This window comes from Tripterygium wilfordii, chromosome 11, assembly GCF_013401445.1.
Source record: "Tripterygium wilfordii isolate XIE 37 chromosome 11, ASM1340144v1, whole genome shotgun sequence".
Lineage (NCBI taxonomy): Eukaryota > Viridiplantae > Streptophyta > Magnoliopsida > Celastrales > Celastraceae > Tripterygium > Tripterygium wilfordii.
Window position 1 is genome coordinate 9056011 of NC_052242.1, and position 129497 is coordinate 9185507.

At 36.4% G+C, this 129497-nt stretch overlaps 6 protein-coding genes and 2 long non-coding RNA genes across 11 annotated transcripts; 2 read left to right on the forward strand and 6 right to left on the reverse strand.

Moving 5' to 3' along the window:
* Positions 1-19293: 19293 nt before the first annotated feature.
* On the forward strand, positions 19294-21112 carry LOC120008464 (AT-hook motif nuclear-localized protein 19). Of its 3 annotated transcripts, none has more exons than XM_038858787.1 (2): positions 19294-20749; positions 20926-21112. In XM_038858787.1, the coding sequence occupies exon 1, from the start codon at positions 19856-19858 to the stop codon at positions 20702-20704; it is 849 nt and encodes a 282-aa protein (XP_038714715.1). In that variant the 5' UTR covers positions 19294-19855; the 3' UTR covers positions 20705-20749; positions 20926-21112. The 3 variants fall into 3 exon arrangements, with proteins under 3 accessions (XP_038714715.1, XP_038714716.1, XP_038714717.1); XM_038858788.1 differs by having other exon boundaries at positions 20954-21112; XM_038858789.1 differs by having other exon boundaries at positions 20964-21112.
* Positions 21113-36030: 14918 nt separating this feature from the next.
* LOC120009529 (protein EIN4-like) lies at positions 36031-40050 on the reverse strand. Of its 2 annotated transcripts, none has more exons than XM_038860150.1 (3): positions 39900-40050; positions 37501-39401; positions 36031-36798 (listed from the first exon to the last, which is right to left on the reverse strand). In XM_038860150.1, exons 2-3 carry the CDS (start codon positions 39223-39225, stop codon positions 36673-36675), a joined length of 1851 nt encoding a protein of 616 aa, XP_038716078.1. In that variant the 5' UTR covers positions 39226-39401; positions 39900-40050; the 3' UTR covers positions 36031-36672. The 2 variants fall into 2 exon arrangements, with proteins under 2 accessions (XP_038716078.1, XP_038716079.1); XM_038860151.1 differs by lacking the exon at positions 36031-36798 and adding an exon at positions 36825-37316 and having other exon boundaries at positions 37409-39401.
* A 12836-nt stretch (positions 40051-52886) lies between these two features.
* On the reverse strand, positions 52887-63302 carry LOC120008499 (AT-hook motif nuclear-localized protein 14). Its single transcript, XM_038858844.1, has 5 exons — positions 62839-63302; positions 60625-60677; positions 58133-58264; positions 53798-53950; positions 52887-53431 (listed from the first exon to the last, which is right to left on the reverse strand). Exons 1-5 carry the CDS (start codon positions 63245-63247, stop codon positions 53126-53128), a joined length of 1053 nt encoding a protein of 350 aa, XP_038714772.1. The 5' UTR covers positions 63248-63302; the 3' UTR covers positions 52887-53125.
* A 2893-nt stretch (positions 63303-66195) lies between these two features.
* LOC120009109 lies at positions 66196-73724 on the reverse strand. Its single transcript, XR_005470601.1, has 3 exons — positions 73542-73724; positions 67330-67469; positions 66196-67193 (listed from the first exon to the last, which is right to left on the reverse strand). It is a non-coding gene; the product is annotated as an uncharacterized LOC120009109 (long non-coding RNA).
* A 15296-nt stretch (positions 73725-89020) lies between these two features.
* LOC120009675 (c-Myc-binding protein homolog) lies at positions 89021-91283 on the reverse strand. Its single transcript, XM_038860347.1, has 5 exons — positions 91211-91283; positions 91058-91130; positions 90912-90960; positions 90469-90592; positions 89021-89335 (listed from the first exon to the last, which is right to left on the reverse strand). Exons 1-5 carry the CDS (start codon positions 91226-91228, stop codon positions 89249-89251), a joined length of 351 nt encoding a protein of 116 aa, XP_038716275.1. The 5' UTR covers positions 91229-91283; the 3' UTR covers positions 89021-89248.
* Positions 91284-91892: 609 nt separating this feature from the next.
* LOC120008754 (berberine bridge enzyme-like 7) lies at positions 91893-93470 on the reverse strand. The gene has a single exon (XM_038859127.1). The coding sequence runs from the start codon at positions 93468-93470 to the stop codon at positions 91893-91895; it is 1578 nt and encodes a 525-aa protein (XP_038715055.1).
* A 3149-nt stretch (positions 93471-96619) lies between these two features.
* On the forward strand, positions 96620-98787 carry LOC120009014. The gene is made up of 3 exons (XR_005470588.1): positions 96620-97180; positions 97536-97654; positions 98447-98787. It is a non-coding gene; the product is annotated as an uncharacterized LOC120009014 (long non-coding RNA).
* A 17685-nt stretch (positions 98788-116472) lies between these two features.
* Positions 116473-118266, reverse strand: LOC120008584 (berberine bridge enzyme-like 7). The gene has a single exon (XM_038858961.1). It carries the CDS (start codon positions 118211-118213, stop codon positions 116633-116635), a length of 1581 nt encoding a protein of 526 aa, XP_038714889.1. The 5' UTR covers positions 118214-118266; the 3' UTR covers positions 116473-116632.
* Positions 118267-129497: the final 11231 nt, after the last annotated feature.

Here is a 129497-nt window from a genome sequence, read left to right on the forward strand (position 1 = left end):
TAGAATCTGGAAATACAACCATAAACAAGTCTAAATCAACCTATTAAATCACTAATTTCATCTAATTTAAAGATTTTCCCCCGAATCTACAAAACCCATAAAACCCTAGAATCCCAAATCACCCAATCTCTAGATATTAGCTTTTAGGTTTAAGAGAACTTACCAAGGTTGTAGAGACAAGTAAAAGGAAGGGATTCAAGCTTCCTTGAGGCCTCAAATGATGTAGGAATTCATGGATTTGAGTTTGGGTTCAAACCTTGAAAGATTAGAATAAAGAGAGGAATTTAAGAATATGTAAGCTAGAGAGAGAAGTCATGAATCCAACTTTAAACAACTTGAAAGAGGACAATCTTACCTTGGTTGATGATCTTAGATTGATGGAAGGGAAGAAATTTGAGAGAAAATGGGGTTTAGGGTTGTTTTGGTCGGGTATTTGAAGAGAAATCACGAAATGAGTGTTTTTAAAACAATTCACGCGTGCTGATTTTAGGGAGGTGTCCGGACACCCTGGATGGCCGTCCGGACACCTCTGCCTATTTTGGCAGATCTGCACTTATTTTCCTTTGGCTGTCAGGACAGCTTTATAAATCTGTCCGGACAGTTACGCCTGCAAACCAAATTTCAGCTTTTAAACCACTTGTACACTCCCAACTCACTCGGTATAAATTTCTAATGATTTTTACCCTTAAATTTGACTTCAAACATGTCTACCCGACTCAATTGGATATATACTAGACACGTGTCATTCGTACTAGGACTTTAAAGGTACGGGGTATTACATCATTTCCCACTTAACAAAATTTCATCCTCGAAATTTACACCACTTCCTAATCTGAAACATTCGTAAGCAACAGTACATAACACTATATGTTCACTAGTCAAGAGTTCGCAATCATATAAGGATTGTAAGTACTCGGGGTGTAACATTCTCTCCACTAAACAAAATTTCATCCTCGAAATTTACTAAGAAAATGCTAGTTTATCCATATTATTGATTATTTATAATTTATCCCGATAACACTAGACATGATGTCCATGCTGTCAAACAAAAACTTAAAAATCTCCAGTAAAATGTTACAAGAGAAATTCTACCATGAATTTCTACTCCAAAAGATTCAATGCTAGTATAATTCATTCTCATATTCTATAAAGTACGGATAAATAAGTAATTAAGTAAATCTAATATGGGATTAGAAATCATGCACACTTAATAACTCATAAATTCATCCGCTAGACTAGAGATCAATTTCAAAAGAAACGGAGGAGCCTTGAGTCAAGCCCAACTAATTACTATTTAACATTACTATCAACCATGATCATTCTGTTATTAGTACTTTTGGAAAGATGTTATCATTTCATGTTGGTCACCTCAAAGAAAAATGTAAACAATACAGCAACTAAACCAATCAACGTGACCAATAGAACGAAACAAAATGTCTACTATTTGCATTATGCAATGAAAAATAGATCCTAGCCACGTCAAGTCACATTTGGACAATAAACACTTTCGACACATAAGGCATAACTAACTTTCGGTAACATGTACAAGAAACAAAAAAATTTGATAGTATTTCACTACCCAAAGGATGACACTCCCAAGGAATATAAACAAAATACGTGTTAGTTCTCAGAGAATGTTTATTTCATATTTACATTATATACATATATTTTATAATATCTAGACATTCTATAAGTTACCACCGGTAGTTCTTTTAAAAAGTCGATAAAGTTAGTTCAAAGTTACTTACAATACATGAAAGTTAACAACATTTCCTTTCCTACATAGTATTTAGCATAAGCCATAAAAACTAACAAACCATAAAACTCAGCAACACAAATATATATGTTTGAAATCGAGAACCAATTAAAGTAACACATGATCTCTCTAACTAGCTTGAAGGGAAAAACTCTCAGAATTCACAAATTTGTCAATGAAAACAAGAAAATAGACTTTGTCAAACTAAGTCAATAGATGCGCCAAGCAATGCCCAAATAATTTCCATAATTAACGAGAAAAGAGATGATCAATTTTTTTCTATCACCAAGAGTGAGTAAATTGTGTCAATCGATCAACAATCACCTAAATTCACACTACTACTTTAAAATATTCGTTAACTATTATTGCCCTCTAATAAAGATCATACCCAGAATGTAATTATCATTATTGTAATCTACCATAAGATATCATGTGTAATAGTCATTCTATATTCCTTCCTATAAAAGAAGAATCCATGAGTACGCTGAACGATGCAGATCCAAGCCTATTAGTATGATAGCTTATCCACTAAGGAATTACTACTTTACCCATATTATAAAAATCACACAAACTTAACTACAATAAGATCACCAATCAAACCCTTGTAACCAATTACCCTTCCAAAACTTTATTTGATCCACCATAATTATAATACTCCAATCATGCCATTACAAATACCACTAAAATAATTAATTTATGAATCCAGACAATTGAGTAACCATGTCTCCAATAAAAATCTAAGAACTTAAACTCTTCAATTATTTCTAACTAGCATAAACTACCAAAAGGTTTTAAGCAACTATAAACATCCACAACTCACATAATAATCAAAATCATCGTCAGAATTAAAATAAATTCACACATATACATTACATATTCTCCACCTCATATTTTTATCCCCAACTCTTAATGGTTTCGATATCATTTAAAATTTCTTAAACTTATGACCACAGTAGGCAACTTAAACATTTCCTTAATTTTTTTTTTGACATCTTCTATTCTACAAGATTATCAACTTATACAATAACTTATCAACAAGTTCAAGATATACTGATTCACCTATATCAAGAAACTCCAACATGTTTATAGCATTTTCATAATCGCACTTGTATAATTAAACACTTTAAATTACTATGCTCGTTATTTAGGCACATTTTCTCAAACCTTCAAACATTAACTTCTCACAAGGTGTCCTTAATCAAGAACATCATACCATTACTAAGGCATTTACTCCCTTACAATTAAGATCGTTCTCTCACCATAAAGTGAACAAATCTCCAAACAATTCCATTGATCACCATAACATCGAACACTCACAAATTTACTTCAACTATCGAAAAAAATTTATCTTAACCATTTATGACATATATTATTATCCACACAACTTCGAGATATTTGAAATTTCTTAGAATCTCACTAACATCCTTATTTGGGAATTGCTTCCCAACAAGAGTTACTAAACCACACTTAAATCTTTGTAAATTCAAGTCATCCACTAAAGATCTCACTACATACTTAAACCATTTAACAACTTTAAACTTATTAACTTAAAGTGTCAACTTTTCGTATAAGTTTTCTTTCCAACATTGCTAGGATTTTACTACATACCTCAACATGTATGTTACATACTATATACCCAATATTCTTGTGTTTTAGTTTCACAACTTTAAACTCAAATGTTAAAAATTTATCATACATCTTAGTTATTCCAAAGTATCCATAAAACTCTAGAACCTTAAGTCCAACCTGTCTTATGACTTATCATTATTAGGTTGACGGAGTCACCCGAAATTATTCATTTACATTTCCTTTGGTAAGTCAGTACTTATCAATCTAGACACATACAACCCTTTTCATCGAGAAAGGTTACCATGACTTTGGGTGTCATTAACATCGTAAAACTTTAACTATTTTGTTTCACTTTGGATGTCATTAATCAATACCAAGTTGTCACGCCCCATTTCGGGTGGGGCCATGAGATAGGAAAAACACATCTACAAATTCGACAGACGCGTAATATTATAAAATAATGACGCCAACCTGTACAATTCCCTCCTCCCGTGTCCTTGTGTCAAAATCAGGCACTAACTCCTGCGTACTAGAAGTATGCCTAGTAGTGCGTGTCTTCCCACTACCTCGGCCTCTAGCTTGGCCTCTCGGTCATCCTCGCCTACCCTCAACCCTAGGGGTCTCCGTAGTACGAGAAGATCGGGTCATCCTACGAGTGTCCATCTACATCACTACAGATAACACTATTCAATAATCAACTTTAACGAGGGTTTATAGGGAAAGAATACATATCAGATCAGTGGAGGTCGTGACATGGCCTGGAGACTCACTAACATATCATACACATCCCATGGACCCATACACAGATCCTATACTTCGTAACCTGGCTTCGATACCAAAATGTAATGCCCCGACCCGGAATGCGTTACTTTTGGTACTGTCTAAATCACACCATAATAAATTCAATCATCACACCACCAAAAATTTTGACAGCACCTCCCCATAACACGGAGGATGCCAACCTAGAGTAAACACGCAGCAAATTCACAAATATATTCACAACCTAGGCAGGGCCTCCGGCCATATAACAATTCATATCACAATTAAATTCTCAATTCTAAGCAGGGCCTTAGGCCACCTAACACATCATATCATCAATCAATTTCACATCTAAGCAGGGCCTTAGGCCACTTATCAATCATTCAAAATTTCTCCACACACAATAGCATGTATAATCAACAACCAACACAAGTAACAATCCTACAACATAAGAAATCGTCAGGACACAAAGTCCACAAATCCGATACTGGAGTCTCGATCACACGGAGCACCCTCCTAACCGTCCATCCCACCATCGAATAGGGATACCACATAATGCATCTCAACTAAGAAAATAAATACGATAAAATAGTAATAACATAATCAAAGTTTAGAACCATCTAGTCTTATCACTCTCAAGGGGTCCACACATGTCATGCACCCTCCTCCTGATCCGCGACCCTGGTATCGGAACTAGACTCACCTGCGAGGAGGGAATAGGAGAAAGAAAAGGGTGAGCGAAAGGCCCAGTAGGGAATAATAAAGAGTAAGTGAACAATATAAGGCTGAAGTATTAAATAAAGACACAAATGCAACAATATGATAACTAACATCATGTACACCAAACACAAGTAGATAACCACACTATACGAGATCCTAACTTGGCCCACCGGTATCCTTATATATATCGGGACCCTGAACAGCCCAACGACATCATCGCATGGTGTTTCGAGCACATATGGAATTCTGATCTGGCCCACTGGCATTCCCGTACTCATGGGAACCCTGTGCAGCCCAACGACATTCCACATTTCACATCAATCATAACTAGGAGATATACGGGTCCATACCCGACATCTTCCATGCAATTACAATGCATGTCCAACATGGTTATGCAATAGGGTATACATACAACTTATATATATATATACAACTACATGATGCATGTTCAAGAGTAATTCATTCTCAATGGAAGATTGAACAAGTAGGGTATGTCATACAATTCAAATCATACAATAAGGATATCACAAAATGGGGTTGTTCTCCCTTAGGTGTAATTAAGGCGAGAACGCATCATAAGGAACAATGGGGAAGGATAAATGTTCTCAATAGGAAGACATATTCAAAGAGATTAGCAAAGGATGAAATTTCCCTACCTCGCAGTTCAAAAACTAGTTATGTAAACCAATACTCAACCTTGAATTCTCCGGCCTCAATCAACCTATTATTCGGTAAGCTCATCTTCCAATCAATATACAACAACTTCAATTTCATAAATCTAACACAAATTAACCCAATAAATCAAGAAACCATTACCTTCTCTTACCCAAAACTTTCCAAGTTCTTGAACTTCACCTACTCAAGCTTGCTACTCCAATCAACAATAGAATCTAGAAATACAGCCTTAAACAAGTCTAAATCAACCTATTAAATCACTAATTTCATCGAATTTAAAGATTTTCCCCCAAATCTACAAAACCCATAAAACCCTAGAATCCCAAATCACCCAATCTCTAGATATTGGCTTTTAGGTTTAAGAGAACTTACCAAGGTTGTAGAGACAAGTAAAAGGAAGGGATTCAAGCTTTCTTTAGGCCTCAAATGATGTAGGAACTCATGGATTTGAGTTTGGGTTCAAACCTTGAAGATTTGAACAAAGAGAGGAATTTAAGAATATGTAAGCTAGAGAGAGAAGTCATGAATCCAACTTGAAACAACTTGAAAGAGGACAATCTTACCTTGGTTGATGATCTTAGATTGATGGAAGGGAAGAAATTTGAGAGAAAATGGGGTTTAGGGTTTGTTTTGGTCTGGTATTTGAAGAGAAATCATGAAATGAGTGTTTTTAAAACAATTAATGCGTGTTGATTTTAGGGAGGTGTCCGGACACCTCTGCCTATTTTGGCAGATCTACACTTATTTTCCTTTGGCTGTCTGGACAGCTTTATAAATCTGTCCGGACATTTATACCTGCAAACCAAATTTCAGCTTTTAAACTGCTTGTACACTCCCAACTCACTCGGTATAAATTTTTAATGATTTTTACCCTTAAATTTGATTTCAAACATGTCTACCCGACTCAAATGGATATATACTAGACACGTGTTATTCGCACTAGGACTTTAAAGGTACGGGGTATTACAGCAGTGGCATAATTCATGCTCAGGAATTGTTGTTGCTTTGTTTTTATTCATTTAATTTTAATTTACATCAAGTATTTATGGATTGTTCTGGACATTGGTACTTCTTGAAATTTGTGATTGGAATGTGTTGCTGAGGTTGAATTTATATATATAGTTTATGTTATCGATTGGTTCTGTTGCTGGTATAGATATTTTGCATGAATATTATTCTCCTCAATGACGATGAATGTATCATACCATTACCTAATTCGTTCTTCCTAGCTGTTGGTGATGCTGCTTGGTGTTGTACCATAAGGACAGTCATGTGGTTCATAAATGAAGAGGAAAAGAATTCATAAATTAATTGTTAATAAGATAAGAGGGTAAAAAAAATTAGAAAATAGTTTGCTTAGTTTGTAATGCACACTCTGTAAGATGTTTGCTTTGCTTATTTGTTTGTGTTTGACGTGACTTTGGTTTGCTTAGTTAAATCATGATACAAAATCTTTACTGGAATTGTAATATTTGTTTTACTGATGACAAAGTTAGAGTTCCTAACTTCTTTTTGTTTTATAGTGAGAAACTTATTATGTCAAGCATGTGTTTCACTTTATTTTGATATGCTTAACTTGATTTAGTTTCGCCTTTTTTTTTTCCTTTTACTTAACACATGCATTAAATAAATTCCATTTCATTGGTATAGGTAACTATTCAAATTATGGATAAGAGTTGGATTACTAAGAATAGGATGAGTATTGAATATTCGCAAGGGATTGTAAAATTTCTTGAATTTGCTTCAATGAATGGTAGCGATAGTGATGTAAATATTTTGTGTCATTGTGTTAAGTGCCACAATTCCTTTTGGTTTGATCCTCAAGAGGTTGAAGATTACTTGATTTGCCATGGATTTACGGAGTTATGCACTCATTGGGATTGTCACGGAGAAACTTTGCAAACTTTAATACCATTATTTGTTCAAGATCCTTGTAGACTTATAGAGCCTAATAGAGACGACGATTAACAACATATCTGATGGGGATAATTTCAACTAGGGAGCCTAATACAAGATCAAAAAAGCCTTATGAACCAATGGAAGATGTATATAAAGAATTGTATCTAGATTGTCAAACCTTTAGCAAGTTGTCATTAGTCCTACATTTCTATCATGTGAAAATTATGGGTGGGATGAGCAACAAGTGTTTGTCAATGATGCTTGATTTGTTAAAGATTGTTTTTCAGAAATCAAATTGTGAAAAAGTTAGGAGTTCGTCTTGAGAAAATTAATGCATGCCACAACCATTGTATGCTGTTTTGGAAGGAAAATGCAGATAAAGATATATGTTCTATGTGTGGGACTTCAAGATGGGTATCAAATGAAAGTGAAATTGCTGTCCAAGGTTCCTCAACACTATTAGATATTGGTAATTCAATGAAACGTAAAGGTAGAAGACTTATTAAAGGTACTACGTTGGTTTCCTTTGAAAGAAAAAAGACTTCAGAAACTCTTTATGTCTTCTAAAACTACACAGTCTATGAGATGACATAAGGATGAGTGTAAGAAAGATGATATATTGAGGCATCCAACTGACTCTTCAGCTTGAGAACACTTTGATAGTATATATCCTGATTTCGCTTTGGAAATATGAATATCAACTATAGCATGTGGCCTGTGATTTTGATGCGGTATAACTGACCACCTTGGATGTGCATGAAACAAACTTCATTTATGTTGTCCTTGCTAATCCTAGGCAAAGAACAACAAAGAAACAATATTGATATATACTTGCAACCATTGATTGAGAAATTGAAAGAGTTGTGGGAAGTTTGAGTGGATACTTTTGATAGTTCTTTTAGTGAGATATTTAAGTTACGTGTAGTGTTATTGTGGACCATCAATGATTTTCCAACGTATGCTAATTTGTCTGGATGGAGTACCAAGGGAGAGTTTGCATGCCCGACATGTAATTATTAGACAACATCTAGATGGTTGGAATATAATAAAAAAATGATGTTATATGGGCTCTCACCGATTTATTGGTGAAAATTTCCGCTATAGAAAGATGACTGATTGTGGTCATGGTAAAAAGCAGTGGAAGAAAAAAAGTATATTCCTTAAACTACCATATTGACAAAATTTATTAGGAAGGCATAATCTTGATGTAATGCATATAGAAAAAAAAATGTTTGTGATAATATTGAAGGTAAATTATTGAACATTGATGGAAAGTCAAAAGATCACCTAAGTGCTCGATTAGATTTTGTACAAATGAAGATTAGAAAATAGCTTTATTCACAAGAAAAAGGTTCTGATAGGATGTATTTAGCACCGACGTGTTACATAATGAGTTCTTAAGAGAAGGAGAAATTTTGCAATGTGCTTCAAAATTTGAAGGTTCCTGACCGACACCAAAGTGTGTGTGTGTACTTACCCCAAGTGTAGGGTATCGTCAAGTAATAAACCGGTGAGTCCGGTATCGATCCACGAGGAAGCAATGCAAATTTGAAGTGAATGATATGCAAATGACTAGCTAACACTAATAAACACAATGAATATCAAATAAAAGCAAGTAAAAGAAATGGGCCGAATGACTCGGTAGCATGAGCGATTTTGTAATCAAAGTAAGCACAAATTGAATTTAAAACAATTAATTAAAAACCTAGTCTCTAGTCCGTCCCGGTGGTTACTCGGTTCTCATACTCAAGGTATTATTGCAAACACACACAACCATACACAATGCATTGTGTGATACTATCAATCATGCATATGCAAAGAGAATTGGGATATAAGACTTCAATTCATACATGTAGGCCATCGGGTCTCTTAATCTACGATGAACGCAAAGGGATAAGCACCTAATATTATGGATTAATGTTCCCCCTTGGGGCTTGGCTTGGCTAACACCCTAGTTTCACACTCAAAGATCAATTAACCATAACTCTCTCATGCACATTCCTAAATTAACCCAAAACTCCATCATCAATACACATAATTAATAGCTATGCTATGGAAAACTCAATTAATTAAGAAAATCATGCAATGGGTTTAACAATTCTCAATCAAACACATTAGATGCAATCCCTAGACTAGACAATCCAAAGATACAATCAAATATGTCATCTCCATAGATCCAATCACACAACCACGAAATTAAAAGAGCAAAATCAAAACTACAATTCCATGAACATACCTTGAGTAATTGAAACCAAGCACCCACCGTTTGGGACTAGAAACTAGAAAGAGAACTTAGCCACTCATCATAATGGGTATAAACATCAATTTTATAGATGAAAATCAATGTTTACAAACAAAATCACGAAAAACCAAGAAAAACTTAGAGAGAGAAGTAGAGAGAAAACAATGGAGGCAAGAACTTGGAGGAGATGAATTGTGTGAAGGAAGAAGAAATCTTAGGGTTTTCTCCTCCTTTTACCATTGAAAATACCTAACTGCCCTTATACAAACGTTCCCCATTGGTTATATACATGATTTACCCCAAATGCCCTTGAAATGTTGTGCAGAAAAGTTGCAGTTCCGCGGTGGTGTCCGGACAGGTGTCCGGACGGGTGTCCGGACGGGTGTCCGGACACTTCATGCTTCCATCATGTCTCAATTTGTGAAGAAAGTGTCCGGACGGCACTTGAGGCGTCCGGACACACTGTCCGGACAGGTGTCCGGACACCTGCTGAGTCCCAGCTTCTTCTTTCAGCTCTAAAGGTGCCCAATTCAGTCATTTAAGCCCGATTTCCTGCAAAACCAACGGGAAACATGTATAAGGGTAAAATTACTTTATTTAAACACAAATGAATTACTATAAACACTAGAACCTCCTAATTAGATAGTATTAGGACCTCAAAATAGAGGTCCGGTCAGTTCCCGATGGTTATTCATCTAACATCTCACGGTATATATAATCAAATCAACGTAAAATTGTGGCCTTAAAAAGCTACGATGGACACATTTTAATCCAAGAACTCTTTGGCATAGCATTGCGAGGTGTTCTCCCTTGAAATATTTGCATGACTTTAAGCCAAGTTTGCAATTACTTTCGTATGGTTTGTGCAAAAGTTCTTAACACCAAGGAGTTGGTGAAGATTGAGAAACAGATTTACACTATGTGATCTAGAAATAATATTTCCACCATCATTCTTCACTATTATGATCCATTTAATCATCCATTTGGCTATTGAGGCAAGGATTTGCAGACCGGTGCACTATAGATGGATGTATCATATTGAAAGATAAATATCTTGTGTCAATATATAATTTTTCTTCATCCTATGAAACCTTCAAAAAATGTTAATATAACAATTTTTATAGATATCTACACACATTGAAGTCATACGTAGCAACAAAGTTTGCCCAGAAGGTTCAATTGTAGAGGCATATATTACAAACGAATGTATGACTTTGTGTTCACGATACTTGGATGATATAGAGACAAGGTTCAATCGACCGTTACGAAATAATGATTGTGAGAAAAATACTGCTGGAGATTCTGATTTGTCAATGTGATGACGTCATTTGGGAAAAGTTCACCATATAGAATTGGATGATAAAACATATTTGATGGTTCATTGATATGTCTTATTCAATTATGAAGAAGTTAACCCATATATCTTGTACATTTTTTATATTTATTTCTTTTGTTTTTTTAAAAGTGTTTGTTTCAGTTATAACATGCTAATGATTATCAAACTTTGCTCAGGAAATATAAAGAGATAATAAGAAGACAAATATGTGACCGTCGGCTTCTTGATTACGAGATACAGAAAATTCTAAGTAAAGATTTTGTTCCATGGTTTCAAAATTATATAAGTATTTGAAATTGTGTTGTTGACATTAAGGGTTGTAGGACTAAATGTAGTTTGTAACTATATTAATATGTTTTAGGTTGGAAGGATGGAAGATGCTAATGAAACAAGTGTACCAAAAAGAATAAAATCTCTTGCTCAAGGCCCCGATAACATTGCCAAAAGATATTTTTGGTACATAATTAATGGGATGCAATTCCACACCAAAGATCGTGAAAAGAATCATAAAACACAAAACAATGTAGTCTATGTTGATGTAGAAAGCGATGCATCGTACTATGGAGTGTTAACGGATATCATCAAATTGTCTTATTTTGATGATAGTAAGATCATATTTTTTTAGTGTGATTGGGTTGATGTACATGATAAGAGAGATTGTAAGGAAGATGAATTTGGATCTACTTGCGTTAACATTTCACGGCTTGTCCATACGGGTAAACGTGATAGTGATGCTTCATATGTCTTTGCATCCCAAGGGCGACAAGTGTTCTATGTTGAAGATGGAATGAATAAAGGGTGGCATGTGGTTGTCAGAACAAGACCCCGTGATTTATTTGACGTTGGAGAAGAATCATGTTTTACGAAGGCAGAGTCAATTATTAGCACTAATCTAGGAGATATTCAATATTTTAGGAGCAATGTTGAAGGCATATTAGTTGCTTTAGTTTTTTATTTTCTTTATTATGAATGGTAATGAGGTTGAAGTTTATTGGAAAAATACTTCAATATGCTGCCTTAGTTCTATTCATGGAATTTTTTTAAGAAGGGTTAGAAGTTTTGGATAGTAATAGCGATAAAACCACGTTTATACTTCCAGGTATAATGGTGGTACAACTTCTATGTAGATGCAATCAGGTACAATTTCATAATTCTCATATATTATTTTTTAGCACTTCCCTATGGAAGTGAATGGCAAGGTAAATTTGGATGTTTGATTAAGTGTGTTAGTTGGATATTATGTGACTCTATAAAAAAGTCTTAGAAAACAGAAGTTGTATTTGTGTTTGTATCTCTTAGAAAGTGCTTTAATTTTGATCTCTATCATTGTAGTTTTTAAAAATGATTGCGAGGAGAAGTGAAGGGGGATCACGTGGTTTATCTAGTACACAACCACATAGAGGATCGAGCTCACGGGGAACTAATGGTGATGTGGAGGATGAAGAAATGCTTATAGATGATAAATTTAAAATATTCACAATATTATGATTTGTATTAATGTTATGATTTGTATTAGTGTTACCCCAAATGTATTATGTCTTTGTTAGATGACTCATCTGAGGAAATAACATATGGGCGTGGCTACACGTTACTTAAAGAAATTGGGGACCTCCCTAAGCTCAGAAAGAAGATTGATCTCCAATTCAATAACCTAGGGCAACGAATTATTGATGAAGCTGGTAAGTATACTAGATTTATGGGGACAGTAGTGAGGAAATCAAATTTGGGACCATTGAATCATAAATTGTGGAAAAAATTTGTAGCTAGGAAAAAGGAGGAGTTGTGGAAAGAAGTGAAGGTATTGTATTCTGATTGCCTTCATTTTATTGAAAATTATGAATTTTTTCATTCTATAAATAAAATTTTGATATGTTCATAGAAATGATTTACAATTCCATTTGAAAGGGAGAAACTCATCAAGAATTGGTCTTTAGATCTTTGGACAGAAATAGAGAGCTTTTAAGGTTGTTTTTCGAAAACATCATTTCATTCCTGATGTAACGACTGAAGAAGAAATGGCTGCATTGGTCCCTCGAAGAGTGAACAAAGATCAGTGGGTATCTGTCATCGAACATTAGTATTCTACGAACAGTCTGGTACTAATGCTTCTTTCATTTGCTCAATAATTTATGTTTCAATTACCATGATAGCGCATGAGTGAAACAAATAAGGCTAATCGTGAGAAGCAGAGGATGCTTCTTTCGTGATTAATTTGAGACGTTATCTAATAAGAACATTTATCATTAAGTCATTAACTAACCATACAACTTTGGTTGATTGATAAGACTTCAAACCTTGCTGATTAATCTCTTCTTCCTCTTGCTTCCTTGCTATAACATTACTCTGCCCTTTTTATGATTTTGCAATTCACCAAAAACTTGTATTCTGATATGCTCATCTCAAGTATAGAAATTTAGCTCAATAATGTTAATTAAGTTGGATGATGTATATTTTGCTTATTTCACATTTATTGTTGGAGTTTTGGTTATTGATCTACCTTCACAACCTCAATATGATAAATCCATGATAATTTAAATAGATACATTCCTTAGCTGATACTGATCATCATGTCTCAAACACCCCGGATCCTCATCCACACTCCGCCTCTTCATGCCACCAGCATACTTTGTCTGGTGACCAACGTAAGAAATCAAATATGCATGTTTATTAGATAATGTTAATTAATTACATATTTTTATTTAAACTGATAAAGTATTTTCATTAATGCAGGTCGATCTTGTTGAATCTCATTTTATTGTTGACATTGTTCTCTTAATTTTTAGGATGTTGAACTTCTTATTATTAGTACGGATTTTTGGAGGATATGATAGGATTTAATATTAAGGAATGTAGGAATACTTACTTAATTTAGATGTTTTGGATATGGTGTTTATTTTGGAGGATTTTATATGATATTTGAATTTGGAGGATTTGATGTGGTATATGATTTTTCTGTGAAATTACAATCAACATGTATATATGATTTTATTACACAGGAAGATCACCAAATTGAATTGAAATGTAAAAATGAAATGGACTATTCTTGCAGTCAAAGTAAGCAATACCTACCGTTTTGTTAGTTATACCCGTGGTTTCAAATAACCAATGTCACTCATAAATACAGGTATACCTGCGGTTTACCTCTTATACCAGCACTTATAAACTGCAGATAAATGTACATGCGGTTACAAAACCGCGACAATAGATTTATGATCCTTTTGGTTTTATGTGTTATATGATGGATCGTACTTAACACAAGAGAGGGGGGGGGTGAATTGTGTCCCCAAATTCCGATAGGAATCTCTTTTTATAATTTAAAAGGAAATCAATGTCAATTAACAATTAGCACACAAATTTGGACTCTAATGATTATCTTAATCAATATTCATTTCAATGCAAGATGTGATACAATATGGTGAATGATCAATTATCAAATAATCAAGGAATTGCAAAAACAGATTTTTTTAAAACAACACACTGCGCACAGATTTTACAACTCAAATTTCACCTAGCAAATCAAGTCAGAATTCAATGAAATTTGGTATGCAGTATCACAACACCCTAATGAATACTATAGCAAAAATTCAGATTAAAATTCAAAGTTTAGCTGTGTGAACAGTGCACGGACAGACTAGTGGTTCAGAAAATTCTGCAATCAAAACACTTAATCAATCAACAAGCAAGCAATGCAATCAAGAAAGTCCACACAGCAATTTATAGTAGTTCGGAGACTCTTCTCCTACATCTACTACCTAGGTTCACCAACCTAGGATTTTCCAACCTCCACTAAGGATGTGGTTTTCTCAAGAGCTCCACAAAACTCACAAGGGTTTTTAGGTCACCCTTAAAACTGAAGATTTCAAGATAATCTTCAAACTTTACAACCAAGGGTTTCAAACACTCCCTTAAACTCAACCTCAACAAGGTTTTTGCCCAATGAAGGGACTTTTACAAGTGTTCGGTATAAATGGTTCACTCAAGGTTTGCACTAAGCAAATGGGGTTGAGGAACACTCAAGAATCACAATATCACCTCACGGGTTGGATAGAAAATGAAGAATAATGAGGATTTTCGAATCTGAAAATAAGAAGCCAAATGAGAAGCACTCCCTCTTTGCAAAAGCAAAATAGTGAGGAAGCCTTTAGAGTGGCTTGGGTAGAAGCTTGGATTCAATGGCACAAACTAGCTTGGAAGCTTTGAGAACAAGAATTTCTTCAATGTAATTTTGGTTTCTCCAAGTTGGAATAAGGAAGAACCCCTCTTTATAATTTACCAAGCTCTTGTGATTTCCACCATTGGATCTTTTTCCATCTTCAAATCTCGACCTTCAATTACATGTGCAAATCTTGGCCATTTAATGAATAGATCATTAAATCTTGACCTTACAATATGTAGCCGTTGCACTTGCATTATTTTCCAAGTCTAGCTTTCCAAGATTTGAGTTGTCATGTGCACTTGCAGCCATCTTTGACAATTTGATCAAACTTGCACCAAATCTTGACCTTGGTATCTCCAACAATTTTGTCATCTTTGACCATTTGATCAAACTTACACTAAATCTTGGCCTTGGTATCTCCAATGATTTCCTACAAAATGTGTAGCAACTTGCAACCATCTTTGACTCCAAAAATCAAGTAAGATCTTCTTTTAAGTCAAAAATTGCAAGCAAGAATATGGTCTTATGCACAACCATTGGATTCACCTTTTAAATGGTCATCTTAACCCTTCAAGTCTTGTTGTAATCTGATCCATTCATAATTCAAAACAATTCAATCACAGCCATAGATTAGTGTACCATTGGAGCTTGTAGTCTTCAAGAATATCTTCATAATCTAAGTCTTGTCTAGTTGCAAAAAATACTTACTCATCTCTTACAAATTTCAACCATTGCATTTGTCCTTTAGCTTCATCAATTGTCTTCTCACAAAAATCTTATCATTGACCTCAATAAAGGAAGCATGTGCAAGATCTTGTTTGATGAAGATAAGAGATCCTTCACGTGACCAAACATGTCCCTCCAATCTTGACTTCAAACTCTGAATTTGGCAGCACCAATATATCCATATTATACAGCCCTAAGGCTAGTTCCAATCATCAATCAAAATGCCTTAGTGGAAGGTTGATGAACATAGGTTTTTCTTGGTTTTCTAGAGATCCAAGCTCATACTTGAAAACCGGACTTCAATTCACTTGAGCAAACTGAATTCTGAGTGATATAACATCCTCATGATGATTAACCTACAAAGAAATAGGAGGTAGAACTCCCCAATTGCATGTAAGCTCAAAGAGCTTCATATAGAGCGCATAGGTTAATTATATTAGAAAAACAACCCAGAAAATTCATATTACTGCATGATAAATCATTTTATATATATTAGAATGTCCATATAAATTTTCATAACAATCGGAAATCGTTTGGTCACTCAACTAAGCAAATAAGTCACTAATAGTGAAACCGATGAATTCTACGTGTAAATTCAAGTCATTTTGTAAACTCAGTGTAAATAACCTTTTCTCTTGAACTTTACTAAATCAAATATGTTCATAGTGATGAAACTAAGATGCACACGAAATTTCATTTAAATCGGAGTTCATTTGGTTCACCACGTTCACAAAGAACACATATGCACAAAATTAGGTAAAACCTAGTTTTGGCGGAATTTAAGCATATGACCAAATATATATGTGATGCACTTAATTTATCATGATTATAGTCCTAGAACATATATTAGACCTCATGTGCATGTGGTTCAAGTTTCAAGTCATTTGGACCTAAGTAAGATAAATTATGATCATTAGAAGATTAATGCCCTAACTTAGTCCATGTATGTTTGTTTCCAAAACTTAATTTCCAGCACTATCCCGAAAATATATAGATACCAAATTCACATAGAGATATACATAAGCCTTTATTTGTATATGCACAATTAAGATATTAAACAATTAACCAAATAACCATTTAAGCATGTTTTCTAGCATTTTAGGATATGTTCAAGTCAAGCATGCTCACACACATTTTAGTATACAATCATACACAATCATCAAAAACACAATGTTGACCTAGACACTAAGTTTTGGTCCAACACTTCCTTCATATTCCATTCGTATAAATATTCAAAAGTAAGAATCAGCATAAACCAATATCTTCCTCAAGAAATCTTCAAGGATGGATACTCCTAACTCTCCACCTGCAAAAAGGTCTAGAACTGATGAAGGTTCTACTTCTAAAGAAGAAGAAGGTGGAGATGATCCCAGATTCAACCTCTCCCCTATAAGGGAAGACGTATACGAGGACGATCCCCAGAAAACCATCGAATTTCTACAAGAAGCTTTGATGGAAACCAAAAGGAGACTTAAAAAAGCAACCGACAAAGTTCAAGACTACAAAAGGCAACTTATGGTTTCAAGGTATGCCATACAAGGTGTTCGATATATGTCATGGGGCAGACAAGCAAGTACTCATGACCCAGATAAATTGCACGAAGCAATCACTGAGATCACAGTACAACTTGAATCTGTTGCAGATGGAATAGACAGTGTTCTTTATACCCTAGAATAAAATTCCTGTCCAACATTATAGTCACGCTTTACAAAAGCGCGGGTAAACTATAGTTGCAGTTAGAAAACCGTTGGTATAGATTTCAAGAAATTGTGCCCAATTTTAATTTTACCTACAGTTTTATAATCACAAGTAAAACCTTTCTACAATCACTTAACTCGGGGTTTAAGAACCGCGAGTATTTTTTATAGCTGCGGTTTTAGCTGTAAGTATATGTGCAATCTATTGTAGTTATTTGACCTATACCTACGGGTTTTTTTTGTCACAAAATCCGTGGCAAAGTTTAGTGCAAACAACCACCAAAATTAGCAACGGATTAGTGATGGACTATAGTGACAGATTAGTGATGAAATTCGACTTCTATCACAAAATTCATCACAAATCAATTTCGTCACTAATTTTTGCACTTGCGGTAAGATGAATCTATAGTTTTTGGGGTTAAACATCTCTATGCGCTCTACCGCTTTCCGCAAGTGTTTCTGGTATTTCGGCAGAGATGGAAAGTACAATAGCAGGAGATTCTTTCACAAGCGAGCACTGATGTAGCTAACAGCCACCTTCATAGTCGATTCATTAGGGCCGTCACCTTCTACCCAACTAGTTGAAGTATCCACCACTTTCTTTGTTTGTTAAGCCTCACAAAGGTTCTTGCTGATATCTTACCCAGAGAAACGCCTTTCTAGAAGTTACAAATGATTCAATCCGCTTCTCCATATGCCAATACTTTCTAGGTCTACTTTTTTTTATAATAAATTGAAAGAGTATTAGGCTTAGCACATCTGTTTTTCAATAATTGTGATATACTGGTTTAGCATAATAAGATTAATTCATCAATTCTATGTTAATCACATGTGACAAGATCATTGTAGTACTTTCACTTTTCATCTTGTTAGAATGACTTCACTCTTATTTGTCTATTAGTGGAAGGGATGAGTTGCTACCTAGTCAAGTTCCAATATGGCTAATTCCTATTAAAATGTGCCACCCAACCCTCTCCTTGGCTTAGCAGCAGCAGATATTGTATAACCTTAGCAGATATTCCGTCATAGATCGAATTTGTGACGGAATTTCCCTAAAAATAAGTGTTTTTTGTAGTGACGTATCAGCTAACTTGTAGGATTTATTTCAGGTACAAACAACAGTCAATTGGCATATGCGGGTTATATATGTACATATTGTTGATTTCAATAATTTTACATAATTAGAAGTGTGCAATTGGAATAGAATAATATAATATATTATGAATTTGAATATCATATTGCATATTTCTATACATCTAATTAGCCCATGTGGACGCCTATAGTATATAAAAATTATCTTTACAAAAAATAATTATGAAAAATAATTTGTTCATTTAAAAAATCATAACTATACGCTCTCTATTTATAATTTTACAACTACAATTGTAAAAGTATTTAATACACAAAAAATTATATAATATGATAATAATATAAATTATAAATTTATATAATTTCATGCAAGGCTCTAAATTTATAATTCACCAAAGAGAGAAAATAAAGCTGATACTTTCAAATGATTAATTGAAGTTTGTCATCCCTAAATATTAAGAATGTGTTTGGATTGAGAGATTTGGGGGGAAATGCAGAAGGAGAGAAAAGAGAAGATACAAGGATAAAATAGGTTTTTAACTTTTAAATAGCTTACTTAGTCATCCTTACACTCCAAATGACTTCATTCTTTGGAAGAAGAATTTTGACAAAATTTAATGAAATTTTCCCTCCAATTCCCTTCAAATCACTCCCCTTAATTTTTTATAAACTATCCACACAAGATAATTGAAAGAAAACTCTATTTTCCTCCTCTTTCCTTACTCAAATCTCTCAATCCAAACAAACTCCAAGATCCACACAAAATAATTGAGAAGTCAAGCCTAGCTGGCTATCTCATCTAAGCAAACTAATTAACTATTAATTATTGATATTATTTTATTATCCTCCTCGTTGGCATCAAATCGATTGAAACTTGAAACATATGCATATGTCAGGACGTGCACCCCACTTTCTCACGCGTACTCATCATCATCAAGAAAACCCTAATTTCCAATAAGCAGGCCACCTTCTTGATCTTCTCCAGGAAAACCCAGACATTTTTGTGTTAGAAAGAGAGAGAAAGAGAAACCCACCTCTCTTACACCATCACGGTTCACATAACCCAAAAATCATGCCCAATAGTTTTTATTTCTTCTGGCTAGGGTTTCCTTGATTTTACTCACTCTTTCAACTCACTATCTAGATACTTTCTGCTTTAAAACATATATCAAGGCTAGAGTCCGCGATCTTGGTGTTTGATTGTACGATCTTGCTTAATTAGTACGCGATCATGGCGAACCCGTGGTGGGCAGGGCAAGTAGGTCTACCTACAGGAGTGGAAACCGCAACAAGAAAGCCAGATCTGGGTATATCCATGGGGAACAATAGCGGAGAACTTAGCAGTGGCGGTGGAAGAGAAGACGACGACGAGAGAGAGCAGAGCGATGAGCCAAGAGAAGGAGCGATCGAGTTAGGCACTCGCCGCCCTCGAGGCCGGCCTCCGGGCTCCAAGAACAAGCCTAAACCACCAATATTTGTCACAAGAGATAGCCCTAATGCACTGAGGAGCCATGTAATGGAGATTGGGACTGGTTCAGATGTGGCTGAGAGTTTAGCCTTATTTGCTAGAAGGAGGCAGAAAGGTGTTTGTGTGCTCAGCGGGAGCGGCACGGTCACCAACGTCACGCTCCGGCAACCCTCATCACCTGGTGCGGTCATGGCGCTTCATGGCCAGTTCGAGATATTGTCCTTAAACGGTGCGTTTTTGCCTGGACCGGCTCCTCCGGGGGCGACTGGGTTGACAATCTATATGGCCGGGGGTCAAGGGCGGGTTGTGGGTGGGAGTGTTGTGGGGCCGCTGATGGCATCAGGGCCAGTGATGGTGATTGCAGCTACCTTTTCAAATGCTACATATGAGAGGTTACCGTTGGAGGAGGAAGAGGAAGCAGGAGGCGGTGGCAGTGGTGGAGGAGGTACGCAGGGACAGCTCGGCGGTGATGGTGGTGGTGGAATAGATCAAGGAGACCCCAACTCAATGTCAGTTTACAACTTGGCACCAAATATGGTGGCTAATGGAGCACAATTGAACCATGATGCTTACTCTAACTGGGCTCATGGAAGGCCACCACCTTATGCTTGAGTGACTCTACTACTTGTGGTTGTGATACTTAAGAAGTTGTTCAAGGTAGGAATTAATAATATGGATATGCAAGAATAGAGTAATTACTGACTAGATGGTTTAGGGTTTGTCTCTCTCTCTCTCTCCATATATATAGTTTGTGTAGTTTACTTCGGAAATAATTGAGAGATATATATGTTCCTTAATTATTATTCCTTCTATTTGCATTTCAATTGTGGCAGGTACAGAAGTTGATCAATATTTTTTTAGGGTTTTACAGGGACTCGAGCCCCCCCTAGTACATGGATATTGAGGAGTGTTATCCTTGAATCAAACACACACATGTCATGAGGTGTATGATCTTGTTCTTCTTGTTTCTCAACTTTTAATATATCTGACTTAATGTTAATTTTTATTTCACATACCCAATCAAGTTCCACACACGAAGTCAAATTAGCCTCATAGTGATCATAGCCAAAGTGCTTATCTCCAAAGTAGCCAAATTAGCCTCATATAAATTTGTTACTTTTTGAAGCTTATGGTCTGATATAATATATGTTTTTATTTATTTGTTACTTGTTCAACTTATTTATTTCTTGTGGTATATATATATGTTTATATATATACATACTCCTACATTCCCCATTTACAGGTTGCTAAGATTTATATTTTGTGTGTTCTACATAATATCCTAGCATATATATAATATATACAATTTCCCATTGTTTGATTATACTGTAATTTTAAAACAAAAGGTGCCAGTGCATGCATATTTAAAATCCATACCTAAATTCATTCTCAGTAGTCCATATATTTTATTTCCTGTAAGGAGCACATGAGCGTTTTACTTTTTTAGGTATAGTAAAAAAAAATTATATAATGTGCAAAGAAAAGGCTACTTGTAATAAAAACTGAATTGTCAGAAGGCCAGAGTACCAAGAAAAGGCTCCTTGTTGTAATATATATTATTGTTTGTGGGGGTCGTTAGAGTTGGTGGAGGGAGCAATTATATATTATCTATTCACCTTGAAATTTGACTCTGAAAGGGGGTTCAATTAATTTATTTATTAATCAGGATAAGGTTGTCTGAAGTGTTGTCCCGATTATTCTCTTAAACAAGTGTAGTGATCCCCTGTTTTATGCGTATGGGAAAATTAGCAGGCTCGCAAACCCTAAAAATATCTCCAAGAAAATAAGGGTGTGTATATATACACACACACATACATATATTAACTAATAGGTGTCATCAATTGCCTCAAATTCAATTATGGACCTCCATGTCTTTGAAATCAATGCAATTTATCCGCTGACACTAACAAATGTAATTGGCTTATAAGAACATATTAGAAAGTTATAATGTGGTCCTCAAGATTTTCAGGCTTTTTATTTCACGAGGATATTTGGTACTTTTTGATGAGTAGAAATGTGTTAATTTTGATAACTTGATGAGGATAATTTGTGTTGGAGGTTAGGTCTTATATTTTTTATTCTAATGATCTAATCATTGTGTGCTATTTGATGATACATTGAGTTGCGATGAATTTGTATGAAACTTGATCGAATTTGATATCGTTCAAATCTTTCCCGTTTGATGTGCTAAGTGTTGACCGTGTGCCTTAGGAGGGAAATTGACCTTAATTGGTGATGCATTTGCTATGTGCTGGAATTGTGCTACTTGTTCACTTGATTGTTTAAATTGGTCTAAATATTAAAAATCCACATCCCCATGCATGTCAATAATATTATCCGTTTTGAGTTGTCCAGTTCTCGAGAATATATCGGACTCACATGGCTTTGTTCCTCCTTAACCCAACTACTACGAGCTAAAGCTTATGGGTCAAAATCCAACTTCACTTGGGGTAGGAAAAACCCTTGTTGTATGTTAAGGGTGGGATTATACTGTATTGACCCAATGTCCGACCGATGTGAGACTTTAACTCATAACACTAACGGGGCATTTGATTGGTGTTTTGAGGGGAAATAAGGGTGAGATGAGAGTGAGATTAATATATTCTCTTGTTTTTTTTTTGAAACAAGGGTTTGGGGAGGGGGTAAGATTCGAACCCACGATCTAATAGGTGGGTGATCCCTTACATGCAATGTGAATATTGTTTGATTGAGTTTTGGAGGGTGAAATCTCAAACTCAATCCACCCTCTATTCTCCCTAGCTAGTGGAGAATAGTCAATCTTACCAAAATGGTGAGAATGATTATTCTCCACAAGGGAGAATGAGTTTTGATGTATAAAAAATTCTTTTACACTTGTTATATAATATTGTTTTATTTTCTAAAAAAGAAAAAAAAAGGTAACATGTAAATTGTACTATTAATATTCTCACACTCATGCTATCTATTTATTTTATATCAAATATGATCATGCTTACCCCATACTCATCTCACACTCACCTCGCACTCATCTCCTCCTCTTCTCACACAATTATGAACCAAATATCCCGTAATGAGTTTTTAATGGAATTTAGGGATACAATTTACTTCCCCGCTTGTATACGCCTAGCTCATTCAATATGAAATTAAATTTACATGGATCAAAGTCCATGATTCTTTCGTTTTATATTCGAAATTTACTTGTGTTAAAGGTTAATAATGATTCTCTCTGCGTGTAACTTTAGGACCTAACTATTGCTTGAACAAGAACACATGTATTGACAAAAGCTGTGATTACTGTGGAACCCAATGTTTCTTTTAATAAAATAAAATCACCTTAAGCAAGTGCAGTTTTACCAGCATTTCCAAGCGTCAGCAATCTTTGAAAGTCTTAACAAACACTGTTAACTTTAATTAATTAATATTATTTGAAAAGGTAATCCACAAAACAAGAATTAGGTCCTAAAGTTACCACCATGCATGGACCACTAAGTGAATCCTGTTCGTTAATTATAATAATAATAATAATAATAAAATAATACCATTAAAAGAGTAAGAAAATTTTGATAATGGGAATCATATATACGTGCATCAACAACCATGGGCGGAACCACCCATGCCCAAGGGGCGGCTGCCCCCTTTTAATAATATCTATGAATTATCCATATATAATTTACGCACTTAAAATACACATATATATTTTCACCAATGATTTGAAGCATATGAGACCCAAAGCAATGAGTCTCACTTGTCATTTCACTCATTCACACCCTTAAAAAATGGTGTATATTTTAAGTGCGTAAATTAGATGCGCATGAAAAAATTACTCACATATATATATATAATAGAAAAATTAAGTAAGTTATTCAATAAATATCCCCCTAACCAAATAAAGGGTTATATAATATGGTCATAGAATAATACATTAATAAAATACAGACCCAATTAAATAAGTAAGCTTAAAAGATGGATGACCCATCTAATAATGATGATACATGTCTCCATTAGTCCAATAAAAAAATAATCACAAAAGAGATAGTCATTTGATAAGGTAGAAAAAATGAAAAGCGATGCATTTATAGGGGTTCATGAGATTGTCCCTCTTTTTAAAGGAAAAAAGGATAGACTTTGTCTGAAAGACACCATATTACGATTTTTTTTTTTGCGAAAAGTAGTTAATTTCCTATATCTATGTTACTAAAGCTAAATATGAAAATAATTGTTTCTACAACTAAAATGAATATTTTGCCTTTTTGTGGTGGTTATTTTAGATCCAAGGTACAAGCTTGCCTTTGTGAGTGCTACAACTAAAGAGATATATATGAAGGGGAAGATGGTCCATCGATGGCACAACCAAAAGTAACACTACGAATCAAGCTTGTGATGAAATTCTCTCATTGATGAACCGTGAAAACAAGGAAGAGCATGAGAATGAAAAAACTCTATTTCCGACCAATTTTTCAGTAAAATCCCAAATTCTTGTTAACATTGGTGATTAAAATTTCTATAAAACAAGGAAGGGTTAAATTTGAAAAGAGAAACTTGCGGGTTAAAAATTAAATAAAGAAAATCTTAAATTAAACCAAATATAATACACTCTCTTAGGCCTAGGAATTTGTGGAAGTGAGAAAAAAACATCGTGAAGAGTGCACAGTGGGTAAACAACATCGTGATTCCTTCTCAAACACGCAAGCATGGAGAGCTAAACAAATCTTGCAACTAATCCACACAAATTTATATGGACCCATCAATCCAGTTTCAAACAGCGGCAAGATGTACCTCGTTATTTTTACTGATGATTATAGTTGCAAAACTTGGGTTTTTTTTTTTGCCTGAAAAATCTGAAGCCCTTGTTGCATTTCAAAGCTTTAAGGCCAGAGCAGAGGAAATGGCATGATACTTTGTCAAAAGTCTTTGTACAGATTGTGGTGGAGAATTCAATTCTAATGGTTTTGCAAAGTTTCGTGAGGAAAATGGAATTCAGAGACAACTTATTGCAACATACTCGCCACAACAAAATGGCATATTAGAGAGGTAGAATCACACTATCCTAGATATGGTATGAAGTATGATGGCATAGACAAGTCTCCCAAAGAACTTCTGGCCCGAAGCTATTAATTGGAGTGCACATTTATGGAATCGAAGTCCGATCTTTGCAGTCAAGAATATGACTCCAAAAGAAGCATGGTCTGATCATAAACAATCAATTGGTTATTTTAAATTCTTTGGATGCATAGGCTATGGACATGTATCAGATGAAACAAGAACAAAGCTAGATGACAAAAGCGTGAAGTGCATTTTTCTTGGAGTTAGCGAGGAGTCCAAAGCTTTCAAGCTTTACAATCCTATCACCAAGAAGATTCTTGTTAGCCACGACGTGCAATTTGATGAGAGCAAGACGTGGATTTGGTTCAGTACCAATCAACCATAGTCTTTGACTGATTTTGAAGAAGTGGCAGAAGCAAGTGAGCAACCCAGGGATGATCATCTCTCTGAAGAACAAACTTCTGGTCCATTTCAAAGGACAACCCATGCCCATCCAGTAAGCTCACTTCCACTCAGTTCAACCGCAGCACAACCACTAAATTCATTGTCCCAACATATTGATGTTCAGCCATCTCAACGCCTCAAAACCAGCAAGATTAATGGATTATGTGCGAGGCGATGAACTATCAGATGATGAAGCCCTTGCACACCTTGCTCTGTTTGTAGATAATGATCTTATTTTCTTATGTGATATTATCAAAATATACACATGGAAAAAGGCTATGGATGCTGAGATCAAATCCATTGAGAAGATTGGGACATGGGAATTAATAGATTTGCCTGAGGGTGAGAAAACAATTGGGGTCAAGTGGATATACAAAACAAAAAATGAAAAGGGTGAAATTGACAAATACAAGGCGCGTTTGATGGCTAGGGGGTATACGCAAGAATATTGAATTATTATGCTGAGGTTTCTACACTAGTTGCAAGACTGGATATCATTCGTTTAGTGGCGTCATTGGTTGCTCAAAATTCTTGGCAAATATTTCAATTAGATGTGAATGATTTGATTTTTATTGAAAAATGATGATATCTTTATTGAGTTTAAAAAATCCATGATGGATGAATTTAACACGAGTGATTTGGGAAGAATTGCTACTTCCTTGGTTTAGAGGTTAAACAAACATTCGATGGAGTCTTCATTGTACAAAAGAAATATGCACAAGTGATCCTTGAAAGATTTCAGATGCTTGATTGCCATCCTGTTCATAATCCAATTTTCCAAGGTTTCAAACTCACAAAAGATTGTGGAGGAAAAAGAATTGATAGCATATACTACAAACAGATTGTAGGTAGTCTGATGTATTTATCAGCTACTAGGCCTAATATGATGTATGTCATTAGTTCCTTAGTCAATTCAAGGAAGCACCATCTGTACTTCACTTTCAAGCTGCAAAAAGGGCTCTTCGTTATTTGAAAAGAACTACAAATTTTGGTGTTCTTTATAAAAAAAAAATGACAGTAAGGCCTTTGTTGGCTACAGTGACAATGATTTTGTTGGGGACCTGGATGATAGAAATAGCACTTCAGATCAAGCTTTTATGTTTAGCTCTGAAGCAATTTCGTGGTCTTCAAAGAAGCAGGAAGGGGTCACTTTATCCATAACTGAAGTCGAGTTTATTGGAACTGCTTCCTGTGCATGTCAAGCTGTGTGGTTAAGAAGATTACTCGAGGAATTGGGGTATGTTCAACATGGTCCTATTTTGATTCATTGCGATAATATTTCTGCTATCAAACTCTCAAGAAATCTGGTGTTACATGGAAGAAGTAAGCATATCAATATTAGGTTTCACTTTCTTTATGATCTCACAACAGAAGGCGTTGTTGAGTTGACTCATTGCTAGAGTCAGGATCAGATTGTAGATATATTAGCAAAGCCTATGAAACTTGAGACATTTGAAAAGTTTCGTCATCTCCTTGGTGTTTGGTCAATAAACTGAATGTTTGTATGGTATTCAATTTAAGGGAGAGTGTTGAACTTTCTAAGTACTTGTGTTTTATTTGAATTAGTCATGTTAGTTGTTAAAAATCCCTTTTTGTTTGGGATATGAGGTAGTGTTTGTTTGTTGACCTAGTCTCTAGGGCAGTCCCACTAGTCTAGGGATTTTAGATGTGGGTTTGTTTTGTTTGCTTAAGTTTCTGCACTCAGTTTCTTTGTAAGGCTACATATAGCCCAGCTTTCAAGCTTTTCAATAACAAGCTTATCATTTTAATTTCTCAATCTCAAGCTTTTGACATGCATGTCGCCGCCGGTATACAAAAGTTTCCTAGACCAAGGTGCATCATCCCCACCCCTTGGTCCACCGAGACAACCCTTGGAGGTGAAGGATCCAATTTTGACCCTTTTTAATCAGACTTGATCGTGAAAGTTGGTCCCACTAGATTGGGCTTGACCATTTAAATAGACTTTTTGTCTAACATTTGATAAATCAAAAAAGTTGGCCTGCTTTGCAAATTTATTTGTTTGACCAAATTTTAAGCTAGACTAGGGTGATCAGTTTGGCAGTCAAGTAATTTATTTTAGACTAACCCGCTATACGCCAGTATATTTCTAGGAGATCGATGAGACGTGATAGATATTTAATTTTTTGCACTGCAATCGAGGTAGGGGTTCATCGCTTATTGGCCTTTAGTGTCCAATACTTTGTTCTGAAAATTTTATGTAACGTGTTTCTGTATGTGTTAAATACTCACTTCATTGAATTTCTACTTGATTCCTATTCATTACTTCACAGTAATTCATGGTTTGTTAAATCGCTTCAGCATGTACTTTAGGCATGCAACGTTTTGAAAAATCAAGTCGGTGGAAAATTTTTAATATAAAAATTATTTTTAAAAATTTTCTTTCAAGTTTACAAAATTATAAAAATACTAATTTTGCCATGATTTTAATATACAAAATGAAAAATTTTAAAGGATTTTAAATCAATTTCTAAGTGCTGATGTGATTAGGACTCTTCGTCTAACGAGCCTTACATAATATTTTTAGAAAAATTATTTTTCTAAATGAGTTTTGAATTGTTTTTGAATGCATGAGAAACTTATTGAAAGTACATGCATTATTATATATGATATATGGTCGTTAAATTTTCAAACTATAAAATCCTCTACAATTCTCTTCCTCTTGTAAATCACATTATAGTCTTAAAAAACGTTTAAAAATTTGCAGTTACAAACTTTGTAACCGACTAGGCTATTTAGTTTGACAATAAAACTTGTTGCATTTTCAACTTTTTTTACTGACCGTCTGAAATATATCAATTTAAATTTTCATCAAACAAAGTCTGGTGGTCAATGGTAACCATTGACTAAAAAGTCAATTGACACATAAAAAGGCCCAAGCGCATGACACAACTTGGACTACAACGCTTGCAAGCGTGTGTTTTGGCTAGGTTTGTACACGAGTTGGATTGGGTCGGATTTGACTAAGTATATCATCCGACCCAAACTAGTACATGTTACTTTATGTAACCCGTAACTTATCCTGGACATGTTTTTCAACACCTTTCACATCTATTGGTACAACTCCCACATAGAACAAATGATTTTACATGAATAATCAATTTGAAATATATACTACAAAGTAACTACATAATCATTATATAATTAAGAAAAAATATACAGAGAGGAAACCATTAACAAATCTTGAATAAATACAAGGTTAGGGTTGTGAAATCATTGGTTACTAGTTAGGGTTTTGAAATCATAAACAAATCTTGAATAAATACATCAATGTATAACATAAACTCAGAAAGAGAGAGACCACCTTGAGAAGAAGCAGCAATAGTTGCGGTGGTTCTTCCATCATAAACTCACTCTACGTCTGCAGCATAGATTCGTTGATGTGAGGTGAAGATCAGATGAGGGTGGCGTGGGACGAGATGCGAGAGAAGACAGAGTATTACTTGGTTAAATGGATAATGACTCATTAGACATGAGAGGGAGACAGAGTGTAAGTGTAAGTGTTATATTTCAGTATGCATAAAACGGTGAAGTTTTATTTAAAGAGAGGTCGGGTAGGGTGTTATGTGGATCGGATATACATGAAACTATATCTAATCCATTTGTGGATCAGGTAATAATTTTAAAAATGTATTTGTTGTCTGGGTTGCGGGTAAGGGTCGATTTTGGGTGGGTTGGGTCGGGTTCACAGTTTGGATCGGGTTAAAATTGGGTTTTGTACAAGCCTAGTTTTTCAAAACCCTGATAATTACCTTTCCATAAACAAAATTAGTTGCCCTTGGGCCCAAGGCATCAAGGAGCGAGGTATAAACTCACTTTAAAATTTATATTCTTTCAATGTGGGATTTTGTCTATTTCACCAACATATCCTCATATTCTTGTGTATACTTTTGAGATCAATTTCTCATTCACCCGATATAAGATTTTGTAACGTAAATGTACTATGTTCATTTACTTTCAGAGAAGAAAGTTTGTCCAATACAGACCTGTTCCTAAAGACTTATGGTCCCATTTTAATTTGCGCCCAAAATGTGCCTATTGCAATTTCGAAATCCAACAATAATTCTATATGGATAATGTTCATCCGTTAAATTTTCCAATGGTTCAATTACTTGATGTAAAAAAATATTGTACTTTAACCCTAGGCACTTCTTGGGCATTAGGTATCTATGATAAGTATGATTGACTTCTTAATATATCTGATATTGCATTTGCAGTCATTTTATTATTAATTCTAATGCAACTCGACGACATGAGAATGAAATTAAGGATATCATAAAACTTTAGGTTTATAAAATTTAATTATGTACTACGATTTATAACACAATACAAATGTTGTTTTAGTTATTTGGTTCTTACAAAACTCACAAGTGTGTTATCAGACCGGCCCGCCAATCAGACCGGTTCAACCAATGCTTTCAAGAAATGTTGGGTTGGTTCATGTGTTGACCCGAACAAGCAAGAAGCCCGGATTAGACTGCAAGAAAACCCTGATAATCCGCGAATCGCAAACCTACACGGTTCATAGGTTAAATTTTGAACCGAGTAGCTGACCTTTCCTATTCAAATTTAATAATAAAATAATGATTCCCTTTGCTCATTTTCTTCTGATGTGGGATTGTCGTGCTTTTCAAATTCTGCACAATTGCACATCTATCTGTGAGTGACATAAGTGGTAGGCCCACTTTCCTTCACTTCTCAACAAACAAATTTCTTTAATATTGGGCACTTGTTGGACAAATTAATATTTTTAAGATTCAATTTAGATTAACAAGAATACGAAATATTCTTAAGAATATTAAATAATTTAATTACCTAAATTTATTCATTCCAATAACATCTATGGACATATAAGTTCAAAAGAAAATAAAAATAAATAGATAACCACTTCATGATTATAAGACTCAAGATTGAAATATTTGCAAATGGATCAACCCCTCTAAATATTGGGCCAAAAAAGTGAAAGGACAAATTGAGCTTAAAATAAATAGTTGGAGTAAATTAAGTGAAGATTATTATATAATTATTATTCTTTATAAATAAATAAAATTATTTTAAAAAAATGTGCGGTTCATCCTTTGACCCTTCGAACTAACCGGTTGAACCTTCAAAATTAATTATCGCGGGTTCTGTTTTGATAACACTAGTCACAACTACAAATGCCTCTTTTAAAATACAAAAAGGACAAAAGGGAAGATAGTATAGTCTCATTCTTTTTTTTCAATTAAAAAGTATTTAGATTGTCCCACTTAGTATTTTTTTTTCATAAATGTTAATGGAAATTTAGTTGTTTTCTGATAATACATTTTTTATTCAACCTTCATAAATGATATTGAGTTGATGGAAAAACCTATGTTTTTTTTCATAAAATTGTCAAATAAAATATTAATATTCTTAGAGAGGTCTAGAGAAAATTATAGGAAAACCCTAACAGCTGTTGACTTATTTGTAAAATAAAAACAAGTATTTTATAAATAATCAATTATTCAGTTGGATATCCGAGAACCAAACATGATTAATATGAAATTTTATTTTTGAATTATTTAATTATTATTATTAGATCTTGCATTTTGTCTAGCATTTTTATTTAATTAATCTTCGAAAATTTCTATACAAACATTTTTTAAAATTCAATAGTTGATCATAGAAGTAAACAAACAATTTGACCAAACATACACTAAAAAGATTTTCAGAATGTCAAAATGAGGTTTTGATCCAAACGATGGGACCTTAAGCTTTGAACGCTTCATGGTTGACGTGCCACTAAGTTGCCACGAATTTGAACAACAAAAACTACAACCTTTCATCATCATTCGAGTCTTTATCCCAAAAATTTGGGAGTCTTATGTGGATTCAGGCCTCTTTTTGAACAGTCTAGAACTCGGCAGCAGTCAAGAAAAATTGATGAAAAAAATCTTTGAGAGAACTTTTGTGCTTTGTACGAAAATTTTTTTTGAGAGAGAGCTTTTGTCATTCATAGAAGTTGTCCATCATATCGGTTTTATAAACCCATAGTTTGAGACGAATTAGAACTCCTTTCTAACTACAAGTTGGACACGAATTAGAACTGTGAGGAATATTCCGACGAGACACGTGGCATAATATTATTAATTATTATTCTCTATATTAAATCATGTTATTATTAACAGGTTTAAGATATCAGGAGTTGTTTCCCAATTAAATTAAACAACTTACTGATTGAAGGAAACTCCTACAATTACTCTGGCAGAGTTATACATGAAGTAAATCTCTTCTACTATAAAAGGAGGTAAATTGTTGCGTATTGTTTTTTAAGCTCTAATTGTGATTACACTAGCTGGATTATCTTGGAAGCTAACTTGAGCGTCGGAGTGCCTACGGTCAAACAACGACCGTCGGGCTCACTGACAATCTTTGTTTTCAGGATTCAGGTGACCATATCACGAAGGAGCATCAGTTGAACGTGGTGATCAGATTTTGTTCACTACAAGAACTATATCTCCTATTAAGAGATTAGAGTTTAATCTGAGAAGAAACTCAATATCCTTGGGCCCAAACATAAAGTCCAACACTCCCACTTATAAACTAGCAAATATGTTGCTAACTTTTCAATGTGGGATTTTTACAAACACACACTTGTCTCTCTGGGTGATTGAGCCATTCACCCTCAATGGTTCCAACAATCCCCTACATTAATGGATCAACAAAACATTTTATTTTAACTCGGAAATTTTGAGTGTGCCTGGGAATAAACATTGCATAAAGATAAGTTGCTTTCGCTTTGAACATTCTATAGTGAAAGTCTATCGGACCCACTTAACTAGTCGATCAACTAAAGTCTTGAATCGTCAATTGTTTGTGTAAGCCCAGACAATAAACATCACATAATGTCTCTTCAGATCAATATTAGTTATTGATTTTGTTCATTCTTTCAGCCCTAAACTTCTTGGGTTTCATGTGTGCTTTAGAAAGTCTAACCTTAAGGACTTTCATAGAGACGACCAACTCTTCACACATATAGGTGATCTCTTATCAAGACTATCCTACAATACTCTACCTGAATGTTCAAGATATAAGAATCATTAAATGCATAGCGTACCCTAAATAAATGTTGTAGGATGCACTCGTGCATCTAAGGAATAGGAAGAGATTAACTCAGAGTTCTTACTTCTGAATATCTCAAAATTTATGTTGTCATTTTGAACCTAATCTATAAGATCTCCAATCACTAGGTTAGGTTTCCATCAAGAGAACTCTTCTAATCAGTCAAAACTTTTAGCCCCATTTCCCTCGATGTGCAGTTGGTTTCATCTCTCGTCACCCCTTTTGTAAACGGATCCACTATGTTTTCCTTGGACTTCACAAAGTCTATGGAAATTATTCCATTAGAGAGTAACTACCTAACAATATTGTGTCTACGACGAATAAGTCTATATTTATCATTATAAATCACATTTTGTGCCCTTGCAAGTGCCACATGATTATCACAATGTATACAAATTGTAGGCAATGGTTTAGGCCTGAATATCATCTAAAAGGTGATGAAGCCACTCTACTTCTTCACCTGCATTGTCTAGGGCGATGAACTCTAATTCCATAATCGAGCGTGCTATCAATGTCTGCTTAGAGGATTTCTAGAACACTCCGACACCTACTAGGGTAAACATGTATTCTCTTGTAGACGTTGATTCGTTAGAATTAGAAATTCAATTAGCATCACTATACCCTTATAGTAATGCTGCATACTTACTAAAATGCAAAACATAATTTTTGATTTTTTAAAGTATCCCAACACTCTTAATAACGCTTGTCAATGTTCATGACCCGAATTACTTACTTTTCTGCTCAGTTTACTAACTGAATATGCAAGATCAAGTCTTGATCACTTGAGAGTATTCTAGCTATTTAACACTGCTTCGAATATTCATATATAGAGTTAAATGTGGTAGAAAGGGATTATTCGCATCTCTCATGCTGAAATCTTTAAACCTTTTTATTACATTCTCAATGTAATGAGATTGTGTGAAACCTAGGCCATTTGAACACCTCAAAATTTTGATGCCTAGAATAACGTCAACAACACCTAAATATTTTATGTCGAAATTCTTCTCAAGCATCTTCTTGGTCTGCTTTATAACTTCAATCTTATTTTCAAGAATTAACATATCATCGACAAATAGACATACGAGTACACAACCACTTGAAGTAATCTTCGAGTTCACACACTTTTCACACTCATTAATCTGAAAGTCATTTCGAATCATCCCTTCGTTGCATTTTTCATACTATTGTGTAGGAGCTTGTTTAAGTCCATACAATTACTTGATAAGTCTACAGACTTTATTATCTTGTTCTTTGACTTTAAATCCTTTAGGTTGTTCCATATAAATCTCCTTGTTGAGATCACCATTCAAGAATGCAGTTTTTACTTTCATTTGATGGATCTATAAGTTGAATTGCGAGGCTATAGCAATTAGCATTCTTATGGATATAATTCGTGTTACCGATGAATAAGTATCAAAGTAGTCTAGACATTCTCTTTGTCTAAACTCTTTTACAATCAATATTGCTTTCTACTTATCTATGGAACCATCAGTCTTTAGCTTCTTTCTAAAGATCTATTTACATCCAATTAGTTTATGTCTAGGTGAAAGATTAACCAATTTCCAAGTATGGTTACTTAAGATTGACTCAATTGTTTACTGCTTCTTTCCAAAATGAAGCTTCTGAACTAGACATGGGCTCTTTAAAGTTTGAGGTTCACCTATAGAAGTAGATGCCCTTGATCTCTTCTTGGGAAGTTCATTCTAACTTCTTTTACAAGGATATAAATTCAATAAAAATTTGACTTGTGAATTTCTAAGAGTACTTGCTCCAATACCATAAAAATCAATGAAGAGACAAGATAATTCTCGTTATATTTGATCATCGTTTTACAATAGGTATATATGGCTACAAGTATAGAAGTATATGAAATCACACCTCTCTCCCCACACCTCTCTCTCTCTCTCTAGAGGAAAAAAAAACTTTCTAAAAATTTTTTAGGAGAGGACTCTCCTCTCCTAGCCCCCCTTCCTTTCTCCCCTTCTTTCTCCGCCTCTCTCCTCCCCTGTCTTTTCTCTCTCCTCCCTTTCTCTCCTCCATTCCCATCTTCTCCCGGCTTCTCTCCTCCTTTTCCACTGCCTCCTTCTCCATTACTCCTCTTCTCCCCCGTTTCCTCTTGCCCATCTCTACTCCTCTTCCCTTGGGTTTGATATGCCCTTTCTCCAACTAGATCTGTTTAATTTTGTTATGTTTATGTTTTTGTGTTTGAATAAGAATTTTGGAAGGTTTCTCTTCTCCGAATTTCAATCTCCTCCATCTGTCATGGATCTTTGATCATCAGCGTTTCCGGTGTGCTCCAGTGACATATATTCAAATTTTTAGTGATGAGCTTTTCAGATCTGAAGGAGTTTGACCTCTCTTCTTGAAGGGGTAGCCAAGATCCTTGTTGTAGATCCAAGTTTCAATTTGTGTGTTTTTTTTGTTCAATTTTTGTTATCGCCGGTGGAGTCGGACTCGTTAGGTAGTTGTTAGGTAGGGTATGGTGTAATACGGTGTCATCCAGCAATGTCTAGCGATGTTCATTTTAGTGTTTGTGTTTTCTTAGTTTCTTCTTGTTTTTTTAGTCCACTAGGTTATATTCCATCTTTATGGTTGTCTCAAGTGCCTATGAATCTCAATTACCCAATTTATTGGGTAACTTAATATGATCAAGTCTACTACCTTTAAAAAAAAGTATACACATATATATAGTGATGTTTATCCATATTACAAGGTATAGAGATAGATATGCCTTTGAAATTTAAACTAGGATAATTAAAACGAGAATTTGATTGCAAACTATCACGAGATGTTTGTTGGAGTTAGTTTTGTATCTCCATCTTTATCTGATGTAGAGGATAAGATTGAGTTTGATTGTGAAATTCAGTAATCACCAACGCTGAAAGCATTTGACACAATTGTCAAAACCTCATTCATGCATCCTAACTCTCCACCCACCAAAGCATCTTGGCAAGTGGGGGGCAAGCAGAAACTCTACCATTTCCCTGCCAAGCTCAGTTAAAGACCAAATGTTATCATGAGCACCCAATACTCATGGTTCATAAATAGAACTAAGCATAATATCTTGCGGAGGAAGATCCATGATATCGAAATTTAGCAAACTCTCGGTTTTAATAGACTTGAGCAACAAAACCACATTGCCAGATTTGACCTCTGAATTTCTGGCACCGGACTTGGCAGCATTTCATTCTGGTAAGCCTCTCAGTGTAAAGCTGATAACATGTGCCAGTGCCGGTCCTAGCTACCAGCATGTCCAACAGCACAGCTAATAATATTAGTGGAAACATGAACACTATCCATAACTCTTTTAACTACTAGGACAAAACCTTTGTTTAAGATACCTTTCTTACAAAAAGCTTGAGCTAATGATAAATATGAAAATTTAGCTTCATCAAATAAAAGAACAGCATGACCATAGATATACCACTTCAAACAATCATTTTTTTTTTTCTTGAATGGAAATTGAAATATTATTAATGCACAAAACCTAGGAGATGCCAAGAAAAATTCGAGGTTACATAAGGTTTAAGAGAGAACATTGTGAAACCACAAATGGTCGGAAAAAGACTCCATTGGATTCTCCCTTTGTATTTTCCTTCCCATTTGTCCAGGAACCTTTGAATTTCTCAATGCAGATTCGAACAAATCCATTTCAAGCATATTGTGACAATCCAAAGCAACGCCGGAAGAACTTTCACCAGAGCTAATTGCATGATTAAGATGCTCAATCCCGGACAAAAACAGCTAGTTGGAATGCAAATGTGCTATTGAAAATACATACGGGGCCAATCGCGAATTGATTTAAACAAAGTGGTGCACCTGAATCCGGTTGTTCATATAAAGCAAGCTCTTTCTTTGAAAGCCACTTGTAACTCACATGACTCCTGGAGCCAAATTTAAAAGACTGCTGGCTCTCTCCATTTCGGTTTGCCTCTTACTCTTCTTGCCATCATTGTCCATCCCTGCAACTGTCCTACATCAGCCTTTGAACTGAGAGTTCAAGATTGGCTGTTTCAAGAAATTTCCAGAGGCAAATGTGAATCTTCAAAACGACGCTGGATTCGCAACCTCAGAACCATTGTCATGCTTTGTGCAAGACCTAGAGAATTTGTTGATATCCAGATATTACCTTGCATCAACTGCAGAAATTTTGCTTAAGGAACATTAGAAGTTGCCAAAATACTAGTATGACAAATTCTATTCTCCAATATGAAAGTTACTAAACTAGAACTTTTTAACTGTAGATAATAAAATAAAGTCCTAACAATCTAAAATGATTCAAACTGGCTAATTCCTAATAAAACAATTCAACCAAAAACAAATGCAGAAATTACAATAAGAAACTACAAAATAATTTTAATTTAGATTTTTCGAACCTAAATGCAGGCAAAGTCTATCAACGTTTGGTTCCAAATGCTGTCCTGCAGACTCATCCAGTGGGTTTATGTGTCTTAGCTAATCATAAATCATATTTTTAATTGGAGTCTCCCTTATATAGGTTTTTACTAAAATTCATGTTGCCAAACTAAATCAACTTATCAACAAACATTAAACAAAAAAAAACTTTGAATAATCGAGATTAAACATTTAGTAATTGTTCTTTTGTCGTTGTTATTGTTTATTTATGACTGGAGTCTTTGCTAGTTTACTAATTAGTTCAAAACACAAATGTCAACTAGCCGAAAGACAAAAGTCCTAATACTTAGAGAGTAAACAAGGGCACTTGCAAGTATATATAATGGTTTTCTTCATGTACATAGGTCACTGGAAATGATCCTGTAAAGTCTCTCTCTCTCTCTCTCGCTCTCTCTGCAATAACCTCTCCTTGTTTGAGGACTCACCTGGACAAGTTTTTTGCACATATTGAAGCTTCGGCCATGCTCAACTTGTTTGCCATATGAATGTGCTATTGAGGTTGATCCTTCTGACTGAGAACTTTCCTTGTTAATTGCAATTTCAAACTTCACAGACACATAATTATCTGGACAATTGAGTCTCCACATTAGCATTTCACTCTGCGAAACAACGTGGAATATAATCATGCCTTCTCCATCATAAGAATTCAATAAATATCCAACCATATGCAAAATCACTTGGAAAGTCCTCCTCTCATCTCCCATCACCCAATCGGGAACTGAGCTTTGAACATCAACTTTAAAACCAAAGCCTTTGCATAGAGACAGGCACTTGGCAAGGCAAGAAGCTTCCTTGATAACAGAATGTAGCTGAAAGGGACGCGTCTCAAAAGAAAACCTCTCATTATCTTCAGTTGACATCTCCATCACATCATTAATCAATGTGGAAAGAACATTGCTGGTTTTACTCAATGAGTCGATGATAAGTCTTTGGTCAATGCTCATATTCTCGCCTTGAAACATGGAAAGCAGGCCCAAGATAGAATGCATTGGCCTCCTCAACCCATAACTCATTACTTTCTGAAATGAATTCCTTGCCTGGTTTGCCATCATGGCTTTCTTCTTAGCTTCTTGCAGGGCACGATTTTGCTCAACTAGTTTTTCCCTCGTTAATTGAGATTCTTCCAGAACTGAAGCATGGGATAAGGCCACAGCTACTTGGTCTGAAACGGCTTCCACCATTTCCATTTCCTCAGAGGTCCAACCTCTTGAATTCGTATGTGGAAGAACTAAAACTAATATTGCATAACAAGTATCTACCAGCTCTGGTGTCCCTCCTTTGAAATTTGAAACATTAAGCATTGGCATCCTAACTGCCGCCATGGCACCTGCCTCATCAGACCCACCACCACTTGCAGCCCCAAGCAGTGAATATGACTTTAAAACTCTCACTCCCCTGTTCCCTCGAATCACTAACACATCTGGGTCAAACGTAGATATAGAGTGGCAATGATTTTTAGAAGCACTTGAATTCAACTCATATTTAATCTTCATCTCTTTTTTACTCTCGTTTGGCATCCAAATGGCACAATTGTGCAAATTAAGAGTATTTGAAAGCTCAACCAAAGTGGTGTGCACAATTGTTAGCTTATTGAGTGACTTCCTGATTTCCTGGGTTAGCATCCGGACATGCAAACTTGCTTCCTTCTGTTTCTTCATCAGCCCAACTTCCTGACCTAATTCCAACACATTCTGCTTCAGGAAAAGCTCTCTTACTTTCAATTTGAGAAGAAGGGGAATCAAAGTAAATAGGGTTATTGCAGTTGCACATGAAACCAAGGCTGTAAGGAATTTCGCAATGGTGAGGGACAACATCAACTGGAATGAGTGGGGGCCATAGTAAGTCCATCCATTTAGCAAATGAGTCAATCCACAAAGAACTATAAATGCCACAAACTGAAGGAGGACTAATTTGAATGGAACGTCAGAGCAGCTAACAAAGTATAACAGCTCGATGGGTATCGAAAAGTATGCCACAGCAATCAAGAAATCACTCACTTTCTGGCACTGCAGAATATTCTGGAGGCTCCAAAAGCCCTCATCATCACAAACACAATTCACAAAATCAGTATCAACTGCCATAACCGATAAGGTAAAGTATGAAATCAGCAATACAGGAGCTAATGCTCTTGACATTGCTCCATAACCCATTTGCTCCTCCCTACCAGTCTCACGAAACCCAAGATCTAATGTACCCACAAATTTTTTCCATCAGGTGGCATGTTCATCTGGAAGAATTCCAAAATCTAAAATGCCCAACTGTCCAAAGTTGTACCAACTATTTCTTTTTTCACCTTCTACCGTCAACCAAAACAAGTCACAGGAAACTGCAAGAAATCAGTAGAAAAGTAAAATTTCAGTACACAGCACTACCTTGGTGATTGGGAAAATGTGAAGAAAAAAAAAAGCAGTCACATCCAGAATGTTGCTGCCGATAAAAAGTCCAAATTCCAACAAAATATTGTTACAACATGACCAGAAACAACTTACCAGCTAATTTTCAGAGATAAGAAGATAAATCCACGAATGCAAAACTTTTAAAAACCCAATTGTTTGTTTAATTTGAAAAACACAAGAAGATTTCATAACGGGTCCAAGAGTTGCAGGAGCTTGGGAAATCATACCATACATCATGAAACATAAGATGAGTGATACAAGCAGCAGCAACAGTTCAGAAACCCAAAATGAATGAGCTATAATTTTACTTAATCAAAGTGAAATGCACAATCCAATGCCCTTGATCAAAGAACAAATGAAGTCAATTACCTAACCTAACCTAATATTGAAAGAAAAACAAAAGAAAAAAAGAAGTTAATGTAACATACACAATTGAAGAAGCACCTCTCCCTCTATATCTCTGCCCTTCGTTGAAGAAGTGAAAATTTTGAAGGTACCAACATCACCGCTCTCACTCTTAATCTTCACGAACCGACGAGGAAGAACACCGTCTGAAGAGGGTTTTGGAAAGTGGGACCCACAAACCACCTGTACATCTATCCCTTGTAATTAAAGCACTTAATTTAATTATGCCATTTGACTTTAAGTGATTAGATTTAGATCATCTCATTATTATATTTATGTTTAAAGCCTTCAAATAATATATAACTAATAATATGATAATTGATGGGCAGTTTTTTTTGCCCTTTCTCAAAAAACAAAAAGAGGTTTTTTTTCCTGTTATTTCTGCCACGCATATATAGAAACAATTTCTTGACAAACTCTTGGCTGTCAGTCCAAATATTTTTGATAAGGAATTTCATCAAATCTGACATCTTCACAAAATGAATTGTTCAGTTCATCTCCAGTTCCCTTGGAACGATCTAAACATGTGCAAACATGGTAGATCATGGGGAACCGTCCTCTTGCTTGTTGCTAAGACTATTGTGTTAGAACTCTTCATCACCACAACATGGCAGTGGGAATCATGGTGGACATCCTCGGTCGTGTTGGTAGCTAGAAGTGAAAGATCTTGAAAGTCTAAGTCATTAAACTTCTTTCTAAATTGGATGAGCACGCCCTTTACTGATAATGCTACCACTTCTCCTTTTGGTATCTTAGTATTTGAAGTCTGGCTTCTTTGAACCTGAAGAGGAAAGACTCAATTGATTCTCCTAGAAATTGAGTAATCCTGGACAAGTTTGCCATTGTGACTGATGTGGAGTTTAGTACCCGCTAAAAGTATAGCGATTATAAACCCAAATTATACTCGCAAGTGCACGAATCAATTGTAGTATAGAAGTGGCAAATACGAGTGTCGTACCCACAGGGACTGAATATTAAATATCTGCAATTCAAACTCTTATAATTATCAATGGAAACAAAATAAATAAGAATTAACACAAATAAACAAACACTAGGGATCCGATTTCACCAACTCTATTGTATTTAAATTATTTAGCCGACAATTATCATTTCATTCATGCATGTCAAAGATCAAGTCCCCTAATTTATGTAATAGTCATGGGCATCTGACTTACCACGTCTATTCTCAATTGCAACCATCCATGGGCATTTGGATTGGCTAGGACAATCAAGAATGCATTAGGATTTATGGTAACTTATGTAGCGATCACAAAGATCCTAGCATATGGCATTTATGTCTAGGTAACTCCGGTATTAATTGCAAGAAGCTTGTCTCAAATTGGACATGGGCATTTGTCTCAATTTGCATCATGGTAATCGAACCTAGATGGTAGCTAAGCATCAAGATTTAATTATCAATAAAGAATAGCTAATTAACACTTGACATAACATAAATAAACTAATAATCAAACCAAATTTATTTAGATACAATAGAGTGGATCCATCATCACCCTAGTAAGAGGATTAGTTCCTCATACTAGGTTTACAAAACCAACAATTAATCTCACAAAATTCTAGAAAGAATATGTGAGCAAATTGCTGTAAAAGAGAAAATAAAACTCAAGAACTCACTCCTTGATTTCTTTCTCCTCTTCCTCCTTGATTTCTTCTCTGGTTTTGTGATGTTTTGGTTTTTTTTTTGTATCCGTGATCCCTCTTCCTCCTTTATAGTAGTGAAAATATACTGGTGAGATTGAAAATACTGAGGATAGTCTTCACATGATTTCCTTTAGCGCTGTGTTTTGAAGACTTTCGGATAAAAGTTGTGCCGCCTATATGAAAATCAATACAGATGTTAGACAATTATACATATATATATATATATAAAACACTATTCACTTTTTGACTTAAACGTAATATGTATATATATTCTATATAAATACACACACACATATATATATATATATATTACTATTACGTTGGACTTGGGCATATATATATATACACACATATATATCTATATATATAACTATTAATATAAACATATATCTATATAACACTACTTATATATATATTTTTGTACGTTTATCAGTGACTTCTTGTTCTTCTTTGTAAAACATTTTGTGGAAAGCTTCCTCCATCTCTATCCAAGTGCCATTGGAATTAATAGGTAATTTAATATACCAAGAGAAAACTATACCAGTAAGAGAGTTCCCAAATAGTTTGAGCTTGTAGTCATCTTTCGAGCCTACTTTTCCACATTAGATGGTGAAATGGGCTATGTGTTTCACAATTGACTGAGCATCTTTCCTTGAGAAAAGTGAAAAGTTTGGAGGTTAGAACCCTCTAGGGAGTGGAATGTGGTCTACTCTCTCCATGAAAGGCCTACGGTACATGGTTCTCCCCAATCGTCTAGGACCTAACATGTCTTGAACAATGTTCATGACTTGATCCCTATTCACCATCTGCTGAGGTTGACATTGGATCACTTGTGGCGGATACTAATGTTGCTGATAGCCATATTGACCTGTCCACCAAGCTCAATCTGAGGATAAGGTTGGTAATATTGTTGTTGTGGTTGGGTGTAAGGTTCTCTCCATGGTTCTGCAAGAGGTGCAACCTGAAAAAGCCTCTAGTTGACATCGTTCACTTCCTTATACTCATTTAGTCTCATTCCAAGAAGAACAGTTGTGCTTCCAATGATAGGAATAGTAGTTAGTGAAGGTAAAGAGGTAAAACCAGAAGACGTCACCTGAAAACCTATTTCTTCTACTCCAGAATTCTGAATAGTTTGCACAAAAGTTAAAGGAATGATTGTAGGAACTGAAACTGAGTTGCTCACAACATAGTGGTCATTGCTATTACTGGGATGTAATGTTGATTGGCTAACCTTCAACACGGTAGCTATCTCTTTTAGAGATTCTTGCGAGGGTTGAGGTAGAGTTTGTTGTTTAATAGTCTAGACAAACTACTATGGAGCAAGAGTTGAGTTTACAGCTTGTTGTGAGCCTTGCATGAGTGAAGAACTCACCGCAATTCTTGGGAATTACGTTGAAGAGCTTTATGATTCTACAAAAGAGTCTGATGACATGCTTGTTGCATACTCTTTGCTATATGCTCCATAGTATGCATCAAAATGTTATTTGTCGAAGAAATTTTTCGGCTTAAAAGATTGACAAGAATGGGACTTACATTTTCTTCTCCTTTACTTTCGCCAGAATGAATGGCCTAAAGAACGTTATGTGATTCCTTTGGTGAAAGATGTCGACGGATCTCAAGCTGGTTCACCTACTATTGCTTTTCCTATTCTCTTTGTCATTACTGCAAGTGATTGACAAAAAATGTTCCACTAGGTGTGCCAAAAATATGTTGGCTCTCTTTTGTGTTGGACAAGAGATATGCCGCTTCTAGCTATTCGAGATAGAAGGGTTTACATTTTGGATGGTATGTGTGTTCAAGTTTGCCATGCCTTGTTGTCAGTCCAATGATTTTTGATAAGGGGTTGCACTAAATCTGACCTTTTCACCAAATGAGTTGTGTACAGACTAACAACACAAGATTATTGGTTCGAAGTTACCTTCTGGGAAAAGGACTCAGAATTTATTTCGCGCCGAACGGGAAAAATAGGTGATAAAAGACTAACACCGGAATGGAAAAACTTCTGTTGAAATGAAATGAAAACAACATGTTACTGTAATGCATCAAGAATTTCATTAGTTGGGAATACATCCTGGAATGTACTGAGGCATGCTTTACAAGTTAAATCAAAAACATAGCCGTGGAGGCTTAGAAAGTAAAAGGCTAAGCTAGAAACTAATTTTTTGGAGTCATGCTAATTGAAAAGATAAGTGACTGGAGTCATGCTTTTATAGCCTTCATCATAAGCATGGCAATCTTCATCTCTAGTTCCCTTGGCATGATCTGAACATGTGCAGATCATGGGGAACCATCCTCTTGTTTGTTGCTAGGATTCTTGTGTTAGAACTCTTCAAAATCGCAACATCCTCCTAGTAGTGGGTAATTATGGTGGACCTCCTGGATCGTGCTCCTTTCTCATGGTGGATATGGAAAAACTGGGGGCATGCCTATTGCTCCATCTTCCTCGATCATAGGCATTATGCTTACACTTAACGAAAAATGGATAACAATCTCCATATTGTTAGTGTTCCTATACAAATGAACGTGGAAGGGCGGCTTCTTTTTCAAAGTGCAGGACGAGCGTGCTTCGAGTATTGCAGCTACTGAAAGTGTGTATGATATATTTTAGGAATGTATAGGCAGCAAACTCTTATTTCTTCTGAGTTGCTTTGCATTTATCTAGCTGAAAGCTAGGTTTCTGTTTAACAAATTTTTTAAAATCAAAATTAAAATAACTACGATAAGAAATATTCATTTGTAGCCTTTCGAATTTTACTTTCAGACAACCCCAATTTCTAGCAATTGCCGCCTGGATTTTAAGTTAACTAGCACCAGATTTACCTATAAAATGAACAAGCATTAATCCAAATCCCCTTACCCTTACCACGTGTCCACTGAAGATTGGTTGACCATTGCCAATTGTGGGTCTCATGCTGTCAGGTGTCAGTAGATGACTGGAGATCATTCTCGGTATAAACACCAACCAATGAGTAATGCTACAGACTTCCAAAATATGACATCTATTTTACCTCCAAATCTATGTGGCATGTGAAATAACAATTGATTACAAACATATATATAGGGTCCACTTAACATTTATCACATGTCACATAGATTTCGGGGTAAAATATGAATTATATTTTGGGGATCTAAAACATTATCATCAACCAATCCAATAGTGTAAGCATATATTTTGTCATTAAACAAACAATAAAAGCATTTGAGGGTAAGTCCAGTGCATAACTGATTTATTTTTTAAAAAATTGATAGGCAGTATATATTTATTATGGTATATGCAATGATATAATTTATTTTTTTGAAAAACTAGTAAATTAATTTTTAGAAAATGATGACAAATATGAGCCGTATGATGAGAGTTAGGTAACTAATCTTTTTATTTTTGTAAAATTTAAAGACAAATTTAAGATCCAATGGTCAAAATTATAAATATTTTGAATGTAATATATTTATATAAAAAATTATTTTGGTACATCGGTTGATATTCCCATGCATGGTACACCGGACCATGCAATATTTAATATGTTTTTCGGTATTGTTGCAGACATGACTAGAACAGAATAGGGATTAGATAGAGAGAATATCAGCAAGAGAGGAAGAAAGAAGAAGTCGAGAAGAAGATGGAAACATAGACATTTACATTGTTTGAACTGATTTGATCAAGAATGGTCAAAAGATATGACCTATATTAATAAAATACCAAGACTCTCTTTTCATTTTAATTACATTTGGTATTCATGTAAATTTGGAAACTATTCCTTTAGTTAAACCACGTGCCTTCGCTAAACAAACATTAGTCTACTAAATTAGTTTACTATTCACAATCCTTCTTTCCCAAATGAAGACTTGACCTAGCAGACTTAACCAGAGATCGAAAGAGGACCAAAAGGAAGAATCAGAAGAAGATAAGGGGTGCCAAAGCATAATCATCTCTATCAGCCACCCCCTCTCGACGCAAGTTGTGCATTATGATCAATTAGGCTCAACTTGTTGATGAGATGTCAGATTCAATGGAAAACCAAGGGTTTTGTGAGCAGGTCACCTGGTTGGTCTTCAGTGTGCAAGTGAGCCAATTTAATGATTCCTTGTTGTACCTTTTTTCTTGTATAGTGTATAATGAAGATCGAGTTCATTATGCTTTGTGCATTCATGGTAGACATGATTTGTTGCTATGTGTATAGTAGCTTGGTTGTCACAATGAAGTGTCATAAAATATTTGGCTTTGGCTTTGAGTTCTTGGAATAGACTATGAATCCAAGACATCTCACTAGTATTATATATGGAAACAGTCTTCTGCTGCTTCTTGAATTTCCATGCTATAAGAGGTTCACTTAATTTGATGCAGTAACCTGTAATCGATCTTTTAGTATCTAGGCACGATATCCAATCTGAGTCGCAGAAGCCTTGAACCTGCATGTTGTTAGTTACAAGGTAGAATAAACTATAGGCTAGAGTCCCTTTAACATATTTCAATACTCTGTAGGACATCTGTAGAATGTTGCATGAATTGAGTTAGAGTAATTATTGAGTTAGTGTAGTCCCCCCAAATTTTTGGTAAAAAAAATTATTTTTTTGTACATAAATAATGTTAAGATAGGTGAGTTGTCTTCAAGCTTCTTCCTTCATCTAGCTTCTAGGATATTCAATCTTCAGTGTTTGATAAGCTTTGTATGCAAAATCCGTCTTCGAGATCAAGCTTCTCAGAACCATAACCATGACGCCAAGGTTGTGCAAACTTTCTCTCTCTAGTTTTTAGGTTTCGTGAAGAACCCTAAGTACCATTCTCAATATGGACTGGTCTTTCTCTTGGACATGGACTGCTGGATTGGTCTTCTACTTGGGTTGCTTAATAATGAAACAATGGGCTTGTATCTCAAGTCCACTTGAAGATGGAGATGGAGATGAGTAAGAAATATTCTAAACTTAGTGATTTTCAATACAGGGGTAAATGTCTCTTTAGAATCAAAGCCTTCACATTCATAACTTTGCACCAATGTTCATTTTCTAAGGCTTCCTTCTACTTAGTTTATTTTTTTATTTGTGGAATTGCAACCATAAAGTGTTCATGATGAGTTTGGACAGATTGTGTAGTGACTGCATCACAGAAGTAATCATTAAGGTAAATAGATATTTTTTTAATCCTACTTTTTTTGTTGTGTTTAGTGTTACTAGTCTGTTCTAGAGGGTGTGGTTGTCAACTATTGTTTTTGAGGAAGTTGGTTTATCTTCTGTTTCATGAATTTTTTTTGAATGGAATTTATATTCTCTTAAAATGCACATCTTAAAAAATGAATATCTCATGTGTGCTTAAGTCCAACAATTTGTAGCCTTTAATGCCTATTCGATATCCTAGGAAAATGCAGGGAGTAGCTCCAGGTGCAAACTTAAAACCAGGATTTTGTTATTTTTGAATATGCAAAAATAACCAAAAATTTTAAGTACAATGTAATCTATTTATGTGTTATAGAGTAACTGAAAAAGGATTGTTTGTCTAGGATTTTGGTTGGTAATCTATTGATCAAGTAGATTGTTGTTTGGACACAAAAGGAACAAAATATTTCATTACGGCCACTTTGTATTTTTAGGATCCTAGCAACATTTACAATATGCTGATGTTTTCTTTTATCTAAATCATTTTGTTGTGAGGTGTATGGGTAGGATTTTTGTTACAAAATACCTTCAGATATGAAATAATCTTCCACTTAAAATTCTTTACCATTATATGTCCTTAGAATTTTGATAGTTTTACCATATGTTCCTTATCCCCATTTCATGCACCAACTCATGTATATTCCCATCATGTGTCGTATCATTCCTCCAACAGTAAGGATTTACGCCATCGCTCGTGAGTCGACGTGCACCTTTCTCATAGGGTTGTACAGAATCCGAGTGGCACATTCTGTCCGATCGATCTATAACCCCTGTTTGCGTGACGCATCTCGTATATATGTGTGTGTGTGATCTCTCTGACAATTGATAGTGTAATATCCCAACCCGATTTTTACACTATACACAGTATTGTGACGCGTTGATCGAGGTGGGGTAAACCACGATAACCGTGAACTGAGATTTGGAGATAATAAGAATTAAATTAAGATAAAAATATGGAAATATTTTTAATAATAAATGAGGGATTTAAAAAGAAAATTTTTGCCGCAAAAATCACTCAAATCGGATTTACTATGAATTTTCAAAATTATAAGGATTTTTGGTGGAAAAACAAATTCTGTGAATGGTTTTTTTGTAAAGTTGCAGGGGCTACAGTAAAAAAAACTTTTATTAAATAATAAATACCCAAACTTTCTATTGTTTTCAAATATGCCCTCTCTCACATACGACTCTCTCATGTTTCTCTCTCTTACATGGGTTCATCAGTGGTTTTTCAATTTCGACAACGATGGTGGCCACGGGTGGTATCAAAAGGAGCACACGGGCGAGGTGAGTGAAACCCAAGTTGAATCACATCAAACGGAGCCGCCGTTGAGGAGAAATCAGCGTTAGAAGTTTCGATTGTCGTGAACTTCCTTTGGTCGATCCGATCGATTTCGGCAACGGTGTGACCCGATTCAGGTACCTACTAGTTTGTTTCTTCGAGCTATTCAATTTGGTGTATGGCTTGGTCGATTTTGGTGGTCGGATCGCCTGTGACACCATGGGGTTGGGTTCAGTCGAGTTTGGGCGAGTTGACTCGGTTGACTCAGGATTGAATCAGTTTGGCACTTTTTGACCCGATTGGCACTATTTGACTCTGTTTGACAGTTGACTTTGACTTTGATCGTTGATCATAGTTGTTCGAATGTATTTTAATTGTATTTTCGTATATCGTGTTTTCCGGTGTAGACGGTGATCCCAGTTGAGGTTCGGAGTGGGTTGACTTTCGGAGTTAGGGGTTTGTCAGGGACGCGTGCTTGGTATTTGCTTTCCAATTTTCAGGTAGGGGTTTCCTATCTCTTGCGTGTGATTCTAGAGTTCTGGTTCCACAGACTCTTGTTATATTTTGGTTCTGTTGATTTTCAGGGGTGGAGATACAACCTGTTGGCATACTTTATATGTTCTTTGTTCATTATCATTTATGGTATGCTTATTGTTATCAATATTGCATTCTGGCTTATTCGTTGGACTAGTCGCACCTTTAGGGGCTGGTTTTCTGTGGGGTCACCTTTCATGGTGGGTCCCATCCCAGGTGTACGTGTATGTTTTTGGGAGTGGGGTGATTGGAGGTGGTTGGTGTAGATTGTAGGGCCCATATAGGAGCCTAATCTATTGGATATGGATTTATGATGGATAATATTTATATATAGACTTGGTATGTACCTGTAGACCATCTAAGATGAGGTGCATCGCAGGGGACGCCCTCTGGTGAAGGCTATGCTATCGGGATATTCAATCCTCATCCAGTTTCAATGTGGACCTGGACTAGGAGACACCCTAAGGGGATTATGGTGGGTCCAGGGATGGATTATGGATTACGGATTACGGATTATGGATTATGGATTTGGGATCAGGGGTTTGAATTTATGGAGCAGGAGTGGATTTATTATACTCTATATTGAGTATTTAATTATGGATTATTGGAGACTGTGGTGTGTGGTTATGTAATTGCATAGCTATATTAGCTTTCATACGGTTCGGGTGGATTATTGTTTGTTGACATTCGTATTATACTTCTTATTCACGTATTGTTCCTTGATTTTACGTTTGATATCGGTGTTCCCCTTTTATATCCTACTGAGCTTTATAGCTCACCCCCTTCTCTTTATTCCCTTTCAGGTGAGTTAGACACAGGTGATGGTGGTCGGTGACGAGATGCGTGAGCTTATATGTAGCCTCTAGCTGACTCACTTAGCAGGGTGTGGGGTTTCGTTATTGGACCTTGTATGTCCTACTTTATTACTCAGTCTGGCATCGGGTAGATAGGTTTTATTATTCCGCTGTTGTGTTTGTACTTCGATGGTTTCAGTGGTTATGTATATGGTATTCTGGAGACAAGACTGTTTCCATGTTATGTTTCAGGAGTTATTGCTATATTTATTTCATTTGGTTTATTTATTGGGTTGGGAATCGTTTCGGGGGATGGGGTGTCCCCTGCCAGTCATGTCCTTGTGGGTGTAGGTACACTTCGATATACCTTAGGAGAGAGGGGCGTGACAGATAGCATGAGGAATCCTTTGATTCTTGGATGGTAACTTTCTTACTTGGACAGAAGTTGTGGGGTGCCTAACACCTTCTCTGCACATAACAAACCGCTAGATCTCTGGAAGAAGTCAAGACCATGTCTAAACTATCATATGTCCAATTGCATCTCTAAACATCACTTGGTGACGACTTCAAATGTACTCGAATGGGTTGTAATGAAATTACTCGGGTACGCCCATGCGTTATGACCTCGATTGAGATAATGATATCATGAGATAACCTAAAATTTTTATTACCTTCCCCTGCTGAAACAGAGGCTGCTTGATATGGAGGGTTCTGTTGATTCTCTGTGCCTCCATTGATTTTGAGAAATTCAATGAGTTAGTGGCTCTGTCTAGTGGTGAGATCAACTTATTGACCTCCTGATACATTCTTTATATCACTGCTAACTTGATTTGTTGTGTAATTCTTGTTACACATTGCCTCTTGGGATGATAACCATATAACCTATAAACTTTTCAGTGTTATGGTTGTCTTTCTTACAATGAGTACAATACATAATAAGCTTGTTTTATTGAGAATTGTTTGACTTGTATGAATGCTTGGGATTGAAGTTTGTCCTTGTGTTGTAGGGTTTGTTGACAATCATAGCTAAAGCATTTTCAGAACTTGTTCTATCATTCTGTTGGGAATTTGGACCGAGGGTAAACCCATATTACATGGGCCTAACATGGGTTTACTTGATATTGGATGGAAGCCCACTATCTCAAAAGCCAATGGCTCATGAGACTAGGCCCATCCAACACCTTATAAACCACACAACTTCATTCTATTCTTTAGATGTGGGACTTGTTGTGTTTGGGTTTCAACACTCCCCCTCAAACACAGGTCCCTACATCCTCAAACCCATCCCACTTGTCACATCTCTTTGTGTGCTCAGAGGTGGGAGGCCTCAATTTTTTTTTTTCCCGGGCCACTTTGTTGGGCCCCAAACACACACCCCCGCAACCGAGCTCCGATACCATGTTGGGAATTTGGACCGAGGGTAAACCCATATTACATGGGCCTAACATGGGTTTACTTGATATTGGATGGAAGCCCACTATCTCAAAAGCCAATGGCTCATGAGACTAGGCCCATCCAACACCTTATAAACCACACAACTTCATTCTATTCTTTAGATGTGGGACTTGTTGTGTTTGGGTTTCAACACATTCAATGTCACCTTTTGCTTTCTTTCCTCTTGGATGATGGCAATGAAGCCTTTGTGGACATCTAAAAATGATGTCATCATCATAATTTTACTGATGACATGATTGTAGCTATAACTTAGACCCATGAAAAACTACATAAGTCTCTCTTTGTTTCTTTTGGCTAATTGTGGCTATGTGATAGTGCAAGGCCAGTAGCCATACTTACAAGTTGGGATTTCTTTATATTCTTGGAGTTCATTCAGTAGCCTTTGATGGTAGAGTAGTATTTAGTGACAGACAAGCTCTCTTGCTTGATATTGGATAGGTGTCTGAAGATTTCAAAGATCCTTGTCTCATTTATAGTGAAGTATGTGTGTTTCATACTCAACCATAGCTCTCTAGCAGTTTTTCAGCTTGAGATGCTCAAAAGAATTTGAGGAGATACATAGTTTGATATCCATCCTTTAATCAGGTTGTTGGCTTATTTTCAAAACTGGTTAGGTTCTACAATGGTAATACTGTGAGTGTACCATCTATGAAAAATAATTTATTTATGACCTTCAAAGCATTTTGTATATTAGAACTCCATACATGATAGTAGGCCCCTGTGAGTTAGGTTTATAAGCTTAGTTATGGCAAAATCACTCGGTAAGAAGTGATAGGGATTTAGATAAAGAATTTGTGTTGTTTGAATATGTGTGTTGTAGGTAGTTTGTAGTGGGGAGAAAAGTGGAAGGGGTGGGCAGAATGGGTGGTGTGGATAATATGGATGGATAAGTGGGCAATGGTGTGAATTAGGAAGATAAAGAAATGGGTGGGGTAGAAAAAGCTTGACTCATGTGTGAAGTTGTGTTTTGCAGGGACACTCCATTGGCAGCCATTGATTGTGTACCTCTGATGAAGTTAGTGGCTTCAACAAGAGCTTGTGAAACAATGGACATCAAAAGGATGAGAGCCAATATAATCTATTACCACTTCGATATCATGCAATATTTAATCTGTTGTTGGGTATTGTTACGAAGAAGACTATAACAAAATAGAGATTAGCAGGAGAAGAAGAAAGAAGAAAGAAGAAAAAGTCAAGATGATGGTGGAAACCGATAGAATGTAATATTTCCATTTAAGTTTTAAAATGTACAAAGTAGACTACATATAATATGACCTATGTTAAAAAAATAATTTGAATCTATTTTCATTTGGAATACATTTGATCTGCATGTGAATTTGAAAACTATCCATTTTCAGTTAAACGGTGCGCTTCAGCTAAATAAACATTGGTGAACTAAATTAGTTGACGTTTCACGATCCTTCTTTTCCAAATCAAGACTTGACCTAGCAGACTTCAACCAGAGAAATCGAAAGAGGGGCGAAAGGAAGAATCAAAAGAAGATAAGGACACCAAAGCATATAAACATCTCTATTAGACATACTCTTGATTATTAAATTAAAAGTTGTATGTGGAGGTTTTTCTTTTAAAATTTTGATGTAAATTCTCTATCGAAATTTGTGTAATGGTATTAGTGAAGTGATTTTATGGGGAAAATGTGAAATAAAAATAGAAAAAAAAGAAAAGAAAAGGTAAATAGAAAGATAATTTATCTTTGGATAAAGTATATTTTTGTCCACCTAGCCATCCAACAACTTTTCGAATATAATAACAACAATTTGTTTAGGTTTCTTATTAAGTCACTAGAAAGCAAATGACATCCAAACCCCCACCCACCCAAAGAATAACCCATATCCCACCCACCCACCCACCCGCCCACCAGCCCCCAGGTATTCGAACTTGGGAGCTCATGAGTCCCACCGCTGGACTCTCACATGATTCCCCCAAAAATTGTTTGTCAAAGGTACTTACATGTTAACATGAATTCTTAATAAAATAATTTCATAAAATAACTTTTTAAAAATTTTAGAAAAAGTAATCTCAGTGTCATTCATTTCAAAAAATATTTCCTCCTTGTTAGTCATACTCTTTTTTTTTATTTTTGAGTGAATTTCCAAGCATAAATGTAAGAACAGTAAAAAAGAAGAAAGTAAATTATTCTGGGACTTTCTAGCTCCAGTAAACAAAAAACAAATCAGTATACAGTTTTTGACCAACAAAAAAAAAAGTACATCATTTATTATGCAGGCTTTCAACATTGGGTTAACAGAAAAAGAGGATCTGTACAGATATAACAAAGTGCAAGCATGGGGTGAGAAGTATATATCTATTTGCTCAATCTGGGATTTCAAGAGTTCTCACAAACCAAAATCAATATCTAATCTGGAATTTGGTCGTAGTCCCCGTTTGCTGGCGATTGAGGTGCTCCACGATCGGATCTTGGCGCAAACGGCAACATCCCATGCAAACCACCTGATTGAATCATAAAGGGACCTTGAATACTTTGATGATTGTCATTTCCCCTGGGGAAGTTTCTCCCAGAAGAGTCAACAACTGGAGAGAAACCGCCACCGGTAATTGATGGCCCAAGAACTTGTGATGGCAACTGGCTACTAGAAGCATCACCTTTAGCACTACCGCTAACATCCGTTTTGGAGTCGATCACAAATGTACCAACAATAACCTGTTGACGCAATAAACTACCAAGTCATAGTCACATAGATACAACACAACTGAGTTTTTTTGGCATAAGAGCAACAAATCTGTGAAAAATATCAAAAGCACCCTCATTCTCCCTGTCAATATAAATTACACACATACATATTATTACAATAATGAAAAGCGATATTTGTATATAATAATGGAGAGATTAATGAAGAGTAGAGGACTGGCTCAACCACAGAAGGTGAGTTCACACAGAACAGAAATCTCTTGAAAATAAGGTCATATTATAAACACTGGTCAAGACAGTTAGGTACTTCTTGCATCATAATAATGATTCAACCAAATTCACATTTAGAAAGAAAAAAGAATAGAGAAAAAGATGTACCTGTACTGGGCCTCCTGCCTTCAAGGGTCCACCAACTCCCCCTCCGACGATCTGACCATCGGCATTAGCTAGGCAAATGCTGAGCCCACCAGTCCTACCCCCAAGTTCCGTACGTACATAAGATCCACAAAGCGAGATGATCTCAAATCGACCCTAACACCAACACTTAATAAGTTAACATGCTTTACACAATATAAAAACCATTTCAATTAGTGGTATTGTCTTCCGCAAGGAGTTCCGTATTATATGTAATACATATAATCTTCTAACTTTCTAAGCAAATAACAAACTGGCATTTAGGCAAGAACAGCCAACTGCTCATGGATGCATTAGGCTAGTCAATGAGATACTCCACATAGGAACATTTATCAATGGATTGTTTCAAATCACTTCACTCTTATTTTCGTATCTTAATTTATCAAAATTCAAAATACTTTTTTAAAATGCATAACTCGACATTGATTCAATATGAGAACTTGAAACTTTAATTTTATTAGTTTAAGGATACCAATGCTAGTTTACTAGGTTAGTTCATCGTATACCAACCTTCTCTCTCGTACTCCACATTCGGACTAAACAGTGGACCTAGTACACCGTCTAATCTAGTTGTCTGCATATTCTCATTTTTGATAAAATAGCAGCATTCTTAATTAACTCTCATATGTCAAAACTTTTTTAAGTCGGAAAATCCTAAACCCTACTTTTTAAAGTGTGGCAAGCAAAACTTTCAAGATTTCAAATATTATTTAAATGAAACTGCTGACATTCAACATACAACAATTCAGTCATCGATGATATCGTAACTGGAAGTGAAGGGACATTCAATAGACTAATCCACATCGTACACGGGTTTCTTTGTCAAGCAATAATACAATTTTTTTTGGGATTGCTAGTGAGCCCGCATTAGTCACAAGTATACTAGCCTAAATTGGATTTGGAGAGCAAATCCTTATGTATTGATGCTAGGCATACATGGTGAGGCGTGAAAAATTCAGAGGTAATTATACAATTTGTGAGAGTGAGATTTGGGTATATTGGGGATTGGGTTAGAGTTACTTTTATTATTACTAATTGCTTGTTTTCTTCTATTGATAGTTAAAATACATATCCCGTCCGGGACATAGGCTAATAGGCCAAACCACACAAAATCTTGACATTCTTTGTGTTGATAATCTCATCTTGCACTTTTCTAACAGTTTGCGGACCCAAATTAAGAATTAGTACTTATCTTCAAGTCAAACGATTAAATTTATTTGTGCCATGCGAAGACCAAGCAGGTGACTCCCTACTTACAAGTATCCACAACCCAAGGGGCCTATTACCTCCAAAATTGAACTTTTATCTTTCTTCTTTCGAATGGAAATTTTTTTATTACAGCACCAAGGCAATGAATAAAGGAGAGTTACAATGGGCCTAAACTAAAAGCCTCACAAATATTGATATAAAGACCAGAAAAACAGAATTTCAAGTTGCCTATGGGTGATAAAATCCACAGATGAGTCTCTATCATTGAAAATCCAGTTGTTTCTCTCAACCCATATCTTCCACATGATGGCTAAAGGAAGAATCTGAATAGCCTTCCTCTTAGAGACATTGCTGCAAAGAGAACTCCAGCCCTTTACCTCCTCAGTAATATTGCCAGTAACAACCCAGGTGACACCTACAAGCTTCCAAGCTATCATCCCAATGTTCCTATACCAGGGGCAATGCAAAAGAATGTGGTTTATGGATTCTAGATGAGATTTGCAAAGGGAACATCTTTTTCCTGATAGAAATGTGGATTATATTAATCTTTTTTAAAAAAATTGCAAAGGGAACATCTTTGGCTAGATGATAACCTCTTCTACAAATTATCCTAAAGCCCAAACGTCTTTATCAACAACACTATTTAAAGGACCCCAAGTATGTGCTGGTATCCTTTAAAATTTTAACAAACTAATTTATCTTATTTCCAAATGCTCGTCAATGTCTCTATTTCCAAATCAACTTAAATATAGCCAAAAGTATATTCCCTACTAATTTCCTTCCTCCTACTGTATCAGTGTGTTTCAAGCTTTCTTCTTTCCAAGGCCATCTCAAACGAACTTGTGAAGGTTCAGAACAAATATTGTTGCATACATGGGCTTCAAAAAGATGCCATTACTATAAACACTTGTAATGACAATTTCTGGCCAAAGAAACGGTTGCAAGCTAATTATTCTTAAAGACAAACAAGCTGTAACAAGGCCAAGATTAGCAGATAATACTAATAATAATCACTACAAAATGTACATGTTATGCAGTCTTCTTTTTAACTCCTAGTGCATCCCTGCTTCAGGAGTTTCACCATCCTCGTGCACTTTTAACAAATCCTCTTTTTTCATTCAAAAAAGCTTTCATCAAAAGAAGTGGGAAATTTAAGCAAACTCAAATTTATCATGCCTTAAGCATCATAGACAATTTATCATGCCTTACGTGGGTTTGTTTTTTTAGTTTTTCTTTCAATAGTATTTTAAAGAGACTTCTAGACCTAGATCCATGCTTTCTGCCTCTCTAGATCGACTTTGCTGCCTCTCACTTTGCCGCTGCTCACTGCAGTGCTGCCGTGTAAGCTAGGAAGCACCGACTCGGATGCGGGGACACGGGATGCGGGTGCGCGGACGCGGGGATTCGTAAAACCTCAAAGAATCCTATATTTGAGTGCGGGAGGACTCGACAAATAAAAAATATTTATATATATTTTATATGCATTTTCAGTTACAACACCACTTATAAAGTGGTCATTTAGAGCCCAGTAGCTTAGCTTGCTCATTTAAAGCCCAGTTTTCTAATGGTTTAAGATGATGGCTAGGCCCAGTCCAAAACTATAAGCCCAAACAGAGCTACTATCTTCATTCTTGAGTCGTCTTATACTCTTATCTCTGAAGTTTCCTTTCTGTTCTCTCTCCTCTCTCTCTAATAGACTAAAATCCTGTTCGTCTCCAACTGAGGTGAGATGACCAGAGGTCGATCCAGAGAAGGAGAAGACGAAGACGAAGGAGAAGACGAAGACGAAGGCGAAGGCGAAGGCGAAGGCGAAGGCGAAGGCGAAGGCGAAGGCGAAGAGAAGAGGAGAGGTGGGAGAAGAGGAGAGCAGAGGTGGGAGAAGAGAACAGGAGATCGATCACATACCTGAGATTCAGCTGCTTTGAGGTCGCAGTTTCAGCTGAGGAGAGGTCGCCATTTCAGCTGCTTCGAGGTCGCGATTTCTAGCTACTTAGAGGAGGAGGTCGCGATTTAGGGCTGGAAGGAGAAGTTTGATGTGTATGTTTGTTCGCAGATTGGTTTTAAGTGAAAATCCGAGTCCGCTGCGCGTCGACAACGAGTCAGAGGTGAGTCGATGGCTTGTTGACTGTTCAGACGCGTGATGCCCGCGTCTGAGCCATATTTCTGCTCGTCCTCCGCGTGGGCGCACTGAGTGCGTATGCGACGCGGACTCGGCACCCATTTTCCCGAGTCTGTGCTTCCTAGCGTGTAAGTCTCTCCTCTCTCATCTACTTAGTTTCTCCTCTTCTTTTTCATAAGTCTCTCCTCTCTCCTCCACTCTCCTCTCTCCTCTCTTCTTGTAAGTCTCTCCCCTCTCCTCTCTCGCACGCCTCTCTGCATATCAGCTGATCTTTATCTACTGTGAGGTATTTGTTCATCAACTGGTATGCATATCGGTTGATCTTCATCCACATGTCCCTTTGCATATATATGTATATGTATACGTCCCGTATTTTCTCTGCTTGATAATCTGAATTGAGATACCTGATTTCCTATATCTATTTGTGGTTTTGGTATGTTGAAGTTATGCTTTTATATTCATATGCATGTCTGATTGGATAACAATGTCATATATATGTATTGATGTAAATATATATGTATGATTTGGTGAAATTGCACCTAGCCTCGTTCGGCCGTGCGCCTTGGGCGTTTGAAGGGTGCACCTAATGCCTTTATAGACTGATTTAAATTTTAGGCCATAATCTTAATAATCTATTCATATTGTACTTTATAAAGGGGGATAATATATTTTCTGCTATTTATATTTCAGGAAACTCTAGTCATCCAGCCTCTCTATGTCCTCTAGAGGAAGCTATATAAGGTCAAATGGAGCTTTTTGACTTGCCATGTGATGCCTTGACTAGACTATTTTATCCAATAATAGTAGTGATGATGAGGCAATCAACGGAACATAAGCAAAAATGTGACATGTCTATTTTAGACAAGAAAAATGCTTCACTTGTGAGGATCAACAAAAGAGCAAATAACATGACATAATCAAAAAGCATACAAATAATTTTCAAATAAAAATAAGTATCTTTGGGTAATTACCTCATATGTGACATTGCCTCCGGATGCTGCTGGCTGGCAGAGAGAAGCATTGGATACTGAGCCTGACGCAGACAATATACATACTTCACGCTGACTTTGCTGCATGAAGAGCATAATTTTCTGGGCCACATCCTATTGATACATAACATATAGCGTTAGCGGCCAACAAAAAGGAATCCAGCACTTTTACATTTAAAATCAACACCAGCATCTGAAGATGCATAATAATTAATTTAACATGATTGATGCCGGTAGTATGGAAAACATCGTCATAATTCGCGAACATGTTACAAGATATTGATCCTCAGGACCAATAACTAAGTTAAGTAGTTAAAATTGAAAATCTGGACCCAACAGCAAAGAAATAATTAAGAAATGTTACTGAAGATCAAATTCTATAGGCTTCATATCCCATAAAATGACGAGTTTAGACTAGCTTAGTAGAAATGTAAACTTTATGTCAACCAACATGAGTGAAGGATGTATAGAAACCAGATTAGTGAGGCAAAAAGACTTAAGAGATCTAAGCAATAGGGAGGGGACAAAAAGAAATAGAGATCTAGTGGGAAGTTCAAGGGAAACAAACAACAAAAAAAGCAGCACGAAACCTTACCCAAACAAGCAGCCTAGTGGTAGGGGAAGAAGACACCGAGAACAGACATAAACTTAGAGACCTAGATTAAATCCCATCAGGTGCAACTTGGATTTAACTGATACCAGTATTTCATTGAATCTTAGTCGCCTACGTTCTAATCTTGGCTTCCAAGACATTGTAACAATGTTATTAATTTTTTCAACCTAGAGTAGCCTTTTTTTCCTTTCAGTTTTTCTTGCTTCTCTGTTGTTTTTCCCTTTCTTCCCTGTACCGTTTCATTGAGCGTTATTCCCTTGGTGCCCGTGAAGTAAAATTTTTCCTTTTGCACTAAAAAAGATTACTAGGTATACCAGGGATTGGTCCACAGAGGCCCAAACTTGGAGGGTCTCCACATCTTTTAAAATAAATAAATAAATAATAGTTCCACTGCATATACTGATTCTGAGCTTTTATAATCAACTTCTTAAGCACCCTTACAAAAATGACTAAACCATATTTTGTTTCTCGATTCAAATTCCTCTCAAGATTGAACTGAAATAATCCATATTCGCAACTACCATACCAACAACGTGTGGTGACAGAAACACATAGTCACTTCTATGTCATGGGCCCACATACTTTTCTTTCCTCCGCAAAATTTTTTCCCTCGTTTTATAGTAAGTTGGAAAGTTGCTGCATATAAAGAGGCTTCCCAATAAGTTTATCACACAGGAGTGAAGCTGGATTGAGGACATTTTCATTTTCAGCCACTTTGTCTTTACAATCTTCTTGTATTTTATTTTTATTTCCTCACTCTGAGGATTTAATAAAAAAAAAAATTATTCTTCTTTTTGTTTAATATTCTCTACCTTTCAAAGTTCGAGTCCCCTCGCACGAATAACATTAATAAGAAATTACTAATCAAAAAGGTCAATTTCCTGAAATAGCCGCTATGAAACCTAGAGATGGAGTTTCACGGCTAGAACCGTCCCAGTCTCTGGCAAAACCAAGATGCCTGCCCACTGGCAGCAACAGGATGTGGTGGAAGTTTTTGATAGCAGATGGACATTATGAAAAGTAGAAGAAAAGTATATTCAGATGCAAAAGCTAAAAGTTCTATTTTGTTGTCTCTTTCAATTGAGGTATTGCAAGAAGTGGCTGATGAAGGAACTGCAATGGTTGTCTACCCTCAGCATACAGAAAAGTACATATTCCAATCATATCTTCTAAATTCATCTCTAAATGAATTTAATGAATTTATCAAACATAATAAAATTGAGGTTAAAGGTAATGATTGGGATCAAGATATGAATTTTTCGTTTCACAATCAAAGCCTTCTAATAATATCTTAATTCCATCTTCCAAGCAAATTTAAATCTCCCCTACTTTCTAAGGAGTGGAAAAAAGAATGAAACAGGAAGACAAGTGATAATAATGCTGATCTTAGGTTATTCATAAAGATCATTCAAGAAATTCCAAACCCAGAGACTGATTCCATGTTAGAGACTCATGTAAGGATAGAGGAAAATCTAGAGGCTGTTCAAAGTCAAATATCAAAGAAAATACATTCTGTTTTTATTGCCACAAATTTGGGTAACACAGGACTAAGGTCCTAATTCCCAAGTTGAAAGATAAATTGGAAGGTAATAAACGGAATTCCTCTTCCTATACTGGTATGGATGAGAACAAAAATCAGAGAATTCAGATCTTGTTCTTACTGTCAGATTTTCTAATAGTTGCTTCTAACGATAAGCGCAAATATAACACTTAAAAGAACAAGAAAATATATTTTAAGTCCATTTCAGATTGAAACAAGTTAAAAACCTCTAATTTTACCCATTCAATTCATCTTAAGAATATTTTGACATCCCTAAACTAATAGTCAAAAACTTCCGACAGTACTACAAAGAGTGTGTACCTCGCCTGCAGCTACAGTAATAACATGTGGAGTAAAATTCTGCCCTGAATTACCTGCATAAAGCAATACAAGTAGGTACACTGCATAAGTACTTCACTTGCACCTCAGCCATATGAAAAATAAATGAAATTATAGCAGTTCAATTTTAGAATTTTAAATAAAAATGAAAGTTTCCAATTCCAAAGATGTAGTTGCAGAAAGAAACTGAAACAATTATTCAAAATGGAATCATCAATTGCTCCACTACCAAATGTATAGCCCAAGTTAGTCATTGAAAGGCTTCCTGTAGCCATGTCTTGCATGAGGTATATGCTTGCCTAGCCATATTGTGGTCAAAGACTGTAAGACACTATTAAGAAGCCCCCTTAGTCTGCGATTCCAAGGATGCCATGCACAAACAACCAGAGTCATTGACCTCATGCAAGATTTGTGATTCCAAAGTCGTCGTTCAGCTAATTTAAGCAATTGCAATCATATAAATTCTTGTTTTCTGATTTTTTTCTCTCCAGCTTTCAAAATCAATTCAAGTCAACAATACTGTTTTTTTTTTTTTTTGAATGGTTAAAGTTTTATTAAAGCACCAAGTGGATGCAACCCAAAGAGCTACAAGGAGGCTCAGAACAAATCCTCAAGCTGAATGGTACAGTTGAGAGGAACACCAAACCTTAATACAACTAAATCATTTATCAATAAAGAAGTAAAAGGATATCTCCTTTGAATGAAAGATTCCATGCTTTCTCTCTTTCCAGACACACCACATTATAGGCATGGGGAGCAGATAAGGGTCTTCCTTTTGGTTGGCTACAAAATTCCATTCACCCCATTCACTTCTCTATGGACCAGTATACTTCACCATGAAACAATGAACAGGTATGATTCCTTCTGGAAGACCAAGGTCCAAGTTAGTTTTATTTGACTGAGTTTTGTATCAACACAATATTCAACCAAGTATCGAACCTTCTTTGGATCTTAATTTGTTAATTTAAATGAATTTTTTACCTGTGAATATGACTTTGTATTTAAGTCAATGGAGTGTTGGAAGGGAATCTTTTAAAACTTTCATTAGGACCAAATTTTAAAGGACTGGCGGAGAGAAAGGGAAGTGCTCATACGCGATAAAGGAAATAAACTTCCCAAAAGTCAAAATACAGAGAGGATTAGTACATATATATGTATACATACATTCAATTTTCAGGTGTAACGGTGGATGGGATTCTGCAAATCATCTATGCAGCTAATATAAGACTCCAAGCAAGAACAGTCTTAAGGAGAAAAATCAGAAATTCAATCATGAAATTGATCAAGGAATGCCACAAAGGAAACTTGTGGAAAAGGAGGGTAAACGGTCGTTGTCTTGTTATTAGTACTTCAGTAATAACATTACCATTCTGATTCGTTAGCAGCGAGAACTTGATAATTTATTCCATCCACAATGAGAGTGGATAAACTTGAAGTGAAGTACATTATGAGTATACTAACTAATGCAACACAAATAAATAAATTCACTTAATTTTCACAAATCACAATCTGAGAGACTGGGACAAGACCCCATGATATTCACCAATTTTACAAAGCACCAAGGAAAATGGAAGTGTTAACAGACAGCGCCTAGCAAAGCTAGTGAAATAATAAATAGTTCACAGAAAATGCAATGAAATCCTCATAAATGCAGTTAATACGTAGTGAAACTACCAAAAACTAGTGAGGATTTCATAAAACCCGTGTGAACCAGCATTGAAGACCATTGTCAGAAGAAAGAGAAATCAATGTTACCAATAAACTACGAGCCTTAGACATTTTCATATTTGGCAATCCACGCATCGTAATAGTTACAAGGCTATCTTCAGCCTCAATGATCACAAAGTGTTCTCTTACCTGTCTTTAAGCCAAGTTGACTCCGTCTCTAGGCACTATCTTACAGATCTTTCATAAATTCTTCTTTTGAGATCAAAAGAAAATCCTTTACAACTACCATTCACATTCACAACGAATTTACCACCCTACTACCAAACAATAAACTGGAACCTATCAAAATCAGAGAAATTTCAAACAGTTCACCACTATTAAACAAAAAAAAGAACACTAATTGTACAAATAATAGGAAAAAAAAGAGAGATTTCACTGACATACAGGAACAAACCAACACTCTTATAAGAAATTTGAAACATAAACAGCTAAACCCAAGAAAAGAAGACATTTTACAAGAACACCTACCAAGAGAAACATTCTGGGACTTCTTGAAAGATCCTGGATAAGAAGGAGAAGAAGCAGCGCCGCCACCAGCGTGCTCTCGCTGCTTCTCTCTGGAGGCAGCGGAATTGGAAGAAGACGCAGTTTTCTTGGCGGCCAGAGCCTGCTCGGGCGTGAAGTACTTCCTGGGCCTGCCTCTCTTCCTTCTGGCCGGTTCCAGCGGCGACGCCACCGCCGATGGCACGGAGTGAGGGAAGAGCATGTGAGATTGGCCGGCGCCGCTGATGTCTTGGTTAGGTTGAAGCATGCCATTGGTGGGTGAGTGAGCAACGGCGGTGGCGTTCGTGGTGGCGGTGGTGGTGGTGGTGGAGAAGTATGAGGTGGAGCTCAGAGGGTTGTGGTGGTATTGAAAGGTATTGTCACTCGGTTCCATTTTGTAACGAGAGGGAGAGAGTGTGCACAATTTTTTTTTAATTTTTCTTTTTTCAATGGAACTGATTTTTATTTCGGTTTTTTTAGGGTTTTTAATTCGTTAAAGAGGGCATTAATAGGAGCCGTCGGATTGAGTCTCCTGGTCCACGATGACCACTATGTTTTTTCTTGTGAGTGTCAATTACTATTATTGAAAATGGATTAATTCAAGAGATTCAAGTTCTAACCTTCTTTTTTAAAGGTCACACACCTCAGTATATTCATATACTCAAAATTTCATATGAGAGAATATGAGAGACCAAACAACACTCGACCCACTAAAAATGATGTAATACAATCCACAAATACATGAGAACTACAAAACAAAAATACAACAGGCTAAAATTTTTCGGTACAAACTAACACCAAAGGTACTACACCAGAATGAACAATCAATTTTAGAGATAAACAAAAACACAATACAAAGCAACACATAGAACTACAGATCCATATGTGTCAGTTTGAAATTGCATCCAAAACAAATCAGGCAATTTGAGGCAGTAAGAAAGTAGATTTGGAAGTGAACAAAAAATGTATGTAGCAGAAATACAAATGTTTCATTGGATGTGTAGTCACACTAGTAAAGATAGGATAAGAAATGATATTATTAGATCAAATGTAGGAGTAGCACCTATTGAAGATAAGATATGAGAAAATCGTTTAAGATGATATGAACATAGTCAACTTAGAGAGCGGTGCAACGGTAAGGAGAACAAGAGAATTTGTAGAGGAAAGAGTAGGAGACGACGAGGAAGACCTAAAAAGACATGTCTGGAAGTAATAAGAAATGATATAAAGTTAATAGAACTGGATGAATGTATGATCCATACAGAAATGAATGGAGAAAATGAATACATATAGTGGCTTCCCGTTGATGTTCTCATAAACTTATGTAACCCACCCCAACCTTTTGGGATAAAAGTTTTGATAATGATGATGAGTGATTGAGCGTGCTAAACAGACCCGTGCGTAACCACTGGAGCTAATGGGATAGCCACTGAAGCGAATGAGTGTGCTAAATGAACCCATGCACCACCGCTCAAGCGAAATGAAATTCTCTCAAACGAAAGTTCCACAAATCGTAAATCTTGAAATTTATTTTGATTTGTTAATCACTAAAGTGGTCAAATCGTTAAGACAAATTAATTTTAAGATGCACATTATTTTAAATTGTTTATAAATTTTAATACTTATGGATGACAAGATGAATGTTTATTTATGAGTAAATTGAGGTTCATTGCTACAAGACATTTTTGGATAACCCAAGGTTGATTATTTGTTATTGTGATCAATGAACATGATTGTTATATGTTAAATCCGCTGCCGGAAGCTACTTCTCCGCCCCTCATGGCTGATTCAAGAGTTCTATGTCATTTTTTAGTGATTTTTCATCCACTTTTTTGTTGTATTCAAACTAGATCTACTCATACTCATCACGGGACCTAGAGATCTTATTGTTTTCCTTTGATTTGTTATCACATCATTATTTTCGACATTTTCTATCGTGATTTTCTTGAATTTTTGGGATATGCTGACTGCAGGTGATATGTTATTTGTTTTGATTAATTTGATATCTGTCATAATGTTATTTGTCTTGCTAAATGTTATCTGTCTTGTTAAAATATTATTTGTCTTTAATGAAATGTTATTTGTTTGAAGTTTCAAAATAGATAACATATCGGAATAGATCCGAAACAAATATTATATATGTAGATTCAGATCTGATTTCAGAAAGGAAAAAAAAAAAGAGTTCGAAAAAGCAATGAAACCTCATAGGTCATCGATTGGGGGCGTTAATAGTCGCTGACGTTGGCCATATTGGCCGGATCTAGCTCTTTTTCAAATGGTGGTTGTGATTTCACGAAGCTTTTCTGAGGACTCAAGTGATAATCGACTGTGGGTGATGGCTGGGCTTTGATCGGGCTGATCTAGAGCTTCATTTCGGTAGTTGGCTTGTTGAAAATGATGGATGGACGATCAACTTCTGATATGGTGGAGTAGGGAGGAGGAAGAAGAAGAAGAAAGAAGAAAGAAGAATGAGGGAGGGTATTTTTGTAAGTTGATAGATTTTGTCCTTTTTTTCTAAAGTTTTTTTTAGGTTATCCTTGTATGAATACAACTTTTAATTTTTGTTCTTATTGGTAAAAATCCATATTTTTTATTATTAATATATATATATATTGGTGAGACACATGCATAAATTAAACTACATACTTTTTGTTGAGTAGTGAAAAGTAAGTGGGCCTACGATTTATTCACTTTGCAGAGGTGAAAACACTGTATAGACTATAGAGTTTGAAAAGAATGAAAATCCCACATCGGAAGAATAAACGTTCACGTGATAAATTATTCTATAAAATGCGTGCGCGTAAGGGATGGTGGACGGTATTTAAGTTTGAGACTTTTAATCCCTGAAATTACATCAAAATAAACACGTTGTGCTTGCAATTCAATTCATAAAAACAAGAAACCAAATCCAAGAGCAACATCAGGAAACCAAATCTAGAACAAACATCAAGAAACCAAATCTAGTTCAAACATTACACATCTAGTACAAATCCATCAAGTCAACAACTTCAAATGCAACAAATCCATTGCAATTTGATATGAATCTATTGTACTATGCTAGAAGTGCTTGATATCACAAAATTTATTATTGGAGAGAAAAACTTAAAACTATGACTACAAGTTTTAAATACAAAACGAAATCAAATGTTATATAAACAACATCAGATTACGAAAACTCAAACATCATCAATACCCAAAAATTGCATTATAAAATTTCCACTAGATTTTAAGCCAAAAATTACACACTTATGGCAATTGACAAATATGGCATTTAGCACTCATTTCAACACATCATCTAGGTGAGCAATAACCAGCAACACGTTTCTCTTGACACATTTTTCTTGACGAATATTGTAGGCATTTAACTCCTTGAAACTCTCCACACAATCCCCACCTTGCAAGAAAAAAGCATTACCCATGGAAGCCTCCACAGATGCTCTTCCAAGCTTCATCCTCTCTTACATGGACCCTTACACATCATTATTCCACATGTACAATTTCAGCCAACTTAGATGCCACATATGATTTTTTCATCGTCGAATTTATTCGAGGGACAAACTGGATACCTTGCCATAGATGGGACACGAAAATGGGACAAAAAAAGGAAAATGACGAAAATGAAACTACGTCCATAGTTAAGGGACGAAAAATACCTTTTTACACTTTAAATCTTGACCATAGGATGAGTTGTACTATGCAATCTTGGCTCTTCATTTTGGCTCCAACAATTTTGAAAAAATCTCCTTTAGACAGGCCATGTTTGGTTGTAGAGAATAGGTCTTCAATGTAGCTCACACTCTTTCACAAATGCACCCAACACAAGGAACTAACCAATTCTAGAAAGAAGTACAAAGTATTGTCCACAATTGTACCATATGTTGGTCCATTTAAGGTAAAAGTGATGTGACTCACTCTCCTATTTTGCCTCCAAGCTTTGTCTCTTGATTTCAAACTTTGTAGAGACATCTCTCTAAGCTTTGATAAGTCTTCTAGAAACAATCTTGATTAATTTCCGGCACATATACTATATCATACTTGGTCCAATCATTAAATTAATCAAGCTAGACCAATGTCGCACAACTAGTCTCAATTGGGTCAAATGTTGCAAAGGCATGCACAACCAGAATTCTTCACAATACAAATATGAATTTGCAGCTCATAATCTCCAGAATATATAGCCCTAAGGATTGTTCCAATCATCTCTCAATGTACCTTAATGGAAGGTTGATGAACTAGGATTTTCTTGGTTTCATAGAGCTCCAAGCTCATACTTCAAAATCGAACTTCATTCACTTTCAAAGTTGAATCTTGAGTGATATGAGATCATTATGATGATTAACCTACAAAAAAATATAAGGTAGAACTCGCCAATTGTATGTAAACTCATATAAGTCACTTAGGTTAATTATAATACAAGCCAACCCAGAAAATTCTAATTCATGCATGATAAATCATTTTAGGCATGTTAATACAAACCAGTTCAAAGAGCTTCATTTGTCATGCCCTGATCTCCACAGGGAAAGGGAATGTGAGGGAATGATAAAAATGCCCCGGGATTAAAAGATGGACGTGACGTAACATTGCATAGCAATGGCACCAACTTGTCGAACCAATCCCTAACATGAAAAATTGTCAAAAGTGGCTTAGAAATTTTCCTCAAAAGCAAAATTAAAGACGCAAACCATGCAACCTATCTAATCCTTGCACATCACGCATCCGGACATCCAAATATAGGAATGTTCCATCCGGTGTCCAAACACCTAAGTAACATAAAACTAATCCAAAAATATATCCAGGAATACTATGCCAACATGGCAACAATCATAATATGTTTAAGAGCGTAATTAATCAATATTGTAGTAAACAAGGTAGTTCTACTAGAAATTCAAAGTGCAAACAGAACAACATGAACAACGCCAACATCACGCGGTCGGCAGTTGTTCCTTAACCTACTCACCTTAAAATAAAGGTAAACAAAGAAAGAGAATAGGGTGAGCCAAAAGCCCAGTATAATATAAAAATCTAATGACATGTGTTGGAAAGGAATTAAAAATAGAATTCGAAGACAACAGGAATAAACTGGATGTGATGATCCATCAATCACGCCCATGCAATCAATGATATAATATTTTATCAACATATACTCAAATCCAATGTAATTATCTAATAAAATAGTACATTTCAGACATCACCAATCACCGAGGGTATAATAATAATAACCTCAACAGTTAACCGTTCTTTAGCCTTGCTATGATCCTTTATCGGTCTTTCATCGAAAATCGATCACCAGTTATTGCTTAACTAGGTTATACGTATACCTAGCAAGACATCCGAAGCCTTACCTTAGGTATTGGAGTATACAATTCCAATAGCCTATTTTTGACTAAAGAATCTTGCTCAATCCTACACCCCTACGGCTTTGGTTCCAGAACAAGAGCTTTGCTCAATCCGGTCTAGGAATACCAGTTGTGTCAAATATTTATCCAATTTCAATGTAAAATCCCATCAAAATTCATGATGCATGCAGTATTTTCAAAAGCTTAAATATTTCCATATCAATATCCCTTTATCCACCCATTTTTCAAAGACATGCAACTTTAACAAAATCAAGTTGTCTTCCCTGGCCCAACTTGGTCCCATATCTAATAGAGCCTGGAAAAATCAAGTGCAAATATTATAGGTAGTTAAACTTTAGCCCAATCACACTGGGACTCACAAATATGCACCACTTTATCTTCACGGGCCTAGCTAGGTCCCATATCCCATTGATCCCAAGAAAATTGAGTGTCAAATATTTAACTACATATAATATTTAGACTTATGTATTTAACATATATTATATAATGTAATTTCATTATATGCAAGGATTTTAAACCTGTGTATCATATCAAACCGTGCATGCATGTACCACTTTCTTCTATAGGAGAAATCAAGAAAGTTCATCAATCAGGAGATCAACAAACTCCAAGGAAGAGACCACAGACAAGAATTATAAGAATGAGTCTATTTATTTACAAGATTTCACAAACAATTCTAGCAACCTAATCAAAGGAAGACAAGGAGTTCATCAATCCCTAATACACCAAGGAATATGAATTTAATCAATAGAAGGAGTCCAAAAATATCAATGATCAAAATACCCCAATGATTAGGAATTAAATAAATTAGAAATCCTAGAACAATATACCATGGTCATTTAAAACACCAAGCCGAAATAACAATATACGAACCATTTATTCAAGGAATTCACTTATAGCCAAACAAAGAGTGGTTTATACAAGGATTACCACCTCAAGAATAAGCAACAACAACCCTATTGAAGCTTAGGATCCCAAAGATAAGAAATCTCCTACCTCTCCTCCTTATCATTTTACTAAAATTCACCAAATCGACTCACGTGCGCACCAACGCTTTTCGAGTACTATCCATTGAGCCAATCACCCATAAACAACACAAGTTATCATTAATAACCCAAAATTATTGATTTAAACTAAAAATCCGAAATACCCATGAACCCTAAAACCCAAATCACCCAAATCCCCAATTACAAGCTTTTAGGTTTAAAAGACTTACCAAGGGTGTAGAAACAAGTAAAAGAAAATGATTCAAGCTTTCTTTAGACATCTAAAGATGCACAAACCCCCAATTTTGAGTTAGGGTTTGAAACCTTGAGAATTTGAAGAGAGAGAGAATGAAAATCATTGTGAGCTAGAGAGGGAATTCATAATCCAACTTGAAAACAACTCAAGTTTGAGGAACCTATTAGGTGTAAAATACACCTATTTTTCTAGGCTTAAAGTTGCTATTTATCTATGTTGTTTAGTGCAAAATATTGTCCATATTTGTGTTTTTATGAACATGTAATACTGGAGAATAAAAGCTGCTTCTGAACAGAATTTGTAACCTGTATTGCAACCTATTACGATCGTAAAGCACAGGAATCAGATTTTCACTTAAATTGATGATGTGGCAATTACATTTGGGCTTGTCTTAGGGTTTTAATAAACATATAAATAGTCTTATGCCGTGGAAGAGAAGGAATAATTGAGCCGAGAAGGAATTTGCCGCTGGAGGAACAGAGACCTAATTTGACAAATAAAGAGACGGCAAGGAGGAAGAGGAGCACTAAAGCTTAGGAAATCCAATTCCATTGACGAATATCAAGTCCTCTACTGATTCGAACATTGTTAATGAGTATTTTTATGGTTTTTATTATGATTATGTGTAACTAAACTCTTTTCTAGCTAGGGTTTGGTAAGTCCTTCTACCAAAAACCTTGTGCATAGAATTGATTGACATTCATACTAAGTTTAATTCTTTATTCTCTGGATTGATTGTTTATTTCCTATTGTTATGCATGCCTGATCAACATCATAATTCTAGGAATTGTTAGTTAAACATATTTGGCTGACCATGATCCGGTGTTTGACAGAGTAATAAGAACTTGCATAAGATCCAAGTTTTGGGAACATAGGACATAATTGATTGGGTAATAGACCATTATCCTAGATTGCACGATTGTCGATTTCCTGGTGCCTATGCTTGTCTTAGGAAACTCTTAGGATAGACCAACCAAGACTCCTTTGATAAGAAAAGATCTTGTAACTGGACCAAAGTCAGGATCGTTGTTTAGGGAAATCTAATTGACTGCAGTTGGACCAAGGCCTTTCAATTGACATTGTTAAATTTTTAAATTGTTAGTTGATATTGGAAGCATCTGAGATTTATTTTACCCTATTGTTAGTAGCCAGTTGGTAATTAATATAGTCTTCGTGGATTCGACCCCATTCACCATTTTACTGTCTTTCAGCACGTACACTTGTGATTGGGTTAAACCCGTTGGTATTGAATTGCAAGTTTTTCTTGTGATAAAAAATATCGATCAGAACCTTACCTTAGTTGATGATTTGGATGATGGAGAGGAGGATTGTTGAGAGAAAATGAAGTTAGGACGGTGTTTAGGTCGAAGCTTGGGTGAAAAATGGAAATAAAATCGCAAAACGATGCTTTTAAAATGTGGTCCGAGTGCAGATTTTGGGAGGTATCCGGACATCTAGCATTTTTTCCAAAATTTTTACATCCAGTGATGAATTTTGATCGATTGGAACCAATTCCGATCGATCGGACTTTGACATTACAGTTCCTATTTATATCTTTTTCCACCAGCACCTCTCCTATTTGTTCCGAATTCATTTCTAAGTAATTTTAATACTCCGAAATGAATCCTGAACCCTTTATAATAATCCCGAATCACTCGATATTAAATTATAATAATTTTAAGCCACCAATTTGACTATTCAAACTTATCTACCTGATTGAAATGGATACATACTCAACACATGTCAATCCTACAAGGACTCTAAAAGTAAGGGGTATTACATCATTTGTTTGTGCATTATCGATTACAAGAGGCAAGGCTAACCACAACCTCATTTCCATTTAGTCATTATGTTTCGTTGATGATTGATTAAAACCTAAGCAGCACGAACATGCGAAAATAGGCTTCGCACCCGCATTGGGTGTGGCGGGGACGTGAGTGCGCCCGGGTCATGCTGGAATATGTATTGGGGGAGATAGATGTGGAATTTTGATCAAAAATAAGGTGTTTAATGATATGGAGGAGTGCCGGTTGCAATAAAACTTGTTTTCCAAGTTGGTCTCTAGTAAGGAAACATGGTTTATACCATATTTGTAATTGAAAACATCTTGGGAGGGACTCCTAGGTAGAATTGAACTAGGAGATTTTGTACTACTATAAATACTAGTGGTTTATTAGTGTTTTGGTAGAGAAAGAAATCAAAGGTTTGTGTTGAGAGAGAGCAAATGATGATAACTTTGTGGTGTATCTCTCGGGTTTAGCCTAGGATTCTGTTGGTTAGAAATTCAAGATGTAGAGTGTTAGAGATATAAGTTAGATTGGGGCTTATGTAATCTCTTGGGCTCTTGGATATTCTTGGGTTTCTTGGTGAGAGAAAATTGTCAATGTTTGGTGTAATGCCCGACCCAGAATGCGTTACTTTTGGTAACATCTAAATCAAACCATAATTAATTCAATCATCACACCACCAAAAATTTCGATAGCACCTCCCCATAATATGGAAGATGCCAACCTAGAATAAACGCATAGCAATATCACAAATATATTCACAACCTAGGCAGGGCCTCCGGTCATCTAACAATTCATATCATAGTTGAATTCTCAAGTCCAAGCAAGGCCTCAGGCCACCTAACAAATCATATCATCAATCAATTTTCAAATCTAAGTAGGGCCTCAAGCCACCTAACAATCACACATAATTTCTCCACACACAATAGCATATATAATCGACAACCAACGCAAGTAGCAATCCTGCAAACATGAGAAATCGTCATGACATAAAATCCACAAGCCCGATTCGGGATTCCCGATCACACGGAGCACCCTCCCGACCGTCCATTCCACCATCAAATAGGGATATCACACAATATGTCTCAACCAAGAAAATAGGTACGAGAAAATAGTAATAACATAATCAAATTTTAGAACCATCTAGTCCTATCACTCTCCAGAAATCCATCCATGTCATGCACCCTCCTCCTGATCAGCGACCCTTGTACCGAAACTAGACTCACCTATGAGGAGGGAATAGGAGAAAGAAAAGGGTAGGAGAAAGAAAAGGGTGAGTGAAAGGCCCAATAGGGAATAATAAAGAGTAAGTGAATAATATAAGGCCGAAATATTAAAGAAAGGCACAAATGCAACAATATGATAGCTAACATCATATACACCAAATACAAGTAGATAACCACACCACACGAGATCCTAACTTGGCCCACCAACATCCCTATACATATCGAGATCCTGAACAGCCCAACGACATCATCGCATGGTGCTTCGAGCACATATGGAATCCTGACTCGGCCCACCGGCATTCCCGTACTCATAGGAACCCTGAACGGCCCAACGACATTCCATATTTCACATCAATCACAACTAGGAGATATACGGGTACATACCCGACATCTACCATGCAACTACAATGCATGTCAAACATGGTTATGCAATAGGGTATACATACAACCTACATATATATACTACTACATGATGCATGGTCAAGAGTGATTCATGCTCAATGGAAGATTGAACAAGTAGGGTATGCAATATAACTCAAGTCATACAACGAATAAATCACAAAGTGGGGTTGCTCTCCCTTATGTGCAATTAAGGCGAGAACGAAATCATAATGAACATTGAGAAAAGATAGCGTTATTAATAGGAGGACATATTCAAGAAAATAGCAAAGGGGTGAAATTTCCCTACCTCGCACTCCCAAAAGTTAGCTATGTAAACCAATACTCAACCTTGAATTTTCCGGCCTCAATCAACCTATTATTCGGTAAGCCCATTATTGAATCAACATACCAATAACTTTAATTTCTTATAACTAACACAAAACAACCCAATAAATCAAGAAATCCTTACCTTTTCTTAACCTAAGACTTTCCAAGTTCTTGAACCTCACCTAACTAAGCTTGCAACTCCAATCAACAATGGAATCTAGAGATACAATCATAAATAAGTCTAAATCAACTTATTTAATCACTAATTTCATCATATTCAAAGATTATCCTCAAACCCATAAAACCCTAAGATTAATCTTCATCAAATTTAATGCTAAAATTCAAATACAAGGTTGTAGAGATCTTACCCAAGTATAAATTCCTTCAATTGCACCTAAATAACAAGATTTTGATGTGTCAAAACCTAATTTCCAGCAACTAAGGAGAGTAGGAAAAGTTTGACTTAAATACCTTGATTTGGAGCTAAATGGGTGAACTAAAGGCTTGAATGAATGTTGGCCGGAAATGGTGGCTGGCCGGCGACCAGAACTGGCCGGCACCAGAACTGGCCGGAAAAGTGGCTGGTGGCAGCTGCTAGTTGGTGGAGGGTAGGAAGAAGTGAGAGCAACCACCAAAAGAAAGAAGAAGAAAGAAAAGAAGGAAAGAAGAAAAATGGGAGAGGGGAGCCGATTCTCTCCTCTTTTTTTTTTTAAATGACTAATGTGTCCTTTAAATTTCCATAATTATAGTTTTGCCCTTATACTTGAACTAATCATTTCTTTTACAATTTTTATTTATTTATTTTATTATTTTTTTAAAATTTTGCCAATCTTGAATATTTTCGGGTTGGGGTATTACATCCCTTCCCCCTTAAAGAAATTTCGTCCCGAAATTTGAAAAACATACCTAGACTTACGAACAAATGTGGATACTTCTCCTTCATCTTCGACTCAAGCTCCCAAGTTACTTCTTCCATGTCGTGATACATCCACAAAACTTTAACCAACGGTATCACACTTGACTGTGTGACCTTGTCCTTTCGATCCAAAATCCTCATCGGTTGAAGGGTGTAGCTTCCATCTTCCTCCACTTTTAATGTGGTCCAATCTAAGACATGTGATGGATCCGGCTCATATTTTCGTAGCATAGAAACGTGAAACACATTGTGAACTTTAGCCAACTTTGGTGGAAGTGCCAAACGGTAGGCTACAGGTCCAACTAGCTCAAGAATCTCAAAAGGACCTACAAACTACGGTGCCAATTTCCCTTGCTTGAAGTACCTTTGAATGCCACGTCGTGGACTAACCTTCAAGAATACCTTGTCACCAATCGCAAATTCCAATGGCCTCCTCCTCTTGTCCGCGTAGGACTTTTGCCTACTTTGAGCCGTGAGCAACCTTTTTCAAATCTTCTCAATTCCGTCTCTCGCCTCCTTCACCATTTTGGGTCTCGATACCTCTTTCTCTCCAACCTCCACCCAACACAATGGTGACCTACAAGGCCTCCCATAAAGTGCTTCAAATGGTGCCATCCCAATGCTACTCTGGTATGAGTTGTTGTACACAAATTCTGCCAAACATAGATATTGCTCCCAATTACAACCAAAATATACCACACAAGCACGTAAAATATCCTCTAAAATCTGGATAGTCCTCTCGCTCTGCCCATCACTCTGTGGGTGATACGGCGTAGTGAAATTTAATCGTGTCCCTAAGGCCTCCTGCAAATTGCCCCAAAATCTACCCGTGAATCGTGGGTCTCGATCAGACACAATGGATAGTGGCACTCCGTGGAGTCGCACTATCTCCTGCACGTACAATGTGCTCAATGACTCTAAGGTGTCCGTCTTATTTACCGGTAGGAAGTGAGCTAATTTGGTCAATCTATCGACTACCACCCAAACAATATCATTTTGCTTAGGTGTCATCGGCAATGCCGCCACAAAGTCCATAGTGATCATCTGTCATTTCCATTGTGTCACCGATAGGGGTTGTAGCAAACCCGCTGGCCTTTGGTGTTCCGCCTTTACTTGTTGACATGTCAAGCATCTTGCCACAAATCTAGCTACATCGGCCTTCATGCCTCTCCACCAAAAGTTTCTTCTCAAGTCTTGGTACATTTTCGTACCATATGGATGCATAGCAAACCGAGAATGGTGTGCTTCTTTCAAGATCTCCTCTTGTAGCTCCTTGTCATCGGGTACTATCAATCTCCCACACCTCCATTATCACCCCGAACCCATCCGGAGTCCTCCTCAAATGTATCAAAACTCGGATCCCCATTTTGTGCATCCATCACCTCTTGAATCAACATCGGTCTAGAAGTCATACTACCCAAATACACCTTTTCCTCTACACTTTCCAACCCCAAACCAAATTGACTTATTGTCTCTACAATTCCCCACTCATGTATAAATAAACTAGCAACTCTATGCTTTCTACTCAATGCATCTGCAACCACATTTGTCTTACCCGGGTGATATTGTAAATTAAAGTCATAGTCCTCTAAATACTCTATCCACCTCCTTTGTCAATTCAACTCTCTTTGGGTGAATAAAAACTTAAGACTTTTGTGATCCGAAAAGACCTCAAATTTCTCTCCATAAAGATAATACCTCCATTGCTTCAAGGCAGATCCAATTGCCGCTAACTCCAAATCATGGACCGGATAGTTTTTCTCATGTATCTTCAACAATCTAGAACCATACTCCACTACCCTATCTCTTTGCATCAACACACAACCCAACCCCACTCCAGAAGCATCACAATACACTTGATATCCTACACTCCTCTCCGGAACCACTAATACCGGTGGAGATGTCAACCTACCCTTCAAATCCTTAAAAGCTTCCTCACACTCATCCGACAACACAAATGGTGTACCTTTCCGCGTGAGTTGCATTATAGGTGCGGCCATACGCGAAAAGTCTTGGATAAACCTCTTATAATACCCCGCTAATCCCAAGAAACTCCTATTCTCCGAAATATTCTTAGGTCTCTCCCAATTCAACACGGATTCAACCTTAGAGTTATCTACCGCAATGTCCTCTTGCTTAATCACATGACCTAGGAATTTCACCTCCATAGCTCAAAACACACATTTACTCAACTTGGCATGTAATTGATTCTTCCTCAATGTTTGCAATACTAACCTCAAGTGTTCCTCTGTTCCTCTACCGTCGAAGAATAAATCAAAATATCATCAATGAACACAACCACAAATCTATCCAAAAATTGACAAAGGACCCTTTGCATCAAATCCATAAACATTGTCGGAGCATTTGTCAACCCAAATGACATCACTAAAAACTCATAATGCCCATATCGTGTCCTAAATGCCGTCTTCGAAATATCCTCATTTCTAATCCTCAATTGGTGGTACCCCGAACGTAAGTCAATTTTAGAGAAATGTCTAGCATCTCTCAACTGATCAAACAAATCATTTATCCGTGGCAACGGATACTTGTTCTTTACCGTAACTTTGTTCAATTGTCGATAGTCTATACACATCCTCAACGAGCCATCTTTCTTCTTTACGAACAATACCGGTGCTCCCCACGGGGACACACTTGGTCTAATATACCCCAAGTCTTACAACTCTTCCAACTGAGTCATCAATTCCTTTAATTCTGTCAGAGTCATCCGATATGGTGGAATCGAAATTGGCTTAACATTCGGATGCAACTCAATGGTAAAGTCAATCTCCCTCTTCGGTGGTAATCCGGGTAACTCATTCGGAAATACATCCATGTACTCTTCTACCACACGTGCCGGAGTAGTTACATCACCCCTAGGTGCTGATGTAATCAAACTTGTGACCCTACAATTTTGATATGAAGGGTTGTCCATGAAGTGAGGACATAGGACCCCCTTGATCCGTGTAACTGTATCTCTCCTCCTTCCGGTACATTAAGAGTGACCTTCCTCTCCCAAAAGTCCATCAACGCATGATACTTTGTTAACGAATCCACTCCAAGGATTACATCAAAATCCTTGAAGTCTAGGACATACAAATCGGCCTTTAGGGCTATACTACCAAACTGGCATACACAATCAAGAACTACACCCTCCAATGAGGTGAAATGCCCAAAAGGGGTGTCCATCATAAATATTCGCCTTATTGGAGAGATTTTCAAACTCAATGCATGTGCAAGAGACGCAGAAATGATTGATGTCGTAGCTCCTGAATCAAATAACACTTTTGCCCAACAATTTGAAATGAGAAAGGTACCTCCAATGAAGTTAGGATGCTCAGGTGCCTCCTGGTGTCCTAATGCAAATGCTTTCCCATGAGTCAATGTTGTCTGCTGCTTAGCCCCACCTCGCCCCCTCTCTCCTGACGGAACGATAGAAGGAAGAGCTGGAGTAGGAGCTGGTGGTGGTAAACCCAGTGTCTGTGACTGCTCTGAAGCTCTGCCACTCTGTGGACATTCATGCTTCCTATGACCGATCATACCACACCCATAGCACCAGACTCCCATGATGGTGCACTGATTCTTCTTATGATCCTCCCGGTCGCACTTGAAACACACAATCTTGCCATCCCTTGGCCCCAAACCTTTGCCTTGATCAATCTTGTGGCCCCTCAAGCCCTAAAACTCAATCCTTGGTTTCTTTTGGCTACCTCCTCCACTACCACTAATTCTTAAAACTTTACGACCTTTCTACACATCCCAATACTGACGGGAGTTACGCTCTCCTTGCTCTAACTCTAGTGTCATATCCATCGTCTCATTATAAGTCCTCACCCTAGAAGCAATCACCATCCTGCAGATGCTCGAAAGTAGACCGTCTCGGTATTTCTCAGCTTTGCTTTATCATCTAGAGCATACTTATTCCCATACTTGTACAACTCCTCATACTTCTTGGTATACTGTGACACTGTCATCTCAGGTGTCTGTACCAAATCAAGATACTGTTTGGCCTTATCCGCCTGGAAAGACCGTGGCACGAACCGTTGCATGAATAGTAACTCAAAAGGCATCCAAGTCAAATCATTCTTCCTTTGATCCAAGGAATCCTATCACTCGAAAGCTGTCCCCCTCAAATAATATGAGATCAGCATCATCCTCCTATTGTCCGGTATGGCCAAGGTATCCAATCGCCTACTCATCTGGCGCAACCACTCCCGAGCCTCAAAACCCTCCCTCTCTCCAGAAAACTCCAGGGGATTTGTCTTACGCAGCTGCCCCATCTCATACAACTCTCGTCCCGACCTCGGCACAGCTCTATGCTCAATATCAGCTTCTGAAATTTGCCCTTTACTGCGCTCCACTAGTGCCCTAACCATCTGAGTCTGTACCACCTGAGCTAGTGACCTCACTATCTCCACATTGTCCCTCATTGATGCTGGTGGCTCCTCAATAGTAGGAAGGGTCTCCTGCACTCCTGGGGCCTCCGACACCTGCCCTGGTGGAACAACCGTGGTTCTCACTTGCTGACCACTCCACGTATGTGGCTCGTCCTGCACAATCCCCTCCTCCCGTGTCCCTATATCAGAACCAGATGCTGACTCCTGTGTACTGGAAGTACGCCTAGTTGTACATGTCGTTCTACCACCTCTCCCTCTCGGTCTCCCTCGCCTGCCCTCAACACTAGGGGCCTCCGCAGTACTAGAAGATCAGTCATCCTACGAGTATCCATCTGCATCACCACAGATAATGCAATCCAACAACCAACTCAAACAAGAGTCTATGGAGAAAGAATACATACCGAATCAATGGGGGTCGTGACATGGCCTGGAGACTCACTAACATATTATACACACTTCCCTGGACCCATACACAGATCCTATATTTTGAACATGGCTCCGATACCAAAATGTAACACCCCGACCCAGAATGAGTTACTTTTGGTACCGTCTAAATCAAACCATAATTAATTCAATCATCACACCACCAAAAATTTCGACAGCATATCCCCATAATATGGAAGATGCCAACCTGGAGTAAACGCGCAGCAATATCACAAGTATATTCACAACCAAGGCAGGGCCTCCGGCCATCTAACAATTCATATCACAGTTGAATTCTCAAGTTTAAGCTGGGCCTCAGGCCACCTAACAAATCATATCATCAATCAATTTTCAAATCTAAGCAAGGCCTCAGGCCATATAATAATCACACATAATTTCTCCACACACAATAACATATATAATTGACCACCAACGCAAGTAGCAATCGTGCAAACATGAGAAATCGTCAGGACACAATGTCCACAAACCCGGTTTGGGAGTCCCGATCACACAGAGCACCCTCCCAACCATGCATCCCACCATCACAATATGTCTCAACCAAGAAAATAGGTACGAGAAAATAGTAATAATATAATCAAATTTTAGAACCATCTAGTCCTATCATTCTCCACGGATCCATCCATGTCATGCACCCTCCTCCTGATTCACGACCCTAGTATCGGAACTAGACTCACATGTGATGAGGGAATAGGAGAAAGAAACGGGTGAGCGAAAGGCCCAGTAGGGAATAATAAAGAGTAAGTGAATAATATAAGACTGAAATATTAAAGAAAGGCACAAATGCAACAATATGATAGCTAACATTATGTACACCAAACACAAGTCGATAACCATACCATACGAAATCCTAACTTGACCCATCGGCATCCCTATACATATCGGGATCCTGAACAGCCCAATGACATCATCGCATGGTGCTTCGAGCACATATGGAATCCTGACTCGGCCCACCGGCATTCCCGTACTCATAGGAACCATGAACGGCCCAATGACATTCCATATTTCACATCAATCACAACTAGGAGATATACGGGTACATACTCGACATCTACCATGCAACTACAATGCATGTCCAACATGGTTATGCAATAGGGTATACATACAACCTACATATATATACTACTACATGATGCATGTTCAAGAGTAATTCATGCTCAATGAAAGATTGAACAAGTAGGGTATGCAATATAACTCAAGTCATACAACGAATAAATCACAAAGTGAGCTTGCTCTCCCTTAGGTGCAATTAAGGCGAGAACGAAATCATAATGAACATTGAGAAAAGATAGCATTCTTAATAGGAGGACATATTCAAGAAAATAGCAAAATGGTGAAATTTCCCTACCTCGCACTCCCAAAAATTAGCTATGTAAACGGTTACTCAACCTTGAATTTTTCGGCCTTAATCAACCTATTATTCGGTAAGTCCATTATCGAATCAACATACCAATAAATTTAATTTCATATAACTAACAAAAAACAACCCAATAAATCAAGAAATCCTTACATTTTCTTAACCCAAGACTTTCCAAGTTCTTGAACCTCACCTAACCAAGCTTGCAACTCCAATCAACAATGGAATCTAGAGATAAAATCATAAATAAGTCTAAATCAACCTATTTTAATCATTAATTTCATCATATTCAAATATTATCCTCAAACCCACAAAACCCATAAAACCCTAAGATTAATCTTCATCAAATTTAACCCCAAAATTCAAATACAAGGTTGTAGAGATCTTACCCAAGTATAAATTCCTCCAATTGCACCTAAATAACAAGATTTTGATGTGTCAAAACTTAATTTCCAGCAACTAAGGAGGGTAGGAAAAGTTCAGTTTAAATACCTTGATCTGGAGCTAAATGGGTGAACTAAAGGCTTGAATGAATGTTGGCCGAAAATGGTGGCTGGCCGGAAGAGTGGCTGGTGGCAGCTGCTAGTTGGTGGAGGGTAGGAAGAAGTGAGAGCAACCACCAAAAGAAAGAAGAAGAAAGAAAAGAAGGAAAGAAGAAAAATGGGAGAGGGGAGCCAATTCTCTCCTCTCTCTCTCTTTTTTTAAATGACTAATGTGTCTTTTAAATTTCTAGAATTACAGTTTTGCCCTTATACTTGGACTAATTATTTCTTTTACAATTTTCATTTATTTATTTTAGTATTATTTTTTAAATTTTGCCAATCTTGAATATTTTCGGGTTGGGGTATTACATGTGGTTGTACAAATTTTCACGTAAATCTTATGTTGTGATTGTTGCTTTTCTCAGTTTCAATTTTTTGTTCTCGTATTGATTAATCTGTCAAGGACGAGAGTGGGTCTAATTTCTCAACAATTGATATCGGACCTCTAGGATTCAGTTTCTTGGACGGTTAAAAAATTCCTTGGAGCATATATGTCTGAGGTGAAAGTCAACATCGAGAAGTTTGATGAGAGAATGAATTTTTGGCTTGTGCCAAGTACAAGTCAAGGATGCGCTGATTCAATTTGGGTTACACAAGGTTTGAAGAGGTGTAGACAATCTTGGCACTTGAAGAAAAATTGTCAAAAATGAGGAGCGGGTTCGACAAAAAAAGCTCCAAATCAATAGACGGAGATGTTGATATTATCGCTGATGGTGAAGTCTCTTTTCTCCATAAGAGGCTGGTTATCCTTTTGGCATGTTGATTAATTTCTAGGTTGTCATGAAAGATGATAGGTTACTGAAAGCGGTTCCACGGGTTTGCACATGGGTATTGGCTTGACGGTTATGCAGGGTGTGTGGTGGAAAGGATTTCAGAAGGGCTAAGGAACTCTTGAGAAAAGTGAAGCATAGGGGTTGCACCATAAATTTCAGCAAGTTTTTTTTGACATGTGCCGAAAAGGAAAATGTTGGAGTGGTAAAGTTCTGAGTGGATGTACTCTTTTATGGTGGAGTATGATTGTCGATCTAGACAATATATAGCGAAAGCTATAAAGGACGATTCTCGGTGTAGAGAGTTATGATTGTCGGTGAAGACGGTGGTATTGCGAAGGCTATGAGATTTTTGATCAAGGTGAAGAATTATGAAATTTTGATCAAAAGTCATGTGTTTAATGCTACGGAAGAGTCCCAGTTGCAACAAAACTTGTTTTCCAAGTTGGTCTCTAGTTAGGAAACGTGGTTTATACCATATTTGTAATTGGAAACATCTTGGGGAGGGACTCCTAGTAGAATTGAACTAGGAGATTTTGTACTACTATAAATACTAGTGGTTTATTAGTGTTTTGGTAGAGAGAGAAATCAAAGGTTTGTGTTGAGAGAGAACAAAGGGTGATAACTTTGTGGTGTATCTCTCGGGTTTAGCCTAGGTTTCTATCGGTTGGAGATTCAAGATGTAGGGTGTTAGAGATATAGGCTAGATTGAGGCTTATGTAATCTCTTGGGTATTCTTGGGTTTCTTGGTGAGAGAAAATTGTCGGTGTGTGGTTGTACAAATTTTCTACATATTGAAGTTTTCTCTTGGTTGTCTTTTGACAACGGTCGTGATTTTTCCTCCGGGTTTGGAGGTTTTCCACGTAAATCTTGTGTTGTGATTGTTGCTTTTCTCAATTTCAAATTTTCTATTGTCTGTTGATTAATCCGTCAAAGAGGAGAGTTGATCTAATTTCCCAACAAGAGAGAATTCACAAAGAGTCAAATTACATTACACAATCCCATGTGTGTTTATAGACTCTCTCGCAGTGCATGTGGGTTTAAGTTGTCAAAGAAGAGGCTGACTAGTGACTAAAGAAGAGGAAAAAAAATACATCATTAAATGATGGCGTGACAGACAGTGCTAATTGTAACCATCTCAATTTCACCTTTTTCTCTCCTAACTCACCAAATTCATCATTAGTTGGTTTATTTCACCTTTTTATTTGTCGAGTCCCTCGCACCCGCATCCTAAATTCTTTGAGAATTTACAAATCGTTGTGTCCTCACTCTCCTCCTAATATTTTGCTTCCAAGCTTTGTCTCTTGATTTCAAACTTTGTAGAGACATCCCTCCAAGCTTTGATAAGTCTTCTAGAAGCAATCTTGATTAATTTCCGACACATATACTATATCAAACTTGGTCCAATAATTAAATTAATCAAGCTAAACCAATGTTGTACAACTAGTCTCAATTGGGTCCAATGTTGCAAAGGCATGCACAACCTGAATTCTTCACAATATAAATCTGAATTTGCAGCTCATAATCTCCAGAATATATAGCCCTAAGGCTTGTTCCAATCATCTCTCAATGTACCTTAGTGGAAGGTTGATGAACTAGGATTTTCTTGGTTTTCTAGAGCTCCAAGCTCATACTTGAAAACCGAACTTCATTCAATTTCAAAGCTGAATCTTGAGTGATATGAGATCATTATGATGATTAACCTACAAAGAAATAGGAGGTAGAACTCTCCAATTGTATGTAAGCTCAAATAAGTCACTTAGGTTAATTATAATACAAACCAACCTAGAAATTATAATTCATGCATGGTAAATCATTTTAGGCATGTTAATACAGACCAGCTCAAAGAGCTTCATTTGTCATGCCCTGATTTCCACAAGGAAAGGGAACATGAGGAAATGACAAAAATGCCCCAGGATCAAAAGATGAACGTGGCGCAACATTGCATAGCAATGACACCAACCTGTCGAACCAATCTCTAACATGAAAAATTTTCGAAAGTGGCTTAGAAATTTTTCTCAGAAGTATAATTAAGGACGCAAACCATTCAACCTATCCAATCCATGCACATCACGCATCCGGACATTCAAATATAGGAATGTCCCATCCCGTGTCTAAATACCTAGGTAACATAAAAACATAATCCAAAAACATATCCTGGAATACTACGCCAACATGGCAAAAATAATATGTTTAAGAGCGTAATTAACCAATATTCTAGTAAACAAGGTAGTTTTACTAGAAATTCAAAGTGCAAACAGAACAACATGAACTACGCCAGCATCACGCGCTCGACAATTATTCCTTAACCTGCTCACCTAAAAATAAAGGTAAACAAGGAACAAGGAAGGAGAATAGGGTGAGCCAAATGCCCAATAGAATATACAAATCTAATGACATCTGTCGGAAAGGAATTAAAAGTAGAATTCAAAGACAACAGGAATAAACCGGATGTGACGATCCATCAACCATGCGCATGCAATCAATGATATAATATTTTATCAACATATACTCAAATCCAATGTAATTATTTAATAAAATAGTACATTTTAGACATCACCAATCAAAGAGGGTATAATAATAATAACCTCAACATTTAATCGTTCTTTAGCCTTGCCATGATCCTTTACCGGTCTTTCACCGGAAACCGATCACCAGTTATTGCTTAACTAGGTTATACGTACACCTAGCAAGACATCTGAAGCCTTACCTTAGGTATTGGAGTATATAGTTCCAATAGCCTATTTTCGACTAAAGAATCTTGGGCCGAGAACTTTGCTCAATTCTAGACTCCCACGACTTTGGTTCCTGAACAAGAGCTTTGCTTAGTCTGGTCTAGGAATACCATTTGTGTCAACTATTTATCCAATCCACAATTCCAATGAAAAATCCTATCAAAATTCATGATGCATGTAGTATTTTCAAAAGCTTAAATATTTCCATATCAATATCCCTTTATCTCCACCCATTTTCCAAAGACATGCAACTTTAACAAAATCAAGTTGTATTCCCTGGCCCAACTTGGTCCCATATCTCATAGAGCCCGAAAAAATCAAGTGTAAATATTATAGGTAGTTAAACTTTAGCCCAGTCACACTGGGACTCACAGGTCTGCACCACTTTATCTTCACGAGCCCAGCTATGTCCCATATCCTATTCAGCCTAGGAAAACAGAGTGTTAAATATTTAACTACATATAATATTTAGACTTATGTATTTAAACATATATATAATGTAATTTCATTGTATGCAAGGATTTAAAACCCATGTATCATATCAAACCATGCATGCATGTACCACTTTCTTCTATAAGAGAAATTAAGAAAGTTCATCAATCGGGAGATCAATAAACTCCAAGGAAGAGACCATAGACAACAATTATAAGAATGAGTCCAAGAATTTAGAAGATTTTGCAAACAACTCTAGCAACCTAATCAAAAGAAGACAAGGAGTTCATCAATCCCTAATACACCAAGGAATATGAATTTAATCAATAGAAGGAGTCCAAAAATATCAATGATCAAAATACCCCAAGGACTAGGAATTAAATAAATTAGAAATCCTAGAACAATATACCATGGTCATTTAAAACACCAAGCCGAAATAACGATATACGAACCATTTATTCAAGGAATTCACTTATAGCCAAACAAAGAGTGGTTTATACAAGGATTGCCACCTCAAGAATAAGCAACAACAACACTATTGAAGCTTAGGATCCCAAAGATAAGAAATCCCCTACCTCTCCTTAGCGTTCTACAGAAATTCACCAAATCGACCCACGTGTGCGCCAACACTTTTCAAGTACTATCCATTGAGCCAATCACCCATAAACAACACAAGTTATCATTAATAACCCAAAATTATTGATTTAAACTAAAAATCCGAAATACCCATGAACCCTAAAACCCAAATCCCCAATTACAAGCTTTTAGGTATAAAAGACTTACCACGGGTGTAGAAAGAAGTAAAAGAAAATGATTCAAGCTTCCTTTAGGTATCTAAGGATGCACAAACCCCCAATTTTGAGTTAGGGTTAGAAACCTTGAGAGCTTGAAGGGAGAGAGAATGAAAATCATTGTGAGCTAGAGAGGGAATTCATAATACAACTTGAAAACAACTCAAGTTTGAGGAACCTTACCTTAGTTGATGATCTTGGATGATGGAGAGGAGGATTGTTGAGAGATAATGAAGTTAGGAAGGTGTTTAGGTCGAAGCTTGGGTGAAAAATGGAAAGAAAATCGCAAAACAGTGTTTTTAAAATGTGGTCCGCGTGCAGATTTTGGGAGGTATCTGGACATCTAACCTTTTTTTCCAAAATTTTTACATCCAGTGATGAATTTCGATCGATCGGAACCAATTTCGATAGATCGGAACCAATTCCGATCAATCGGACTTTGACACTACATTTCCTATCTATATATTTTTCCACCAGTACCTCTCCTATTTGATCCGAATTCATTTCTAAGTAATTTTAATACTTCGAAATGAATCCCGAACCCCTTATAATCATCCCGAATCACTCGATATTAAATTCTAATATTTTTAAGCCACCAATTTGACTATTCAAACTTATCTAGCCGATTCAAATGGATACATGCTCAACACCTGTCAATCTTACAAGGACTCTAAAAGTAAGGGGTATTACATCATTTGTTTGTGCATTATCAATTACAAGAGGCAAGGCTAACCACAACCTTATTTCCATTTACTCATTATGTTTCGTTGATGATTGGTTAAAACCTAAGCTGCACGGACATGCCAAAATAGGCTTCGCACCAGCACTAGGTGTGGCGGGGACGCGAGTGCGCCCGGGTCATGCTGGAATACATATTGGGGAGAGAGATGTGGAATTTTGATAAAAGATCAGGTGTTTAATGCTACGGAAGAGTTCCGGTTGCAACGAAACTTGTTTTCCAAGTTGGTCTCTAGTTAGGAAACGTGGTTTATACCATATTTGTAATTGGAAACATTTTAAGGAGGGACTCCTAGGTAGAATTGAACTTGGAAATTTTGTACTACTATAAATACTAGTGGTTTATTAGTGTTTTGATAGAGAGAGAAATCACAGGTTTGTGTTGAGAGAGAGCAAAGGGTGATAACTTTGTGGTGTATCTCTCGAGTTTAGCCTAGGTTTATGTCGGTTAGAAATTCAAGATGTAGGGTGTTAAAGATATAGGTTAGATTGGGGTTTATGTAATCTCTTGGGCTCTTGGGTTTCTTGGTGAGAGAAAATTATCGGTGTGTGGTTGTACAAATTTTCTACATATTGAAGTTTTCTCTTAGATGTCTTTTGACTATGGCCGTGGTTTTTCCTCTAGGTTTGGAGTTTTTCACGTAAATCTTGTGTTGTGATTGTCGCTTTTCTTAGTTTTAATTTTTTATTGTCGTATTGATTAATCTGTCAAGGAGGAGAGTGGGTCTAATTTCCTAACAATTGGTATCGGAGCTCTAAAATTCAGTTTTTTGGGTGGTTAAAAAATTACTTAGAGCATATAAGGTCAAGGGTGAAAGTCGACCTCGAGAAGTTTGATAGGAGAATGAATTTTTGGAATGTGGCAAGTACAAGTCAAGGATGCGCTGATTCAATCTGGGTTACATAAGGTTTGAAGAGGTGTGGATAATCTTGGCACCTGAAGAAACATTGTCAAAAATGAGGAGCGGGTTCGACAAAAAAAGCTCCAAGGAATCTCTTTTCTCCATAAGAGGTTGGTTATCTTTTTGACATGTTGATTAATTTCTAGGTTGCCATGAACGAGGATAGGCTACTGAAAGCGGTTCCACAGGTTTGCACATGAGCATTGGCCTGACGGTTATGTAGGGTGTGTGGTGGAAAGGATGTCAGAGGGGCTGAGGAACTCTTGAGAAAAGTCAACCATAGGGGTTGCACCATAAATTTCAACAAGTTTTTTTTGACATCTGTCAAAAAGGAAAATCTTGGAGCAGTAAAGTTATGAGTGGATATACTCTTTTATGATGGAGTATGATTGTCGGTCAAGACAACATATAGCGAAAGCTATAAAGGACGATTCTCAGTATAGAGAGTTGTTATTGTCGGTGAAGACGGTGGTATTGCGAAGGCTATGAGATTTTCGATCAAGGTAGGGTCCCCTTTACATCTAACAATCCACATTAAATGAGGATCTTTTGGGGATTATATTTTGGTCTCAAGCATTATCCTATTGACTAAAGAAGAGGAAAAAAAAACATCATTAAATGATGGCGTAACAGACAATGCTAAGACAGAAAGAGAGAGGCATAATGCTTGTTTTCTGTTGGATTAAAAATAATATTATAACACTTGAAACCTTTGACTCATCCACAAAAGTTTTTCTTTGTATTAATTGCTTCCAACCATCTCAATTTCACTTTTTCTCTCCTAACTCACCAAATTCATCATTAGTTGGTTTATTTTACATCAAAGAAATGGATGATCTGATTGAGAGAGTTGGACTTCTAACATGTAAATTATAATTATAATTTTTTTTATTTGTCGAGTCCCTCGCACCCGTCTCCTAAATTCTTTGAGAATTTACAAATCGTTGTGTACTCGCACCCACATCCCGTGTCTCCTATCTGAGTAAGTGCTGCCTCGATTAAAACTCTTTTGTTGGTTCTTTCTTATTCTGTTGGTTGTTCTTCTTCAATATTTGTTGGTTGAACCGATAGCTATGTTTTCTTCACTAATTTGATGTTTTTGTCCCCTCAATCAAGCAAATCTATTGGTAACGTTCAATAAAGTTGCCCTTTCTTACTACAGTTTTCCATACACAAATATCATGACACTTTTGCAGATAGCTCATTTTCTGATTTAAACTGCATATATTAACTTAGATATTTCTTTGTGTTTATGATATGTTTGTGGTAATAACTTGCTGAAATTTTTTCAAAATCTAGATTTACTACATAAGAAAGAAGCCGTTATTGTAGAAACATTTAGGCACTAAAGTGAGTGTTAAAGAATACACCATGTCCACAAGAGAAATGTATCTTAATTAAAATTATAAAGTTCAAAAAAATTTATTTTCAAACTCCCATGACGTGAATAGAGATGTTCTCTCTTGATTCTATAAGTCTTTTGTCTGGCCTTTTTTTTACTTTTTTTTTTGTTGTGGAATATCCTTTTATGGAAGAATAGTATTCTTCTCTTTGAGGTATTATTCTTTTGGTATCCTGGCTTTGATTCATATCCTTTAGCATATGTGAAGTTACTCTATATTCTGATTATCTGAATTGAACCAATTTGGTAATAAGGTTTCTTCATTTTTTTGTTCTTACCATATCTATTTGATATTTACAAAGCAAAACTGAAAGAACGAACCATATTTCAGATTTTTCAAAAATTGTCTCAACAAATTGTAAAACAAAAGACGCGCAAAGCGACCTATCATGGCAATATTTCCACAAGAATGCTTAGATAAACACTTAACACTTTAACACTCACAACATACCTCTTATCTATCAATTTACTAACACTAAACACCTTGGAAGACATGTAAAAAACCAATAACTAATCGTGAAAAAAAAATCAAAAAGAAATTCCAAGGGCATCAATCAACTACAAAAGTAGGATACAAGTTGTACTGAATCATTTGGAGGATTTAAGGTTCACAAAGAAGACCAGTGGAAATGTTTTCTTATCTTGAACTTCAAGTTTAATGTCCATCCTTTGGTTGTGCTTCATCATCAGTATCCTTTTTTGTAGTAGATGTCATGGCATGCATGTTCATTATTTCCTCCAACTGCAATGAAATATCAACAATGGAACACAATAAGTGAATGAATTAATTAATTTGGATATCTAATACAAACAAAGAGCTAATGAATGGAGAAAAGCAAGGCTGCTTGAAAACAAAAGTAGAGAGTTGCTGCGACAGGAAAGTCGCCATGGTTATCACAGGCAAGTATAACAGATTGGCATAAAGTTTCCATAGGTTAGCTCATGGGGAGCAAATAACTTAAATTTCTTTAATATGATAATCTTTTTGATGGATGTAAAAGCGAAAAAGTAAGTTTGGAATTATGGCTCACAAAAGACATTAATTTGATGTCCACCCTTAAACTCCAATGTTCCGTATTCTAGACATTTGATCACAACAGATGGAGACGCATTGCTTGCTGCCAGGTTCAAAGTTACGGACCTTTGTATTCTTAGAACTACAGAATTTCGGAAATAGCTATGAAGAACCATTCTAAAAGAGAAATGAAACCAAAGAAAAGCAAACCAAGTAGTAAATAGCTAACGGTTAGAATGACAATAAAGATGATGGAGTGAAATTCTAATCAGGCAAAGTAAAAAGCTTTCAGCTAGAGGGGTGAAAAGGGCCTAAAACAGAGGCAAAAGAACAAAAAATGCACAGCTGTTTGCTTGTCCATTTATAATTTTGTTCTACTTTATGAATAAGAAAATACTTTTTTGAATGGAAAAGAAATTTATTGAAAGAGACCAAGGTTACAACAAAACAGTTCTAGCCAAATCCTATTGCTAACAGTTTGAAGGCTAGAACGCCAAGATTTCAAGGTGCCGAAGCAATTATCTATGAAGGTATCAAAAGTGGTTTCTTTCTCGTTGAATGCTGTAACGTTTTGTTGTATCTAAATCAACCAAGTAGTAGCTAGAGAGATGAGATGCAAAGCCTTTTATGTGCAACCAGGAGAAAAGAGAGTAAGTTCTAGGATTAACAAAGTCCCTTAAATTTGTCACTTGGAAGCTTATAGTGAAAACTACAGGAGGAAATAAATCTCACCTCTTGTATGAACCATTGCACAATGTGTAAGGTTGGATTTTACATTCCCTCAAGACAGTAGTAAAATAACCCAAATGATTTACCCAAAGAAAAGGCCAGGGTATTATAATTCAGAAACTAAATCTCACCTCTTTGCAAGTTCCTTGATGTGCTGACAAAAGCTCACTATACTTGATTTGCAAATCTGACATTTCCACTTGTAGCTTTTCATACTCGGATAGACTTGGTCCACCTAGTTTTTGTTGAATGAACCTGTCAAAGCCCCCAAAACATCATTTACATGAAAACCAAAAGACAGTGATATATGAATCAAATATTCAGTCTAATATAGGTGTCAACTCAGATGCCAATATACACATGAGTATTGCTATGGCCAAGAAAATCAAATCCTTTTTTTTATTTTAAAACCAGCCAAAATCACTCATTAGACAAGGATTATGCTATTCAACAGATAATTCAAAACAATAACTAAATCAATGGCAGATAATTTGGTAAATGTGAGTGTTAATGGGCGCAATTAAACTGAAAGTGCAAATCTATTTCAAATTTGACAAAGAACGAGGGGACTTACTCAAGAGCAGATGAGGGCTTGTCATCCTGTTCATACAATGCAACCAGAACTTCAAAAGAACAGGAAGAAGAAGAAGATCAAAAAGGGAATCAATTTAGATATTAAAGAAAAGTACTCTGAAAGAAGAAGAAGATCTGATTGTTTACCTTTGGTGACAGCATCAACAACTCCACTAGACTCCAAGTACTTCCGAAATGCTTCCTTCTTTGCCTCTTTTTCCTGCAAAAATGATCAAATTGAAGATCTATCTAATAACATTCCTCCTATTCTATTGAATTTCAAATAGCAATCGATGATACCTCTTTGTATCGCATCATGATCTTCTTCCTCTTCCTCTACTTTCTGTGAAAACCGAGTCCGAGAGACTATATTCGGAATAGGTTTGTTGATGCCTGGGCCGTAAAAGGCCCAATTAATGGAAGTTGGACCTGATCACTCTTCTAAAGAATTAAGGCCCAGTTCTTCATTTCCAATTTTTTTTGGCGTCCCTCAATTTTTTTTAAAGTGGTAACTCCTCATTTCATTCCATGATAACAAATATTCATCACAAAAGCAGTTTAGGTATTCATAATAACTGGATTAGGACTGTCCAAAAAAAAACTGTGCCAAATCGAATCGAACGTTTGGTAGGTTATTCTCAAATGTATGTTAGTAAGGATCGAGCGAAAGGTCGAAAAAACCGATCAAATCGTCAATAACCGACCAAACAGTTAGTTAACTTTATGTTAAAAAAATTGACAAAAACCGACCAAAACCAACCGTGGACACCCCTACACTGGACAACAACGGACCATGCAAGGAAATAAGAAAACTAGATAGCATCCAATTTTTCCGATTTGGAAATAAGAGAGAATATATCATCAATCAATTAAAGATACACTAAATTTTTTTTATCATTAACATAGACCATACATCACCATTGTAAAAAAAGCTTGACTGCATAAATATGAAATCCAAGTTTTATTGTCTGAAATGATATACTTAAATGAGTGCAAATGAAGGTGGAATACTCTGTTCATGAATGAAGAAATTAAAAGGATCAACTTTAGCCTTCACTTGTGTCAACCTCCAGAAATTGTTCTTGAAGTACTTAGTTCCATAAGCAGTAGCATTTGCCCACACTGTTTTATCGCTCTTACCGCTTCCAATATCATTGTCTCTGTAATTCTGAAATGCCTCTCTTGGGCTCTTTGACACGTATGGAGTCATACCCTCATAAAACCTCCTCATCACATCTACATTGTAATCAGTATCACTCTCATTAGTCCATGTTAGTCCATACTGAATCTTGAACAGATTACCAGATCGATGAGGGAATGGCAATGCAGACGCTGGAATCTTGTTCATTCTTCCTCCATATGGATTCCATTGCATCCACATATCGGTTTTTGTGTTGACCATCATCTTCCATATGGTTTTCAGGCCATGTTTTGAGATGGGTTTTTTCACATAATCAGATTTCAACTTGGAAAACATCTGAGCACCTTTTGGCCTGTCAAGTAGAACATCAATGGATGTTCCATTAGGAAAACCTGCCCAATTAACAACAGATTCAACCCATCTCATTTCTTGACAGTCCTGCTTTTGTAGACCCAATTCAGGAAAGCTACTTTGCATCAGTGGAAGAAGATTGTTTGTTTGGCCTAAAAAGAATCCAGCGAAAGCAACGTACACTGTTCCATTTTGTAGTAGTGGCACTGCTCTTATGAAGAGCTCATCAGGTAATTTACTAGCAACTTGTTGCCACCGATAAACGATGTCGGTACCATTTTGTGCTAGACTCCTGTGAAGCCTGAACATCGTCACATTTCCAGGGACTGGAACCAATTTTAATTTCCAGGCAAGTATGACACCAAAGCTTGCACCACCACCTCCTCTAATAGCCCAAAACAGGTCTTCTCCCATTGATTTCCTGTCCAGGATTCGTCCATTGACGTCGACTATTCTTGCGTCGATAACATTATCAACAGAAAGACCATATTTTCTCATCATCGTACCATACCCACCACCAGAAATGTGTCCACCAAGACCGATGGTAGGATATCCACCGACAGGAAAGCCAAGAAAATTACTTGTGTTGGCAATTTTGTAGCAGAGTTCACCAAGTGTTGCCCCTGCTTGAGCCCAAGCAGTACTACTAACATTTCCAAGGTCGATATCGATGGATCGAAGATTAAACATGTCAAGGATAATGAATGGGACATCGGATCGGTACGAAAGCCCCTCGTAATCATGTCCACCACTTCTGATTCTGAGTTGCAGGAGATGAGTTTTAGCACAAACAACGGTTGATTGGACATGATGTTCTTCCAGTGCTGTGATTATTGCTAGAGGTTTTGGAGTTGAGGGTGCTGTGAATCTTTTGTTTCTGATGTATGATGTGAGAACAGACTCAAATGAAGGATTGGTTTGGATGTAAATGGCATTGGAGATTGAATTGGATTGGGTAGTAAGGCATTGTAGAAAGTTGTCAAGAAGGGTTTGGGTAGGGATGGCCCACGAAACTGAAAAGAATGAAATTATAAATATTAGCACTTGAAGAGAGATTTTCCCCTTCATTTTTTTTATAAATTTTCTTGGTTCTACAATTTCTGATTACTTGTGATGGATCTCACAATTTACAATCATATACATATATAGAGAGCCAAAAATATAACATTTAAGTTTTCAAGCATTTGACTTTTTTTTGGTAAGTATCTCTTCATATATCTAACGAGATATCTTTTTTTTTGGTCAAACACTCTTCATATATATATATATATTTTTGGTCAAACACTCTTCATGTATCTTTTTTTTGTCAGTATATCTTACCATATAAGAAAAGGGGAAATTAGATAGAATGACAAAAAATAATATTTATATCCCAACAAGGACAAAGCGGGAAAAACTTTAGAAAAAAGTACAAATATTGTTAAGTGACTAAAATGTCTTTCCTATTGTAAACATTTTATTCTTTATTTCATCCTTCTTCTTTCTTTTTTCTTTGACGCTTATCTTCTTCCTTCCTTCAACGTCTCTCTTTTTCTTCTTTCTTCGTTGCTTCTTCTCTCTTCTTCCTGGATCGACTCTTCTTCCTTTGTTGGCAACATAGATTGACATTTTTCTTCTTCTTCCTCTTCCTTGCGACTAAGATCGGGATTGGGGCTCCTTATTCTTCTTTCACTTTCAATAGAGACAAATCTTCAAAGTAGAGTTTTGATCTAGAGAGAAAATAGAGAATGAACATAAAAATGTGTTTTCTATCTGCAATATATGATATTATATCTGTTTTGTATTTGTCAATATTATATATGTTTTGTATTTGTCAATAATCTTCTAAAATCGAATCTATAGATATTATATCTGTTTTAGATCTATTCTGATATGTTATAGGTTTTGGTCTTTTTGGAACTTCAAACAATAACATTTCATTAAAGACAGATAACATTTAGCTAGACAGATAACATTATGACATATATCAAATTAATCGAAATTGATAGCATATCACCTGGAGTCTACAGATCTCAAATCAGAACCAAAAAATCACGAAAATCATCACAAAAAATGTCGAAAATAATGATGTGATGACATATCAAAGGATAACAACAAGATTTACAAGCCCCGTGGTGAGTATGAGTAGATCTAGTTTGAATACAACAAAAATCGGAATGAAAAATCACTGAAAATGCCATAGAATTGTATAATAAGCCATGGGGGGCGAGGACAAAGCTTCCGACAGTGGAGAAGAAAATTCTGATAGAGGTCATAGATGAATCACGGCGTGTGTCATGTTTGAGGATGAAGATGAGGGTATTTTAGACAATAAAACCATATATTTTAACTTTTTTTTTTCCTTTATGGAATAGTATTTTAAATTTTATGGACTTTATAAAATAAAACTTTTAAGAGTGTCCTTGTTGAAATAACACTTTTAAGAGATGGACTTCTCAACAATTTTCTCATAAGAAAATCAATAATGGCAATGAATTCAATATGTTCTTTGATAATGTCAGAATTAGAAAAGATGCGTTTGGTAGAGAGTATGGTCGACAGAGTATACTCTATTAATTTATGCTAGAATATAAATTCTGAAATATGTTGTGTAGGTATTTGATGAAATTGGATTTAGACATAGGGTATAAATTGGGCAAAAAGATACTTTTCGTCCCTCAACTATGGGGCGAGTTTCATTTTTGTCCCTAAGCTTTTTTTTCTCCCATTTGCGTCCCTCAACTATTGAAAAGTATCATTTTCGTCCTTTTAAGTGAGATTGAGGTTGGGAAAAACCTGATCTGACGAACAATATGATGTCACGTAGGATTTTTCAATGGTTGGATTTATTCGAGGGATAAACATGGTACTTTTCCATAGTTGGGGGACGAAAAAGAGAAAAAAAAGAAGCTAAGGGACAAAAATGAAACCTGACCAATAGTTGAGGGATGAAAAGTACTCTTTTGTCGTATAAATTGTCAATTTACAAATAAGGACATTAGACTCGATTACTATTTTTTTTTGAAAAGGTCCAACGACCTGAATAAATTTCACTGGCCAGAATCTGAGCAAAATGAAATGGAGGTCTCTACAAGGCACTCGTGCCACCCGAAGGTCGAATACAATCCAGTTAGCTATGAAAACACAGCCATGAACTTAAACAAAATAACTATTAAACTACCAGCATCACATAACAAGAAGAAAAAAAACAAACTACTCCTTTGTGTTGGACGCTATTTCATCTAACACCACTGCAGAGATGCAACCAGGCATCTCTTCAATCCAAACCCTCATATGCTGTTCTTGAAGAGCATACTTAGCCAATGTATGAGCAGCCAAGTTGCCTTCTCGTTTCACATGACAAATAGACCATCTTGCAAAGGCTGAAAGCAATCTTCTTATCTCCAGTACTATCGATCTCCATGCAATTGAACGCAAATCTCCTCCATTAATAGCCACTACTACTGAAGCTGTATCACCTTCCAAAATCAAATGAGAAAACCTAAAGTCAGAAGCAATTCAAACCGCATGTAAAGCCCCCATTGCCTCCGCTAAAGTAGGTTCCAAAACTGCTTGTCTCTGAATCGTGCTACACGCCAACACATCTCCACTGCAATCTCTATATATCACTTCTATACCAGTACAACCTCTCCGTGAATCTAATGCTACATCCCAGTTCGCCTTAATACAATCTCTCGGAGGCTTCTTCCATTATTGTAGATTATTAGCTCCAATTGTCATGCTAGGTGACTACATAACTTGAGTTGCAGATTATTACACCCGATTACTAACTAGCTTATATATACATATTAGAATCATATGTAATATGGGGATTGGGGGGCCTACAATCTATTTCCCTAAAATAACCTATAATTTTTTTAATCACATCCCTCCATTTTATCTAACGGTGATGGAAGTGACATGTAGATAACTTATCATTTTAATTCTATGTTTAAAAAAAATTAGGGTAAAATCTGTAATAACCCGATTTTTAAAAACGGATTAAAGTGAAATTTTTATAAGAACTAAATTGAAAGTATGAAGAGTTAAGGGGTAACATGGTATTTATCAGGAATTAGAGGGTTAATGTAAGTTTTAATAATTTAGAAGAAAAAAAATGCCCACTCTCGGTCAAGATAGATCATCCCACCAAGAATGGGATTGATATTATAATTATATATATATATTGTGTATATAAAATTAATTATTGTGTTTCCATTTCTTTTGGTAATTGGGTAAAGACAAAAAAATATATATATAGAAGAAAAAAAAAAATCCAAACCTGTGCTCTCTCTTTTCGCTCTCCCCGTGCAACACCCAGCTAACATGGCAACTTTGCCGTCCGTTCACCAAACAAGATGCCGTTATCACCAAAATGAAGCTTGGACCTCCAAGAGCAAAGCCCAACAAATCTTGACAAGTTTCGTCAACTGTAGCCACCAGAATCATGCTCGAAAGTTTGTGGCCATCGGGAAGAAAATCGTCCGATCTGGACATTCCGACAGTCGTTGGAAGAAGCCGAGACCATTATTCGACTTGTCTCGGGGAGGCACACCTAACCCCTCCTTCGTTCAGCCAAAATAGTCACCGGAATCCCATTACCCGTGTAGGACCGAATGGGTCAAGATTGACCCGAGTTGACTAAGATTTGACCAGCTCGATTTCGCATCTCTGATGATTGATTCAAACTCTAGACATGACAGTGAACTCGTATTCAGCAATCTCGACATCCGACAACCGATTTAGATGCTCGCTAGAAAATACTATGGTATACGCGTATACGTACTCTATGTGTACAGGTATAAATACTAAGCCAGAGTATACTTTTTTTATTAATTTGGTTATGAGTATGATAAATATATTAGTGGTAGACTCTGATTAGCGGACTTGTGTATTTGGCGGGGGATGAGTATGAGGGGGTATTGGATAGTCTTGTGTATAAACCGAATAATGTGGAATACTTAAAAGTCGAACTAGCGTGAACTAGATGATGGAATATCGGTTTATTATCTTAAATAATAATTATCTAAATAATACGTAGATAATATATGTTTTATATAGACATATACTAATTGGGTAGGTAGACCAAGGGTATTTTGGTAATTTAAATTATTGATGTTTATTAACCAGTACTATACTGGTATATTGGTATAGGTGATCAAGGAGATTGGACCTGATGCTGTAGATGCATAGTATTTGTACTCAGCTATCGAAGTAGGGATTTCTCACCCTTTTGTTTTGAAACACCTTCAAGCCACCCAATTGCTTGAATGGTAAGCTTTGGTTTCCGCCTCGATCCTTTCCGAGAGGAAACAAGCCTTGCATGCTTACCATTATTTCTTTGTGTTATTGTTAATGACAATGTTATTTGTGATTTAATTTGTTAAATATATATAACCCTTGAAATGCTTGGTCATAAATCGGGCATTGTGTAATTCTTCATGCATCATGATGAATGGATGTTTATGTATATATATGTTGCACAAATGACATGAATTTTAAGAATTTACATTAGATGCATAGTGAGACTCGAGGATGGACCCGGGCTCACGTTAGGTGTTGGATGTTATTTGGGCACGTGCGTGGATGATGGATAGGAGCCTTGTGATGGTCCTAGTCCATAGGATTCCCATAGCGGTATTTATTACTGCACGCTGGCTAGTTCATCGGACGCTAGGCCAGGCGTGGCAGGTTGAGATTGTGGGCCCAATAGTGAGTGGTTGCGACCATATGTGTGTCAACCTTCTCTCTAGCGGTTTGAGATTGATGTTGATAGATAACTGGTATTTGGTTCTTGGTATTGGTCGGATGCTAGAGAGAGAGGTAACGCGGGTGAATTCTCATCGACTTATCGCCACAGGGTGGGAATCTGATCCGTTTGCTTGGGTGTCATTGGAGGCTGATATGGAGGTTCTGCTGGGTTGATCGGGTGCATTAGTTTGCATTGCATTTTGTTGCATTGATTAAACATTGTTTCATCTCCAACCTTATTATTCTTTACTTGTGCTCTTCTGTTTCGTCCCTACTGAGCCTTCTGCTCACTCTATCTATTTTTCTCCCTACAGGTGAGACAAGATTTATTGCATAGGCTACAAATCAGCAGGAGGACGTGTGACGGAGGTGGCCTGGACTTTTGTGTGTTCTTTTGTGTTTATTTGACACGTGTGTGTGGATATATATATGTCTGGTGTGATTTTGGCATGTTTTAGTTGTTTAAGTACATTGATGTACTATGGTTATGACTGGAGATTGATGTATGGTTTTGTTTTGTTGGCCGGGAGCAATGCCCAGTGACTACTGTGTGTTTGATGATGATGATGATGATGATGATGATGATAGGTATGTGTTTGATGGTGGACCTACGGGTCAGTTAATTTTGATGGTATTAGAAGTGTTTTTCTTTGTGTGTGATATGTTTATAGGTTGGTTTCCCCAATTTATGGGGAGACGTCGAAATTTTTGGTAAAGTTTATGCTGGTTTGGAAAGTAACACTTGAGATGCATGTGGTTTTGTGTGTTTGTCATTTTCTTCACGCTCCGTGGATTGGGCCGTGACAAAATCCCTCAAACTCTGTAACTCGCTTTTCCTCGTCTTCTTTTCCCCTTTCGTTCGACAATCCCCCAAACTCTGCAACTCGCTTTTATTTCTTCTCTCTTTCTCCTTCCCTTTGACTGAAATATTTGGCTCCGTCACTTCGTCTGTGTCAGCGAAGCCATGACCCGAAAGTGGATTCCCCACGGGTAGGGGTAAGGGCAAACAATTCTCCTCATGGGTGAGCCACGACCCGAAAACTTTTTTCCCATGGATAGCGGATAAGGGCAAGCGATTCTCCTCTTGCAGATTGTCGCTTCTCCTTCCATCAATTTATCTAGGGTTTTTAATTTTTTTTCCTGGTTTGGGGATTTTATTTGACACTTTATGATTTTGAGCAGATGATTTCGGTCATTTGTGATTTAGTAGTGAAATTGTTTGCTTCTCCAATTTATGATTTTATTCGATGCTTCTCTTCTCCAGTTTATTATTTTATTCGATGGTTTGCTGCTGCTGATATTGAAGTGTTCTGACTTGGTATCCATACCCGATATTGGCACAAAATATTGTTGGAGTAGCTGATATGTCCAGGTGATAGGCTTAGATAGTGCCATAGTGTGTGAGATATCATTGTAAGATTGAACTGTTGCATTTCAAATAGTATTCTAGTACTCTTAATTTTGGATTGTAAAAGAAGAAAGCTTTTCATTGTAACGTTGAAGTGTTTGATGTTTGTAAGATATACAATCATTACTGGGGGATTTTACCCTAGCATTTTTTGCTAGAGAAATGATGAGTTATCTACATGTCACTTTCATCTCTGTTAGATCAAAGGTAGGGTTGTGATTAAAAAGATTGTAAGTTATTTTAGGAAAATAGATTGCAGTCCCCCCAATCCTATAATATGTATATGATTTACTATTATTATATAGTTTATTTATCACACTAGACGTCTTTTCTTTATATCCAAGTAATTATATTAATAATTATCGTTAACATAAAACGACTCTCTCTAGAGACCAATACCTCTCAACTCCCATCTTCAACAACAGTTGGGGAGGCGGAGAGATTCGACTCTTCGCCTCCTCCCCACCTCTTCCTTCCATGGGATAGATCTATCCATTCTTTATCTAGATTTGTTTTTATTTTCATGTTTGTGTGTTGAATAAGGATTTTGCAGAGTTTCTCTTCTTTAGCTCTAGATCTCCTCCATTCGTCGTGGAATTTCAATCATCAGCATTTCTGGTGTGCCCCGACGACGTATACTTGATTTCTAGAAATGAGATTCTCGAATCTGAGGGAGATTGATCTCTCTTGTTGAAGAAGAAGCCAAGATCCTTGATGTAGATCCAAGGTGTAATTTATGTTTTTTTTTATTCAGTCTTTGTAACCTGGTGAAGACCAGTGGAGTACGAAACCGTTCGGCGGTCATCTGGTAATGTCCAGGAGTAATACTGGATCATTTGGGAGTGACCGGCAATGGCCTCTTTTGTCTCTTTATGTTTTTCTTGTTTTTTTAGTTTTATTGGTTGTACTCCATCTTTATGGTGGCACGAGTGCCTACGAGCCTCAATTATCTAATTTGTTAAGTAACTTAATACAATCAACTCTATAACTTTTAAAAAATAAAAAATAAAAGGTGAAAATACTTCAAAAGTTAGAGGGGAGATATTAGCACCCCAATAATTAGTTTCTACACCCCTTTATATCATCTAAAGGACCCATTTTTAGTTTTTTTCCTTTACTTTTTAATATTTTTTTGGGAAAATCATTCTTTCTTATTTTATTCTTCTTGGTATTTCAACTTGTTTTCTTTCTTCTCTGGCTCAAGCCCCTAGACCAGACACAGATTTTCATTTCATTTTACATAGATTTCAATGACACAAAATTTCATGTTTCATTATTACAAATATTTCAATTATGTCACAAAAGTCCAAAAACATAAAAGGTACGATCATATAATTATCAATTCTTTTTCTCATCTCGTGCGCCATACAACATATTTCCACACATAGTTGGATTTGTCCAGACAAGCTAACTCTAACTGTTCGGATAGATGTTGTAAGTTGGGTATATATTTGACTTTCCCGAGATGAGAAAAAGAAGTTTTATTTTTTTAGATAATAAAATTCTAATAAAAAATTATAGAGGCACTTACTATCATAATAGTACAATTAAAAGGCACATATTTATTATAAAAATTAAATACTACATGTTATGTAAATTGTAATACAATGGTTTTAGAAGGAAACATAAAACTACTATAATGATCGTCTGTTGCAAGTTGTTCCGTATGCGATGTAATCCATATAGTTGCGCAATCATATTTGTATCTAAACCACTGAATTATAATGAGAAGCATCAGGTAACCCTCAGTTAAGGCTAATTGAACAAAGTGATTATCATTTACCAATTCGATAGTGATAGGTACATGTTTCATGTTGCGGTGGAGGTAGTAATCACAAAGGCAAAAATGTTAAGCACTATTCATTATTAAGAATGTGTAATATAACATTGTAATTTGAAGTAAGCAAGTTACCCATATCTGGCATCGTCATCCAGTTCTCATGAAGTGCTGGTCTATCTAATACGTAGAAGTTCAATGAGTTGTAAATGGTACATGCCCGCTCATAACCACCAAATAAATCAATATACTCTGCCCAGAATATCATCAGCTCATCAATCAAGTTTTGTCGAACGTTGATCCACGCCTCCTTACTTAAACCAAGAATCCCAACAATAGCCCGAAAGTCATAATTTCCATAAGCTTTTACAATTTTTAAAAACATTATGCGGGAACTGACTAACATAGACATGTTGTCGATTAAGATTAATATATCTTGAACTCCTTTGTTTAGGGATCGATGGAGGATTGTAGATAGATCATAGATGAATAACTATGTCTATCCAGTTCTTGAGAATGAAGAAATTCGTGATCAACATACTCGAATGTAGATGGATTACGACGAGTAGATGTGTCTACTTTCTTATTTGAGGATAGACGTCCATGAGTATTTGTTTTAAGTCTTAACAACCGGTTTGATAGGTGTCGTGGTTCCTGGATTAATTATCTCTCTCAACTTCCTCAATAGACGACTTTACCAATCCTTGACTTATGTTTATATTACTGCGTGAATATCTTTAACTCGATGCTACAAATAATTTCATTATCTTCAAAAGATTCACATGGCAAAAAGTCAAGTTTCTTCCAAAATTTATCAATGCATGTAAGTGGAATAGGACGACATTCATCCATGTATATTGCAAGCTCGTGCGTACATGATAATTCATGTGTCAAACGAAATTTACATCTGCAAGAGTAGATGTCTGCTCTGAAAACTTTAGACAGCTCAAATTCCACCAAAATATGATGTAATGTATCAATTGAAACAAAACCACATATGTCTTAGAATTGCTCTGGCTTAAATCGATGTTGGATAATATTTTTACTTTTCTCAAAGCTAACTTTTATTGTTGTGAATTGATCTTGAAGTAGCTAATGAATATATGACCATGTTGACTCTAAGTCCAATTGTGATAAGTCCATGCATCGTTTCAATTTAGAATGTTAACTCTTAGCTCTGTTAGTTGTCTGGTTTTCAAAATGCATGTAGATATCGATCCAGACGGATATAAATATCTCGTTATATGGTGTCAACCGTACATCACTTATATAATTCAAGACAACCTAATTGTTTTGTAAAATTACCTCAATAGTGGATAAATTATACGCATACTCTGTCTCAGTTTCTGATTCCACTAATTGTGTCACATGGAGTAGAATGCATTATGAGATTCCTTGTCTTGAAATCATTTTTTGTAATTTGCTACAATATTCTTACCAATGTGTCATTTACAGATCAGTTTTAATGCCTTCGAAAATACTTGGGCACACAACTTTATCAACGCCAAATCTCTATCAATGACAACAACTCTTGGATTAGTGCATTCAGCCATAGTTGATTGCAAATAACTCAAAGTCTAAGTATAATTGTCTTCCTTTTCTTATTGCAAGAAAACAAATGCTATACTAAATGTCATGTTTGTTGATGTCACACCCGTAATCTCAAAAAGAGACATCCTGAACCTATTAGTTTTGTATGTCGCATCCATCAATAAGACATACAAAAATGCACGCAATAGTTCTAACGAGCATAGATGTGCGAAGAATAAATATTGGAGCTCATTAGTGAAAACATTGTCACGATAAAAGAAAATGTACTCATACTGGTTCAGGAATGACATAAGTTGTTACATTTAGGATTTACCAACTTTCTCTGTAGTCCGAAACTTCTTATGTGCATTTTATATAGTTTCAATGGTTGACACATTCTTCGGATCTCTGTTTTTTAATGTATACAAGATGTTGCGTGGCTGCACCATATTCTTAGACATATCTAACAATATATCTTTTTCAGAAGCAGACCAACATATGAATGTCCCTTCATAGATAATGTCGGAGAATGATTAAGTGTTCCACATACCACCCTTATCATCTAATCATCATATATGTTCAATTTCATTCTTTTCAATCTGAATGGAGAATCCCATTTTTTTTGTGTCAGCTATCCTTGTTGAAGTTTTATTACTTTTGTAGTTGTCATCATGTTCACGTTGTAACAGTAATCTCGGTTTTTTCCCAAATCCACTAATTTCTAACCTTTTAGTAATAATAACAAATCTCATATTACATCCAGTATTTTGAATCCATTCAATTAATGATTCACGCGAATTAAATACCTACCAAAGAATTCAATTCACAAAATGCATACAAATAAATTAACAAAATATGACCGAATTATTTTGTTCATAATATAACTATTAGACATATATCTATATATGTATTCAGTGGGTATTTTTGTAACTAATATACTTTGATATCATTGGACACCAGCTGTCCTTAGGCTTTGATATAACTGGACACCAGCTGTCCTTAGGTTATATAAATAAGATAACATTGTATTGAGAGGTTAAGTTTTAGGGTTTTCTTCTACATGGCTTCCGCCGCCTCATTCTTATCCTCTTCATCAGGTTCCTCCACTATGGCCACCACAGAGGTCAACAGTCCACATCCTTCCAGATCTACAATGCTAACTCCTATTTCCTTCTCTTCTTCACCTGAATTTTCTCTCCCTTCCCTAGCTCAAACCACTTCTTTCCCTCTACCCACTCTTGCTCGATCCCCTATTGGTTATCTTTCTTCCCCACTATCCGCTCCCTCCCTTGGTTTCTCTCCTCTCCCATTCCCAACTTCTCTTTCAACACCTTCATTTGACACTTGCTCTTCTTATATCCCCTCTACCACTTTTTCCCCCAACGTCACTCATATTGTCTCCACAACTTTGGAATCTTCTGATGACTATTCCTTGTGGCGCAGCCAAATCCGTGGTCTGCTTATTCAACATGACTTACTTGGCTTTATTGAAGGAACCATTCCTTGTCCCTCTCCAACTTTGACTTCTATCAACCACCAAGTTGTGCCAAACCCTTCTCATTCTATTTGGCAGCGCACAGACCAGACAGTTCGCAACTGGATTCATGCTACACTCTCTCGTTCGGTGCTTGCTGATGTTCACATGCTCACAACAGCACGAGATTTATGGACTGTCCTCCATCGTCGATATCGTGATATCTCTATGGCTCGGAAACTGGAGCTTCGACAAAAATTCCATAATTTTCGTAAAGACACCAAATCTGCTGAAGTCTACTGTCGAGAACTCAAATTTCTTGCTGATCAACTCCGTGAGCTTGATCTCTCTGTCACAGATACTGATCTTATTGCTCAAGGCTTGGCTGGTTTGACCCTTGATTACAAAGATTTTGTGACAATGATCTCTAATCTTGATAGTGATATTTTATATGAAGACTTCCGACGTCGGCTCATTGCTTATGAAGATCGGCGCTTGCGCATGGAGGATATTACTTCTTCTTCTTCTCTGGATCAAAAAGCCCTTGCTGCCACCAACACCTCATCGGATCAACAACCCTCTTATCGAGGTCGTGGCAATTATCGCCGCGGTGGACGCGGACGCCGTGGCAGAGGCTATAATCCCGCCTATTCTGGTCGCACCAATGTCTCTGGTGGCAGACATCCGGGCTCTTACAATTCTGGTCCAGGAAATTCAGGTTATGGTTCTACTTCTCAGTTTCAGCGACACTCAGGAAACTCATCTTTCCCAGCTGGTATTCTTGGACCCTCCCCTCGTATTGATGTTTGTCAAATCTGTGAGATTCCTGGTCATAAAGCTATTCAGTGTCATCATCGTTATAACTCTGCCTACACCTCCACGGAACTTCCTCGCTCGTTTGCGGCTATGTCTTTTGGTGACTCTGTTGACTCTGTCTGGTATCCTGATTCTGGTGCTTCCACTCATATGACTCCCAATGAAGGTATTTTTCAGAACTCATCTTCTTACACTGGTTCTCAAAAAGTTTTAGTTGGCAATGGACAATTGCTTGATATAAATAAAGTTGGCACAACAACTCTTCACACTCCTGTCAAACCTTTGCTTCTTCACAATGTTTATCATGTGCCTAGTCTTTCCTATAATCTTCTTTCTATCAAAAGACTTTGCCAAGATAATAACTGTGTTGTCTCTTTTGATGGTTCTATGTTTTGTATTAAGGACAAGACAACAGGGATCCCTCTCCTCAAGTGCACCAGTAATGGCGACCTCTACCCTATCAGCTCTAGACTTGTTCAACCTTTTGATTCTGCTCTTGCTGCTACCTCTTCTCTTGCTCCTTCCTGTTCGACTTGGCATCGCCGACTTGGACACCCAAATTCTGCTGTCCTAGATACTCTTCGGCAAACATGCTCAGCTTTGAAAATTCCAAAGTTTTTGGCTTCATGTACATCTTGTTGTATGGGAAAATCTAAACGCCTCCCTTTTCAAGCAACTAACCATTGTACTACTGCCCCATTAGAACTCATTCATTCAGATGTTTGGCAGTCTCCTGTTTCCTCTTTTGTAGGCTATCGGTATTATGTAATTTTTGTGGATGACTATTCTCGTTACTCCTGGCTTTATTTTATGAAATTTAAGTCTGAAGTGTTTCAATGCTTTCGTACTTTTCAGCTCTTAGTTGAAAATCTTTTCAGTCGTAAAATTCAAACTTTTCAAAGTGATGGAGGAAAGGAATTTGACAACAGTGCCTTTCATACTTATTTTGCCTCCATTGGAATTCAATTCCAAAAATCAGGTCCTCACACCCCTCAGCAAAATGGCAGGGCCGAACGGAAACATCGTCATATCATTGAAATGGCAAGAACACTACTTATTGACTCCAACTTACCACCTCAATTTTGGGCCGATGCTGTCTCTACCTCTATCTATTTAATCAATCGTCTGCCCACTCCAATTCTTCACAACATTTCCCCTTTTCAACAGCTTTTTCACAAACAGCCCAACTATCTTTTCCTCAAAACTTTTGGTTGTGCTTGTTTTCCTAACCTGAGTACTACTACCCCACACAAATTATCTCCTAGATCTCTTCCATGCATTTTTTTGGGGTATGCTACAAATTACAAAGGTTACCGTTGCTGGGATCCTCTCACACGTCGGGTCTATATCAGTCGTCATGTTGTCTTTCATGAAAATGAATTTCCCTACTCTACCATCACACACTCTACTTCTTCCTCTTCCCGGTCTGATTCCCCATGTCTCACCTCCACTTATTCTTCATTTGTTCCATCCTTGCCTAATACCAACCAGGCCTTGTTTCCCCCTACCAATCCCTCTCCATCACATCCACTATCCTCTCCTAGTCCCACCTCCTCTCTTCATCATACTACCGCTATGACTAAAACAACGACCACTCCCTCAGCACCTACAATTCCTCCTAATTCTACACATTCTTCTCTTCCTTTGGTGCTGCCACCCAATCCACCACCATCATCTGGTCATCCAATGATCACTCGTTCTAAATCTGGAATTTCCAAATCAAAACATCTTCCCTCTCTTGCTGCCACTATCAATAGTGTTGAGCCAACTTGTTATAGTCAAGCAGTTAAGGATCCACAGTGGCATAAAGCTATGGTTGAGGAATTTAATGCCTTGCTAGCTAATGACACTTGGTCTCTTGTTCCATTTGATGCCACTAAAAATATTGTGGGATGTAAGTGGATTTTTCGAATTAAATATAACTCCGATGGTTCCATTGAGAGATACAAGGCTCGTTTGGTCGCTCAAGGTTTCCATCAGCGTCCTGGCATTGATTTTCATGACACTTTTAGCCCGGTTGTCAAACCTACAACCATACGACTTGTCCTCTCACTTGCCTTATCGGCAAATTGGATCATTCGTCAATTAGATGTCAAAAATGCCTTCTTACATGGTCATCTTTCTGAGGATGTTTACATGAAACAACCTCCTGGCTTTCTAAATCCCACATTTCCCAATCATCTGTGTAAATTACAAAAAGCCATCTATGGTCTTAAACAGGCTCCTCGAGCTTGGTTTCACCGGTTTAGCACATTTCTCATTTCTCATGGCTTTACTTGTAGCACATCAGACACATCTATGTTCATTTTTCGATCTTCCAAAGATGTTCTTGTGCTTCTATTGTACGTGGATGACATTATCTTAACTGGTAATAATTCTACACTTATTCAGACCTTCATTATCACTCTCTCCACTCACTTCTCCATGAAAGATCTTCGTGATCTTCACTTCTTTCTTGGCATTCAAGCCACTCGTAAGTCTGATGGTATTTTTTTGTGTCAACAAAAGTACCTCTCTAATCTCCTTGATCGTTTTTCTCTAGCTTCTTCTAAGGCAGTCAAAACTCCCATGTTTAGTAAACTTCCTTTATCTTTTTTGGATGGTGAGTTACTTTGTGAGCCTACTGAATATAGAAGTATGGTTGGAGCTCTTCAATACTTAACCATGACCAGACCTGACATTGCTTATTCAGTTAATGTTGTTTCTCAGTTTATGCATGCTCCAAGATCAGCTCACATGCAGGCAGTCAAGCGAATTTTTCGCTATCTCAAAGGCACCCAACATCATGGTTTATACTTGCGCACTTTCAAAACTCCTTCTCTCACAGCCTACACTGATGCGGATTGGGCTGGGTGTCAAGATAGTAGGCGCTCAACCAGTGGGTATGCCATATTTTTTGGTCCAAATCTCATCTCCTGGAGAGCAAAGAAGCAACCCACCGTGTCCAGGTCATCTACTGAGTCTGAATACCGAGCATTAGCTTATGCTGTGGCTGAGACGATCTGGATACGCCATCTTCTACGTGATTTAGGGGTTTCTCTTCCCCAACCCGTCAAGGTTTTGTGTGACAATATCAGTGCCACTTATCTCACAGCCAATCCTATCTTGCATGAACGCACCAAACACATTAGTGTTGACTACCATTTTGTTCGTGAACGAGTGTTGCAACGTGATATTGTTGTTCGATATGTTCCCTCCCGGGATCAACTTGCAGATGTTTTCACCAAAGGCCTTGCTTCATCTCGTTTTATCTCTCTCCGGACCAATCTGTCCATTGTTCCACCACGTCCAGATTGACGGGGCGTATTAGACATATATCTATATATGTATTCAGTGGGTATTTTTGTAACTAATATACTTTGATATCATTGGACACCAGCTGTCCTTAGGCTTTGATATAACTGGACACCAGCTGTCCTTAGGTTATATAAATAAGATAACATTGTATTGAGAGGTTAAGTTTTGATAAATATATTAAATCTTCAATAACATATATGATTTTTCTTTTTTAACATATCATGCCACTGCCAAATTCATGTGTTACATCAACTTCAATTTGTTCTTCACTTTCTTGTATCAGGTCAAATTATTCATCTTGTTTAATTTCATTTCTAGTAGTTTTAGCCTGGCAAAATAGAAACTCAGTTTAGTACTTATAATTAATGAAAATTAGTTTTGAGAAAATAAAACATTAATATAAATGGGAAAAAATAGAAAAAATTAATATAAATGAGAGGATACTCCATGTAGAGAATAGAGATATATTTACCTCACTAGAATCACTTGACAATTTTCGATTTTCAACCTAGAGTTTGAGATGATCCATTAATATGTTGGGAGATAATACAATATTTTTTTGATAAATGAAACACGTCATCATACAGCTCAAAATCAACACATTATAGCAGCCTATAACCCAAAAACTTAAATATATGATACTTCCTACACTGTTTATTTAAATTAATGCGGGCAAACAAATTAATATGTCATTTTAAAAAAATTCGGTTTTCATGCTGAGGTTATTCGGTTTCGATGCCTAGTAACCTCAACTAGCTTCATCCTAAACTATTGATTGCAATAAGTGGCAAAAAGATTTCTTATAGTTTCTAAAATTCTAAAGATGATAAGCCAGGAAAATGATTTGCATAGAACAATAAAATCTCACAGAAATTCGAGTGGCAACAAAACCACCCTTGACGAGGGGCTGGTTCAATCCTCCTTTATGATCCCCTTATTTGCTAGCTTCAAAATGCCCAAACGAACCTGCCCCCTAAACCCTTAATACAGTATGATGAACAAAAATAAGTGAGAGAATAGAAAAGAATGAATGACGAGAGAGTGAAGAGCTCTATATCAAACATACGGGCATTACATTCCTTAAATAAGGAGCTGTTGAAAAATTTAGAGAACGAGTTTCAAAGAGAGAAGAAAAGAGAGACCATTTATTAGTAATCATATGGTGTTTCTGACCAACAGTATTGACAGTCTCAATTATGGGAAACATGAAAAGAGAGACCACGGATCACATGTTTCTTACCTAAAGGTTAAAATTAGCTATTTTTACAAGTGACTCAAATAATTAATAATTGTTTGAAATCAATTTTATGTTTTTGGAATTTTGTTACATAATTGAAATCAGTTTAATAAAGAAACACGAAATTTTGTGGCATTGAAATCTGTGTAATAATAAAACAAAAATCTGTGTCTGGTCTAGGGGCTTGAGCCAGAAAAGAAAGAAAACAAGTCGAAATACAAGAAGAATAAAACAAGAAAGAATGAGTTTCCCAAGAAAATGTTAAAAAGTAAAGAAAAAAAATTAAAAACGTGTCTCACAGATGATGTAAGAGGGCGTAGAAATCAATTATTGGGGTGCTAATATCTCCCCTCCAAAAGTTAACTTGTCTCCTGTCACGTCCCAACCCTCGGAGCATGAGAAAAATTAGAAAGTGACACAACAATAGCACATACAACAATAAATTAAGTAGAAAATCGGACAGCATCTCTTCATAAATTGGAGAATGTCATCCTACACGTAGACAGAAAATCCAAAAATAACATAATATCCAAACATAATCCAACATCCAAAAAAATCCAATCCAAGACCCTCAGGCCTACAGCCACCTCCATGCTACCCAACACAGGAGTCTCAATAATCCGGAGCACCGTCCTGGTCAACCAACATAAATTCAGAGGAACAATCTCATAATACATAAATATATATCAAATCAAATAAAAGACACCCCAAAGTCCAAAACATAAGTTAATTATTCACCCAGACCACCATGATCACGCCCTCTCCTGCTGATCTGGAGGACCTACATCAGAAGCAAACTCACCTGAAAGGATAAGAAAGGAGGGTATGAGTAGAATGCCTAGTAGGGATAAAAATAGAGTATAAATAAAGGCTGAAGTTTCAAGAAAGTAAATACAATAATATGTCAATGATAAAATATGCACCCGGACCATCAACAGAACCTCCAAACTCACCTCCAATGACCAACCAGCAGCAGCTCATCAGGCATTTACAAGCACCAGAATATCCAGAACACTGGTAAATACTTGAGAATGTCAAATATTAGGTACAAAAGTCTCGATCACACGGAACACCCTCTTGTCACAATATCCAACTCAAAAGTCCCGATCACATGGAACACACTCTTGGTCCAAAATCACAAATACATATATCCGGCACAAGAGTCCCGATCACACGGAGCACCCTCTTGGCCCAAATACCATAGTAACCCCCAATCCACCAACACTTAACATGAAACACCCGAGTCCATACTCGGTGATTCATCATGCCACTAATAATGTACAAAAATAAATGTAATGTCCACATACATCAACATTTCATGAAGAACATTTTTAAACATGTCAATCAAGCTTGACATTTCCAAGGTTTAATGTACAATGAATAATCAATTATAGAGATAGCAAATAATAGGAATAAAATAGGGGCTCGGCCCTCGTCGGAACAAACAAAGAGTAACCCAAATGAACTTACTAAACCAAACAATAATATGATATCCAAGAAGAGGAAATTCAATGTACTTTTACCTTGAAACTTGTTAGTTTCTCCAAATCAAGAAAGCAAAGTCTCCTCTTGAATTGGTTCAAGAACCACACTTGAACCTAATAATATAGGAAAATTAGAGCTTAATTTCGAGTTATTGAATAAAGAATACTCCATTTGAATCAAAATCCTCAAAACCCATTAAACCCACAATCCTACGTTCAAATTTTTACCTTAATCCTTCTATTTTCTTAAAACAAGTGAAGTGTGGGTGTAGTTTCAACTTTGGAAACCCCCTGACCAGTCAGAAAACTCGTCGGAATGTCTCCAGAAGCGGCTACCGGAGGTGGTGGGGAAAGGGTGAAAAAAGGGGTCAAGTCCCTTTTGTTTTTAATATGTTCAGGTGAAGGTCTGCGACCTTCACCCATTTAAATTTTTTTATTATTATTTTTTTAAATCATTACTTTTTTGTTCTATTACTCATTTGACCTTAACTTTAATTCAAATAATCTTTAAACCCTTATAACATTTTTACTTCATCCCACAACTTTTATTTTTTTCACAAATAAATCCTATTTATTCATTTTATTATTATTATTCTATATTATTCTTTCCTTTTTCATTTGGACAGAGTATTACATCTTCTCTCCCCACGAAAGGACCAAAAAAAGTCCAAAATCCCTAGATTCTTCTTCCTTGGAATCACAGCACCAGAGGTTTGATTTCGTTGCTCCTCTTCCCTATTTCTCTTGCCTCTGAGTCTTTTTCCGATAAATCATCATAGAGCCTCTTGAGTCTTTACTGGACCCAGTAGTGGACAACCCTCAACGAACGACTTCTTCTTAGTTCCCCTTTCTTTCTTCTTGCTAGTACCACCTGAACTATCATTTACTACATTTCGATTCCGATAGTGGGTTTCTTATGTCCTTTCCAGAACAACCCATTTCGATTTTGATCTCAAGCTTGATGCTTTTGGCTTCAAGGTTCACATTGTTTTCTTTGTTTTTTGAATTGTTCGATTTTACTTTGTAGATCTGAATGTAAATGGAGAGAAAGTGAACTTTCAAACGTTCTATGTTTTGCCATAATTAGAGGGGTAGCAAAGGGAAAATGGCACAACGTATAGGAGAACACTCACTTAGGAGAGTTCATTAATTTTTTCTGCGAAAACGGCAGCGGGCTGCCGTTCCGTACCCATTTGGTTGTAGAGCGTGGTTGCACCGTTAGCGGCACACACTCAACCAAATGCAACCATAGTGGTTCTTTTCCCTACTACAAGGTATGCGTATGAATTCCTAGATTTGCTTGCATGATATTTAAATTTTAAAATGGACCCTCAAAACAGTATATTTTATTTAATATGACGTCATTATTATTATTAATTAATCAAATACGTTTTTTTGGTAATAGCAGAGCACTTGCACCATCTTCAAATCAATATTTAAGACAAACATTTCATTTTAAATTCTTTTCAAAAATTTTGAATTGACTTATTTAAATTCAAATTTAAGACAAAACAATTCATTTTATCGTTCAATTTAACTTGTAATCAAGAATTTTGAATTGACTTTTATTTAGCTGAAAGAGGCCGGCAATGTACTTTCTTTCATATGAACGAACAAGATATAGAGGAATTGTTCGTACGGGTAGAATCATAATTATTAATACGGATTTTTTGAAAAAAAATTAAGACAATAGAAGAAGAAGTGATGTGGATTCTTAAGAACTTAAGTCGATTTGTTTTATAAAAAATGATATCAATGAACTTATATGAAATGGTTTCACGGGATTTAGCCAATTGTTTTATCGTGGGATATCATTAAGAAATCGGACTCAAGAAATTAAGAGGTCACGAGAGGTATTATATAATCTTGGGTTTCTATTGTACTGCGATTTTTAATAATGTTGTCCACTGTATTACAAAATTTGTTCTTAGTTGCTTTAATCCGTGTGTATGAATTGCGTCATATGAGTCTTAATGGCTTCAAGAAGCTGTACTGACAAATTATTTGCGAAATGATTCTTAATAATATGCAACTTTTCCTCTTAAAAAAGTTAATAGTTGTATTTCTGAAAGTCAGCTATGGATGTCAATATATATAGTTGGCAAGATGTACAGACATAGTTTTCCAAAAGAAAGAAGAAACAAACTTGAGGATTCTACGTCTCCATGCGTAAATAAAATAAATCATACGTGCCATTGTATATGTTTGTACCAAATGCAATCTCAAATCATATCACGACACGTGCTAGCATGGGTCTACCATTGGATACTCTCAAAAAATCATCAAGCGACACGTGGCAAGCTTGTGATATTTTTATTAACCGTTTATTCATTTTGTACGAATTATGATCTTGTTTGGTCTGTAACTTGAGATTATGGTGCTAAAAATCAGGGTGTCCGACGATGCATTATCCAAGAGAGTTAAAATCTAGGAATTTATGGTTAGAACCATTTTCTTCTATTTAAAAGTGGTATATTAACAAACAAGAGAAAATATTCAATGGGAAGCAAACACCACATCATCATTTGACGTGGTGTGCATGTCCCATTGAATTATTGACATGTGGACATTAAATATCTCAATCAGCAAAATTGAATTAACATTTTGATTTATTTGAAATTGAATAACTTCCTCCGAATCCCTTTCTCTAACATGTCGATTTCTATTCTCTTCATTTGAAACTGAAGAGAAAGTTCAAAATCTCTCTCCCTACGATAATCTCTCCGTGTCAACAGTCGCTCTCGACGGTTCTTCAACTTCTTCCTCCCAAATCAGATCTATATCCTTCTCATCGACATCCACAGGTTCCCCCGTCGGAGGTGTCGACCTCGACATCCGCATATCTGGTTAAGGTCGACGAAAGCCCTTTCTTGTGTCTGACCTTTCTCCGATATCTGAACCACCTAAGCCAAAGCCGTTGGAGAAAGAGACAGAGAATATGTGCCCCTTTCTATAAAGGCATCAACTTCTTTACTTAACTCTGTAATCCTTGGATAGATTAGTGGGTTTGTTTAGCCACAAGAGGCGACAGTTTTATGTTTCGGCTATTGTTTCTGGTTTTATGGGATACAAGTCTGGTCTTTCGATGCAATTGAATTTCTTTTTCACCATATAGAGGAAGCAAGAGCTGGGAATTCCCACAGATTATTATCTTTTCAAATCATGCCGTTTGATGTCTCTGCTTTAGTTGTGTGTACAAATATAAAGTATATGATTTCTAGAACAACTCCATTAGTGTCAATTGCTTTCAATGTGAACCAAATCAGACTAAAGCTTCATGAGAGCAAATTTCAAAACAGAAGCTAACTTTCTTTTGGAATAGCTCGAAATCTCATTTCATATACGACTAAAGTCCTTCATCAAGATATCAAAATAGCATAAAATAATGTCAATTACTGGACTATGAAAGCTACTTATTTTACAAATCAATATAGAAGGATAATAACACTTTTTCCATATGCTAAGAATGCATAACAAGTAACAATAGCTATTACACACTCCCAATTGACAAGATCCAGAGTAGAATCAAAAACAAAATGGCCATTCAAGAAAGTCTACATTAAAAAGCAGAGAAATAAAAATAAATTAATTTTCAGCCGAGACACTATTTTTAAAGCAGTAAATCAATAAGATTTAAAACCAAACCCACATTTGGGTTAAACAAGTATATAGAAAAGGTTGTAATATGCAGTCTTTAAACAAAAGAGGAAGGATACAGATGATATGGAACTGAGAAGAGGATGGATTTGTACCTGACAAGGAGACCGACAATCTTGAATCGAGATCCCTCCGTCTGGGATATATGTGTACATCATTGACAAAAACGTCGACAATGGCTTAGATATTTCTGATCTGTAACCGGACCGAGAAGGACCGGCGATAAAGAGTTTAGATCGTAGGTTTTGTCTCTGTTTTTTCGATAAAAGAAAATTTGAATTTAAAATAAAATAAAAGGAAACCTAAAACCTAAGCAACGGGAAACTAAAATTTGGTGGGCCAATTTAATGTCCACATGTCAATAATTCAATGGGACATGCACACCACGTCAGATGATGACATGGTATTTACTTCCCACTTAATATTTTCTCAACAAGTGGGCCAGATTTTAGCTAAAATTTAGGGATTTCATTTTGACAATCAAGTCACTTTCTCACCTATATAAGGACCGTTACCCTTTCATGGCCTAGCAATATATATTGCCATGGGCTAGGCCCACATAAATTGTCAACATCCATGGTCAACACACAATTCATAATCTCTAATTGTTTGAGTTAAATGGGTAGTCATCAGTTATATGAGTTGATTATTGAATCTTGAGGAATTTATGGAATGAGTTTGTTAGAGTGATGATAAATTGATCTTAGCGTGAAACTAGGGTACAAGCAAAGCCGAGCCCCAAAGGGAATATTAATTCATAATATTAAGTGCTCTACCCCTAAGCTTTCATCGTAAATCAATGAACCCGATGACCTCCATATATGTATTGAAGTCTTCATGTTCAATTTCCATTGCAATTGTATGATTGTTTGATATCACACAATTTCGTTGAGCATGATTGTGTGTGTTTGCATTATTAACTTGAACATGAAAAATTGAGAATTGAACATCCACCGAGAAGGAAGAAGATTGTTCTCTCAAATTAATCTTATTCTTGTTACAAAAAATCGCATATTTACCAAGTCATTCAGTCATTTTTACTTTTCCGCACTATATTTGTTATTCTTTGTGATTAGCTTTATTCATTAATTGTTTGGATTCATCCACCAAAATCATTTGTTTCTCTATTGATTCGACTCTGGACTTCTAAAAATTATTACTTACGGACTACCTTGCACTTAAGGTAAGTCCATATACTATTGTTTGGTTAAATAACCAGACAGTGGACATTCACAGAACACTAAACACCACAGAACAATGAACACGATGGATTCAAGATCGACACAGATCTAGGGTTTCTTCTTTTATGAGTAGTAGTTGACTTACTGTCTTAAGTTGCTACAAAGAGAAAGTCTGAATAGATATTCAGACAACATTACAAAGAGACCAAACTACCCCTGACGGCCTGGCCATGAGGACAAACAAGTAAAAACATGAACAACATTAAACTAACATAACCAAACTTAATTAGTAACTCATGCAAATCATTCAACAACTATTTGGTGTCGGTGAAAGTACCTATTGAAACTCATGCAGAAGTGGATTGGGAATACAACCAAATTTGTGGTCTGGCGCGGCCCATTTGGTTTTGATTCAATACCATGCAAGCACAGGCTGAGCACACTAATTCTTAATAAGGGATAAAAAAAATGGTTGCCAATGGCGCAGTAATAGAAATATATGTTATTCATCAATCAATTACAGATACACTCAACTTTTTTATCATTAATATAGAACATACATTAATTACCATTGTAAAATAAGCTTAACTGCATAAATAAGAAATCCAAGTTTTATTGTCTGCAATGATATACATATATCTATATGTGTGCAAATGGAGGTGGAATACTCTGTTCATGAATGAAGAAATTAGAAGGATCAACTTTAGCCTTCACTTGTGTCAACCTCCAGAAATTGTTCTTGAAGTACTTGGTTCCATAAGCAGTAGCATTTGCCCACACTATTTTATCGCTCTTACCGCTTCCAATATCATTGTCTCTGTAATTCTGAAATGCCTCTCTTGGGCTCTTTGACACATATGGAGTCATACCATCATAAAACCTCCTCAACACATCTAAATTGTAATCAGTATCACTCTCATTAGTCCATATTGTTGCATACTGAATCTTGAAGAGATTACCGAATCGATGAGGGAACGGCAATGCAGTCTCTGGGATCTTGTTCATTGCTCCGCCATACGGATTCCATTGCATCCATATATTGGTTCTTGTGTCGATCATCATCTTCCATATGGTTTCCAGGCCTTGTTTTGAGATGGGTTTTTTCACATAATCAGATTTCAACTTGGAAAACACCTGAGCACCTTCTGGCCTATCAAGTAGGACATCAATGGATGTTCCATTTGGAAAATCTGCCCAATAAACAAGAGATTCAACCCATCTCATTTCATGGCAGTCCTGCTTTTGTAGACCCAACTCAGGGAAGCTACTTTGCATCAAAGGAAGAAGATTGTTTGCTTGACCTAAAAAGAATCCAATGAAAGCAATGTTCACTGTTCCATTTTCTAGTTGTGGCATTGCTCTTATGAAGAGCTCATCGGGCAATATACTAGCAACTTGTTGCCACCGATAAACGATATCAGTACCATTTTGTGCTAGATTCCTGTGAACCCTGAACACGGTCACATTTCCTGGGACTGGAACCAATTTAAATTGCAAGGCAAGTATGACACCAAAGCTTGCACCCCCACCTCCTCTAATAGCCCAAAACATGTCTTCTCCCATTGATTTCCTGTCCAGGATTCGACCATTGACGTCGACTATTCTTGCATCAATAACATTGTCAACAGAAATACCATATTTTCTTATCATATTACCATACCCACCACCAGAAATGTGTCCACCAAGGCCCAGGGTAGGACATACACCAGCAGGAAAGCCAAGAAAATTACTTGTGTTGGCTATTTTGTAGTAGAGTTCACCAAGTGTTGCACCTGCTTGAGCCCAAGCAGTACTACTACTAGCATTTCCAAGCTCGATATCGATGGATCGAAGATTAAACATATCAAGGACTACGAATGGGACGTCGGATCGGTACGAAAGTCCCTCGTAGTCATGTCCACCACTTCTGATTCTAAGTTGCAGGAGATGTGTTTTAGCACAAACAACAGTTGATTGGACATGAGGTTCTTCCAATGCTGTGATTATTGCTAGAGGTTTTGGAGCTGGGAGTGTTGTGAATCTTCTGTTTCTGATGTATGATGTGAGAACAGACTCAAATGAAGGATTGGTTTGGATGTAAATGGCATTGGAGATCGAATTGGATTGGGTAGTAAGGCATTGTAGAAAGTTCTCGAGAAGGGTTTGGGTTGGAATGGCCCATGAAACTGAAAAGAAAAAGATTGAGAATATTAGGACTTGAAGAGAGATTGTCCCCTTCATTTCTATTTTTTTTGGTTCTACAATTTCTGGCAGAAATACTTGTGATGACCGATTTCAGAATGTACAATCATACACATATATATAGAGAGCAAAATACATGTATGTTTCGTAGTACTTGAGTTTTTTTGGTCCAACACTCTTCATATATCAAGAAAGTCCACTATTTTGGCAATAAATCAATTCATGAAATGTGGATATGTTTGTGGGTATCCCAATAATCTCAGCTACTAAATTGTACGCATAGGACTCAAGGGAATTCGTGGGTTTTACATGTCTCACATGAAACCTAGGAAATCCCGTATGTACAACTTAACAATTATGATAATTGGAATACCAGTTACTCGACCATACAAGTAAATCAATAAGAAAGTCCATTATTGTGGCAGTGAATTCACTATATTCTTGATAATGGCAGAATTAGAAAATTAATTTTTTTTAATCAATAAGAAAGTCCATTATTGTGGCAATGAATTCAATATATTCTTGATAATGACAGAATTAGAAAATTAATCAAAACCGTATATCCCATTTAATATGACCTCATTAATATTATTAATAAGTCAAATACGTTTTTTTGGTCATAGCAGAGCAACTTGCGCCATCTTCAAATTAAGATTTAACACTTCAAGACATTTCATATTAACTTCTGTTCAAAATTGTTGAATTGACCTTTATTTAAATTAAGATTTAAGACTTCAACATTTCATTTTTGGGTTCTGTTCAAGATATTTGAATTGACTTTTATTTACAGATAAACTTAAATTTTTGGTCAATAATAATTTAATATAAATCATATACGTGCCATTGAATCCTATTCCATTCAACTGCATCTATGGGCCAAGCCTTGTACATAATAATGACACAATTTCATTGAGCGTCAAAAGCATGTTGTCACGAGAATCACGAGTAACTCAGAGGATACTCATGTATGTGGTATTTCATAGAGGTCTCGAGTTTAAGCATCATCCATCCCCTTCCCTGTATTCAACTATATATATATAGCCAGAATAAGGATTTTTTTGACGTAGTGTTAGTCAATTCTTAGGATTTCACATTGATAAGTTGAAAGTTCAAATCTATTTACACCCTAAAAACAGCTAATAATAGAATGAACATTATTTATATAAAAAAATAGAAAATAGAAGAAGTATGTTGACACACCAATCGGATCCACGGATTCAAGAATTACATGGAGTATAGTGCAAGGCATCCTCTCCGGGACCCTTACAAGGAAGATACACTGTATCCATCTGAAAACAAGCCCTGTATCCATCTGAAAACAAGCCATTTGCAGCTGTTTTTGTGGCCAAGGACTAATTCTTTGAAATTAATTTAGATTGATCTGAAAGTTTGCACGAATATATATATTACATCTATCTAGTATTTGTTGAATGAATAATGGTCAAGTCATTAACTTTGATCTTGTCATTTCCTAGCATGAAATCGTCTGGATTGTTTGACTGACCAAATGACATTAGATTGAGCTAAAATTTAATGCACAAAATCTCATATTCTACTATTCATTGAATTTACAAGATGTCTGTGTAGGGGCAGACTCAAGAATTTTTTCCCAGAGAGGGAAAAGTCATGATGTGGGATCCAAGACTCCAAGGGCAACACCCCTAGCATTTTTTTTGGACTATTTACTAATTATGTTTTCAAAATGATAGAAAACAATATTAAAAATCAAAAGGTAATAGAACAATGATAAATAGGGTGTCACTATTTACACACATGTTTCGACTCAATACACATCTTATTTAAGCAAAAATTAAATTTATTTGAAATGACTTTAAAACCAATTTACTTCTTACCCCCATTTTTTTTCTCAGTACAATTAATTGACATGTCAAAGAGCACTAACGACCACAAATTTCCTCTTCCTTGACCTCCAACACTCTGCAACAAGTGCTTTTCTCTACCATAACTCTATGCAAGTACACATGCAATAGATGAAAGGGTATAGAGAAAACCTAAGAACAAACTTTCTGGCTCACAAATAGAGGAAAAGAATGAAAAGAGGGTTATAAAGAATAAGAATGCATGAAAGGATGCGAGCTTTAGAATCGGTTGCTTCGCTAAAGACGTAGAGATATGTTCAAGTTTCCAAAAATTAATTCAAGTATGAAAATTCCTTAATTTTGTGTTCATCCCGTTATCATACATGTGTTTGATGAATGAAAACAAATTAATTATTTGCAGAAATAGGTTGACTATCATGGCCCTTTTGTAATTGAGGTAGATGGAGGGAGCTACTGTTGGGAATTTTAACTCAGAGGGAATTGAAGCCTTTGAAGGTAACTTGGCTAACGTAGTTAATTTGGGAAATTCAATGTATGTATTCAAACAAAATTTTGGATGAGTCGAGTAATTGTGTGCAAATAGCGGCTCCTCAATAAATAATAATTAAAAGTTGATTTACAAATGTCATCTTCACATTTTGAAATCGTTTAATGACAATCTCATTTGTAATAAAATCAAACATATATTTCTTAGGGATTACCATGGGTCGGGTTGGTTGATTTTCGGCCGATAAATCAAACGACCCGACCAACCGACATTGATTGAAATATAAAATCATTACCTACCCGACCTTGTGGTCGGTAATGATTGCCGACCGATATTGTCGGTTGATTGATGGATCGGGTGATGGGTACACCCGACCTTTTGTTTAACAGATTACTACAATCTACTCAACTGAAATGACATTCACTGATTGTTTAACAATATGTTCATATAAAGGAAGATGTTAATAATCAGTAACATAGATAACTCAATCAAACATTTGATTCATAAGAATACAACAAACAGAGACAAAGACTTTTAAAGAATGAGAGACGGAGAGACAGAGAGTAGCTGAGTACCAAGCTTCCGAAGATTCAAAGTGATCAAGAGATGAAGTGCAGGAGAGTTGGAGTTGGAGAGCAGGACTGCAAGAGTTGGCGGCGACTACGATTGTCGAGTACTCGACCTCTTCTCGTCCGTTCGTGATTTGATGTACTCGACATCTTCTCGTCCGTTCGTGATTTGATTCTAGGGCAGACTGGTACGGCTTGTTTGCTTGGCCTTGGCTTGATTCGAATGAGCCTTGATTAATCATATGGGCTTGGGCTAATTTAGTTAGTCGAGTTTGGTTTGGGTCCTTTGGGCTTTGCATTGGTATATTACAACAGATAATTGGCACTATGAGCACATGGGACAACTTAATTGTAAAAATGTCATGGGCTTTTTTAAAATTGTAAAAAAATGTAATTTAAGGGTAATTTGATCATCTAGCTTAAGACACTTTTTGATTTATACCTACAATACCCTTCTTCTTCTTCTTCTTCTTCTGGTTTGCGTAGCTGTCTTCTTCTCTCCATTTTTGGCCGCGCTGCTCCTCTCTTCGTTTTTGGCCGAGCTACTCTTCTCTTCATCACCTTCTTCTTCGTTGCTTTCAGGCTTCAACTTTCTCTTTCCTTGCAACCTACACATGAATCCTAACCCCAATTTCCTTTCTGAAAATTTCTTGGCTTTTCTGTCACAATTTTTGTTGACTCACAGGTATGTTATCTTTGTTTTGAATTTTAGGTAATTTATTTCCAATCCGTTGCCGAGTCTTCGTCCCTTTCGTCTCTGCTTCTTCGCATCTCGCTCTCTCCATTTCTTTTTTCTCTATGCTCTTCTCTCTCTACTTTTTCTCTCGCTCAAGTCCAGTAGGCATCTCATGTATGGTCTCAATTTTGACTAGATCTGGGAGATTAAAAGAAGTATTTATGTATCACTATAGTATCAGATAGACAAAAAAATCCATAAAAATTAAACCACTCGACCAGAAAGATATGTAATGCAAATGGTCTAAGGTATTGCAAATGGACCACAATTGCATCAAAATAATATCAATTTCATGAAATACACATTTACAGCTGCAGAGATGTATCACTATAATATCACCAACACCAAAAATCACTAAAATGATACCATTGAACCAAAAAGACATGTAATGCAATCAAATTTACATTCGTATGTTTGTATCATCATTTTATGAGGAAAAGATATAAAATGAACACTAAATTGGACCTTCTGTTTAAAAGTATCACTATTGTATCAGTTCAACAAAATTCCAAAGAAAAATGTCATATCTGCACTAAAATTCACCAATAAGCAAACCAAAAATCTCTCAACCACTTACATTCCCACAAATTGATTGTTGATATCAATTTAATGAAATACAAATTTGGAATCACTATAGTACACAATTTGTTTCTCCCTTCAGCAGCTTTCTTGATTTTGTCTGTTATGATTGTATTGTTTAGTCTTTTTGTTTCCTTCAATCTTCTTCTAATGAAGGAAGAGTTGTTGTCCGTCCTTTGCTTCACTATCTTCCCTATTTGAGTTTTTTTCGTCTCGTCATCAATTCCGAACACTTTCTTCAAATCATCTCTGGAAAAATTGATAAATCTTCTATTTACCTTGAATTCTATCTTCTTCTTATCAAATGTGTCGATGATGCTCCCCAAATAAGAATTCCTATTCGAAAATCTGCTTTGGTAATTTCTTTGTTGATGATTGCTTCTATTAGACGTCAAAAAGGTGTTTTCGTTAGATGCAGAGTGTGCTTATTTGTTAACTTTAAGTCATCAACAAGTGTGACAAATGCATGGAGGCTTGATCTAAACTGTCTTCCCCCCGAACAAAAGTATAATTATAGTATCAGTTGTGTAATACAAGGTATAATGTATCGCCAATTGGTAAAAAGTATCAGTATAGTATCATTTATCCAAACTTCCAAGATAAAAGACACCTCTGCACCAAAAACACTATTTAGCAAACCACAATCCACTAAAATTAAAGTACTGAATCAGAAAGACCTTTAATACATCACTGTTTTTTATTTTCTCTTTTCTTAAAAAAAAATTTAAAATGTTTTATCTCTCAAAATACATGTTCGATTTCAGAAAAAATTACATATTCGGAATCAACATTTAAAACTCTTTCCAACAAGATTCATTGTTGATATGTTTTATCGTGTCGTTCTTAATTACATTGTTTTCAAAAACAATGTAATAAAAATCTGAAACATTAGAAAAACAATGTAAAAAAAATCTGAAAACTTAAAAACAACGTAATAAAATCTGGAATACTAGAAAAATGGAATTACATTGTCTTTTAAAAAATAATAGAAACTATTAAAAGGTTTATATTAGGCCTTGAAATGTGAAATTTAAACTAACTTATTTCTATATTCTTACTAAATTACGTTGTTTTTAAAAACAATGTAATTACATGTATCGCAAGAGAAATCTCATTATTTATTTTAAAAAATTTGAAATTTGATAGTTTAACACATATATTATTGATAAAAAATTAGAATAGATCAATTGTATTACATAATCTACATTCCTTTTGTAATTACATTATTTTTTAAAAAGAATGGAATAATCTTGATATAAGTAGAATCAGATTCACATTTGATATAAAAAGAATCTGTAATACTCAGAATAACAATGTAATAACAGCTACGTATGGTAAAGTACTAAGAATTCACAAAATTGAGTTAAAAAAATAGCCCAAAAGTCGAAAAACATGTTCTGACAGCTCCCTTTTCATTCAGGGATTAGTAATGGACTCATTTCATACGCCTATGCAGGTGTTGGAGGCCTTAGCTTTCTTATGCAAGGTGTTGTCCATGAAATAGGCCAAGATCCCGGCAACAAAAGCTTCCGAGGAAAAGGGCACGTTTGTCATATCGTTAAACTGCCAGGTAAGAAATCATTACATTTGTCAGGTGAGTTCAGAAAATTAGCATAATTTTGTAAATAGCTTAGCTGAGACCAACTGTGAGTTTGTAGTTTTGGGCATACCCATCTCTCACTGGTATGCACCGGACCATATCCATTGATTGCAGTATATTCGTTGAAGTACTGTGCAACAGGGAGAATGCTGGTATTATAGCCTTGACACGTGTTGGCAGCGGAAGAGTTGTCCAGAGATCTATGTGTAGAAAAATAGGAGCAATTGTAGAGAAGAATAGAGGCAATATTTGGTGTGTATATATATATTGATGTTTTGTAGAAAAATAGGAGCAATTGTAGAGAAGAATAGAGGCAATATTTGGTGTGTATATATATATTGATGTTTTACATTACAATTACAACCTCATATATATAGGGATCAAACATTACACCCTAAGACAAATGTTCCATAATTTGAGGAGCAAATTATGGGACAAAAGTTCCATAATTTGAGGAACAAATTATGCCATAATTTGAGGAGCAAATTATGGGACAAAGGTTCCATAATTTGAGGAGCAAATTATGCCATAATTTGAGGAACAAATTATGCCATAATTTGAGGATTTAATGTCAATACTCCCCCTCAAGCTGGATCAAGAGGATTGATTGAGCCAAGCTTGGACAATAATCGGTGAAAATGACCAGAAGACAGAACCTTTGTAAAAACATCAGCAAGTTGATCATGGCTTCGAGTGTAAACTGTTTGAATAACTTGATTCTGAACTTGATGACGAATAAAATGACAATCAACTTCAATATGTTTTGTGCGTTCATGAAACACGGGATTAGCAGCAATATGCATAGCAGCCTGATTATCACAAAAAAGAGTCATAGGAAGACTACTTGGAAAACCCAAATCTGCGAGCAAACTCTTAAGCCATATTAGTTCACATGCACTGGATGCCATTGCACGATATTCAGCTTCAGCACTAGAACGAGCAACCACATGTTGTTTTTTGCTACGCCAAGAAACAAGATTTCCACCAACAAACATACAATAGCCGGAAGTGGACTTTCGATCAAGTGCATTTCCAGCCCAATCAGAATCACTATATCCTGTAATCCGTAAGTGACCGTGCTTAGCTAGAACTATGCCACGACCAATAGAACCCTTGAGATAACGTAAGATTCGTTTGACAATGCCCAAATGGAAAAGAGTAGGAGCGTGCATGAACTGGCTAACAAGACTTACACCATAAGCAATGTCAGGTCGAGTAATAGTGAGATAAATGAGCTTACCAATCAGCCGTTGGTAATCACTAACTCCTTGTAAAGGTTCACTGGCTGTATCAAGATTTAATTTGCTATCCAGTGGAGTGGATGCTGGTTTTGAATTCATCATTTCGGTTTCCTCTAGCAAATCAAGAATATACTTCCTTTGATTTAGAAATAAACCTTTGCTGGAAACTGCCATTTCAATGCCAAGAAAGTAATTTAAGGAACCAAGATCCTTAATAGGAAATCGAGATTGAAGAGTGGTTTTGAGTTGAGAAATAGCATCAATACTATTCCCAGCAATAATAAGATCATCAACATAAATTAGGACCACCACTATAGTATTGGAAGAATGACGAATGAACAAGGAAGAATCAGCTGTACTGCGAGAGAAACCAACCTCTTGAAGAACGGTACTTAACTTGGCGTGCCAAGCACGCGGAGATTGTTTCAAACCATAGATTGATTTGTGTAGGTGACAAACCAAAGAAGAATCCGAACTCTGTGGATGTCCGGGAGGTAGTTTCATATAGACTTCTTCTTCAAGATCCCCATGAAGGAAAGCATTTTTGACATCCATTTGACTCATAGACCATCCACAATTTACGGCAACTGAGAGGAGAGTACGCACTGTATTCATCTTAGCAACAGGAGCAAACGTCTCTTTGTAATCCACACCAAAGGTTTGAGTAAATCCCTGGGCCACAAGGCGAGCTTTATGCCTGTCAATGGTACCATCCGAGTGAAATTTAGTTTTATATACCCAGCGGCTCCCCACTGGTTGTTTTCCAGGAGGAAGTTTAACAACACTCCAAGTCTGATTTTCAGCAAGAGCTTGAAGCTCTTCACCCATAGCTTGTCGCCATATTTCCTGAGAATTTGCTTCCTTGAAATTCTTAGGTTCATGAACAGTAGAAATAGCGGTGAGAAATGCCACATGAGCTGAGGAAAGACGATGATAAGTGACATACTTGGAGAGAGGATGACAAGCAGAAAAAGTGACATAATCTTGAAGTTTTGTTGGAGGGACGCGGTTTCGAGTAGGATTCCGTCGAACCAATGACGGTGAAACCTCATGATTATTAGTGGAAGCAAGCACATGCACATCTTGGAGATTCTCGGGCTGTTCGGCTGGAGGATTTTCAACCAAATTTTCAGCTAGCACATTTGGAAGGAGTTCAGCTTGTCCAGTTGGAGGATTTTCAGCGGCCTGGTGCGGAACAAACTCAGCAATATTAGGCTCGTGAGGAACCCCTTCAGAAATAATCTCGGATATAGGCAAGGGAAACACGTCCTCTAAATCATCTTGAGAATTTGTATAATAAGGTGTTGCTTCTTCAAACATAACATCTCTGGAGACAAATAATCTTCGAGAATCAGGATGATAACATTTATACCCTTTCTGGGTCGAAGAATACCCCAGAAAAATACACTTAGCAGCTCGGGCATCAAGCTTATCACGATGAGCTGCTTGTATATGCACAAAGCAAGTGCAACCAAATACTTTCAAGTGAGACACATCAATAGTTTTCTCCTGCAAAACTTCAAGGGGAGATTTAAAAGACAACACTCGGCTCGGAAGCCGATTAATGATATGAACTGCTGCTAATACTCCATAAGACCAAAAAACTTTTGGAACATGCATGTGAAGCATCAAAGCACGAGTTTTTTCCAACAAGTCTCTATTTTTGCGTTCTGCTACTCCATTTTGTTGAGGAGTACCAACACAACTAGTCTGATGCACAATGCCATGAGAATATAAATACTGTGTCATATTTTTAGACATGAATTCTGTGCCATTATCAGAACGAAGTGTTTGAATTTTAGAGGAAAATTGAGTCTGAACAAGCATATGAAAATCTTTGAAGATATTCATAACTTCACTTTTTGATCTCAACAAGTACACCCAAGTAACACGTGAGAAATCATCAATAAATGTAACAAAGTATTTAAAACCGTCAATTGATTCAAGAGTAGGTCCCCAAACATCGGAGTGAACAAGTTCAAACATTCTAGTAGTTCTAGAAGAAGAAGACACAAAAGGTAATCTAGTAGATTTTGACAAATGACAAATTTCACAAGAAAAATAATTGGTATCAACATTTGGCAACAATTTAGTGAGAATATTATCTGAAGGATGTGCTAAACGTTGATGCCAGAGAACATGATCTGCCGAGGAAGAAGGAAAAAACGAGACTTGAGTACTTTTGCTAGGTTGAAAATTTCCTGAGATGTAGTAGAGACCTTGTAGAAAAAATCCTCTACCAATGATCTTCTTGGTGACAAGATCTTGAAAAAGTACCTCATGAGGAAGAAATATAACACAACAATTTAAAGCTTGAGTGAGTTTTCTAACCGAAAGTAACTTGACTGGAAAAGATGGAACATATAAAGCCATTGAAGTCACATCTTTAGACAACAATTTAAGTTTACCTTCACCAAGAACAGGAACACCATTGCCATTGGCAATTGACACATGGGATGGAGTAGAAAATTTTTTGAAGTCAGACAAATTGGTTAATTTATTTGTCATATGATCGGTGGCACCAGAATCAACAATCCAAAAATCATGCACGGTATTAAATTCTATAGCAGTAGAGAATGCACTGAAAATACCTTCAAAGTTGTCATTGGATTGATGTCCCGAGTTTGATAAGAACTCAGCAAACTTACCAAGGAGGGTTGTGGAATTAGAGTGTCCTATACCAGAAGCTCCATGTATTGAATTTGAGGTGTAATTTACTCTTCCCTTCTTCTGAAGATAGGTTGCAAACTCATTTATAAGGGAAATTGGATTTGAGGTGTAATTTACCATATCTCCCTGTAATGTTTCTACAACATGACCTGCTCCGATACCATGTAGAAAAATAGGAGCAATTGTAGAGAAGAATAGAGGCAATATTTGGTGTGTATATATATATTGATGTTTTACATTACAATTACAACCTCATATATATAGGGATCAAACATTACACCCTAAGACAAATGTTCCATAATTTGAGGAGCAAATTATGGGACAAAGGTTCCATAATTTGAGGAACAAATTATGCCATAATTTGAGGAGCAAATTATGCCATAATTTGAGGAACAAATTATGCCATAATTTGAGGATTTAATGTCAATACTATGGATGCCATTTTTAGAGGGAGGGGCGGAGAGGAGAGAGAAAGAGAGTCAAACGAGGAGGGGGAGAGAAGGATAGCGAGATGAGGAGGGGAAGTGTTAGGGTTGAAAGGACATGTGGGTCATTGAAGAAGAGAGATAAATTTTTTTTTTTAATTTACGACATGTTGGCATGTTTACATAAACTTGACACATAGACTGAGAAGGTGTTAGGACATTATTTTATTGAGATACATATCATTTTCGAAAAATAAAATATTTATGAAAATAGGAGGGCATGCCCAAACTCAATATCCTACCAACACAACCAAATAAAAAAAAACCCACAAATCCTCAAAAATCTTGAAAAAAAGACAACAAAAGTGAACAGAGACCAATCTAGAACGACAAGTCCCAAAGTCCATTTTTTTCTATCGTCACCAATCTACAAGGACTGAGAATATACCAATTCCAATTTCCAAAAGTCCATGTCAATACTATTTCCCAAACACCAATTCTAAACACATACCAGCACCATTAAATTATCCACATTAAATTGAATAAATGCACATTAAAACTTCCTTGGTTTCATGCAATTGAATGAACCTGTAAAATTGCCCTTTCACCTTCAAACCATTAGAACATTCCATTATAACAACTAGCAGAAATATTTTTTTTCAATTTCCCACTATCTAAGGAAGCTAGATGAAGCAACCTAATTTTTATTGTGAAAACCCTGTTGTCACCTAATAATGGGTTTTTCTCTAGATCTATTCGTGTGCATCTATTCTTCGTTTTAGTGTTTATTATCCAATTCGATATGTAGCATAGGCATGTGTTCAAAATGGGATTGGGCTGCATATATATTTTCCTAATAAAGTATTTGGGAATTTTTTTAATAAAGAATGTAAAAGTTGGTTCATAAAACTTCCATATTATTTTTGGTATAGAACTATTTTCTAGACTAGTTTTGTATTTGGGATATATATATGGAAAATTTACATGCATCATATTGTGGTTGTTTGTGAATGTTTCTAATTGACCATTTGGGGCCGTGTGATTATGGGTCATGTGGGGCCAGACCACTTTGAGGCGGGGTGGTTGTCATAGCTACACACCACCGAGACGTCATGATTGTCTGAGGATTTATCCTTCATTATTATTATATGGATGTACCGCTATAATGTATCGGG

What these genes read in the sequence shown, in the direction of transcription:
- LOC120008464 (XM_038858787.1), top strand. Translation starts at nt 19,856, where the DNA reads ATGGCGAACCCGTGGTGGGCAGGGCAAGTAGGTCTACCTACAGGAGTG.
- LOC120009529 (XM_038860150.1), bottom strand. Translation starts at nt 39,225, where the DNA reads ATGGGTTATGGAGCAATGTCAAGAGCATTAGCTCCTGTATTGCTGATT. An exon ending in TGTGCAAAAAACTTGTCCAG is followed by an intron (nt 36,799 to 37,500) that starts GTGAGTCCTCAA and finishes AAATTTCTGCAG; the next exon opens with TTGATGCAAGGTAATATCTG.
- LOC120008499 (XM_038858844.1), bottom strand. Translation starts at nt 63,247, where the DNA reads ATGGAACCGAGTGACAATACCTTTCAATACCACCACAACCCTCTGAGC. An exon ending in TTACTGTAGCTGCAGGCGAG is followed by an intron (nt 58,265 to 60,624) that starts GTACACACTCTT and finishes ATGTATCAATAG; the next exon opens with GATGTGGCCCAGAAAATTAT. An exon ending in GAGGCAATGTCACATATGAG is followed by an intron (nt 53,951 to 58,132) that starts GTAATTACCCAA and finishes TGTTGGTGTTAG; the next exon opens with GGTCGATTTGAGATCATCTC.
- LOC120009675 (XM_038860347.1), bottom strand. An exon ending in TGTTGATGCTGTCACCAAAG is followed by an intron (nt 90,961 to 91,057) that starts GTAAACAATCAG and finishes GTTCTTTTGAAG; the next exon opens with TTCTGGTTGCATTGTATGAA. An exon ending in ATCAAGGAACTTGCAAAGAG is followed by an intron (nt 89,336 to 90,468) that starts GTGAGATTTAGT and finishes ATTTCATTGCAG; the next exon opens with TTGGAGGAAATAATGAACAT.
- LOC120008754 (XM_038859127.1), bottom strand. Translation starts at nt 93,470, where the DNA reads ATGAAGGGGAAAATCTCTCTTCAAGTGCTAATATTTATAATTTCATTC.
- LOC120008584 (XM_038858961.1), bottom strand. Translation starts at nt 118,213, where the DNA reads ATGAAGGGGACAATCTCTCTTCAAGTCCTAATATTCTCAATCTTTTTC.